The sequence below is a fragment of the Lutra lutra genome, chromosome 4, assembly GCF_902655055.1.
Source record: "Lutra lutra chromosome 4, mLutLut1.2, whole genome shotgun sequence".
In the NCBI taxonomy this organism is placed as follows: Eukaryota; Metazoa; Chordata; class Mammalia; order Carnivora; family Mustelidae; genus Lutra; species Lutra lutra.
In genome coordinates, this window is record NC_062281.1 from 2,466,465 (window position 1) to 2,588,360 (window position 121,896).

At 57.9% G+C, this 121,896-nt stretch overlaps 2 protein-coding genes across 3 annotated transcripts; one reads left to right on the forward strand and one right to left on the reverse strand.

Moving 5' to 3' along the window:
• Positions 1 to 35,816: 35,816 nt before the first annotated feature.
• On the reverse strand, positions 35,817 to 44,529 carry C4H8orf90 (chromosome 4 C8orf90 homolog). Its single transcript, XM_053447834.1, is given in 5 exon segments — positions 35,817 to 35,861; positions 40,639 to 40,926; positions 40,928 to 41,280; positions 43,508 to 43,515; positions 44,444 to 44,529. Coding segments are annotated over 5 exon segments (765 nt in total). The 5' UTR covers positions 44,515 to 44,529.
• Positions 44,530 to 52,728: 8,199 nt separating this feature from the next.
• Positions 52,729 to 121,613, forward strand: LOC125098108 (maestro heat-like repeat family member 5). Of its 2 annotated transcripts, none has more exons than XM_047726545.1 (30): positions 52,729 to 52,941; positions 62,477 to 62,649; positions 63,882 to 64,027; positions 65,251 to 65,379; positions 68,800 to 68,959; positions 70,535 to 70,587; positions 81,878 to 81,985; positions 82,321 to 82,437; positions 83,148 to 83,267; positions 84,137 to 84,334; positions 84,933 to 85,055; positions 85,780 to 85,859; positions 86,310 to 86,445; positions 88,079 to 88,174; positions 89,669 to 89,773; positions 90,459 to 90,594; positions 90,894 to 91,066; positions 94,561 to 94,710; positions 95,457 to 95,611; positions 103,304 to 103,463; positions 104,201 to 104,382; positions 112,859 to 112,996; positions 113,418 to 113,532; positions 114,370 to 114,513; positions 119,211 to 119,387; positions 119,859 to 120,014; positions 120,564 to 120,686; positions 120,858 to 120,960; positions 121,197 to 121,271; positions 121,516 to 121,613. In XM_047726545.1, the coding sequence occupies exons 1-30, from the start codon at positions 52,793 to 52,795 to the stop codon at positions 121,611 to 121,613; spliced, it is 3,978 nt and encodes a 1,325-aa protein (XP_047582501.1). In that variant the 5' UTR covers positions 52,729 to 52,792. The 2 variants fall into 2 exon arrangements, with proteins under 2 accessions (XP_047582501.1, XP_047582502.1); XM_047726546.1 differs by having other exon boundaries at positions 84,137 to 84,283.
• Positions 121,614 to 121,896: the final 283 nt, after the last annotated feature.

Consider the following 121,896-nt stretch of genomic DNA (forward strand, 5'->3'; position numbering starts at 1 on the left):
GCTTACTTCCAGTGCACAGCATCTCTTCCCCTCCGGGCTTTGTCAGGGCACCCGCCCCTCGTTCAGTTCCTCCTCTGGGGGGTATTTGAAGGTTCACGAAGCTGGTTTTGCCCCAGACTGCTCACTGTGCCCTGAACACCCATCCATTCTCTTCCTGACACACTTCTGCTCCCCCTGCACCCATCTCCGAGGGTACCTCCTCAGGGAAGCATGCCTCTCAGGGCTCCGCAAGCGCCTTGGGCATCTCCCACCACAAGTCATCCACTGTGGGCCGGGATGGCCCTTGGAGGCTCCTCTTTCCTTCCAGGACTGGTGTGTTCCCTACTTGCCTCCAGGACAGGGCTCTCCCCTACACACCACCTCCTGTTGCCAAGCCTAGCACACAGGAGGTGCCTACTAAATGCTCACTCTATGAAGGAAGGAAGGACTGGGGGCCCCACAGCTTCTTGTGGATGCCTCCCTGAGCCGGATCAGTGCCCAGAGTTTGGAAACTGCCCCCCAAGAGGTGAAGCACAGCCCCCCTCACCATGGAGAGCAGCCATCGGCCCAACTTCCTCTCCCCGCTGCACCCCACCTGGTCATTTCCAGCTCCTAATGCCCAGACTGTAAATAACCCGGATCCCCAGAACAGAGCTGGGGGCAGGGCACCGGGCTCTGGTAGAAGCAGGTCCCCAGAGACCTGCAGCCGTCCTGCCCCCGTGTTTAAGAAACACCCCTGGATGTGAGGAGCCTGGGGGTTTTCTCCAGCAGACCCCCCGCTCGGGCAGCCCCTGTGTTCATAGCCGGGGACTAGAGCAGCAGCCTGCCACACGGTCCGCCGTCTTTGTGCATGGAGGGCTCAGCCCTGCCCCGAGGCAGGCTAAGGGCAGGGGGAGGCCCGCAGTGCAGATGATCCACGGTGAGTCACGGAGGGCCCGGAATGCACCTCTTGCAACTGCGGGACCTGTGACCTCTCGCATTGTCTCGGGGCTGCGTCTCCATCCGCAGAAGGGAGGAGACACCAGTCCCTGCTCCTGCCGAGGTTGGGAGGACTCACTGAACAGCAGCGAGCTCTGGGCACATGCCGCCTGCTGCTGAAGGCCACCAGCTCTGCCCACCCAGCCTCCCGGAAGGCGTCTCCAGCCCTGCTGGCAGCCGTGGGGGCCAGCGGGGGTCCTAGGACCAGCTCCCCGGTCCCCACAACCTGTGAGAGACCCTGGGTCCTAGGGCTAAGGCAGGTACATCCGAGGGGTGGTGCAGACCAAGACACCTGCTCCCACGCTCAGAACCAGTTAAACGGGCAGTGAAGTTTAATACCCAGAAAATGGGCTTTAAATTGATTAAAGTTTATGGCCAGAGCCGGCTCCATAGTAATCCAACCGCTGCTTCCCTCCCCTCCCCACCCCGCCCCACACCCCGCAGGCCAGCTTTCCTCCCAAGCCCAGCACTGGCGCCCATCACCCAAGTGTCCCTGGAGTCCGTAAAAGCAAGGTCAGGAGGCCGGCGAGGCCGCAGACAGCAGGCCGTGGGCTCCTGGAGGAGATGGTCCCCTGACCCACTGCTGGAACGCGCGCGAAGGCCCTGTCTGGAACGCGCCCAGCCTTTCCAGGAAGAGCCCTGAGCCTCCTCTGACCCATCTCTGGCCCACTGACCCCAGCTGTGAGCTCAGACCTGGCTCCCTGGAAGGAAATGGAGGACCCAGAGGCTTCCATAAGCGGGCTGGGTCCTGGGAGCTATGGATGCTGTGCAGGGCCCCCCCACAGGGGATCGTGGGCAGGACTGGGGAGTCCCCACTTTGTAGCCCCTAGGAAGCAGGCCGGCAGGGGTTGTGCTCCTAGCAGGGAAGAGGAGAGGAAGGTCCTATATGTGCTTCCAAGAAGGCTGAAGCGTTGGGAGGGGGAGGGGGGAGGGGGGGAGCTGCTTCCAGACCAGACAGGAGTGTCTGTGTGTGGTCTGGAGAGGGAGGTGGGCGGGCTGAGAGGCCCTGAGCAGGGGAGCAAAGGGACCCAAAGGAGGACGCCATTGTGCACAGGGTGGCGGGGGAGACCAGAGAGATGCCAGGGGGCTTCCAGGAGGAGGTGTCAGGAAGGAGGTATCTGGGGCTGGGGTGCCCAGGCTGGCTTCAGGGGCTTGGGCAGGACAGTGGTCTCTGAAGACACAGGCTTCAGAGCTCTTGGGGAGCTCTCCAAGGAGTAGGCAGAGCAAGAATTTGGCGTCCTTTCCAGGCTCAGGAGTTGAACTCCTGATTTAAGAGAGGAGAGCTGATGGAGGGAGCAGCGCTGACAGAGGGAGCAGTGCTGATGGAGGGAGGAGCCTGATGGAGGGAGCAGCGCTGATGAGGGGAGCAGCGCTGACAGAGGGAGGAGCCTGATGGAGGGAGCAGTGCTGGCGAGGGGAGCAGCACTGACAGAGGGAGCAGTGCTGACAGAGGGAGCAGCACTGACGGAGGGAGGAGCGCTGATGGAGGGAGCAGCGCTGACAGAGGGAGCAGCGCTGACGAAGGGAGGAGCCTGACGGAGGGAGGAGCGCTGATGGAGGGAGCAGCACTGACGGAGGGAGCAGTGCTGATGGAGGGAGGAGCCTGATGGAGGGAGCAGCACTGACGGAGGGAGGAGCCTGATGGAGGGAGCAGCGCTGACGGAGGGAGCAGCGCTGACGGAGGGAGGAACCTGACGGAGGGAGGAGCGCTGATGGAGGGAGCAGCGCTGACGGAGGGAGCAGCGCTGACGAAGGGAGGAGCCTGACGGAGGGAGGAGCGCTGACGGAGGGAGCAGCGCTGACGGAGGGAGCAGCGCTGACGGAGGGAGGAGCCTGATGGAGGGAGGAGCGCTGATGGAGGGAGCAGCGCTGATGGAGGGAGCAGCGCTGACGAAGGGAGGAGCCTGACGGAGGGAGGAGCGCTGATGGAGGGAGCAGCACTGACGGAGGGAGGAGCCTGATGGAGGGAGCAGAGCTGACGGAGGGAGCAGCGCTGACGGAGGGAGGAGCCTGACGGAGGGAGGAGCGCTGATGGAGGGAGCAGCGCTGACGGAGGGAGCAGCGCTGACGAAGGGAGGAGCCTGACGGAGGGAGGAGCGCTGATGGAGGGAGCAGCACTGACGGAGGGAGCAGTGCTGACGGGGGGAGGAGCCTGACGGAGGGAGGAGCGCTGATGGAGGGAGCAGCGCTGACAAAGGGAGGAGCCTGACGGAGGGAGGAGCGCTGATGGAGGGAGCAGCGCTGACGAAGGGAGGAGCCTGACGGAGGGAGGAGCGCTGATGGAGGGAGCAGCGCTGACGAAGGGAGGAGCCTGACGGAGGGAGGAGCGCTGATGGAGGGAGCAGCGCTGACGAAGGGAGGAGCCTGACGGAGGGAGGAGCGCTGATGGAGGGAGCAGCGCTGACGGAGGGAGCAGTGCTGACGGGGGGAGGAGCCTGACGGAGGGAGCAGCGCTGGCAGAGGGCAGAGGCCCAGGTAGGACAACGTTGGCAGAGGAGCTGGAGCAAGAGTGGGCAGCAGGGGCCGTGGGGACACGTCCTTCCCCAGAGCTGGGCTACAGTCCCACTCTGCCCTTGGCTGCAGGACCCAGGGCATTGGCCCAGCCTCTGAGCCCCAGCATCCCTTCGGTGAGAATGGACTAAGAAGGGGCCATGCCAAGGACTGGGGGAAATGTCTGTGGGGAAACTCCGTCCCTTCTGGGGTCTCTCCAACCCAGCAACACTGCCCAGGTCATCCCCTGGGTCCCAGGCAGGGGCTTCGCCCCTGGACACTAGGTCACCTCTCTCTGCTCTGCGTCTGGCCAGCGGGCTCCAGGCTGTCCCACCCAGCTGGGCTCCTCCACCGTCCTTGAGGACTTGGGGCCTTGGAAGCCCTCCCCTCTTCTTGCGTCTGTTCTGCCTGAGCATTTCCCATGGCTGGGGGCCTCGCTGTCCCAGTCCACACCTGCTGGGGGCCTCCCAGTCCCATGGCGGTGACAACGTGGCTGTCAGTGCAGGACAGAGAGCGTGACCTTGGGACAGTCAGGCAGTGCCTCTGAACAGCGGCTTCATAAACCGGTGGAGGAACAGCCCCGCCCTCCCCAGGCAGCAGCCTCGAATTCTGGCCTCACAAACACAAGCCCCAGGAGATGCTGCTAAAGAAGATTCTAGGTCAAATAGATGTTAGGACACGCTGCCTGCAGTTTCCTCTCTCTCAGAGACACAGGGATATAAACGTCAGAATGGCAGGAGAGACACCCGGTCAAACGCCTCAGATCCAGGGACACCTAGATGTCCCCATGAAACCACATGGCGCCCAGGGGCCTCCCGGGGCCCCAGCACGGAAGGAGTCCCCCATCCCTGACCTGGCCCTAGATGGAGGGCCCCAGATCCCAGGCTCTGGCACAGAGCTGTGCTGTTGGACCCCATAAAAGGAGCCCCCCTGAGTGGGTTGCAAGTCTAAGAGAAAACCCCTTCATACCCCACAATCCATCTAGGCCTCGTCAGCAGGGGAGGGAACACCTGGGGTAGGGGGCCTGGCCCAAGGCCATGCAGCCAGGCGCGGGGTTTGCTGTCCCCTCCTTGGGTGTATCCCAGTATTGGCCCTGCGTTCCCCAGCACCCTCCTTTGCCAGCTCCTCCTCAGATCGGCTTTCTGATGCACTGTCATGACCACCCAGAACTCCCTCCTCATGGCCTTCTGTCCCCTCGCTGACCCTGCTATCCTCTGGGACATGAATGACTCCTCAGCTGGAGTCCCCAGCCCAACTGGCCATGCAGGCTCCAAGGATCTCCAGGGAGGGATCATTCCTCCCAGAGGTGACTCAGAGAGCACGCGGTCCCCGAGGCTCTGCCCAGGACAGAGAGAGAATTACAGCCCCTGCTTTACGAGGGCACATAAACGTCCCGCGTGTTTGATGCTTCCTGCTACCGTCACGCCGTCGTTAAGAGGAAAGGCTGTATTTCTCTCCATCTTCCCACGGGCCCCACTCCAGGCTGAGCCTGGCGGGGTCATCCATCTACGCAGGCCTGCCTTCCGAGACCTGTGCCTCCCAACCAGCTGCCCAGAGCCCAGCCCGGCTGTGCCGTGACCCCCTTCCTGCCCAGACCACCAGATCACCGCTCTTGAGGACAGCAGGCAGAAGGTGGGTTGTTTGCAAGGTGAAACCGCGCTCTGGGGAAAGCCTCAGGGTCCGCAGTGTGGAGGACACCAAGGCTCAGAGGCCACAGGGCACACAGACGGGTGTGCCGGAGGGATGTTACCTATGTCGTGTGGTTGCTGGGTCATTTGGGGGAGCCCAAGCATAAGGCCCCACTTTACAGATGCAGCCAGTGAGGCTAAGAGAGACCAAGAGCAGGCCTAGACAGCCCCACTAGTGCGTTCCAGCTAGACTGTCAGCTAGGCTGATCAGACCCTTGCAAGCAGGAGGCTGGCCAGGTTCAAGGAGGGGTCACCTCGGACGCACAAGACCTGGCATCTCAAAGGCTCTAACAGGAGTAGGGCAGAGCTCAGAAGTGCCCACCTAGAGATGGAAGGCTGGGCACGTGTCCTCCCACTCCCGACCCCGCAGGCGGGGCCCTGCTCTGGGGCACAAATGACCCCATCCTCCTGGCTGCCTCCTCACAGGCTGAGTATCCTATGGCCTCCAGAACAGCCAGGCAGAGAAGCTGAGACACTGCGGGAGCCTCAGGCATGCACAGGCCAGGGCAGATCTCCCTTTGCTTGTCCTTCCACAGACACTGCCCAGGAGGATCCCTGAGCCAGGTTCTCCCCACCACCTTCCTCCTTCAGCCCCCCACACTTGCCCCGTCCAGCATCCCTGCTCAAGGGAGCCCTTGCTGGATGTGGGTGCTCATCCCTCCCAGTGGTCATCGGACAAGCAGCTGGCTGCCTGGCATCTCTACACCTGGGAAGCCCCCATGAGCTGCCTGCCCACCCGGTCCCTGGTCCCTAGCTGCTTCCCCTAACATCCTGTCCCCTTCCCGGGCTGCCAGGCTCCTGACTGACAGCAGGTCCCCGTCACTTGCGGTGCTGTCCATGGTGCTAACTGATCGATGGTGCGGCCTCCCCCCAGGAGTGAGGGGCAGTGGCCTCCACAATCACCCCCAGGCATTCTAGAAACAGGGCTTGGCAGCAGCCATCCCCAAAGTCCCTGAAGTGATCCTCTTTACGGGGCCAGAACACAGGAGGGCTGCCCAGGGAGGCTCTCATCTCCCTCTCCAGGGCGTGTGCTGTGCAGAGCTGCCCACCACTGGCGGGCATGTCGGTGACAAATCAACACCCTCAGAGGTTGTGGAAGAGCCTCAGTGATGTCAGGCAGCCTTGCTCTGCTGCAAAAGATGCAGAGCTCGTGTCCCTTCCCAAAGGGCAAGCTGTGGCCACAGCTCTTAGGAGAAGGGGTACTGTGGACTTTGGGTTCAGAGCCAAGTAAACACCAGGAGCCCCTTATATACGTTCATGATCTAATTGTAACCTCACAACAAGAGAGATTGTCTGATTTGCAGATGGGGAAACTGAGGCTCACAGAGTTGCCTGAGGTCACACAGTGGTGAGTGCAGGAGCTCAGGCTTGAATCCAGACAGCCAGGCTTGAGGGCCCATGTTCTCATCACACAGATGGCCCAGCAGATCTGGGACCAGTCAACCAGCAGCACCCAGCACCCCCAACAGAGCAGAGCTGAAAGGACCTGCAAAGACGCACACTATGGCTCGGGTCTTGAGGCATCTTAATGCACCGTGGGTTACCCCCAAGCTGAAAGGCACCCTCACTCCCATTAGAGGGCTGAGCACCCCATGCCTGAGGCCAGTGAGACCCCTGCATTTCTGGTGAAAACTTACAGGACTCTTGGTTCATAAGCTGGTTGAGGCTCAGACAAAGAGATCTCTGGGGGCCTCCAACCCAGGCAGCCAGAGTCAGGGGCCAAGGCAAGAAAGACAAAGGCTGGAGAGGGCAGGGTCCCAATAACCACAAGTCACCTCAGGTGTCTGCGAGTGCAGCCTCAAGCTCAGAGCTGCTGTCCCGAGTCCGGGTAGCTCTCAGTGTGGGTGCACAGAGCCTCCGCTGGGCTGAGTCCCCAACAAGGCATGGGGTAAAGAGTGATTCCCCTGTCAGGGGCTTGTCTGCCCTCACCTCCACACCAGAGCACAGTTTGAGTAACCAGAGGTGGGATTTGGGGTACTGACAGATGATAAGGCTGAGGTACTAGGGGGCCCATTCCCCCGAGTCCCTACAAGCCCAGTCCAAAGATCAGGGCACTAGGGAGCTACAGATGACTTTACAGAGAAGAGGGCCCCTGTCTGCCCTCCAGAGAGCAGAGAAAGGTGCTGCAGGGATGGGCGAGGGAGCTGGGCTCACGAGGGCCAGAACAGGGCACTGGGGTGAAAATGGACCAGATGAAAGGAACTTCTGAAGTCCAGACCTTGGGCAGATGCCAGCTGGGTGCAGGGGAGAAGCCACTGCCAATCAGAGAGCAGTGAGAGATGGCATCACAGTGGGGTTCGGGGAGGTGAAGCTGACTGTGAAGGGGGTTGAGGGGACAGGTGAGGCTGGAAGCAGGGTGACCAGTAGGGAAACTGCAGGGCTATCCTGGGAAGGGACACCGAGACGGGTCCTGGGCAGCGCCGTGGAGGTGGAGGAAAGGGGCTGCCTGCACAGCCCCAGCCCACGGCAGACCCCGTGGAGTGAAGCTGCCTCGTGAGGTTGGCTCCACGGACCTGGGGAGGCCTTGCCCCAGTGCGGGCTGTCAGGAGACATGGGGTCCGCCTGCCCAGTGAGCCCTCAGAAGCCCCAACTGCACCTGCCGGCCACTCAGCAAAGGCTTCTGGGGGACCATCAACCTGGCCGCCCTGACTCCCGAGGGGGACAGCTGAGAAGTCTGGCTGCCACCCCACAGTAGGCTGGAAGTCGCAAACTGTCACCCAGAGACACAAAACCCATCTACCTCCCTCTGCTCTCGTTGCCCCTCCCTCAACTTTGGCACAGAAAGAGAGCCCGAGCTGTGGCCTTGGGGTCTGGTCCAGCCCCTCCCTGGCCATTCCACCTTTCCAAACTGTGGTTTGTTGTTTTCAAGATATAGGGCAGCACGGCTGCCTCGGGGCGCTTGTGAATCCTGCCTGCGCACACACAGCCTGTGCCGCAGGTGTGATGACCCCCTCCGCCCCCCCAATCTTCCCAGCTGCGATGCGGGTCTGTCTCCAGACCCCGACAGACTGCTCTGCTGGAAAGCACACGGCCTCACTGCCCGTCCACTCCAGCTCCCGGCTCTGCACGTACTCAGTCCTCCTGCAGGAACGCCCTCTGCTCCCTGTTTGCCTGGATAGGGCGGGTGAATCCTTGGGGCTCTCCCTGATTCCCAAAAAGAAGCAGCTTCTCTTCCTCCGAGCCCCCGAGTGCTGTGTCTTCCTCATCCTCTGTCATCACCCCGAACTCAGTGGGTTTCAAACATTTACACTCTGCTTGGTCAGCTCATGAACAAGTAAAAGACATATTCCAGCCATAGTGTACAATAGAACCTTCCAGAAACGCTGCCATGCCACGCTTGGAATCAACGGCTAACAGGGTTTGGTTCATTACTGATCTTGGGAGGGTTTCCTGTGTGTCTACTTCGTGTGGAATATCCTCCCCCACCTCACTTTCTCAACTGGAATTTAGGCTGGGTCCAGACACATCACTCTATCAAGCTGTAATATTTTTAAATGTAAAAGAACAATTTATACGTTAATTATACTGGAATTAAAATCAAATTTTTTTTTAATTTAAAAAAGGATCTGTTTAGGAGTTTTATGTATTTCTAATGCTGACATGTCACTAACAATGCACCCAGCACCATTTGAAGTGCTTGACTTGAATTAACACCTGTAACCCCACACAACGATCTTGGAGGGGAGGTGTTCTAACTATCCCCATCTTGTAGATGAGATGACTGAGGCACAGCGGTCATGTGACCTGCCCAGCGTGGCAGGGCTGTGAGCAACTGAGCAGGGCTTTGAGCCCAGGGCAGCAGGGTCCAAAGCCCACGTACCAGACGCATGCTGGGTGCCAGGTTACGTGTATAGGTGCCGAAGTCCCCACCCTGACCACCCTAGGCCCCTTCCTGCCTCTGGCTTTGAATACCAGTTCCCTCTGCCTACGCTGCTGTTTCCAGGCTGGGAAACTCCTCTTCACCTCTTAAAGCCCGAGTACATGTCCCTTCAGTGAGTCCTTCCCTCTCCTCATCCAGTAGATGCTTCAGCCATCATCCCCCACATCCACAGCCCACCAAACACACTGTGGCTGGAGGCAGCACAAAGGTCAGGGGCGGGAGGGATGCTTTTGTCTACTGGCCCCACCGCTCAACTGGGACGAGCTCCAGGGCACAGCTCACGGTGGCTGTTCACTCTTGGATGCAGGCACGGGCACAAAGTAGGCCCTTGGTGAACGCTTGTTGAAGGAATGAGTATTGGATGGATGGGTGGATGGGTGGATGGATGGACGGATGGATGGATGTTTGGATGGATGGCTGAGCGGGTAGGTAGATGGGTAGATGGATGGATGGACAGAAGGAAGGATGAGTGGGTAGGTAGATGGGTGGATGGAAGGAAGGAAGGAAGGAAGGAAAATGGATGGGTGGACGGATGGATGAGTGCTTAGAATGCAGACGTCTGAGTGAGTCTCAGTGGAAGGCTGGGCAGGCCAAGTCAGCCCCTTGCAAATATCTGGCACCCAGTGGGTGCTGTATGTACGTGTGTGAGTGTGTAGCAGGATGAATGCTGGAATCAATCACATTGCCGCAATTTGGGCTGCACATTAATCATGTAAGATTAATTTGCTGCTGTCCTTCCCATACATGGCCATCATTTCTGTCGTTAAAAACATTAATAATGACAGCAGACCTGCTTCCCTGCTGGGCCCTGCTTGGGTCCCTCCCTGCTTTGGACCACATCCCATGCCTGGTGCTGTGCTCTGTCCCAGGTCCCTCTTGGAAGTGAGAACCGAGGGCTGGGAGGGCTCTGCCCATGGCCTCCGAGTAACCAGGACCTGAGGCAGCATCGTTCTGCCATGACCCCCACAGCACTGCCTGGTGCCACGGGCACAAGCCCATGTCTGTGCACACATGGGGGCATGTGCGTGTGCACACAGGATGCAGGAATGCCTGAGACAGGCCAGTGTCCTGTACCTGTGACCCGTGCAGTCATAGGCTTCCAAGTCAAAAAGACCCATTTCTTGGTTTAATTATCTGCTGTTGCCCTCTTTAAATTATCAATAGTTTTTTAAAAATTGGGTCCCGATTTCCATTTTGTGGTGGGCGCTGAAACTCTGTGGCTGTCTCTGACTGTGGGTGACTATGACCGGGGGACCCGGGACCGATCCTGCCTACCCCCTCCAGCCGTGTGGCCCCATACGGGACATCAGCCTCCCTGCCAGTCTCTTTGCTGGTATCACAGATACAGCGCCATGCAGAGGGGCAGCGGAGACGAGGTCCCTGACACCCTGCCCGAGGCTGGCCAGACGTGCACCCCGGGATCAGTGCCGCCCTCTCCGTCCCGTGCGTTGGCCCTGGTGCTGTCCGTGTGCCAGGAGAGACAGTGTGTCCAGGAATAACAGATAACGCCATTAGGGGCCAGAACAACTCCATCCTTCCAGCGGAGAGGAACGGGGCTGTCAGGCGAGGGCCCCAGGCTGCGGGCCGTGATTAACAGGATCGTGCAGCCCACATGCTGCAGCAGAAGGCGCCGGCAGATGATTGCTTACAAAATGTACCAATTACCGCCGCGCCTGCCTGCCCGCCCCCACCACCGGGCAAATAAACACATCAACCGCCAGCCTGCACCAGCCCAGCCTTGGCCAGGGCCCAGGGGCCAGCGGCACGGCGGGGAGGGGTCTGGCAGAATCATCCCCGAGGGTGCAGGAGGCCATCCCTGTCCCCAGGAGCCCCCAGCAGCACATGGACAGTCGGCTGGTCCTGGAGGTGGCCTCTTGGCCTGCGGAAATGTTTAAAAAAGATTTGGGGGAAAGGCCAGAGGCAATGGCAGGAGCCCCTCACCCCAAAACCCCATTGGAAGGCTACCCTCGGTGAGGCCGGGAGACGGGGACCCTGAGCTGTGCACACACGGCTGGTCCTTCAGGGCCACCAGCCGTGTCCCATGGCGGGGTGTGCACCTGCGTGTGCATGCGTGGATCTGTCCATGTGAGGTGTGTGCATGTGTGTGTGTGTGTGTACAAGCACGCTTTCTGCCCTGCCAGCCCTGACCAGAGTGAGTGGGTGGGTGAAGGAGGCAGAGCAATCAGGACCTCCTTGAGGGACAGGCTCGCCCTTCATCTAACGAGCCTGGAGGAAGGTGCCTGGGACCAGACGAGGGGACCGGGAGGCCCAGCGGGGGGTGGGGGGGCTGTCTGGGCCAAGGCTACCCTCTGGGGTCTCCCATGGACCAAGCCAGGAGTAGGGTGAGGGGAGTTTGGCTCAGTCCAAGGAGAGATGTGTTCACAGTCCAGCGATGTCCAGAGGCAAGGAGCTGTCTGCGGGGTGGTGAAGCTCCTGGCCCCACAGGTAAGCAAGCAGGTCACCAACGCCTCCTGGGAAGCCCATCACTGAAGCCACGGAGGGTTCCTCTCTGGTGGTGGAGGGACCAGAGCCACATCTGCTGTCAGGCTGGGCTGTCCAGGTGCAGCTCCTTCTCTCCCCTGGATAGGAGTGTCCTCTTACCGCCTTACAGTCCAGCCAAGTCCTGACCGTCCCTCACGGCTCCACGCAGGTGCTGCCACCCCCAGGGAGCCCTCCCTGACTGCCCCAGCTGTGGCCATGCTGCCCACTGCCCAGCACACCATCTCTCTGCCTCAAGTGCCCGCTCTCCCTCCCCATGTCGGGGGAAGGTCATGGGCAAGGCTCTCATAGCCTCATCTGGATGCTGGGGTCAGCAATGCGGAGAGCTGGTGCTTACCCAGTGTAGCAGCGCCCGCCCACCCCAGCCTCGCACCCTGGTGGTGTCACCATGTTTACAAGATGGTGTGGCCAGAGCCTCCAGAGGCCACACAGCCGGTCAGCGGACAGCCTGGGCCCCACACCCGGGCCTGCTTGACCCCACCACCGCCATCTGATCCCTTGCTGGAGACACTACAGCACTGTGATGAGGGCCAGGGGGATGACAGGCACAGGTGTCCCTTAAAGTCTGACGCCTAGGCCAACGTCAGCAGCTGTGGCTCTGTTGGGACCCAGAATGGATGGGGCTCCTTGAGTGCCCAGCTCCACCCCAGTCTCCACGACAGCCCCAGGATGGCACTCAGCGAGCCTGCCCCACCACGGTGAGGAGAGAGGACACACACGGGGGGCGGGGGACCCAGAGAGGGGACAGGAAACCACATTCACAGAGCACCCGCCAAACACACAAGAGGATCACCCCGTCTGACAGGAAAGGAAACTGAGGTCAGAGGTAGCAACACAGGGGCAAGAGTAACAGTGACTTAGGGCCGCTGTCTGACCACAAGCCGGGGCACACAGGCTACCCAGGGCCTGGGTTCCACGTGAAACAGGCTGGCACAGTCACGTGGGGCCGGCAGTGCCAGGACTACAGGCCCCACAGCGCCAGGTGCGACCACGTCCGGTCGATGGGCTTTATCTCCCTCCGGCAGCTGGCACCACCCCCCCCCCAGGGCCCGCTCTGCCGCCCCTCCTCCCGGCCCTGCGCAGTAGGTAGAATTGAATTTACAGCGAGGGGAGGCAGGCCGACTGTGGCCCTGGAGATGGGACATTTATCTTGTTTGACTGTTCTTGGAATATCAACAATAAATGCCAAGATGAGTGATGGATGTAAATATTCCCAGAAATAGCGGGAAAGCCGTCCTCCCCAGACGCACAAATCCCACAGGGGTGCGGAGGAAGGGGCTTCAGAAGAGCAGGGGATTTGGGCCGTGGGCGTCCCCAGCTCAAACACCACATTGCTGGAAAGTTCCTGCCCCAACTGGCCATGGGACACAGGGATGAGCCACTAGGAGTCACGTGAAGGCGACCAGTGACGGTGGCAAGGAGGTTTGCCAGCTGCCGTCTACGGAGCACCAACTCTGTGCGCAAACGTCATCTGTGCTCGCTCATTACAATAACCCAAGGAGCTTGGAATGTGGTATTTTCCGTCCTCATTTTACAGACGAGGCTCAGAGATACTGAGTGGCACAACCAGGCTTGGGCCAGGACTCATAGAGCTGGGCTTTGCCCCCAAGTCCCTGTGACTCTGAACTGCAGTTAGCCACTCCTGCCACAAAGGGAGCGCGGCTTTGCTGCAGCAGCACTCTCCCAGCAGAAACGGTGATGCACAAAGGGCTGCGGGGCACAGGCGTAGCAGGTAGCTACGGGCTGTGTAACAACCAGCCCCAAGCTAAGCGGCTTAATATAAACCTCACTCGTGTGTTCATAAGCGGCAGGTGAAGACCCGAACAGGGATCAGGGCAGGGCTCATCTCTGTGCCCATGAGGCTCACAGGGGTCCGCAGGCCCATGTGAGACGACTGGCTGGCTGTCAGCTAGGGGGTCGGAGGGCACGGGGCCACATGCCGTTCAGCTCCCAGCAGGCTAGTCCCGGCTCATTCACGTGGGGGTAGTTCCTCATTCCCAAGAGTGCAAAGACAGATCCCAACACTCGTGCTGTGTTCAAGCCTCTCCTACGTCACACTGGCTACTCTCCGTTGACTGCGGAGACCGAAGAGCCAAGACCAGGTTCAAGCGGTGAGTGACCAGCTGCCTCTTGATGTGAAGAGTGGCAAGGTCACAATGTGAAGGGGCAGGGGTACAAGAGGAGAGGAATTCTAGGACCATTTTTGTCTATTACAGCATAGAAGGCAAAAATTAGCCATACCCAGGGGACTCTGGGAAGACTTCCCAGAGGTGGGGACATTTGAAGGAGGGGGACCTGAAGGAAGCATAACATTAGCATTTACTGGCACAGCAGGATAGGGGGAGAATATGTGCCAGCCCTTGGTGTCAAACCTTATACAAAATAAATTCACATGACACAACGCTTGCTATCCATGTTAGAATTGTGAGGTGTACAACCTGAACAACTGTACATGGCCATCCTACACAATGTCATCAACACTCTATTGATGGCACAAACATCTGCTCTGGGTGCTAATCCAATATCTAGCCCTGAAAGTGAAGTAAGATGCCTCCCCATTTTCATGCAGCTCCAATACCCAGCAGAAAGCCTTTCTGCCTACACAGGTGTCAGACCTCTTTCCCCTCAGATGAATTGCTCTCTGTCCCCTCCTGGGTTTGCTCCTACTCCACAAATTGAAGTTAGCCATTAAGATCCACACAGGTGGCCCCAGCTCCAACACTTAATCTTATCCACGGCTGTAGAAAGATCCCCTTGGGGGGCCGAATGGGTCAGCCACCTGGACACCTGTGCCCCCAGGCAACCAGCTGCCAACTGCGAAGAGCACGAATTCCCTCGTGGCGTCTCTCAGGGGTATCCTTCCTCCCCTTCCTCATCACGGCCGCAGACAGCAGGCTGGGGTACCAGCCCAGCCCAGCGCACTGTGGACAGCAGGTTGCTGGGAACAGCGGCCCCACCAGCCCTTCCCAGCCCCACCGCCCACAGCTGGAACCCAGCCCCCCAGCTGACACTCTGCCATCCCAACTGCCAAGAGTGAGGGTGACTAAACCCCAGAGCAGGAATGGCCTTGACATAGTCCAAGTCATGCCCACATTGCAGATGACAAAACTGAGGCCAGAGAGGACTGAGAACACTGCTCAAAGCATCAGAGGAGAGCGTCCAAGCTGGGGTTCGAGAGCCTCGACTTTTAGCTGCCTAATTCTAAGCCACCTTTCCAGGGCCACCTGCTCCAGGAAGCTCTCCCGGATCCATCTGTCCGCTCTCAGTGCCCATCTGTGAATCTGTCCTGCATGGGGACCCTCCGCCCGGGGCCAGGGCATCACCCCTCAGTACCACCAGCATCTATGTCTGTGAACAGGTGTAGTACCAGCCCCCACCGGCCCTGTTGGCTGACGGGAGCACACGCAACCAAGATAACAGCTGCAAAACCTCTCTGTGAACTGGGAAGAGTCTGCCAGGGGGGACTGGGACGATGACAGTGGGGACAATGAGGAAGGGGGTACAATGAGGAAGAATGGAGTGGAGAACCCTGTCCACCTGGAGGACAGACGGGGTCTCCATCATGATAAAACCCACCAAAGGCTCCTGACCCCTGGGATGCCTCCCCGCATGTCTCCAAGGCCTGCAGGGGGTGGGGCAGTGTGGCTGCTGCGTCCATGGAGCCCTCCCTGATGCTTCCTGCCCTGAGGTGTGACCAGCTCACAGCGCTCATGAGGGTGCCCATGCACACTGCCCTGCGTACACACAGCCCCACACACTCTAACTCGGGCCCACGGCGGTCCTGGTCCGGGCACTTTCACACACGTGCACACTCGAGCACACCAGTCCCTCTTGGCGCATGCATGGCCCGGTTACTCACATGATTACTCACACCCAAATGCACACACACACACACACACCCCGTTCCCTCTCTGGGGAAGGAGGGTGTCCCACGATCAGACCATGATCAGCCCCCACTGGAAAGAGGGACTGAGACTCGACTACCTACAGTTACTATTGCTTCCATCTGGACTCAAGTCACGAGAGCAAATCCATTGTGCAGTTTCAAGTACCAATCAAAAGAGAGAGGCACTTGTGCCCAGGGCAGAAGAAGGGAGGCTGAGGGTTCTTGGCAAGAACTCGATGATTGTTGGGTGACCGAGTCTCCCGGGGCCTGTCACTGAGGCCAAGCCCCTCCACCTTCTGCCCCACACTCAGGGTCCTGGACAGCATCTCCAGGTCAGCTGGGCTCACAGAGCCCCCATGGGGCGTGGGGCAGTGGGAGTGACAGTCCTGAGGGCAGAGCGTCCCTGAGGAGCTGGCAGGGGGAGCCACGTCAGGTGGCCGTGGAGCTGAGGGGCGCCGAGTGATGGAGGAGGGGAGACCCCAAGGAAGTGAGCATCATCCTAGATCCGGAGCTGGACGAGCCCTTCCCCACTAGCCATCCACTTGTTCTGAGTAATGTGTGCGGGGTCACCACGAGCAAAGAAAAGGCACAAAGCAATTCTGTAACTCAGCTCAAGATGGGACAAGGTCACACTGCAGAATGAGTCAGCACACCATCGACGTGGCAGCCCACTTAGGTTTGGCTCCTCGTTGAGAAGGCCCAGGAGGCAGGTGGGTGGCTCAGCCGTTCTCCGGACGGAAGGTCGGAGGAGGGCCTCGCAAACAGGAGCTGCGACTGGGGGGTTCCCAAGGAGCCCACGTGAGACCTGGGTCCAGATGGGTCAAGGAGAGGTAGAGAAGCCACCAGAGAGAGGGAGCAAGACCAGGGAGCAGGAGCAGGAACCCTGCAGCAGAGCAGGAAAAGTTGGTCAGAGCAGTACCCCAGAATCTGGAAGGGGTCCGCTGGTGCTGGACTCTTCTGGAACCCACGTGGGTGCAGCTGAGACGGACAGGGCGTGCCCAGGTCCCAGGAAGCAAGCAGGAGCCTGCGGGGGAAGCAGACGGGGTGTGGTTGGGGGAGGGCACCGGCTGACGCCGGGCGGAGGAGTCGGGGAGACAGCACAGCCTACAAGGACACACTCATCCTGTGTGACCTGTGCACTTACTGCCTGCTGACTGTGCTCGGGGGTGAGAGCCCCCCTCCCTCTCCTAGCCCTGCCCCTCTCCCTGCTAAAGAATCCTGCCTCCGGTTTGCTGGGCCACCTCCCTGTTTACCCTGCCCGCTGGCATGCCCTCTTACCCTCCTAGCTCCTGGGGCAGTGCCCAGCACAGGGGATTGTACAGCCCAAGACGGGCCCCCAGAGTCGGGCAGCTATGGGCAAGGCAGTGCCATCAGCAGAGAAGGGGACACTTGCTGCACCAGGCTCCTGCTGTGACTATGCAGGGCAAAGAGGGTCCTGCTCGCCACACAGGGACCAGGACCAAGCCTCCTGAGAAAGCAACCCTGGCGGCAGGTGGCACAGGCTGGGCTGTGTGGACAGAGTCAGCACTTGGAGCCCACACTGGGGCCTGAGCAGAAGGGCAGAGCGTCTATGGACAGGATGGACGCCACCCGGAATGTTGTGCCGTGAGATGGCCCGGAAGGTGCTCCTGGCTTCTCAGTGCAGCTGGTAGAGGGGCAGCGCCTGGGCCCCACTGACCCGAGCTGATGGCAGAGGAAACAGGCCCCCGGGGGCTTCTAGATGCTCTATGGGGACCCCATAGGGGATCTATGCAAAATCCTGCCTTCTCTCCTAGAGACCTGGTTCTGGACATGCACTGAGGCCACAGGGACCAGCATGGACCAGCATGGACCAGCAGTGACCAGCAGCTGGCCAGGGATACACAGAGGAAGAGGCTTCCCAGGGTGAGGCAGACTTGTCACACCTTCCCGAGGCATGGCCAACTGGCCAGGACATGTCCTCGGTCCCCAGGGGTCCAGCCCAGGGCAGATGAAACGCTTGCCAGCTTGGAGGAGCATGTGTCCCAGAAGAGGTGGTGACAGAGGCAGCAGAGACCCCCTGCCTCGCCCCCACCCACAAGTGCAGGTGTGTCTGACCAGTTAGGAGAGACAGGGAGACAGATGGGGCCTGGCATCATGTCAGCCCCTCCTCGGAGGCAGCAGCATGGGTCCGGCACCCACAGCGTCCTTCCTGTGGCAGAGCCACCAAGCCCTTTGCTATGGAGCCACTGACCAGCCTCGGGGTCCTTGAGGACGCCGCCAGACTCTGCGTCAGGCTGGAGGAGACTGTCTCTAAGGGTCTGGTCTCAGGGGCACCCAGCACCTGGCCAGGGAGAGACGCCCACCCGACTCCCAGAGGGGCCCTGCCTTGCCTCTCCCACCAGCATCTATGAGGTCCCTGCTCTGAGTCACGACCACTCTGGCCCAGTGCACAGGCACAGGGACCCCCCCAGACACCCCAGGAGTGCACCTATGGCCAGCCGGCGCAGGAGGCTGGACGGAAGGGCCAGGAGGCCCCGCTCTGGCCCCTTCTCCTTGAAGCCCCATAGAATCACAGTGCAGACGGTCCCGGGACCCCCAAAGCTGAGGCCTGGGGGAGGAGAGGACCCCCAATCCTCCAAAGGGTGGGAGAAAGGAGAGCACCAGCTGCCTGTGGGTTCATGGGAGGGGCCGCGTCTAGAGTGAGGCGGTCGGAGTGTCACACAGAAGGCAGGGGTGACAGCGGCTTGGGTGCGGGATTGGGAAGTCGGTCCTGGAGAGGGAGGTCCAGGGGTCCAGCTGGGGCTGCAGACAGAAGAGAGGGCCAGACCCGGGGCCGTTTCCCTCGCCCACCTCACTGCCCACACCTCCCTCCCTCCGCACTGGGGCAGGAGGACGAAGCTGGGGCATTAGCTGTAAGCACACCTCTGGAGCCCCTAAACCCAGCCTGCACGTTCCAGGCCAGCTCCTGCGGCTGGGCTAATGTCCCCGCCAGCACGTCTGCTGGCCCTGGGGAGCATTCACTGCTGGCGCTCAAATGTTAAGTGAGCCCCAAGCCCGCCTCCTTCCAAATGTCACTTTCTAGAGAGGAGAGGAGCCACAGCCACTCCCACCCCCAGTGACGGGGACCCGCAGCAGGACCCCACGGTGCCCTTCCCAGCACCTCTGCCTCATTCTGGGGCAGAACAGGGCTCCAGGGCTCCCCCCATGGACATTCAGCCACAGTGCTGGGCACCAAGCATTTATCGGGCACCAGCTGAATGCATCCCCGCACAGCCTCAGCAGAAGGTTCCCCGAGGGAGCTAAGGAAATGGGCCCCCAGAGGCAGTCTCTGGCTGGGGCCGAGGCATCTGTCTGCTCCCCCATAACCCCAGGGGCCACCAGGGGAAATACCCGGTCACTTCTGGCCACCCCTGCCGGTCCGCCACGCACCTTGCCAGATCGAGGAACCGATGCCGTGCTGGTTCCATCGTGGAGGTCGGCCAACCGTGATCCAGGAAGCGTGGGCTCCGTAGCAGGGGCTCCAAGACCGGTGCTTCTTCCAACGGCCTCTTGGGAAGGGTGCCCAGCTGGTGTCCTCTTCCCCACCATTCCCTGCCTCCACGTCCGGCACACGGAGCGCCGGGAGTCTCTGCTCGCCCGCTCCAGAGCGTGAAGGCCCGTCTTGAGACGGAACGTACCTGCCGCCTAGGATCGCACTGTCGCCGCCTTCCTGGGGCCGGACACTTCCATTTCAGCCGCACCAACAACTCACGCCCTCCGCCGGCTGTCCCGGAGAGACAGCACACTGGGCCAGCCCCACCGAGGTCCAGGCCCCCCTGTGGTCACTGGCTTGATGGCACCCCTCCTGCAGCTGCTTCCTGGGATCCCACACACCCCAAAATAAAGCACATGCACTCAATTCCCTGCTCAGAATATACTTCTAGGGGCCACCCAACCTAAGAGAACAGCCCTCTGAGGCATCGATGTTACAGTAGGGGAAACCGAGGCAGGGATCGGCAGAGGGACAAGGACCGCAGTCAGGAAATGGTAGGCGCTGGGTGCTGCCCCTTGACCGTGAGGCTGGCCCTGCTCTGGGCACAAAGGCCAGTGCACATGCTGGCCACCCCAGCACCCGACTTCCTCCCCAGCCAGCACATCCCTAGAAGGGGGGTGCCACTTCCCGTCCTGCCTCCCGGTACCTCCAGGGCGGCTGGAACCAGGGTACGTGGTCAGTGCCACGAGGAGGTAGAGAAACAGAACCACAGTGTGGCCCAGCAGGTCCACGGCCGGTGTGCGCCCAGGCCATCTGAAAACGCCCGTCGGCCCAGAGACAGGCCCTCCGGCGCCGCTGGCAGCACAGCTCCCCGGCCAAGCAGCGTGCAGACGGTCCTGGCAGCCAGCCGCTGACCCACGCCAAGAAAGACGCTGTGTGTGCACAGGAGGGGACAGCTGCTGCATGTGGCTGAGGCATGGCAGAGGCCGGCCACCCCAGGCCACGTGGTGCTGATTCCATTCATATGAAACGTGCAGAACGGGCAAGGTCACAGAGGTCGTCGGCAGGTTCGCGGCTGCAAAGCAGGGGAGGCCCCGGCCCCGGGATGCTTGGGGAAGAGAGGCTCCTCGTGGGGTGATGAAACCATTCTCAGATTGCCCGTGGTGGTGGCTGCCCAGCTCTGCAAACGCTAGAACCCCCAACCTGTGCCCTGGGGTGTTGGGCTGGATGCTGGAGTCCATGTCACCACAGCTGGCCTCCGAAATGGTCCACAGCTTTCTTCGGACAAACCTAAGCTGTTGGCTTCGAAGTTAACCTGTTTTACTCCCCGAGAGCTCTGCCAGATGAGTCACTCACCTGGGCGGGGTGGCCCTCCCGGGAGCTGGGTGCCAGGCCCCCCACAGTCCCGCAGGCACCCCAGCAGGGGCAGCCACCCCGTGAGGCCTGCAGGGACACTCGGATGCCCACTGCGGGGGGGCCAGAAGGGCTGCTCGCGGTGGGCTCCTGTCACCTTCCCCCGTGGATGGGGGCGGTCAGCGTGACCAGAAGGAGAGGGAAGAAGACTGCTGGGTCCTGGCACGAAGGACGACGGCCGACTGAGGATGTGGAAGTCCGGGGGCCGCGGCCCTGTGCACGGGCCCCGGGAGCGGGCGGCGGGCAGGGGACTGCGGGTGGGGGCTTCCGAAGGACAGCGTCCTTGTCCCCAGGGTGGCAGGCGGAGCGGCAGGCGGGGCACAGAGAGGAAGGGCCGAGGGGGCCGTTTCCTCTTCATTTGTCCCCTTTCATGCCTGATTTCCGCCCCGATTTGGGTAATTACTTGCTCCTCAGCATCATTTCTATCCCTCATTCAAGGAGGGAAAAACACCCAGAACTTCTGTGGGGGAAGGAGGCACCGACTCTGCAGCTGTTCTCGGAAAGGGGGGGCGCTTCAGAGTTGCTCCGACTGCCGTCCCCTGAGCAGCCTGCGCCTCCCTCACCACGTGGGGCTCTCTGGGAGCCAGGCCTCAGGTCCCTCGGTGATGCTGGTCCCAGACATGGGCTGGCGGGTGGGTGGGAGCCAGGACAGGTGTCCTCCCCAGGCAGAAGCCAAGATGCCATCCGGGAGCACGTGCGGGCTGAGGCCACGGCGGGCTCTGCTCACCCTGCGTGAGGCACACGGGGTTGAGGATGCCCCCTCTGTGTCAGAGGAGTGGAAACCGAGGCCCAGAGGGTAGGGGACCTGCACGGCTCCCGGCGTCCAGTGCTGGGCAGGGCCGGGCACCTAAGTGCACTCTGCTCCCACGCTCGCCAGGCCACAAGGGCACGCCGCATCGTGGGTTTGCCTGACATTTGCTCGCCCTGGGTGTACCACGGAGGGACAGACTGGGGCACGGTGTGGAGTGAGGCCTCCAAGGGGCTCCCAGTCTAGTAGGGGAGGACAGCGGTCAGAATCACAGTGATGTGGCCACGAGCGAGGGACAGAGCGGAGCGCTGGAGGCAGGAGGAGAGGTCCCGCCGGGCGTCTTGCTCGCGGAAGCTTTTCAGAGAAGGAGGCGTTGGGACAGGCGTCCAGTGAGCTGGGGTCACAGAGCGGGGGTCAGTGGAGGGGCAGCCAGTGAAAGGTGCGGCTGAGACAAAGGGGTGGGGCTGGGAAGGGGCAGGACGGGACTCAGGGAAGAGCCACAGGAAGCAGTCCCGGACCCTTGGGCTGTACCGCGTACCCTGCGCCCCTCCACACGCCAGGGCACCCTGAGCTCCATCCAGGAGGCTCCTGCTGTCTGTCGGTCTCCCTCAGGAGAGGAGAGGATCCCCAAGGCCATGTACCCACTTCCTGGGGGGACAGAGGGGACAGTAACAAAGGCCACACCCCGGGGAGTGTCACCTGCAGACACTGACCGTTCTGGAGGCGGAAAGCTGAGGTGCAGGGCCAGACAGCTGCTTCGGGAGGCGTTGAGGAGACCCTGCTCCCGCCTTATTCCTTCCAGGCAGCAGACACGTCGTTCCAGTCTCTGTCTGTGCCCAGATTCCTCTCTTCTTACGAGGATGCCCGTCACAGCAATCGGTGGGCCACCTACCTTCCAGTCTGACCTCATCCGACTTGCTTCCAGCTACACAGAACCCATTTCCTAATGAGGTCTCGTTCCCAGGTAGGGGGTCAGAGCTCAGACCCGGCTTGCACGGAGGGCCCGCTTCAACGCACACATCAGGGGGCTTCGTTCAGGGCTCGGTGGCACCCAGGTGTTTGATGATTGACTCATAGACCAACTCCACTATTCCCACCCCAGGGACGCACTGGTCTGTACCCTTTATCCAAGACCCCCCCCCAACCGATGACAGCCGGCTTGTTGGAATATCTGAGTCTTTGGGGCAGACTGGGGTCCCCGCCCACACCCCTGGAAGGAGGCGACCTCCTCGCCCACCGCTGGTTCCCTCAGAAGACTCCAGGTGCGGACCCTCCAGGGAAGCGACCGAAGACACAGTCACCAGACTCAAACCTCCCCCGAAAAATGTGCCAAACGCCAGAGCCCTTAATATGATTTATTAATCTGCCAGGAACTTTTCAAGATTTTAATGTGGTATTTAGAGTCTATTTAACCGAGTAACAAAACCCCCAGCACCAGAAACCGTAAATAATTATCACAGCCGTTGGGTCTTTCAAGTGTGGACGCGGCGTCTTCCTCCGAGCGGCTCCGTGGCAATTTCGCTGCTTCCCCCCGCGTTTGGAACAAGCTCCCGGTTCATCAAAGAAGGCGCCAACCCAGGGCTTCAGGAAGTGCCAAAGAGAGACCCCTGCAAGTCTGTGATTAGAATACAAGAGGGAGGATCAAGGTAATTAATTTTTTTAACTTAAAAAAATTTTGTTTAGTTTCTCCATCAGCTCCCGCAAAGCCGTGTGAATTATATCTGCTTATGTAAATAAAGCTAACGGGCGATTACATTAATTAGCAGCATAAAACTTTTGCTCATCTGGCAGGAGATAGCACGTAGTTGGGGGAGAGGATTAATTTCTAGTTTAATTAGAAATTTACATTTTCAACAGCTTGGCCTCCAGCGGTGACCAATGTCAGTGCCCAGCGATGGATTCCAGCTCTTTCCGAAAGGGTTGGAGTCCGAAAGGGCACTGGGGTCATCTGTCCCCCAGACGGACTCCTCGTTCATCTCCCCAGCCAGCATAGAGCTGGCTGATGGAAAACAAGGCGGCAGAATGAGAAAGTCCCTCCGTGGGGGCATAGGAGGGCAAAGGCGAGGCTGTCGGGGGGAGACAGGGGCTGTGGGTGCCGTGATGCTGCTCCCTTCCCCACATCCCTCTCCCACTTGTCTCCGATGATCTCCACGGGGAGAAAGGCCTGCAAGGCGAGATGGGCGGCCCCGACACCATCTTCGGGGGCGAAGGCCAGCCTCGGACCCTCCACTCACTGAGCTGCACCTGCGACTCCAGGCAGGTGAGCACATGGGCCCCAGGTGGCCCTCAGTTTGCTGCAGTTGGCAGGGATGGACGCTCTGTCTGTCCACACATGCATTCTGTGCACGTGTGACAAGCAAACCACAGCTTCTGAGTGAGGTCTGTGTGTCTGTCTAACATGTGTGTCCGTCTGACGTATGTGCCAAGAAGGACGTGAGCGGGGGGAGGATTTATGTGTCTGATGGGGACGGGCACATGTCGTGCCAGTGTGATGGGCGCGTGTCGTGGACAAGGGGTTTGCTTGTGTGCGTGTATGTGTAAGAGGTACAAGCTGGGGGCCCGGTCACCTTGAGTTTACACTCTCTCCATGGCTGTGGACGGACGCCACAGCCCCCTGACCTGCTCTCCTCAACCCAAGGGTAGAAGGGAGGGCTCCTCACCCCATAAGTCAGGACCCAGGGCCCCCACGCCCCCCGCGGTGAAGGCAGAGATGCTGGAGACCGCGACGGTGCTCCTTCAGCTTCCCCTGCCTGCCCGCGAGCCTCCTTGGATGGGAGCAAACAGCAGAGGCCACCCTGCCCGTCCCGTCGCAGGTGAGGAAGCAGCAGCTCGGGCTCCCATCCTGGAAAGCCCGTCTTGCTCCCCTCCCTGTGAGGCAGCCATGCTGGCCGCAGTGCACTGCCCCCCCAGAAGCCTCTCGCAGCCCTGCGCCCCGCTCTCCCCACCGGTCATCAAGTTCCAAAGGGGAGGCCGACTATTGCCACAGCAGGTAGAGACCGGGGCACAGACAGAGGGACCCCCCCATGCCCCCAGGGTGCTGTGGATTTGGGGGGCATTCCAGATGACCAGCCCAGAACAAGTCTCCAGCCGCACCAAGGTTAAACCAGCACATCCCCATTTCTGAACACGGAGCCCTGCAGACACGCCGGGCCGGACAGAGCAGGTTCGGCCCAAGCCAGAAGCCCCTCGGTGGTGTGGCCAACCCGGCCTCTGCTCACTGACCAGAAAGAGGGGCCCAATGGGGTCACTCAGCCTTGAGCCCCGGGCCCCAGAATGGGGCCCAGCCCTCTCCGGGGGCCCAGACGCTCCTGGATTGCCATAATAAGAGCCAACACGCGGCAGCCATGTGGCTGGGCCTTGCTGCGAGGACCTTAGGTCCACGGCCGCACGGATTCCTCCCAACCACCTGCTAAGGTGCCCCCACTTCACAGATGGGTAAACTGAGGAACAGAGAGATCAGTGAATGGAGCCAGAAGGCAAGTCAAGCAGTCTGGCTCCAAGGCCATGCCACGAACTGCTGTGTTAGGAAGAGACCTCATCAGCGGGTTCTCCAGGCGTCCCCCGGAGTGGAAGGGCACCCTGAATTTGGAGAGAGGAGGGGAAGCCTGAACGGGGGCTGCTGGAGGAAAAGGCAGACAGGGCAGAAGAGGAGCAGCAGACAGGGCCAGGCCACAAGGCTCTGGATCTCAGCCACGGAGCTGGACTGTCCCCCGTGTAGGCGGGCGGGGCTCGTGCAGAGTCGCTCCCTGAGCCCGAGCGTGCGGCACCCCGGGGGGCTCTGGTGAGATGCTTGTTGACTTCAACCCCCTCCATTTCATAGATGGGGAGGCTGAGGCCCAGAGATCCCCGTGGCCTGTCCTCGAGCTCACACCGTGAGCCAGCCCAATCTGACGTGAGAATTCAGCATCAAGGCCAGAAATGGAGGGGCAGAAAGGTGGTGGCTGAATGACGGATGTGTGGATGATGGATGGATGGACGGATGGACAGACGAGTAGTGGATGGGTGGATGGATGAGTAGTGGGTGGGGGGTGGGTGAGTGGGGGAATGAAGGATGGACGGATGGACAGGTAAGTGATGGGCGGACGGACGGATGAGCAGTGGACGGACGTGTGGGTGACGGACGGACAGGTGGTGCACCGACAGAAGGGCGGTGAGCGGGTGGCTGGGTGAATGAGTCTGTTTCACCATGTGAGCCGCGCGCCATCTCCCTGGGGGTCAGGAGTCCAGCCCCACTCCACCCCCACCTCTCTGTGACCAGTAGTCACCTGGTGTCTCTGCACCACGTGTCCTTACCTGGGGGAGAGGACACAGCACCTGTCTGGCAGGGCTGGGAGGCGACAGACCACCTACAGCAGCATCTGGCCCACTGCAGCTGTCTCAGAGGCAGCAGCTCCGGTCCCCACAGCAGGGCTGGTGGCGCAGACACCCTCCCCCGGAGCTTCAAGGCCTCCAGCGCGGAGCCCGTCCCCAGGCCTCGGTCCCCGCCGTTGCCACCCCTGCCCCCAGAGGCAACGTATGCTCACGGGGGCCAGGCTGCTATTTTTGTGCAGTGTGTGTCTTCAGAGAGAGAATCTTCCAGCAGCTCTGGCGCCCAGGGATTAGCCAGCCCTGCCCCATCATGGCCAGAGGGAGGGGCAGGCGGACCTCAGACCCCACAAATGCCCTGAAATTCCAGGAGACGAGGCCGGAAGGGCAGCTGGGCTCTCTCGCCCTTCACCAGCGGGTGTCCGCCTGCGAGGCAGCAAGGGTTCGCGGTCACTCCCAGGGTCTCTAGCAGAGCCGACACGGGACCCGGTGACCTCACCCCGTGCAGGCTGTCTTTGGGACCATGTCCAGGGGCAGTGGCCCCCACTCCACAGCAACCCAGAGCGCTAGGTGAGCCACGCCCAGAGGCAGGAGGAAGAGGAGCCCCACCTTCCAGTGATTCTGGGCTCTGCCTAGCTGACTGAGCGACAGCCGTGGGGAGCCGGCCGGTGCCCCTGTTTAACCAAAGGTGCCTGGAGCTCAGATGGGGCTGGGAGTGGCCCCTGAGGGCTGGGGGACAGGGAAACACCGTCAGGACCTGCTGTGGGGAATCCGGGGTCCGGGCCTTCCCCTAGGGGTACATTTCCCACCTACTGCCCCACCAAGCTGGGTGGGGTGCCCGCCCTGAGGGCTCCCCCTTTTCCTCCAGCACACCCCCGATTCAGCTGTCGGTCAGCACACAGGTTCTGACCCCTTACATCAGTGTCCTGAAGTCGTCCTGCCCTTGTCTGTCAATTCCAGAGGCCCACGCCTGGTTCCAGGCCACCATCAGGAAAAGACCTCCATGAAGAAGTCATGGGGAACCCCCAGACCCCGCCCCCATGTCCTGCTGCCTTCCCTCTCTGTGGAGCCTCAGCCCAGGCCAGGGGCTTCCTGCCCCACTCCTGCCATCTCCTACTCTGGGCCCCCCATCTCAGTAGCTAAGTGACTCTTTAAAAATGTCCATCCAGGGGGTGCCTGGGTGGCTCAGTGGGTTAAGCCGCTGCCTTCGGCTCAGGTCATGATCTCAGGGTCCTGGGATCGAGCCCCGCATCGGGCTCTCTGCTCAGCAGGGAGCCTGCTTCTCTTCCTCTCTCTCTGTCTGCCTCTCTGCCTACTTGTGATCTCTCTGTCAAACAAATTAAAATCTTTAAAAAAATAAAATAAAAATGTCCATCCAAAGCTTCCCGTGGCTGCCTCTGTCCCACAGCCCCCATCTCAGTGCCCTCGGCTCGCTGACCACATGCGCTCACGTCCAAGCCCGCCTCACCCGCCCAGCCCCCACGACACCTTGCCCAGAGCCTGCCCAGTCATGGAATACTTGGGCAGCTGCCACAAGTGGCCCCCAGTCCTCAGCCTGACACCTTCCCTGTCCTGACGCCCTCCCTGTCCTCCCTACTTGATCCCCTGTGGCCGTGGGGGTGCAGTGATTGGCGGGCGAGCTTTGGGGGTTCCTAGGTCGCTGGCTGAAATCACATGGCACCACCAAAACCCAGAAGTCCCACCGCAACTGCTCACAACGGCCATTCCGGCTGAGGTCAGCCCTGCACCCCTCCTTATTCCTGATACAACGGGAATCTGACATACAGACCACCCACCCATCCAGGCCCACCCAGAAGCCAGCCCCCCTTTCTCAGCCCTCAGCCTGGCTCCTTCAGCCCTGTCTTCCTTCTGTCCTTCCGCCCCGGCCTCCATCAGCCGCGTGCGGCAGTGAGAAAGCGGTTCTCATGACAACGGCCGGGAAGCCAGCTCGGAGGGGGAGTCCCTGGGGAAATCAGCTCTGTGGAGGCCCAAGCTACACACCAGGCTGGGGTGCGGGTGTGGGGGAACCCCACGGGTTACCAGGCAGACCTCAGAAGTGGACCGCAGAGCTGCCGCGGTCCTCGCTCACTGTGGAGCCCCGGACAGGTCAGCTTGCCACCCTGAGCCTCAGTGTCTTGAAAGCAGACATGGGGGACCCGTTTTCTAAGGTTTGCAGGAAGGTTGTCATTCGCAGCGATGATCGGGGTCATTTTCAGAACCTCTACAAGGGCAGGACTCTTCACCCCTCTGGCCTTCGTGGAAGGGGTAGTTTCCCCGCATTCCGGAGAGAGAAGGGGTCCCGGGGGGAGAACCCACCGCGTCTGCTGGCCGCTGGGCAGTCGGGTCCAAGAGCAGGCCCCCTGGACTGTGGTCCTGTCCTAGCTCCCTTGGCTCCAGGCTAGCCCTGGGCCACAGTGTCAGGGCTGAGGCCACACCCCGTCCGCCAGCAGGGCGCCGTTCTCTTGGGGGAGAGGGGACAGGACACTAGTTGAGCTTGTAAGTCTCCCAGGAGGCTTGCACACAGGCGTGCTCCAGGTCCAGACTGACGGATGCTTGGCCCGGCATCCCCAAAGGCCAGATGAAGGGAAAGGACTTTGGTTTGGGGCTTTGCATGTGTGTGACGCGCTGGGAACTGCAGTCCATGCACGGAGGACGGTGCCCGTGCTCTGACCGTGCCCACCGGTCGGTCACTTCACACCCTGCGTGGCTGTCAGCACAGACAAGGCAAACACGTCTGTGTGTGGCTGTGGCAATGGTTTGGACCCCCTGGGGCCCCTGAGAGCAACTTGGGGCCCCCTCGGGGTTCCATCGGCCACACTTGAGAACCCAAGTATTAGGTCTACTCCGGGAGGGCAGGGATCTTTGTTCTTGTCCCCTCCTGGAGTAGAACCCGGCGCGGAGGAGGGGCAGGCTGGGTGAGTTCACGCCCTTCACACACAGGAAACGCAGCCAGCGCCCGGCAGTGTTGAGCCCGGAGCCGCACACCCGGCTAGACCCAGGACCCCGGGCCCCCTCAGGCATGGGCCCTACTCGCCCTGTGCTCAAAGGCCAGGTCCCCAGTGCCTCCGTCCCCCGCTGAGGCTCGGCAGCCAGGTCACATCATCATGTGGCCCCTGCAGCCTCCGTCCGTCCCCCAAGACATCACTGTGGTCCCAGAGCATCTGCGGACCCACACAGCACCCACCTACCAGCCCTGGGAGTGCAGGAGTCGTGTCTTGACCACGGCGTGTCCCAGCCTGTGCCGGCTCCGAGTAGGTGTTCAGTAAATGCCCACAGAAGGGCCAAGTCCGCCGCCAGCGGTAGCCGCTGGCCAGAGAGCGCCCCGCTCACATGCGCATGTGGGGAGGAGGGACAGACCAGGACGGGAGGGAGGGAGCCCCGGCCGGCCCCGGCCCCTCCCTAGGGACCCCCTTGTGCCAGGCCATCTGCAGGGGCCAGGGGCAAAGCTCAGAAAACTGCTCCCTCCAGGACCCCCCCAGATGGATGGTCACAGTGAGGTCACTTGTCCCTAACAAGGCCTGCCCTCGGGGGAAACTGTTGTGCCTGAGGGAAGGAAGTCCCCACGTCCAGTCCTAAGTAGCCATCCTGTCACCCATGGGGGCCGAGGAGCTGGGCAGGAGCACGTGTCCTCACAGCCCAGGGCACAGGCTCCTGAGGGACTGAGCCCCTCCAGGGCTGGGCTCGGGTAAGGTCCCCGGGGTGCGCGCCCTCTCACTCTTACCCCACTGGGGAGGGTGACCCTCAAGCAGAGGAAGCGGCGGCTCAGAGAGGTTCTGCAGCTTCCCCAAGCTCACACAGCCAGCAAGCGGAAGCCCTCAGAAGCCTCTCTGGGCAAAGCCCGCCATCTCAGCCCAGGCAGGCCATGTTGGAACAGACAGTTCCCCTCCCCAACCCCAGGCTGCACACGCAGCAGAATGTCCCCAGAAAAGGGGGGGTAGGACACTTAGACATTTAAATGCTGGCGGTGGCCATGGGGCGCCTCCCTTTGTCGGGCCCTCCTCCCTGCACAGCTCATCCCAAGACTGACCCGCCTGGCCTCCTGGGAGCCTCTCCTCCTGGGGCCCCACCGCGCCAGGACCCTGCTCCTCTCCTGGAAAAGCTGACTGCCACCACACTGACCCGATGTGGGGGGGGAGTTCACCTGCATCTGTGGGGGGGGCAGATAGTCCCTGGGGGCATGTGGAGAAGTCAGCAGCACCCACACGCACGGACCTACCAGATGGACACAGCACAGCAGTGACCATGCCATCTGTCCCTGCGATGACAGGTTCCTGAGAGGCTCGGAACCGTCATGGGGCAGCGGGAGGGAACGTTTTGGACTGAATGTGGGAAGACATTCGGGTGCCTGGGAAGCTGGGGGTCACGTCAGCTGCTCCCCGAGGCCCAAATCACATCCCTGGGCCCACAGGACTTCCCTGCGTGCCCTGACCCACCAGCCTCCCCACCGGGTAACACCCGCCAGCAAGCTGAGGTCATCAGGGTGTGAGGAAGGCCTTAGTCTGTGAACATGCGCATGGCTCAGTCCATGGCTGGGATCAGGGATCAGGACGCTGCCAGGAACAAGACGAAGTCTATAACCAGGGTCAAGGCTGAATGAATCCCCAGGATCAGGGCTCAGCCTGTGACTAAAGTCAGGGCTCAGTCTACAACCACGATCCAAGTTCAGTGCTTGGGATCAGGGCTCAGTATGTCACCAGGATTGGACTTCGTGTTCAACCAGGGATCAGGGTGCTCCAGCTGGGGTCAGGGCTCAGCATGGGACCAGGGTCAGAGATGAGCGTGTGGCTGGGGTCAGGGCTCCGGCCTTACTGAGAAGAAGGACAGGCTCCGTGGCATCACTCCCCATCCCCGCCAGGATCCACGTCCAGGTGGCCCTCCGTGGAGTGTCAGCAAAGAGGGAGACCTCCAGAAACTGGCTGTCGCTCCTGACAGCAAACTACACCCGTTTGCCTGATTTTTTTCTCCCTTCTCCTACCCTCAGCCCAACCAGGCAGCAGGGGAAGGTGTAATTAAAAATCAGGTTTGTTAACACGAACACGACGTACATAATATTTAAAACATCCAAGCGCCTTTAACTCGCTACCGACGTGCATTTGCTCATTAAGCAGGAATTTTTTATGGCAGCAACACTGCAAATAGCTCTTATTAAAATGCTCAAAACGCCATCTGGTCCCTAGCTGAGGCTCTGCAGCGCGCAGTGGCCCAGCCTGCCTGGGGACTTGGAGGTTCCCAGCCGAGCTGCACGGTCAGATTCCCACCTGGTCCCCCCGGGGGTCCTCTCTGCACCGCACCCCACTCCATCCCAGCACACAGAGGAGGAGCCAGCAGCCGGGACAGGGAGACCCTTGCCTTATCGGCTCAGCTACCAAGAGGAGACACGGGGGTGTGAACCGCGTCTTTCTGGCCCGGAGGCCCAGGCTCTCTCCCGGGAGGACAGAATTTGATGAGAGGCAAGGAGCCGGGGCAGCGTCGCCAATCCATGGGGCTGGAATGGAGGGGGGTGCGGAGAAGCCGAGCTGTCATAGTCTGGATGCTGGGACACCACGGCCTATGGCCCGGCTCTGCGGATGGGGCAGGAGTCCACTCTCTCACCAGGCCGCGGCCCTGGGGACGCATGCAAAGGGCTTTTGCAAACAGTCCCCAGGGAGGGGCAGGGCTGCCCAGCCTCCTGAGCCACCTGAGGGCTGGGCCTTGTCCAGTGGGCTGTGACCGAGCACCTGGACGGGAGGTCCTGAGCTCTTGCCCAAATTGTCAGCTTTGGGGGCTGCAGAGCTGTTGAGGGTGGGGGAGGCAGGGCTCCCGCCGTAGAGGAGCAGGGATCCTGGCTAGACCCAGCCTGCACAGGCCCAGGGGATCGGCTGCATCTCCCCAACCTTGGGCCGGTCTTCCGCTGTTCCTCTCCCTGCTCTGCCTGCTCCTCTAGGCCCCTCTGCCCTCAGGGCAGACATGCAGACAGAAAGGACCCCCACTCTGCCCTTAGGTGGCTTGCAGGTCAGGCACTGGCTATCCTCAGGGGCACACAGGTTGCTCCCAGCCAGCCACGGCCACTACACTGAGTGTGGCTGAGGACTGGCATCTGGGTTCGTCCCCCATCATGAGAAGAAGCCTGTACCCCCAGCCAGCACCGGCCACAGCAGGAACCTGTCTGCCATCGCCCAGGGACGTGGGGGTGGAATTCAGCATTGAGGGCAGGAGATGGGGTTCCTACCCCAGCCCGAGGTTCCAGCAGGCGGCTCACCTCACCGACACATGGGACCGCAGAGCATTAGCTTCTGTGGCCGCACGCACACAGGCTCAGCCCCGCCAGCAGCAGATGGCACAGAGCCGAGTGACTGTCACTCAGACTGGAACATCCCTGGGGAGTGAGCCCTGGGGTTCCCAACCTGGGCTACAGAAGGAGCCTGGGAGGCTTCCTGGAGGAGGTGTGATCTGGAAACTGCCTGAACTAGAGAGATGGAGAGAAGGGGGAGCAGGGAGGGGCTCGGGGTCCTGAGGGAGGGGGTGGGGGTATGGGAAGAGCCAGAGACTGCCCAGGGCCACCAATGGAAGCAGGTCCAGGAAGGACAGCCACCACACCACCCGTGAGCCACAGGCGGGAGCTGCAGGAACACACACAGCAACACAGCTTGGAGGCAGGGAGGCTGAGGTCGGGGCAGTGGGAGACAGGAGGGGCCTCCACATACCGAGTGGGTTCCCCACACCCACTCACCCCTCGGCCTCTTCTGCACCTTCCTGTGGGCCTCGCAGACATAGCTGTCCCTGTGGGGGCAGATCTCAGTTTGGAACCCCAGACACATCCCCCAAACCAGCTTGGCCTCAGTTTCCTCATCAGTAAGATGGTCCTCAAACCACAGAGCTCGGAGGGCTGCTGCAGCAGAGAGCGGCTGCGTGGGGGAAGCTTCCAGAACCGCACAGGGCTTTTTATCTGCACACAAACACAGCAGGTGCAGATGCCCACGGAAATACGGCTGCACAGACATCCGTGTGTGTGCGCACATGTGTGCCAGCACAGACACACACATCCGCACTAGCACACACGCACAGGCAGGCACACACGCACACACATCCGCACCAGCACACACACATGCACAGGCAGACGCACACGCAGACACACGCATCCGCACCAGCACACACGCACGCACACCCAGACGCACACGCAGACACACACATCCGCACCAGCACACATGCACACACGTCAGGCAGGCGCACACGCAGACACATGCATTAGCACTAGCACACGCACACGCACACACAGGCAGGCGCACACGCAGACACATGCATTAGCACTAGCACACGCACACGCACACACAGGCAGGCGCACACGCAGACACATGCATTAGCACTAGCACACGCACAGGCAGGCACACACGCAGATGCACGCATCCGCACCAGCACACGCACATGCACGCACAGGCAGGCACACACGCAGACGCACGCAGATGCACTAGCGCACATGCACGCACAGTCAGGCGCACACTCAGACACGTGCATTGACTCTAGCACACGCGCACGCACGCACAGACACATGCATCCTCACTAGCACACACACAGACACACGCATCTGCACTAGCACACGCACAGGCAGGCGCACACGCAGACACACACATCCACACTAGCACACACGCACGCACGCACAGGCAGGCGCACACGCAGACACACACATCCACACTAGCACACACGCATGCACGCACAGGCAAGCGCACACACAGACGCACGCATCCGCACTAGCACACGCACACACACGCACAGGCAGTCGCACACGCAGACGCACGCATCCACACTAGCACATGCACGCACACAGGCAGGTGCATGTGCAGACCCAGGTGCATACTTGCACACAGCACTCGGAGCTCAGCACACCTGTTCTTTTCATGCTTCTGTCTCCACAAATGTGGCCTCAGTCAGGATGAACAGACAGCACACACACACCCCGATCCTAAGAAAATAGGGACCCGATATTCCAGTTAATAAACCCGTTAAGACACACTCCAGTAAAAATAAGTCACATGCAGACAGTCCTCTCCACCGTCCCTTTGATCTGTGCCCTGGGTCCTGGTCGGTGAGCCTGCCCCAGAGCCCAGCCCGCACCTGCCCCAGCCTCACTCTGCCCCAGCCTCCCAGCACGGACCCCTGCAGAAGCCTGGTGTGCACCCTCAGATCTGGGCCTGGGGTTTGGCAGGCATGGCTCCTCCCCTACCCGGTCCCCAAGCCATAAGTGACAGTTTTTAGAAAGTGTCAATGTATTCCCAGCTGTTGTTGCCAAAAAAAGGAAAAAGAAAAAAACCTTCCTTGGTTTCAAGGAAACTCACAACAACTTCAGAAAAGCGCGTGAACATGATGGATGTGCTCGTTTCCCTGAAGATCCGGCAAAGGCCAGAGGCCCTGCGTTTGTCACATGCCGTTGGGGCCACTGGAAGTGGGCCGGCCAGGGAGCCGGGGGGCCGGGGGCCTTGTCTGCATCTGGCATGGCTCCTTCCCGGGCTCCGCCGAGCTTCCTGAAAGGAGCCATCCTTTATGCCCCTTTATTCCCAGGAATAACGGCTCTTGACATAAACTAGTCCCGCTAGCAATTAGCCGTGATTAATGCAGAGCTTCACTGGAGTGGAGGAAGTTCGCGGTCCCGGGAGGAGGTGGGTGACAATCGCATATTCATGGATCTGGAACAAATGTGCGTTTAAGGGGAGTGGGGGAGGCTCTCTGGGACTCCTTCCAGCCCCAGCTCTCGGCCTGGGAACCGGTTGTGTCGCAGAATGGCTGGGACTGCAGATAGGACTGGGGTCAGGGGACTGAGGCCCACCCCGGGGACTCCCCACCGTCGGGAGCCTTCAGCGGAGACCTCGAGGGGCCAGGCCTGGGCTGAGCACGGACACACATCCGTCCCTTCGGTTCCCATGACGGCCTGACCTCGTCTCGTGGGGAGACACCCTGTCGCCCCACTTCACAGATGGGGACACTGGAGCTCAGAGAGACATCAGGGGACTTGGCCACCATGCGGGGCCATCCTTGGGGGCACAACCCTGGAGCCAGATCCTTCTGGGTCACTCTCCACCCAGCCACTGTGGCATCCCTTGGTTCTCCCAACTGAGAAGACAGGGACAATGGGGACCCACCTGGCCTGCGGCTGGGGTGCTGTCGGGCAGCCCCTGTGCCCTGCCTTCACACCTGTCTCCTGGGGCCCACACGAGCCCAGCAACACCTGAACTTCAGAACCCCAGAAGCCTCCCAGCCGCCCCCACAGGAGGAACCCGGCCTCTGTGGGAAGCCACACCTCCCTGGCCCCCATCTGTCCCTGAAACTCCCGTCAACTCTCCCATGGTGGGGAAAGGAGGAGGTGCCAGGGCCGTAAGCAGCTCTTCCTAACGTAATTTCAGGGCTCATCGGTGCTCGGTAATTAGGGGGCCATAGGAGAACCCGTCACCCCTAACTCAGCATTAGGGCCTGAAACAGGCCTCAGCAGCCCCACCATGGAACCCCACCCTTACCTACTGCGCAGAGAAGAACGAGGCACTGGGCAAGTGGACCCACCGAGCCGGGCGGTTGCACGTGCCCCCCTCCCAGGCCATGCGAGTGACTCAGCCACCGTGAGACGAGACCTTGCTCTACGCCAAGCCTGTGTCCTCCACATACCGGTTAGCTCGCAGGCCTTCAGCTGGCTCCCATCTGGGCTCATAAAACTCCATCCCTCCCACTGCCCCAGCCCAGACTTGGGCGTCCCCAGCTGCTCTCCTCCCCCGCTTCCCGTCCAACCTTCAGGAAACCCTGCTGCTCACCCACTCGCCTCGATTTCCAGCAGGTTCGCCTCGATTCTCCCGGCAGCTCGGCCTCCACTCCGCCCGCCCCCAGACCTATCCCAGCTCACAGCAGACGATCTTTCTAGACCTTCCAGACCTTTCTTCCCAGCCTTTCCTCCGTTGTCACTCCACACGCCCTTTCAGACATGTTTCCTGATTTGCCGCCGGAAACTTGAACCCACAGAGGACACACGCGTCTGCCTGTGTCCCACGTGTACACCTGCGCCCCACGCACAAGGAGTAAGTCTTCTCATCCCCAGGAGCAGGCGAGCGCCCACCCCCATGAGAAGGCCTGTTCTAAAGCCCTCGTGTAGTCTCTCTGCTCCCAACCCCCACCATGGGATGGGTAGAGCTGCCGCAGTTGCCCCCAGGCCAGCCCTGGGCCTTGGGACAGTAGAGGCACCACCATGCCCAGCAGCACGGGTCACCGTGGCCAAGGGACTCACACTGGCAATAAATGTTCTAGCCCAAAAGTGACAGACGTCATGGCACCCAGGACTCAGCAGCCAGCACTAGTCCCCTGACCCCACCCGTCCACAGGGGTTGGGGGAGCAGGCCTGCCCTGGGGAGTTCCAGAAGGCAGGAACAGGAAGCCTCTGGTGAGCAATGAGAGTGACCACTCGGAGTCAATCTGGCCAGCCCACGCCAATGCCCATGGCCTTGACCTTGCGTTGAGATCTTCATCCAGACAGCAGCCTACGGCGTCCGCCAGCCCAGCCTTCATTGTCATTCCAGGCCAGTGCCTTTTCCGAGGCCGAACAGGGGTGTTATCTAAAAGGGGGAGGGACACAAGTGGGTCCTCACTGCAACTCAATTAATCCTCCATCGGAAATTCTAACACAATCAATTTGGGTAGCCGGCCGACATCATAACACAGTAATTAGGAACAACTTTCAACTCTCGGCTTCCTTTGAAGATTGTAATTGCAATTAATTAAACATCCTCGCCGTCCTCAGAGCCTGTTCCAGAGGAAAGTGGAGCAGAGGCAGGGGCGGGGGGTGGGGTGCCCCGACCCCTATTCTCAGCAGCCCAGGAATCTAACGGGAATGTGAAAGGGCACAGTGCCCCTGTCCCCCTGGGAAAGCCCGTCATGATTGTGAGGGAGAGGACCCAGCCTTGGGGCTCTGAATCAACACCCCAGGGTCCTGACCACTCCACCTGCACCCAAGATGGAAGGGGGGACCCCAGCCCTCTATTCGGCCAGCTTAGATCCCCAGGCCACAGTCACATATTCAAAGAACATCAGTTGGGCACCCACCATTGCCAATAGGGTCCCAGAAGCAGAGGCTTCCCCACTGGGCGCTGACAGGTCACTTCCCTGCCCTCTGGGCTGGTGTCCCAAAGGTGGTGCTGACGGCACACAAGGCTGCTGGCTGTGCCCCAGCAAGTGAGCAAGTGCAAGGGAAGGAAGGTGGGTCTGCGGGAGCCTCCGCGGGCAGCCTCACCCCAGGGCAGCCTCAGCACCCTGGACAGAGCAAGGCCGGCCGCCCTGGGTTAACACAAGGGGACAAATGACAGGGAGACGTGGGAGAGTGGACAGTCACGGTAGAAATGGCTGTCCTCTCCCTGTTGGGCTCTCACCGTGGGCCAGGCGGGGCCTAGGGACCTGACCGATGGGCCCCGCATCCCCCCGACAGCCCAGGAGGAGACCCCACGACCCAGGGTCCCAGAGGAAGTGCTGGCCAAGGGCTGCAAAGTCGGGACAGGAGAGACTCAGTGCTCTGACACGCTCTGTGGTCCCCAAAGCCTGGCTGTAGCCACTGCCGCCCCAGTGAGTACCAGCGCCTGTCACAGGGGCAGGTCCCAACCGCGAGAGCCACACAGTCCAGAACACACCCCCCAGCCAGATTCTCCGAAGGTGGGAGAACCTTGAGACAACTCAGTGGGAGGGAGGTGGGGTGAACTGCTGCCACTGGGACCCGGATCCGGATGACAAAGGTGATTCCAGGTGTCACTCTTATCGTTCTAGCCCCAGGTCCTGAGCCTCGGGAGCCAGACAAACGAGGGGCACAATGACACCAGACAGGAGAGATACACTGCCCCCAAGGATCGTGCCTAAGGAAAGCTAGAGCAATTGGGCATAAATGTCCTTAGAGCATCCCAACAGCCAGAGCAAAAAGGGTGACGTGAGGGCTCCAGGGCAGTCCCTGCGGGATGGAGAGAGCAGAAGGAGCTGGATCCCAACAACTGCCCACACGCTCATCCAAGAGACACCGGGCAGGGTGTTGTCCTGATGTCCCCTGCACTCCCAGTCCCCGAGCTCCTTCATGCAGGCAGTGTCTTCCCTCCCCGAACACTCAGCCCCAGCCCTGGAGCCCAGCACCAAGCTGGTGCTCAAAAGACAAGTTAGATTTTCAAACCTGCTTTACACTAAAGGGCAGAAGTTCATTTTTCTGACCATGCTTCTCCATGGGACCAGGATACCTAACTGGAAGAGAAAATGTGTGACTTGGCAAGATGTGTCAGCCTTAGGGCCATGATCTAGTGATCAGGTCTCCCGGCTGAGGTGGACATGGCAGTCACTCCCCATCAGCCCTTCCATTTTACCCCACCTAGGCCAGCGCAGGGCTCCGGGCATTATTCTTGCAGTCAAGGGAGCCCCACACCCTGGCCATGGGGGTTATTTCAGGTAACACAGCCCTAAGCCCGTTCATGCATGTTACTGACCGGTTAAATCTTGTGTCCTAGATCAAACCTTACCTGAAGCTCAGTTTATTTCTGGATCTTCCAGTTATATAAACCATTTTTTAACCTTTTGTAGCTTAAGCCTATTGGAGCCTGACCATGATTTTAACAGAGAATTCTAATAATACATGGGCTTGTACCCCTGGGCAAGCCCCATCCCCTCCCTAGGCCTCCGTGTCATCATCTGTCTGCCAACCCCATAGAAGTGCCATGAGGATAAAACGAGACTGTGATATACTGAGTATTTACCCTAAAGATACAAACGTAGTGATCCGAAGGGGCACGTGCCCCCGAATGTTTATAGCAGCAATGTCTACAATAGCCAAACTATGGAAAGAACCTAGATGTCCATCTACAGACGAATGGATAAAGAAGATGTGGTATTTATACACAATGGAATACTATGCAGCCATCAAAAGAAATGAAATCTTGCCATTTGCGACGACGTGGATGGAACCAGAGGGTATTACACTGAACGAAATAAGTCAATCGGAGAAAGACAACTATCATATGATCTCCCTGATATGAGGAATTGGAGAGGCAAAGTGGGGGTTGAGGGGGTAGGGAAGGAAAAAATGAAACAAGATGGGATTGGGAGGGAGACAAAGCATAAGAGACTCTTAATCTCACAAAACAAACAGAGTTGCTGGGAGGAGTGGGGGAGGGAGAGGGTGGTGGGGTTATGGACATTGGGGAGGGTGTGTGCTATGATGAGTGCTGTGAAGTGTAAATCTGTCGATTCACAGACCTGTACCCCTGGGGCTAATAATGCATTATATGTTAATAAAAAATTAAAAATTAAAAAAATAAAATGAAATAATTGAAAGTAAAAAAATAAAAAATAATTTTAAAAAATGAGAGTGTGATAGTGGAAGTCTTCGGAACTGAGAACCCCGCACCCCTGTGAAGAGGACGGCTCTGTGTTGGTCTCCGCAGCTCCCTTCCCACACACGGGGCCCTGGTCCCACAGCTCCTGCCTCCAGCCTCTGGACACCTGAAGCTCTGTTTTATCTCCTAGCCTTTGCCCACACCCTCCCCTCCACCTGGAGCACCCTCCCCCAGAGGGCCTGTGGCTGGTTCCTCCCATTCTTCCAATCTCAGTGTAGACGCCACCTCCTCCAAGAAGCCCTTCCTGACCACCCTGCGTGAAATACAGTCTGTCCCTACTCATTTTCTTCCTAGCACTTATGACCATGTTTTACGTTTTTTGTTTTGTGTTGTTTTATTTTGTTTTTTAGGTTACTCCTCTGGTGTCTTTGTCTCCTAGATCAATGTCTCTCCAACTGGTGGTGGTAAAGGACCAGCAGTTTTAGTTCCAATCTGTCCCTGACTAATACTTTCATAAACTATGTTTAAAATACAGTCCTAGAAAATGTTTTACTTAAATACTAAACAGAAACCCCAAATTTTTGTCATTCCTCTCTACAGTCATAAAATTACTCTGCGAACTTGTTTCAGAAGTTTTTCAATGGTGACTCCAACTCTGCCGTTCAGAGAGAGGTTCAAGGTCAGTCCCCACAGGGCAAGCAGAGCCATCAAAATAACCGTCCGGGGAGGGAGAGACAAACCCCTGGCTTCCTTGCCACTGGGGTGGGGCATGCGTTGGTGCTGTCTCCCAGGGCCCCCGGGGCCTCCCCAGTTGCCCAGAGGGTTAACTCGCTGGGCACCACACTTGTTAAGGGCTTCCTCCTTTCTCTATCTACTTCTTCACCTGCCTGTCACCCGTCCAATACACTGCACTCGAACCCACGTTTAGGGACTGCTTCTGGGCAGACCTAAACAATTCATACACAACATAGAATGTACATTGACCTGACGTCAATGTCATCACAGCTCTCGCCCTACTCAGAACCAAAGGCATACATATTAGAAAGTGGCTGTTGGGCATCTCAATAAGGTGGAAAAGACGAAGTCCACAGGTGGAAGGAGCCTGGAGTTGGGGCCGGGGACCTAACAAAACCACAAAACCATGAAGGGAGGAGGGGGAAGCTGGAGACCCTTCTTGCAAAGCCCAGAGACCTCCTTCTCTTCCAGAGGTGGGCACTTCCTATCCCTGGTTCTCCAGCAAATCAAGAAAGGCTCTGGAAAAACCATTTCTGCCCACGACTGGGGAGCTATAAATAACTCCCGGATCAGAAGAAAGGAAAAAAGAACTCCAATCCCATCTGCACTGGAGTGAGAATGCACCCTCCCAGCGCCTCCCCGGCACACCTGGAATCCAAGCCCACCCCACCCCCAAAGGAATCCTCAGCCTTTGGTCCCAGGTCTGTAGAGAAAGCGGCCAGCTGGCTGCAGTAGACAGGCCTGTCCCCACGGAGGGAGATGTGCCCAGGGTGGAGGCTGGCTCACCATGGTTGTTCCAGGCCCACAAGAGTCATTGGAGGGCATAGTAGGAGACACCCCTTCTCCCCAGAGCCAATACGGGAGGGCAGCAGGGGGCAGCCCTTCTGGAGACAGCAGCCTGTGGCATTCTTGCCTTAGAGGCCCTTTCCTGGTCATGTCCTCTCCCCCGCCCACCCTGCACTCTCCACTCCTCATGTCCCTTTCTCTCTACCCTGCACCTACGGCCCTTCCCTCTGCCTGTCCATCTCCCCAGACCCTGAAGCCCCTGTATCTCTGAAAAAGGAAAAACCACCGAACTGGAAGCCAGTATAGAGACAGATCCCAGATGATCCTGGGAGGAGCCAGAACCTCGGTGTCCTGACGTGTGGGATGGGCGCGCTACTCCCCACCCCGGGGCTGGGGCCAGGATCCCAGCGTGCAGGCTCTGCGGGTGGACGCCAGGCCCTGCCACCCCCAGCCCAGGTCCGGTCCCTCGGACAGCCTGCCCCTGTTGCCATGCGGATTTCACTCCCTCACTCACTGTCCGCTGGAGCCCCGTGTGGATCCCCCACAGCACCGGTGACCAGGTCTTAGCCCCAGGGTCAGCCCCTTTCCCGCCCCAGAGCAGCCGGCAGTCCCGGGGCGTCCAGCAAAGAGCCTGGGTGGGCGAAGCAGGGCAACTCTTTATTGGCCGCGTGGCGCGCGGGCTAGCCCAGCCTAGGGGCGCCACCGGGGGTGGCGGCGTCGGACCCCGCGGGCGCAGGGAAGGCGGCGCCGGAGCCGGGCCCGGGCGCCAGCAGCAGCAGGCCGGGCCGGGGCGCGCCCGCGCTGGCGTAGCTCAGGGCCAGGCGCTCCAGGCGCCGCTTGCGCACCGCCGCCTGGGCCGTGGCGTGCAGGGGCCGCAGCAGCACGGGGGGCGGCGCGCCCGGGCCGCGCAGCAGGAAGTCGAAGCCCGCGCGGTCGTGCGGGTCGTAGAAGAGCGGCCCGCGGGCCGGATCGGGCCCCGGCGGCCAGGCGAACGGGAAGGGCAGCGTGAAGTCCTCGGTGAGCACGCGGATGGCGAAGTCGTCCTCCTTGCCCAGCGCGCGGTAGGCGCGCCCGATGCCGCGGAAGTGCGCCGCCCAGAGCTGCGCGTCCCCGCCGTAGATGTCCGGGAACGGGGGCTCTGGGGTCGCTGGGGGACCTGCCGGGCCCGCAGGCCCCGAGAGTGACAGAGAGCAAGTGACCACGTGCGCGGGCAGTGCTGTCGGCGGGGAGCAAGGAACTGTGTGGAAGCCTGAGAACCTGCCTCGGGGCTGGCCCTGGAAGGCGGAGCTGGGGCCCCAGGGCTGACGGGGGAGGCAGGAGGCGAAGTCCGGAGGAGACAGGGCCCATAAACCAGGAGGGCAGAAAGGCACCGAAGGCTGGCCACAGGAGTAGGCCATTCGGTACTGCTTGGGTGGAAAGTTCCAGACGGGCAGCCCCGGGGAATTTGGCAAGGCCTCCTGAACAAGCTGGGCACCCTGGGCTCAGCTCACAGAGGGGCTGGGGAAGGTGGTGTGGTCCCTCTCCGTTGAAAATTGATCCTGGGCTGCCCAGAGGAAGGACCGTGGGAGCCCAGCCTGGAGGCGGGATCGCGGCCCAGTGAGGATGAGGTAGGGACATCGCCAGGAGAAGTAATTATCTGGGAGGAGACTGAGAGGCCAAATGCCGGGCCTTGCAGATGGAGATGGGGGGGGGGGGGGTGGTTGATAGACGGTTCCCAGCCTGGCACTGCCACCTTGTGACCCAGGGAGAGGAGCAGCCCCAGGGGATAGAGGAGTCTAATTGGGCGGTGAATTGGTTCTGCGTTTGTTGGACATCCTCCCCTGGGAGCACATCAATCATCCTGTGCCTCGGTTTCCCCCTCTAAAATTTGGGAACAATCAAGCCTGTTCTGCCAGCCTCGCAAATGAGATGGCATGGAGGAACCTACTTTGTCACAGGAGAGTGATTTCCTAGCTCAGCCCCATAGATGGAGCAGAGCCTCCAATCCCCAGGTGGTAGTGGGGTTGGACGTGGCTCTGAGCGGGGCGGTGGACGAGGCCAGAGGGGCTGCTTCAGGGAACCGCTGTGCTCAGCACCGTGGACAGCTCCGAGACGGGCTTGGCAGGGGCCTCCCACCACCACCATCGGGCTGAAGGGTCGGGTCTCCATCCCGCAGCCTGCTCTTGGGGGAGCTGCCGGGGTTCAGGGCCAGTGAGTGGGGCAGGGCTGTGGGGTGTTGCTGTGAGTCGGGGATGAAAAAAAGCTGCAGAGAAGAGAGGAGCTCTGAATGCAGCCCCCGGGAACGGAGAGGGGAGAGCCTTGGCCACCTTCTGAGCTGCATTTGGCCAGGAGATGGTTGTGGTGGTGCACACAGGTAAGGGGGTAAGGGCAGCAGCAAGGGGACCATGAGGCAAGCAGGGTGGTAATGCAGGTGAGGGGCCGGTGGCTCGGCCACGGCAGCGGTGAGAAACGCTCAGATTGTGAGTATGGCTTGAGGATGCGAGGGCAGGATTTGCTGGCGGAGAGGGTCGGGAGGGGAGGGGAGAAAAGGGGAAGACAATGGACCCAAGCCGCTGGAGGAAGGAGGAGCGGTGGGATGGCTGGGGTGGCGGGGGGAGTCAAAAGTCTAACTTGGGGCAGGTGGTGGCCTCCAGACAGGCCAGGAAAGAGGTAGGGAGGACAATGGGCTTCGAGTCTGGAGTTGGGGCAGAGGCTGCCGGCTGGAGCTCTAGACATCTGGGAGATGGAGTTGAACGAGGTGCCGGGCCGGAGCATGGAAGCCAGGCAAGGAGGAGGGGCACTGCTGAGCCCAGAGATGCTGATGAGTCCCATCAGACGAGGCCTCAGAGCTGACCCCCGGTCCGGCAAGTAAGAGGTCATCGGTGACCTTGAGCAAAGCCACTTTAGCGAAGTGCCCGGAGGGAGGGGCGGCTCCAGCAGGCTCTCGAGCAAGTGGGAGGGGGCACGGGAAGCCGCAAGTCTAACTAACCTTTATGAGGAGTTTTGCTATAAATGGGGAGCAGAGAAGCAGGACGGTAGCTGAAAGGGAAGTGGGGTCAAGAGACAGGGTACAACAGCAAGCTTTTATGTTGCTGGAAAGATGTAGCAAGGAGAGAAGAAGTCACGCTGCTGGAGAGGAAGGTGGGGGACGGCCCTGAGCAGGAAGGAACGTCTGCCTTGCTGGCCCCGCTCTTCCTCCTCTCCCCGGCCTGCTGAGAGCAGGGATTGGGTGGACAAAGCTGTGGGCACAGGTGCAGGTGGGCTGGTGCCTGTGGCGCTGCGGACCCGTGGGAGTCCTCTTCCGATGGCTTTACTTTCTTGAAAGAGGGAGCGGGGCCGGCAGGGGAGTGTGAAGAGGGAGGGGGCCGGCCAGAGGGAAGGGTACAGTGGGAGCCAGCAAAGACCAAGGCCCCTCAGGCTCACAGTCAGGAATTTAAAGAGCATTAGCAGTGGCTGAGCTGATCCCCAGCTCGGCTCGGCTCAGCTGTATGGGTGCAGGCGGGGCGTGGGCGGGGAGCTGGGGGGTTGCCAGGCTGGTACAATAAAACACAGAGGGCCCAGGGAAGGAGGGTGTGTGTGCGGGTGTGATGATCAAGGCAGAGCTGGGTGAGCAGAGAGGGAGGGAGGGAGGGAGGGAGGGAGGCAGGGCAGGTGGGAGGACGCAGAACGTGCTGGAAACAGTGGACTGCGGCTCACCCAGGAGGGCCAGAATCCTGCTCTGAGGGCCTGAGCCTGGTGAGACTCCCGAGAATGGGGTCAGGGCCAGGCTGCAGTTTGGGTGCTGACAAGGCCAAGGGCATGACAAGGGTGAAGGCGGGGGTTGGGGAAAGGGTTGGACGAGATGCCCCAGAGGAGTCTGGGAAACTGAGGGGCCAGAGTGGAGGAAGGAATCACAGAAGCTTGACCACCGAGATGTAGAGGGGGTCAGGCCAGAGTCGCACATTCAAGGGGGTGGATGACTGCCCCTCTCCAGCAGGGGTAATGGGTTTGTACTTCTGAGGACCTAGGATCCAGTGACTGGGGTTTTAAGGAAGCAGTGGGGGAGGGGGACAGAGAATGATCTGGAAGGGCTGAGGAATGAGGAGAACCCTGGCCCACCTCAGGCTCAGAGGCCCAAGGGCTGCAGGACCCCTGGAAGGGCTGTAGGGCAGTGGTCCTAGAGGAGAGCAGGAAGAAGGGAATGGTAGGGGTGAGGTCAGTGCCCCCACCCTGGGCCTGTCCTGCTGTGTGACCTTGACAGAGCTCCCCCAGCCCAAGAAGAGAGGGTGGACTGTCTGCTTCCTCTCCCACATCCTCAGAGCCCCAGATGCCAAGGACACCCCCTCTCTCTCCCTTATGACTTACCTAGAGTGGCTACAGGAGGAGGGGGCAGACCTACAGGGCTGGGATCCCCTGAAAGAGGGGAAGCCATGTCAGCAGCCTGGGGTCAGGCTTGTTTACCTGGCTGCCCAGGAGACCAGGGGAGGGGCCTTTGGGGGGAGAGAACCTTGCATTTAAAGGGGACCCACCTGGAACTGGGCTGGTGCCAGGAGGGAGAAGGGTAAAGGGGGTTGGTAGCCCCATCCCCCCACATCCCTGCAGCTCACCTGGCTCTGCTCAGGAACCATCCGACCCCCCACCCAGCATTCAGACCCCTCTGGGCCCCTCCCCACTAACCCACCCATGCCTCTTCTGCCCCTGTCCCCCAGCTCAGCCTGGTGTCCACAGCCCCCATCCTGCGTGCTCACAAGGCAACAGAGCCCAAAATCCCTCCCCCAGGCACCCCCGCCATATTCAGGTTCCAAGGGGGTGCAGGTCAGCAGCCCCGTCTTCAGCAACTCCAGTAGTTCCGAGAAATGGGTTGAACCTGGACCCTGACCTCAGGGGACCTGATGGGTTCAGGTTCCCGCAAAGTGGACCAAACCCCGGTAGGGGAGCAGGGACGTGAGCCGTCCAAAGGAAGGGAGCCCATGACACACGCGTGGTGTGTGCTGACCACTGTGGGACAGCCTCCAAGTGACCTCACCCTCCAGGGGTTCATCCGGGGAAGCATTTTCCCCAGCACTGCGCCTGCCGGGGGCCCCAGCGGCCGTCCTTGGGGAAGATGGGAAAGCACTGGACACCCAGCTCAGACTGTCCCGTGTGCACTGAAGGCCACACGTGCCCAGGGCGGTGCCACATGTGTCCAGGGCGGTACGTTAGTGCAGCCCCGCTGTCTGCCGGAAGAGCACAGCAACAGGGGAAGGAGAGGGCACCTTCCAGACGCCGGCTCCTGCGTCTCCACACCTCTACAGTGCAAACTCACTCTCATCCTCCAGGCCCTACCTCACGCTACCTCCTCCAAGAAGCCCTCTCTGCTTGTTCCGTACACCACAGAGGCCCACAAGGCCCGAGAGGCCTCCCACTGCAAGTCATCGGGGGCTATGCCTTCCTTGGTTAGAGACCTTGGGTCAAGTGCCACCCTCGGGCCTAGAAAGGTGCGTGAGTAGGACGTTGGGGACGACACAGTTGCCACGGTGAGGAGAAGCCGCTGCTCCATCTTCTCCCCAGCAGGTCTGGACACATCTGGGCCAGAGCTCTGGCATGGTCAGCCCAGCTGCAGTGGGAGGGCTGAGACCCTCTCCCCCAAATGAACTGAAGCTCACAGGTTCCCGACACCCTCAGCAAAGCAACTGAGGAAGGGGTCGGGCTGGGCTGGGGTTCAGGAGAGGAACCTGGACACACCGCAGCTTGGGCAAACCACATGACCTCCCTGGGCCTCAGTTTCTCCATCCATAAAACAGGGCTCAGGCCATGATCTCAAGGTCATGAGATGGAGCCCTGCTTCGGGGTCCCTGTACTCAGCAGGAGGTCTGCCTGGGTTTCTCTCTCCCTCCTCCCCCACCCCCGCTCACTTGTGCTCTCTCTCAGTAAACAAATAAAATCTTTATTAAAAAAAAATTAGTGTACCACCAAAGAGGGATGATAGAAGGCGACAGAACTGGGAATGTGACCCGGTGATGAAGAACGGCCCCCATCCCCACAGACTGGCTTCCTGACGACCTTGGGACAGGATCTCACGGTGGAAGAATCCCCAGTCCCTGAGCCAATGGGACCAAGGCTGGAACTCTCCCCACGCAGCCCTTGCGAGTGCGTCTGACACTCACCAGCAGATAGGACAGGAGCACACAAGTCAGTCCCCATATTCCCGAAGCTGCAAGAGGGGCATCACCCCTTCTACCCCATGCACCCTCCAGCGTGGGCCCAGAGTGCTGGTTCTCCCCAAGCACTGTGTCTCAGGCATAGCACCAGCCCTGAGGAGGGTTTCCAGGGTCTGGCTTCCAGCCCAGACGTCCCATCCCTGAGTGCCATAGCAGGGTCCCGAGAAGCAGCGGCCCAGGGCCCCATCAGCCCCTGCACAACCTGCCTCCCACCAATCAGCACCTCCTGAGCCCCTGGCCAGGCCGGCGCCCAGGCTAGATGTACAAGCTGAGAGCCTTGCCCTCGCAGTGCTCATGGGGCAGGAGCACAGCCAGCCGTAGGCCTGACAGTCAGCCAAGGGCAAGTGGGGGCCTGGATCTCATGTGACAGGGGCCAGTTTCCATCAGCCCATGCTCCAGCGACACAGGCCCCTGACCGCCAGCTCTCAAGGCAGGCGGCTGTGCTGGGGGGCGACTTGGGCCTCCACAGCATGGGGTCAGCTGGGGAGACCATGATCCCATCACTGATGTCCATATTCTGCAGCACACGGCGGCCGCCCCACCAGGGTGTATCAGTCAGGGGAGCTGCAGAACAAAGAGCGCCGGTACCACAGCTTCGGGGAGACCGAGCGCCGTCCCTCCTACAGTGGCTGTAACAGGCCTCCAGGCAGCTCTGCTCCCCAGTGCCCCCCCCAGGTGTGTGGGATTCCCGCAGCTGTGGCTCCGCCCCTCCAGGTGTCCCCTGGTCGGAGGACTCGCTCCATGGCACCCCAGCCCTGAAGAGGAGGAAGAGGGGCGAGAGGCCGTCCGGGCCAGCAGCTTCCTTGTAAGAGCACAAGGGGAAACTGCTCTTGGACGCTCTAACTCCAGGCTGAGAACCGGGTCCCACGGGCCCTCTTGGCTGCCGGGGAGGCTGGGATACCTGGCCCACCCCTGAGCCGTCAGGTGCCAGCATCTGAACGGACAGCTTCCAGCTTGCTGCAAAGTGTCTTTGCCTGGCCTCCCCAAGCCCCGTGTTAGTTCACTAGGGCTACTGTGACAGTCCCCACCAACAGCATCCCGGGAATAGGGACAGACCGAGGTGTCCGTGAGGCCGCACTCCCTCCGAGGGCTCCAGGGGAGAGTCTCTTCCTTGCCTCTCCCAGCTCCTGGGGGGTTGCTGGCATGTCTCATTCATGGCCACATCACCCCACTGTCTGCCTCTGTGGTCACGTGGCCTCCCCTTCTCTCCGTGTATCTAAGCTCCCCCTGCCTGTCTCCCAGAAGGATCCGCACGATTGCATTGAAGGACCACCCGGAAAATCTGGGGTAATTTCCCCCATCTGAAGCTCTCCCAGCCACAAAGTCCTATTTTGCTGGACAGGATAACAATTCCCCATTCCGGGGATTCGAACATCGACGGCTTCAGGGGGCCAGTATTCAGTGCCCACCAGACCTTAAGGCGAATCATTTGAGGACAAAAGGTCACTTGAGAAGCCAACCCAGGGCAACCCAGGGGATGGAAGGAGGCTGAGCCAAGCTGTTATCGGGCAAGCGGTTCGCTCGGGGACCCACCAAGGCTCCATCCCACCAGCCAAGGCCCTGGAACCTTCAGCCAGTGGCTTTACAGCCCCCTCGAGAAAGACAGGCTGACATTGGAACCCAGCAAGAGGAAGGCCCCGGTGATGTGGGTGTGGAAACAGTGTCCTCTGCTCCCAGGTCCCCACCTCTGGGAAGCCTGCAGTCTAGCTGGAGAGATAGATAAAGACGAATCAGAAAATGAAAGAATTATTAATCGTGCTAAGGCTGGAGAAGGAAACTGTCAGGGAGCTGGGACAGAGGTGGGCTGTGGGAACACCCCCTGTGCTAGTCTGTGGTCCAAGACAGCTTCCTGGGGGAAGTAACTTTGAAGCTGAGGATAAGGAAGGACAGTACGTCGTGAGAAGTGGGAGAAAGTGGGTCTGAGAAACTCTTTGCATATGCAAAGGCCCGGTGGCAGGAAAAAGAAACGGCCCAGGAAGCCATGTGGCTCGTGAGCAGTGAGCTCACCAGAGAAGGGAGGACACCAGGGAGACTGAGGAAACCAGTAGGGGCCAGTCCCCTTCTCTAGCTGGGAGTCAAGGCCAAAGCATTCCTTCCACCACCATCTTGGCCATCTTCCTTCTCAGTAGTGCTCCCACTGCATGTCTTCCTTGCTCTGCCTCCCCATCACTAGAGAAGGAGGTTCCTGTGTCCTGGAGAGGCCGGCCAGAGTGTCCGGAGGAGAGAGCAGCATGGGGGAGAGGCCTGGTAGGGGACACCCAAGAAGCAGAGGCAAGCACACCCCGCGGGACCTGTCCGGTGCATGTCAAAGCCCCAGATAATCCCCTCCTGGCGTTGCCACCACCTCCGAGTTATTTTTAAAATCTCATTTTCAGAAAGTGGAGGAGAAAACATTTCCCTGCTTTCTTCTGTGAAAGGTTCAGATAAGAGTCCAGAAAGGGGAGCGGACCCCGGAAGACAGGGGGTGTCCTGGGCAGCACACCTGCAGGACCAGGGGCCTCTGCAGACCCAAGGAGTGGGACCCTCCTGGGGCAGCCTCCACAGAGGAGCCAGCTGGCATGTTATGGGCACCTACTAAGGGCTGGAGCACTGTAGGGAGAACTCCAAGTCTCCACCTTCCTGGGGAACGGGGTCTAATGAAGACCATGGCAACGAGCCAGGGACCCACGGCTGGCTGGTCGGGGCCAGCAGCCAAGGCCATCTGGAACAATGGCAGGTGGTGGGGGACAGGGAGGGTGCCAGCAGGTGGAGGACCACGTGCGTGGGCAGAGCAGAGTGAGCCGGCGTGGGCTGGCAGCACCCATCGGACCCCAGGGGCCGGGGAGCCCAGGGCCTGGAGGGCGGCACACTCAGGAGGGAAGGGAGTAACTCCTGATCCAGGAAGTGCTGAGGCCAGAACGGGAGCCAAGGGGCCCCAGGCCAGAGGGAAAGAAGCCACATGAAGGCCTAGAGCTTGAGTCTGGGACCCCTGCCCCGCACTCCAAGCTACTTGAGGCTGGACCCCTTGTGCTCAGCGGGTTTAAACATCCCGAGAGGAAGTCGGGTGGACAGATGGGGCCATTGCGCTCCTGGGGGAGGGTCCTCTGGAGGGAAACTTGTCTGCCCAGCACCTGCTGTCAGTACCCCAGTCTCCCCCACTCCACGTCCAAGAAGGGCCAAGCTCCCAAGAGCCCATGTTGAAGCAACCTCAGCAGGGAGCCCAGGAAAAACAGGGGGCCTCACAGAGGAGGTGGGCTGGGGCAAGGGGTCTCTGAGAGCAAATAGGGGAGAGCAAGGAGTTTCTTTAGGAAAGCATGGGTGTGGTGGGAGGGGATCGGGTGCTAAAAAAATTATTTATGGCACTTGTTGAAAAGGGTGGGACGGATTTCCTCCCATCACAACGGGCGCAGGGACCAGCGCTCTGGGGTCACTCTGGGCTCAGCGTGGGAGGATGAGGAAACTGATGGATGCGGAAGGCTGTCAGAGGTGGAGGATGGGGGCTTCTTGCTAAAACTGGATGTCACAGGAGGGCGCAGATGGGCCCTGGAGAAGGTTCTGGAACCTGCCCAAGCAGAGAATGTCAAGGGCAATCCAGGGGAAGGCGTCGCATCAAGTCTGGGAGGTTGACCTGGTTGCAGCTGGGAGTAGGGAGGGGGTGGGGGTAGAGGGATCGGGCCTGGGTAGCGGGTCAGGGGCTCGGCTGCTAGACCTCCCCCCCACCCCACCCACCCCCCACCCTCGTAAGTCCCCTCCTCTCTGGGGCAGTAACAGCATCCCCTGGTGTGGCCCCCAGCAGGAGTGGAGCTGGAGGGAAGTCTGCAGAGGTGTGAGGTGGGAGCGAGCTGGCGCTCTCCCCCAGCTGCCGCCTCCAGGTGGGTGATGGTGTCAGCACCCCGAGGTTGCCCAGGGTCCCCTCCCCAAACGCCTTCTGAGCTGGGAGGGCTGCGGGGTGGGGACTGCTGCAGGGATGCCTGGGCTGAGACCTGCCTGAGCCCACAGCGCCATCTGCCGGCCACACGGCAAGGCCGAAGCAGGCGCCTCCCCCAGGCCCCACCTGCCTGCTCCCTACCCCGGGGAGGAGGGGCACGACCGTCCGCAGGCCTCCCCTGCACCCGGGGTGGAGATCCTGGCTCCACCACTGACCGACGTGTGACCTCCGGCCCGGTCCCCACCCTCTCTGAGCTGCATCCCCATCCAGGGTGGTGAGCACACCCAGCTATGTGAGGCGGACGCCGGGGCTGGGCGCCCCTGTCAGGCAGACGCAGTGTCCCTGGTGGGATGGGGCTCCCTAATTTCTGGCAGGTTGGGGTAGGGGGAGACCGGCATGTGGCAGGACCCAGCCAAGGGGTCTTTGTGTCTTGCCATTTGCATGGTGAGGGGTTGGGAGAGGGGGACAAATGTCAGATTCCAGGTCTCAGTCACTGACCCTCCCTGCGTCCCCTGGAGTATAAGTGGGTCCACAGAGGAGACTCCCACCCCCGGTACGATGTTAGAATTTCCTGGCCCTCCAGCCTCCCCCGAACCCTGGAGAGACAGGAGCGCCCCACCCCTGAAAACCTCCATTTTACCTGCCCAGGACTTGCCTGAAGTTCTCCCCCCAGAAACGAGGTCACAGAAAACCCACCTCACCATCGACCAGGGCACTGCAGGAACCTAAAAGGCCCAACAGGGCCCTGGGAAGGTCAGGGCCAGAACCTGTGAGGCCCCAGGGCTTGTCCCCTTCTCTGTCTCTTCCCTTCTGCCTGCCCTAAAGGGAGGGATGGGCAGCCCTCAGGGGGCTCCCCTCCCAACCCCAAGGTCTCACTCTTGGCCCCAATTCCAAATTCCCAAGTGGAGGAGAGACCGGTTGGACCCTCTTACCCAGTCGTCCTGGCAAATATCTGAAAAGGACCTCTCCAAAGAACAAGGGCGCCCCGTGTGATACTGTGGGTGTCCGTGGAGGACGGTCTCCCCCAGCGAGGTTGACTTCACGCTGCCAGGATGACATGGAGCCCAGCAGAGACACGGGGTGGGTCCCTGCAGGTAGGTCCCTAGCATCACGTGACCACTAGGGCACCGTGAAATCTAGTCCAATACTCAGGAAGTGATAAGTTTGGGGTAGTAGCACCTGTTTTTAATATAATGCATGTAACTGCGAGCTTCTGCGGCTTTCTTTAACAGCCAACTCTCCACATTCCTGAAAACTTAGGAACAGTCAGGAGAGCCATTTGGGGGCCGTCCCAGCACAACACCTCTGGCCAAGGCCACCGGGCAGAAAGGTCCCCAGGATATACCCCAGAGGCACTGGAGGACGAGCCTCAGAGAAGGGGTGCTCCCCCAAACCCCTGTTCTGGCAGCTTGGCAGGATCTGGCTTTCTGGATCCTCCTTCACAAATGAGCATCTGGGAGCTCTAAGCCGGCCCCCTCGGCGCGCTGGGACAGAGGAACTCAAGCTGGGGCTTTCCGGCAAACAGGGGTGCAGACCGTCCATTTCAGAGCCACCCGAGGACCGGCTTCACCTCTGAGCCTTGGGGGGAATCACAGTCCCCACCGCGTGGGCTTGCGGTCAGGTGTAGGACTCCAGGTGATGAGCTCAGAGAATGCCAGGGACCCGGGGAGCCCTCGATAAGCCATTGTCCTCACTCACCTCGCCCTCTGCGGGCCATCTCCCCCAGCCCCTGCCACTGGCTGCAAATCCAGACACCCTTCCCACGGGAGCGTTGTGGGGTCCGACCCCAGTCGGATCCGGCAAAGGCGTCCACAATGCGCAGTGGCTGGGCTGAGCTGGGCACCTGCCCTGCACCAAGCACGGCTCCCAGAAAAGCAGTTTGAACGTCAAAAGCACCCAGGGGAGGGTGGGCATCGCCAGCCCCCCGTTTAGAAAGAGGTCGCGGCTTCAGGGAAGTCATCCAGCCAGCGGCCCCGCAGCTGGAATTTGAAGCCCGGGGGTACGCAGTGGCTGTCTGCTGTCTGTGAGACACAGGGCTGTTTCCAGAAGGCAGGGCTGCCTGCACCGTGTGGCCGCAGGGGCTGGAGCCCAGGGCTTGCTGGGCATTGGGAGATGCTCATGGGGCTGCAGGTAGATGGCCCAGCCACAGGTCCCGGCCCCAGCACTCCCTTGTCCCTGCAACAGCCTCACCCGCAGTCCCCCACCTATAGGGTCTCCAGCAGCCGAGTGTGGGGACAAGGGACCATGCTGGGACCTGCTTTCTCTGCAACCTTGCAACTGAACTATGGCCCCATGTGATGGGGGGGGATCATAAAGAACCTAATTCTGCCACTTTTCCCTGGTACAGAACATGTATCTGTCACCTACTGCTGTGTAACAGATGACCCCAAAAAATGCATCAGGAACACACACACACTGTGCCCAGGTCAGTGTCCAGTTCCACACCTCTGGCCTGGGAAAGGGCCATGAGCACTGGAACCATTGTGACCTCGGGCTGAGATCAGGGCCGCCTGGGGTGGGGGAGGGGGAGACACAGAGATAGGGCAGCCCTACCTGGCGTGAGGACAGAACTGGAGGGTGGGTTCTCCAAACCGCACCCCAACATGGACGGGCAGCACTCGGAAAAGCCACACAGCCACACCACGGATGATAGGATGTCATCGACCACGTCCCAGAACCCCAGGTCAGCCCAGCACCAGGCTGGGACACATGGGAACCCAGAAGGGGACGCCCAATGCCCTACTTCCCACAGGTACCCTGGCTTCTCCATCTTTCAGAAGAGCGCCTCCCTGCGGGGCAGCAAGGGGCACCCCCGGGACGCATCTGGGGCTGAGCTCCAGGCCCTGAGCCAGGAAAAGAGGTGTCCCTGTAGCCAGGAACAGCGCGGGGGGTGGAGGGGAGGTGGGCGGCGGCTTTGGGTCGAGCCCCACCTGGCAGCCCTTGACTTGGTGGAGGGGGACTGGGAGGGAGGAGGCGTCCAAAGGTGGCGCGGCTGTTGGCTGCTTGTGAGGCTGGCAGTGTGTCACCATCCATGTCCACATATGCTCGCTGCAGGAGTGGGTGAGGGGACAAAGGGACAGATGGACAGACCCTTCCCGGCGCCTCCGCTTCTTATCTGCAGAATGGGCAGCCGCACAACGGCCCGCGTCCCAGCAAAGACGCAGCGCGCCCCGAGCAAGGCTGCTACAGCAGGGCAGGGGCTGGCCGGGGCAGAGCCGGGGCTGGCAGGCTCCCTCCCCTGCCACCTCAGACCCCCAGGGCGCCCTCCCCGGGGCGGGGGGGCAGGGGGGAGCCTGGGGCAGCCCAACTCTCCAGACTGTCCCTGGGCGGGTCCTGGAGCAGGATTCCCGTGTGTGATGCCCATGGTGGCGGGCTGTTCCAGAAGGAGCAGCCTCGTACCTGCTTTGAACTCGGTTATTTTGGTCTGCACACAGTTGTCTCCATGTGTGTGTTGTCAGGCCCGTCTCCTCCTCTGCCACATCTTGGATCACTTCGAAGGCGAGAAAACGCTCCCCTCTGCGGCTGTTTGCCTGACTCTGCTTCTGTCGTTTCTCTGTATTTAAAAATATATTCAGTTTTGGTCGTCACAGGGCTAGATGCCGTTTTAGGGCAAGATATGGGCCAAGAGCTGGTGGGTGACACTGAGCAGCCGAGTTCCCTCCCGGGTGCAGAGGGGAGCTCCAGCCCTTGGTGACATGCCCACAGAGGTAACACCAGCCAGCCTCCGTTGGGAAGGCCACACGTTCTGGGAGTGGCAAGGAAGTGGCTGGTTTTCTGAGAGGGGGTGGGAAGGTTCAAGCGTGCACTGAGCCACGCCAGCCAGGATCCACGGTTGGGGCTCAGGCTGGGTCTGAACCAGCATCGTCCCACAGAGGCTGTGTGTCCTGGGACACAGATCGCTGAACCTCTCTGTGTCTGAGCACCCTCGGGGTTATGGTGTGAGGACAGTATGGAGTGTGACGAGGTGGGGTGGAGGGTCCGAAGTGAGGTGGTGAGGGGGGCACCCATCCCCCTCCGGCAGGACGTTCTGTGCCGCTGGGGATGGTGCTCCGCACCACCGGACACCTTCGTCTGGACGTCGCTCACTCCAGCCACCCAGCACCCCCACACTGGGCACCTGTCGGACAGCCTCACCCCAGCGGCACCCCAACGGCCGAGGATCCCGGACCAGGCTGTCTGACATGGCCCCACACCTTGTCCAAACCCTGTCCCTGCTCGATTTCTCCATCTCACTGTCCCCAGCTGGCGCAGGACAGAGTCTGTCCTTCCCCTCTGCCTCAGGACACGAGCACAATGAGGGAAGGGCCTTCTGTGCGTGTTGTTCAGATGAACCCCTGGGGCCTAGAGCAGTGCCTGGCACGCCGCAGGCCTTTAATAAGTCCTCACTGAGGGAAGGAAGGTGGGAAGGGATGAGGAGGGCCCGGGAACCGCAGAGATGGCCAAGGCCTCTACGCCAACACCTTGTAAGCGCGGTCATCCCAGCACGTGCCCCGGACACAGGAGCTTTCCGAGGACCGTCTGGCTCAGCGCAGACATGTGACATCTCTGGCAACCCCGGGAGTGTCCCCTGCTTGGCCACCTGGTCCCTGGTTCCCCAAGAGGCAGACGGTGGGGAGGGTCCTCAGTTTGGGCACGGCTATGGGATGGAGTGAGCACGAACGCCATCTGGGAAGGGAGCTGGAGGAGGCCAGGCTGCCAGGAACGGCTCCAGGAGCACGGGAGGAGGCGGGTCTCGCTGTGCAGAAGGCCCCCCAAGGCAGTGCATCTCAGCCTCGCCCGCTCACTCGCGCCTTCTGTCCACCTTCACTGGCAGCCTGCCTGGGACGTTCTGGGGACCGGGGGACAACCAACGCAACCCCAGGGATACCTGGGAAGGAAGAGGGCCAGCGGCTGGTCAGCAGTGACACCAGGGAGCAGGGGCAGCCAGGGAGGGCCCTCAGTCAGCTGGGGAGTCGGGGGAGGCACCCCCAGGATGCTCTTTCCAGGTCAAGAAGGCTGAAGGGTGGGCCTCTGTGCATCGCCCTGAAAGGGACAGGGAGAGAGGAGAAAGGACCCACGCTCTGGGCAGCGGGCCCAGGAGAGCAAAGGCCGACCAATAAGTGGAATGAGCTTGGACAACTGGAACTTGACAAGGGCGCAGTGAGGGAGAGAGCTGGGGGGCAGTCATGGGGCTTTTCCAGAGAGGAGAATGGGCTGCTGCTTTGATACATCGCTCTTCTGGTCTTCCCGATACCTGGTGCACACCTGCCTGGTGTGTCGGGCGCTGTTGTAGGTGTTGGGGAATACAACTGGAGACAAGACATTAAGATCCCTGCCCTTGGGGCTACCTTCCGGTGGGGCAGACGGCCCACAAACAGTGGATGCAATAAAGTAAGTTATATACGGTTACAAGTTTAAAAGTGATGGGGGAAAAATTGAGGGGGGTAGGGGTAGAAAGGAGAGTGGGGTCAGGCTGCTGTTTTAAATAAGTTCATCTAGGGGGTGACCATTGAGCCAAGACTCGAAGGAGGCAAGAAACTGAGCCAAGCAGCTCTCTGGAGGAAGGTTGTTCCCCAGACCGAAGGGTCAGACTGAAGGGTACGAAGGTCCTGAGGTAGAAACATGCCTGGCGGTCTGAGGATCAGCAGGAGCTCAGTGTGACTGTGATGGGGTAAGCAAGAGAAAGCAGAAGGAAACGAGACCAGAGAGAGGGTGAAATTATTTCTGTTCTTAGAGATCTTGCTTTTTTTTGGTTATGGTATAATTTATGTAGAGTAAAATTCACTCTCTTTAGTGGATAATTCTGAACGTTTTGACAAAGTCATACAATTGTGAATCTACTACCACAAGCAAGATAGGAAACAGGCCTTTCTTCCCCAGAATCCCCCCGTCCCCTTTGTCGTCCGCCCTCCCCCAACTCCCCATCCTCAGAGGCCACTATTCTGTTTTCTGTTTCATTGACCTTCCTCAGAAAGCCATCAAGATGGGCTCGAGAGCGTGGCTTTCCCGGCTTGGTTTCTCTCACGTGGCTTGATGAGTCTAAGAACCGCCCACGCTGTTGCGTTTCTCAGGGATTCCTTTCTTTCTGTTGCTGATCGTGTTCCCGTGGATGCAACACAGTTTCCTTACGCACTTATCCACTCACCAAAGAACCTGTGCATTTCTTCAGTTTGGGGTTCTTCCACACAGAGCCATTACCAACGCTCGCATGCAGATTTTGCGTGAAAGTAGGTTGTGACTTCTAGGGGTGGAGGGGCAGAGTCGGGTTCAGCCTGCTCAGAAAGTCAGAAAGCACCCCGCCCACTTTCTGCACTGGCTGCGCCGGCTCACAGCCTCAGCAGCTCTCTGCGAGAGGTCCAGGGACCCCACAGCCTCACCAGCCCTTGGTATTTTCAGGCTTTTCCCCAGTTTTAGCCGCTCTGGTAGATGTGTAGCAATATCCCACTTTGGTGTCCACTTGTTTCCTTCGTGAAGAATGATGTGGGGCACTTGCTGTGTGCTTCTTGGCCATCTGTGTGTCTCCTTTGGTGGGATGTCTGCTCACATCTTCCTTCTGGATTTTGTTAGACTGTGTTTGTGTCTGAGTTTATATTTTGTTCCATGAGTTATTTATGTATTCTGGATACGGATCTTTATGAGATAGGGGATTTGCAAATACTCCCTCCAAGTACACAGCTTATCTGTTCATTTTTTTTCTAGATGTCTTTCAAGAAGTTCTTAATTTCGATGAAATCCAACTTAATAATTTTTCTTCTATGGATTGTGCTTTTGGTGTAACATCTAAGAAATCGTTGTCTAACCCAAGATCGCAAAGATTTTCTCCTACATTTTCTTCTAGAAGTTTGGATCCCAGGTTTTACTTTTAGGTCTGCAATCTATCCTGAGTTAATTTTTGTACGGAGTGTGAAGTATAAATTGGGGGCATTTTTGCATGTGTACATGCAATTATTGCACACCATTTGTTGAATACATTTTCTTAATTGAATTCTTTTGCACTTTTATCAAAAATCAGTTGGCCTTGGGGCGGCTGGCTTGTTCAGTGGGTAAAGCGTGCAACTCTTGATCTCAGGGTCATGAATTCAAGCCCCACATTGGGTGTGGAGCCTACTTTAAAAAATTAAATTAAATTAATACAGCTAAGTTTTTTAAAAAGTCAGTTAGCCTTGTACATGTGACTCTTTTTCTGGACTTTTTGCATTGAATATTTAGATACATTTTTACAAAACTGACATCTTAATAATATTAAGTCTACTGATCCATGATCGTGGTATATCTCTCCACTTATTAAAGTTGTCTTTATCTCTTTCATTGCTATTTTACATTTTACACTTCATAGACCTCACAACTACTTGTTAGACAGTGTACCTAAATATCTCATGATCTTGAATGCTACTGTATATGGTACCTTTTTATTTTCAAGTCCCAGCAGCTCATAGTGTAGAGAAATATGACTGATTTTACTTCTGCAAATTTACTGGACTCACTGTTCAGTTCTGGTAGGTTTTGGTAGGTTCTTTGGAATTTTCTAAGTAGGTGATAACATCCTCTATAAGTAGAGATAGCTCATTTCTTCCTTTCCAGTCTGCACACTTTTAATTTCTTTTCTTACCTGTTTGTACTGACTGAGCCCTCAGTACCATATTGAATAGAAATGGTGAAAACAGATGTCCTTCCCTCATTCCCAATGATGTGGGGAAAACATTCAGTCTTTCACCATTAAGTATATTAGCTACAGGATTCTTGTAGATGTTTTTAATCAGGTTAAGGAAATTCCTTTAATTCTTGTTTTTATTGCATACAGATGTTGCATTTTGTCACATCCTTTCTCTGCATCTACCGAGATGATCATAGTATTTTCTTCTTTCATCTACCAATATGGTAAGTTACACGGACTGATTTTCAGTTGTTCAACCAGCCTTGCCGGCCCAGGATAAGGCACACTTGGTCATGGTAGATATGCATATCTGTATGTTTTGGATTCATATGTTAAGGAAGTTGTGGTGTCTTTCTTTGGTTTTAGTATCAGGGGACTAATGCTCACCTCACTGAATGAGTCAGGAAGTGTTCCCTTTTTAATTTTCTGGAAGAGTTGTGTGGTATTGTTATCATTTCTTCCTTAAATGCCTGGTAGAGTTGAAGAGTAAAGCCACCTGGGCCTAAAGTTTTCTTTGTGGGAAGGTCTTCAACTACAGATTCAATGTTTTTAACAGACAAATGTCTATTCTAGTTATTCAATTCTTCTTGATTGAGCTTTGGTATTTTATGGCTAAGGAATTCACTTAATCTGAGTTGTCAAATTTATTGGCACCAAGTTGTTCATAATATTCTCTCATTATTCTTTTAATGTCTGTAGGATCTTTAATGATGTACCTATTCTCACTCTTTATATTAAAAATTTATATCTTTTTTTGCCCTAATAAAGCCTGATAGAAGTTTATAAAATGTATGTATCTTCTCAAAGAGCTGACTTTTGGTTTCATTGATTTTCTCATTGTTGTTCTGTTTGTACTTCACTGATTTCTCCTCTACTTTCTATTATTTTCTTTTTTGGGGCGTAATTTGCCCCTTTTCCCCTACTCTCTCAAATGGAAACTTAGGTCATTGATTTCAGACCTCTATTCTTTTCTAATACTATAAGTTTTAATGCTATAAAGTTCCCTCAAAGCACTGCTTTAGCTACACCCCATGCATTTTTATATGTTGTGTTTTCATTTTCTTTTAGTTCAAAATATTTTTTACTTTCTCTTTTATTTTCTTCTTGACACACGTATTATTTTAAATTATTGCTTAGTTTTCAAAATATTTGGGGATTTCCCATCTAACTTTCTGTTATTGATTTCTAATTTCATTCTATTGTGGTCAAACAGTATGCTTTGTTTGATCTGAATCTTTTAAACTTATTGAGACTATTTTATGGCTCAGAATATCATCTATTGTAGATGTTGCACGTGCACTTGAAGAGAATGTGTGTTCTTCCATTGTTAGATGGAGAGTTTTGTAAATGCCAATTAGATTACATTAGGTAAGAGTATTATTTAAATCTTTTATATCCTTAATAATTATGTCTTCTTATTCTATCAATTATTGACAGAGATGCTGAAAACTTCAACTATGATTCAACTATTCAACTATTTCTCCCTTTGGTTCTATCTTTTTTGCTTTATATATTATGAAGTTCTGTTATTAGGTGCATGAACATTTAGAATTTTAAGTCATCTTGATGAGTGATCCCTTTATCATTATGAGCTGATTCTCTTTATCCCTGGTTATATTATTCACTCAAAAATATACTTTTTCTGATATTAATATAGCCTCTTCTGTTTTCTTTTTGATTATTGTTAACATGATGTACCTTTTTCATCCTTTATTTTTCATTGATTTTTGTCTATTATATTTCAAGTGTATTTCTTATAGGCAGCATATATTTGGGTGTTGATTTTTTACTCAATTTGACAGTCTCTGCTATTTGATTGAGATATTTAAATCCCTTGCATTTAATGTGACTATTGATATGATTCGGTTTTAATCTATCATCTGGCAATTTGTTTTCATTTTGTTTCTTCTCTTCTTTTTTCTATTTTTCCTCTTTGCCTGTATATCTTTTGTTGGCTTATTAGCTATATATATTTTTGTTTTACTCTCTGATTTTTCAGTGATGGCTTAGGGCTTATGGTTTACAGATTTACTATATCACAGCCTACCCTCAAGTGATATTATGCCACTTTACTTATAGTATAAGATTCTTATAATATTTTATTTCCATTTCCCTCTCCTGGCCTTCATGGTATTATTGACATATATTTTACTTCTACATTTGCTGTAGGTCCTACAAAGCATTGTTATTTTTACTTTAAACTTGAAAATAAGAAAAAATACTTTACATTCACCTACGTACTTACCATTTCCACTGTTCTCTATTCTTCTGTGTATTTCCATATTTCCATCTGGTGTTATTCTCCTTCTGCCTGACAGATTTCCTCAAACGTTTCTTATAGTGCAGATCTGCTGGTTACAAATTCTTTCAGCTTCAGTGTGTATGATAAAGGTTTGGCTATATCATCAGTTTTTAAATTTTTTTTTTCTCTGAGTATAAGATTCTAGTTTGCCATGTTTGTTTGTTTGTTTGTTTGTTTGTTTTCTCTTAGTGCTTTAAAATGTTGCTCCATGTCTCCAATGATTGCATTATTTCTTTTTTTTTTTTTGAGATTTTTTTTTTAATCTTTTATTTAACAAAGAGAGACAGACAAAGAGGGAACACAGCAGGGCAGAGGGAGAGGGAGAATCAGGCTCCCCATAGAGCAAGGAGCCCAAAACAGGGCTCAATCCCAGGACCCCGGGATCATGACCTCAGCCGAAGGCAGATGCTTAATGACTGAGCTACCCAGGTGCACTGCTTGCATTATTTCTGACTAGAACTATACTCTGGCTCTTATCTTTATACCTTCGTATATAATGTGTCTTTTTTTTTCTCTGACTTTCCTCTGGCTTTTTTTCTTAAAATTTTTCTTAGCGTTGGCTTTAGGCAATTTTATTTTAATGTTATTTGGTTTAGTTTTCTTTATGTTTCCTTCACTTGAGGTTCATTGAGTTTCTTGGATATGTGGGATTCTTAGTTTTTATTAGTTTAGAGACTTCAGGTATTATTTCCTCAAATACTGTTTTCTATCTCCCTTTCTTCTTCTGTGAGAATTTACATTACATATACACTATGCCCTTTGAGGTTGTTCTATAATTCACTGATTGCTATATTCCATTTTTTCCAGTCTTTTTTCTATTTGTGTCCCATTTGGGGGTAGTTTCTGCTGTGGTATCTTCAAGTTCACTAATCTTTGCTTCTACTGTGTCTAATATGCTGTTAAACTTATCCAGTGTCTGTTTAATCTCAAATGTTGTATTCTTCACCTTGTTCACGTTTTCCATGTCTCTCCTTTGCATGCTTCTGTCTTAACCTACCATGTTGAACATGTGGAATATTGTTACAATAACATTTAATGTCCTTGTCTACTAATTCTATCATTTGTGTCATTTCTGTGTTGCTTTTTATCAATTATTTTTTTTCTCCTACTTAGGGGTCATAATTTCTTGCTGCCATGTGTGCCTGGTAATTTTTTATTCAGTGTGAACAGGACAAAAATCATCAACTAATTCTATAGATACATTATGTGGTATATTAGAAGATGGTTCATTTCTTTTTTTACCTATTAATTTGTTCTACCACATAAGAAATGTATGTCAGATCATGTCATTCAAAACACTCAGGTTTCTCACTGCATTCAGGAAAAACCCTAAAGTCCTGAAGATGATGAAGACAACACCAGTGCTTCCCTCCAAGATGGAGCAACAAGGACAAGGTTCCTCCTTCTGCCTTAAACAACTCAAAAATTGGGGGAAAAAATATACAATCCCACTAATATCAGACATTAGATATCCATATATCTTTAGTTATATCCTTAGTGGCTAGAATGAACACACCGTGCCCGTGGTCAGTACTCAGGAACTGGGAACTGTGAGTGAACAAGAAATGAGGTCCTGCAGCAGGTAGAGCAGAACCCACTCCTGCCAGGGAGGTCCAAGGGGAAGTTGTGAGACAAACAACTTGGGCACTACCCCAAAAATAAAGGATGCCTCCTTTTTTGCCCCACTCTGACAATGAACACAGTCTGAAGGAGTCCTGCCCCCATATTTTCCAAAGAAGAGGTGAGGGAGAGGAAGTAGTAAAGGAAACTCATGGGCTGATGTCCTCCCTTGCCCCTGCCACACAGCTCTTCTTGGTGTCTCCATCATGCACACATAATTGTTCTCAAACACCAGGATGATGGGACCTGGGATACAGAGGGGGTTCTGGTCCAGTGCACCCATCTTCATGGCTCCTGCTCCCACCTGCTCTGCAGCTCTTAGGCCTCCCTCAAAGACCCCTTCAGTGGCATCTGGGTAGCCAGGGCAGTCTTGTGTGTGGTCCTGAAAAGACTGGCTCCTCCAAGTCGGTGTAAGAGCTGGATCTGGGGATGCCATACCCTGAGCCCTCCAGGTCTTGCCAGTCATGTCTTTGCCACCAACACTTGCTAGAGGTCAGTCCGTTCCAGGCCCACAGGCAATGCTGCCTACTTAACAACATCCCTGAGGCCTCCAGACTCCTTCCCTACTCCCCCTTTGGAGTTTATTCAGACCATTGAACAGAAAGGCGGACACACAGAAGGATATTGCCAAGCCTGATCCTGACCAACATGGTTCTCAGTGTCTACTGGGCTTGCATTTGTGAATGCAAACAAAGGTGCCCAGATACACCCTGGACCTCTTTTCCATTTCAGAATCTTCTCCCCCATCTCCAGATCCATGAAGGACCTATCTTACATGAAGGTACCTGCCCACAGGGACAGACAGGCACACCCCACCACCATCCTGCTCTGCAAGTCACAGAGCAGCCAGGCTGCTCTGGTGCCCAAGGAGCACAAGATGTTCATGGAGGAAGCCTACAATGCAGGTGATCACCAGCCCTGGGACTCTGGCAGGGTGGAGATGGGGTGGTCAGGTTCAGCAGACCCCATCAGGTCCCTCCACTCAAAAAGTCCTGGGGATGAGGACCAGAAGGAATACACACCCCTGGGATCTTGGGGATGTCAAGGATCTTGTGGACATAGTGAGACTTTTAGCAGAGAGCCCTACACACCCTTCTTGGCCTCTTCATGCCTCCTGAGGCACCATCTAAAGGCTAAAAAAAATCCTCCCTCCCTCCCACTTCACCTTCCACCTTCTTCCCACACTTCTTCATGCCTTAGGACCTCCGTCTAGGCCTAACCCTCTCACAGGAATCCTTTCCCCCTCATTCAAAGGATGACTTGCTTTCATTCTTCTAGGCAAAGTTAAATTGCCACCTCCCTTGAGTAGCCAGTCCTGAATGTCCCTCCATCTTTGTAGGGATGTATTGCCCCTCCCCTCTCTGTGTGCCCAGGGCTTTTTATAGAACTACAGAACCAGAGTCCACTGATAGTGGGTAGGACTCCCATGGCCTGGAGGCTCCTTCAGAACTGAGCTAGGTGCTGACTCCTCTTTGAGCCCTCACTCACAGCCCTGTGATGACCCAGAAGGAACATCATTGAATGTTGAATGACTAGTTGGAGTGTGAAGAGGTAAATGAATGAATAGATAGAGGGACAGAAGGATGGATGGCTAATTTGAGTGGATGTGTGATGGATGGATGGATAAATTTATGAATGGATGGGTGTATGGACAGGTAGATAAATTTGTGAGCGAATGGATGACAGACGGATAGATGGATACATTTATTAATGCATGGATTGATGGGTGAGCATAAGGATGGACAGACAGGTGGATGGATAAATGAACTGATGGACAAACAGACATATGGGTGAATGTGTGAGTGGATGGATAGATGAATCAATGGGTAGGCAGATGATAGACGACTGGATAAATGAATGCATGAAAAAGTGGTTGAATCAATGAATGGATGGAAATATGCCTGGGTGTATAAAGGTGTGAAGCCTTCATGCATTCCTGCTTATTATCCTATTGCAAACTCCAGGAGGACTGTTTGGATAGTCAGGAATTCCCAATGTGTTCAGTTCTTCAGTCCTCACTTTCAGATCATTCTTTCCCATTCCTGGCCCTACTCCTTCCCTTCCCACTTATCCCTGATGGCACAATGTAATCTTCCCACAGCACATTAACCCGCACACCGTTATCTATCTTCTTTAGCCGTTTGTTTCAAGATGCTCTGGGACCTGAATAGTTCAGACCCTCTCCGCTTGAAGTACATCATCAAGAAGATCAAGAACATGGCTTATGGGGCCCCCAACCTGGTGCTGGAAACGATCCATGACTACTTTGTAGACAACCCTGAGGTGGGAATTGCTTGAGCCATTGGAGGGACTGCATGGGGAGTAAAGGGGAGGGCCAGACCCCAGGCCAGTTCAAATCTTGGCTCTTTGGTAAAGCTAAATGATTTGGGGCAAGTTGATGTCCTCATATGTCCAATAGGCTGAGTGGGGAGGGAGGAAGGTGGACCAATATGAGGGTTCTGAGGGTGTGGTCACCCTCAGAATAGCCTCATGGAATAGAAGCTATGATCCCCATAAATAAGAAAACAATCTTGGGAAAGGGATGTGATCTGCCTTAAGTCACAGAACAATTAAGTGGCAGAGACAAATAAATGGATGGATGGAAGGATGGATGGATGGATGGATGGTTGGATTGTTGGTTGGATGGTTGGATGTATAAGTAGGTGGGTGGGTAGATGGACAGATAAATGGATAGCTGGTTGTATAAATGGATGGATGGATGAGTATGTGGATAGATGGGTGGATGGATGAATGGGTGGATGGATGGATGGATGGATGGATGGATGGATGGATGGAGAGGTGGGTAGGTGGATGGTTGAATAGATGTTTGGATGGGTTGATGGGTGGATAGTTGGGTGGGTGGACGGATGGATGGATGGATGGGTGGATGGATGTTTGGATAGGTTGGTAGATAGATGGATAGATAATTAGGGGGAAGATCTAATTAACTTTTAATGAATGGGTGAATGAATGAATGAATGAATGAATGAACTGACTATAGAGGCAGAATGCTTTTAAAATCCCATAGCAGGGACGCCTGGGTGGCTCAGGTGATTGAGCACCTGCCTTTGGCTCAGGTGATGATCCCAGGGTCCTGAGATCAAGCCCCACATCAGGTTCTCTGCTCAGCCAGGAGCCTGCTTCTCCTTCTCCCCTTGCTCTTCCCTACCCCACTTGTGTGCTCTCATGTGTGTGTTCTCTCTCTCTTTCTCTCAAATAAATTAATAAAATCTTTTAAATTTTTTTAAAAATAAGAAAATAAAATCCCATAGCAGTTCCTAAGGACAGAGACACTTTTATTCGTCTGTCTTTGTAAAACCTAGTTCAGGGCCTGCATATAGTGAATGTTCACTAAATTGTTATTGGACAAATGGCCAAGTGCATCCACTGTGATCCTCTCCCTCTGGCCTCCGCAGCCTCCCCACACCTAGGCTTTCACTGGCGCCATTCCCCATGTGACCAGACCCAACTTGTCTCTGAATCTCTGCCCACTCTGCCACCCACAGATCTCCTCCCGACACAAGTTCCGGCTGTTCCACGTCCTGGAGGCAGTCATTGAATCCAGTGACTCCCTGGAGGAGGCCTGGGAGAAATCGTTCATGCAGCTGGCCCTGGAGAACATGACCAAGTCCACGGTGTGCCTCCCATCCCAGCAAATAGGCTACTTCTGGGAATGCAGGCTGCTGCCCTCAGCATCCAAACAATGGTGGGGGTGCCTGACCCTGTGGTTGACCAAGCAATTTCTGTCCTTCTCGTTTTCTTACCACCAGCCCCTTCAGAGGGACAATCTCATGTGCTCGCTTTACAGTTGAGAAAGATGAGATTCGGAGATATCATTGCTTGTCTGAGCCTACAGGGCCCAAAAATGGAGGAGCTGAATGTCAGCTGCGGTTTAGTGCCCTTTCCTGGAAGTCTCTGCCGTGGGTCCCCCCACCACCACCTGTTTTACCATTCCCATGCCTGCTTCCTACACCCAGACTCTGGAAGCCCTCCTATGAGCCCCACCCATTCTCCAGGTTTAAGTCAGCCTCTGCTGCCACTTTCTGGGTCCCACCTGCTGGAGACCGCACCTCTCCTCCCCGTTCCACCTCAGGATGCAGTCCGGGTCCCCAGGACCTTCCCCCAGGTCTGTCAATGGCCTCAGGGACTTCAGATCCCAGGACTTGCAGAGGGCTGCAGGACAAGCAGAGCCTACCGACATCTGGGGTGGCCTGGCTCAGCCTCCCTTCAGGTGGACAAGAGCCCCTTGGAGGCAGGGTGACACCTGTTTCTGCACACGCCGCTGCCCACTGCCAGCTCTCCAGTGCAGCCCAGTGCGAGCACTTCTATATGTAGCACGAGCTGGTCCAGGACTCAGAGGGGAGAGCAGGCATGTCCTCACCCAGGTCCCAGCCAACTGAGCATGTCTGCTGGTGTCTTGGTATCCACAGCCCCATCTGGGACCCCCCCGTAGCCCATCCCAGCCAGGGACAGCGTCTCAGAGACCCCAAGCCTTCCTCTTTCCTGGCTCACTCTCCTGCTTTGGAGACACACTCTCCAGCAGCTTCTTGAGAACGTGTGTTTGGGAAGTACAGCTTGAGACCAGGCATTTCTGGAAATCTGTCTGTCCTGGATCATCCCGGACTCTGTGTGGGAGACTGTGGACGGAAACATCTGAAATGAAGTCAGGACAGTCAGGGTGGTTCCCAAGGCCACGCGGGAGGTGGATCTCATCCGCGCCCACACCTGGATGAGTGTGCACTTCAGGCCGAGCTGACCGCAAACGGCCACATTGTGTTGCATTTCCCAGAAGGAGGCTGAACACCAACCTAACAACCAGCATAGTGGCGCAGCCTGTGTAGCTCAATGCCGATTAGTTTTGCCGACACCGATCGTAATTCTTTCAAACGGCTTCAATAAGCCTGTGGCTTTTGTCCGTACAGACTCTCTCTCCTCCTCCAGTCCAAGCACGTTTCCGTTTCCTGTTGAAATGGGATTGGGGGTGGGGGGGTTCCTTTGGGATTCCCAGACCCCAAATAAACTTTTGGTTTGCTTTGCAGCTCAGTACTTTCCCGTTCGACAAGATCATTGTCGTGTTGGTAACGGTGTCCCGTGGTGGTCTCGCTGCCCCGATGCAGCCATAGAGACTCAAAGCCGGTTGTCAGGCCTTTGTTAGACCTTTGTCCGCCCACACCTTCCTGCTGACGGACGTGCCTTCTTCCTTGTGTCTGCACGCCCTATAGCTCCCCAAGGACGCCTCGCTCTGGGTCTGTCCCTCACCACCATGCCTTCCAGCCCTGCCTCCTGCAGTCTGGCTGCTTGGGCCCTTTGCTTCTGGAACATTCCTCACTTAATTCACTCATGGTCTCACCCCCTGGGTTCCTCGAGCCCCCAAGGCTCCAGGGACACCTAACACACCGGTGCGGGCTACTCCGTGGTCCCCAGTGTTCTCATTGGCATTTCCAGGTCTGGTCCTCGTGCCTTCGACTCTCCCTCGATCTTGATTTTGTCCCCAGAATGTTCCTTTTCGCATCATGCTGTTTATAGCATTTGTGGTTGTAATACCTCCGCTTATCTCTCAGGATGTTAAAGACAACAGCTTCTCTTGAAGTTTTCATCTCTCCGTTTGGCCGGCATTTCCTCCAACGAGCTGTTTTCTGAGTTTCGTGGGGTGTGTGGTGGTGGTTTCTGTCTCCCACACCCGAGGCTTCTCCAGTGTGGCTGTCTGCCCATGGTTAGCGCGGAGAGGGAGCGCGCTCTCTCTCAGGGTCCACTGTAGCTACCAGTGAGCCCACAGCAGCCCGGCGCCTCTGCTGACCTCTGTGGCTTTTGTCCTGGGCTGCCCAGATTTCCCAGAGAAGACCATAACACACTGTCCGGCCAGGGCGGGGGGCTCCCGGGCAGCAGCACGGTGGAGGGCCTGGCTTCCCGCCACAGACCGTCGCCTGCCCCCTCCAGAGGCCGAGCCTCCAGACTTTCCTGGGTCCTGCATGTGTGCGGAGTGGGCACAGCACCGGGCACCTGACCCCCTCTTGAACCGCCGCACCCTCTCTGAGCCCCTGGCTGCAGAGGTCTGGGAGACGTGCCCCCCTGCGAGTCTCCCAGCAACGGCGGACCCGGCCCCATGGCTCGTGCTCAGCCCTGTTACCTCTCACTCATCGGCTCTCCAGCTCTCAGAACGTGGCTGCTGTTTTCCTTTTTAAATCATCTCCTAAATGTCATTGTGTTGAGGTGTTATTTTGAAAGAGCAAAATCAGCTTCAATCCACCACCTTAATGAGAAAGCCCTTGTATGGAAACTTGGAGTAAATTATAAACGGCGATGATTTCATACGAGGATTCCAGCAGCATCACCGGGCGTTCAGGGAGGGACCGTGGACCTCCTTCACTTCCAGATGCCACCAAACGCAGGACGGGCCCCTGGCCTCAGCCCAGGGCTGACCCTGGGGCCCTGCCCTCACCCCAGCAGCCACAGCAACACCACACGGTGTTTCCCACCCGGAACCGGAGACGAGAGGAACCTGAAACTACCAGATGTGGCCGCACGGAGCCTGGCTCCTCTGTGCCCAGCCTCTGCCTCACCAAACCAGGGTGGGCCTCTGCCCCCAGCAGCCGACACCCCGACTCCTCGAACACAGAAGCCTAGACTGAATGGGCTCTGACTTCACGGGGATAAGGAATCACAGGCCATGACATTGTCCCCAGCTGCCGGGCGCCCAGGACAAAAGGCGACTCTGACAGGCTTCAGGGTGCTTCTCCTGAGTGCGGACCTGGGAGTGGGCTTTGAAACGGGACTAGATGTGGACAGAGAGGTGGGCGGGGACAGCACTCCAGGCTCAGAAGCAAGAAGCACCGTGGGCTTCTGGAACAGTAGGAGGACCCAGGGTGTTGAGAGTCACAGGAAGCCCTCAGCCCTAGGGGTAGCGCCTGCCCTTCACCTGCCAACTGTATACATTGGGCTATCCTGGCCCTCGTTTCCTAGCCAAAAACTGCCCACCCACCAAACCCGACCATGTGTATGAAATGCCAAAGCTTTGCCCAGATGCCCACTCTTCCTTTCTGTCCCCCGCCCTCCAGGAGCTGGAAGAGGCATACCAGGACGCAGCCAGCAACGTGTTGCTGGCCATCTGTAGGCACTCGTGGCGGGTGGTGGCCCGGCACCTGGAGACCAAGGTCCTGACGGGCGTCTTCCCACACCGCAGCCTCCTCTATGTGATGGGCATCCTGACCTCTACTGGTATGTCCTGCCCTAGGGGCCTGAGGTACCTCCGGCCTCGCCTTGGCCACTCTCTGCAGCCCCCCCGGGTCCCCAGGGCAGTGGCTGGGTTAGACAAGAAGGGAGCATAGCAAGACTGTTGCCCCAGGGGGTTCACACACGGAGCCAGGCATCACATGCCCAACAGGGAAGTGTGTCCCTATGGGGGAGATGGGCAGTGGTCCAAGTGCCCTCCAAAGCCCCCGGCCCCATGGCCTGCCCAGGCCACATCAGGACTCCCATTGAAGGAGACCCCGGCCAGCCAGCTGTGCTGCCGGCCCCCGCTGGCCCATGCTCCTACAGTAAGCATTTCCACAGTGGCCGGGACAGAAGCAGAACAGAGCAAGGCGGCTTCGGGAGGTGGTCCAGGATGGATGTGGGGCCTGCGCACTGCCACACAGTCCTGCCACTGAGGCAGACAGGCGCTCCTCCTCACTAGCGGACAAGGAAGCCAAGCTCACACAGTCAGTGTGACGAGCCCAGAGCCACCCAGGAGCACATCACAGGCTGTGGCATCTAGGACCAGTGTTTCCACAGCAGGCACTGCCCCTGAGCCGTGGGCAGGGACACCCTGGAGAGTGGGGTCTCTGATGACTCTGAGGGGGGCCCACAGGGAGTGGTCTTGCCAGGGAGAGTGTTTAGGTAATGCAAAACAACCAACTCTGGTTCCCAGGGAGCCAGGCTCCCTGCCCTCAGGAGCTCATGGCCTCACGAGGGAGGCCAGCACCAGGCTACATTTAGGCTCTGCTCACTCGCAAGTGTGAGCTAAACACGCTGCTGCCCCCAGAAGGTACTGAGCCGCTCTTGTGGCAATCAGGGAGGGCTTCCGAAGGAGGACGCAGCCAAGCCTGAGCCATGCTTTGAGGAATGTGTAGGAATTTGAGGAGGGAATGGTGTGTGTAGACCTCAGGGCTTTTAGTGAGGAGTTGGGGCCATGAGAGGAAATGGATATAGTGACCCCACCATCTACAGGGGGGCCGGGCCCAGCGGGAGAGGCCTCAGAGGCTGAGCTTGGGAGTTTGGGCTCTGAGGCTGGGAGGAGGCAGGTCCCAGCTTAACTGGGCCTCATACACCCTGCCAGGGACTGGCAAGCTGGGCAGAGGTCCCTCTGTGCCCAGGTGAGTTCTGAGACCCCCAGGGCCATCCCCAAAGCAGCCCTCCCTCTGAGGTTGAGTTTCCAAAGTTCTAAAAAAGCTTTCCATTCTCACAACACCTCCCTCTCTGGGTGTCACTCCCCCCGACCCCGAGAGGATTCTAGCACATTCCAAATGGCCAAGCCTGGAGGGACTCCTCCATTCACCATCAGAGAGCCTGAGGCCCTGAGAGGCAACATGGGCCACCTCGGATCACAGAGCAAGGGTGACAGGGCCACAGAGTACCAGCTATCCAGACCTTGAGCCCGAGCCCAGCTCACTGCCCTCACAAAGCCAGGACAAACAGAGGCAAGACTTGTCCTGACTCAGTCCAGTGCCCAAGGGCTGGAGGAGAAGGAGCCTGAGATCCAGCCTCCATGTGGATGTCAGACCTGGCCTCCAGCAATGCCCTTCTATCCCACAGAGGCAATCTTCAACCAGGGAGACAAGGCTTGTTGGGAAGAGCACCTGGCCCAGGTAGGGATGAGGCCCAGGCACAAGGGCCTCCTGCGGGGATGATGGGGACAACGGGGGAGCCAAGCACCTGCTCGCCCTGGGAAGTGGGGGTGGGGGAGGGGAAGGAGAGAGAAGCCCCACCGTGACAGATGAGCAAACTGGCTTGGAGGGAAGGGACTCCTGAGGCGAGTCCCTGGAGGAGTTGGGAGTTGAACCTTGGTCTCTAGACGCCAGGTGCGAGCAGGTGTCGGCAGACAAAGCCCTTCCTCCCCACCTGGATGCTGGATTCACAAGCAAGGGGCCAGAGCGCATGTGGAGACCAGATCCGAGACCAGGGAGGGAGGAAGCAGGCCAGAGTGGACAGAGCCACCACAGCCAAGGAGTGGTGTCATGCAAGCCTCCTCTGACCACAAGCCCATGTGAGGGGCTCCTGTGGCTGGGAGAAGGGACAGGGGCCACCTGGCAGACCTAGGTCTGAGTCCAGATTTAACCAACCACAGCTGTGTGACCTGGGCAGCCTACTTTGCCTCTCTGTTCCTTAGTTTCCTGGTCTGTCCAGTGGGGATAAAAATACCTCGCTCAAATATTCATTGTGAGGACTACAGGACATAATCCACACAAAGTGCTTGTCACCGTGCTTGATACACGGGAGGCCTTTAAATGCTGGTTAACATTTCCAGTTACGAATAATAGTGGCAGCGGTCACTGTCACAAGTGGCATCTGGTAGATATAATAGCAGGGCTGCAGGAATACGAGTAATTAATAGGAAAATAAGAAAGAAAATCACTAAGGATAGAGAAGTCTTGAACAACATAATTAACCAAATTGATTTAATTGACGTTTCTTTCAAATGCAAATAGAACATTCACCAAGACAGGTCGTTTGCTGGGCCATATATCAAGTTTCAATAAACTTAAAAAAACTGAAATCAAACAGAGTACACTATTTGACCAGAATGTAGATCAGAGATCAGTAGGAAAAATGTATGTGGAAAAACTCCAACTATTCGGAAATTAGACAGTACACTTCTAAACGACCCATGGGTCAAAGAAGTCGCAAGAGAAAGTAGAAAACACCTTGAACTGAACAATCATGAAAACACAATGTGTGAGAACTCGTGGGGTTCGACATAAAGCAACCTCAGAAGGAAATTTGTTTTAATGCCTATGTTAAAAAAGAACGATATAAAATCTATTATCTAAAAAGCTTTCCAAAAAGGTACAAATTGAACACAAAGTAAGTAAGAAGGAAGGAAATAATAAAATCTAGAGTACAAATCAAGGAAATTTTTTAAAGCAACAAAACAATAGTGAAAAAACCCAATAGTAAGTTATTCAAAAACTTTGATAAAATGATAAGCTCTTTGACAGCCTGACCCAAAAAAGTTAAAAACACAAAATGCCACTCTCAAGACAAAAAAAAATATTACTGCACATCTGTTAGGCATGGGACGGCAATAATAAAATATGATCCCAATAAATTAAGCATTTTCGATTGCATAGACAAAGTCCCTGAAAAACACAAACTACCAAACTAACACAAGAAGAAACAAAAAATCTAAATAGTCTTGTATCAGAGAAATTGGAATCGTAATTATAAACCTTCTCACAAAAAAAGCTCCAGGCCCAGATACTTCATGGGTTAATTCCATTACATAATTAAGAAATAAATACTATCAATTCTCTACGAATTCTCTCAGGAAAGAGGAGAAGCAGGAACACACCCCAAATCACGTTATGAGGACAGAACAAACCTAATACCAAAGCCAGACAAAGACATTACGGAACACTATAAACACCCGTCATGAAGATAAAGTCAAATTCCTTAATAAAATATACACAAAATGAATCCAGCAAAATACAAAAAAAAGACAATACACCACGATGAAGGGGGGTTTACTCCAGGGACATGAGGTCAAATTAACATGTGAACAGCAGTAAGTGCCGTTCAATGCATTCACAGAATAAAGTACAGAAATTATCGTCTTCTCAGTTAAGGAAAAGCATTTGACCACGGGCAACATCCACTGGTAATTTGATGTGTGTTTTCCCACCAAGTGATTCTCCAGTTCTTAGTGGACCCTGACTGGGTGTCCTCTCAGCTCTGACATGACCTGGAGATGGCATCAAACCCCACAGGTGGAAGGCTCCGTCCCATAAGAAAGACAGCCCCACCTCAGATGCCAACTGCAAGTCCAGCTTGTGACTTTTCTTCTGACCCACCAGCTACAGATCAGAGGTTCCCCCACCCCTCTTCCCCTGCCATGGGTTTGATTCATTTGCTAGAGTGGCTCACAGAACTCAGAGAACATCTCATTCCTGGATCACGGGTTTATTGTAAGAGCAGCTAACCCAGGAGCAGCCAGACAGCAGCGGCCCCCAGGGCCTGGCGTGGGGAAGGGTGCCAAGATCCCATGCTCTCTCTGGGCCTGCCACTCTCCCCATACCTGCACCAACATGGAAGCTCTTGGCCCCCAGTCCTGTCGCGTATTTATGGAGGCTTCATTACTAGGCATGACTGAGGAATTGTTGGGCATTGGTAATGACGTCAATAATCATCCCCCTCTCCTCCCTGAAGGTTGACAATAGGACTGAAAGTTCCAACCCTCTAATCATGGTCAGCTTCCCTGGCCGCCAGCCCCCACCTTATGGCTATCGACCTACAGGCTCTCCAAAAGTGACCACATCAGCTTCAACTCAGTTGTGGTTTTAGAGGCTTTTGTGAAAACGAAAGACACCTTTATCTTTCTTACCACTTAGGAAGTCCCAAGGGCTTTAGGGGCTCTGCCAGAAATGGGACAAGAGCAAATATGTATCTCCTATTATAAATCACAATATCATAATCATAATGGCCCTCAAAGTAGGAGTAGAAAGAAATTGATCTCTCTGGAGAAACTTGAGCTAAAGATGACCAATGAGCACTTTCCTACAGAAAACCACAAGGAGGCAGAGCTCCCACCCCTGCATTCCTGGTGCACATTGCCCTGAAGTTTCTAACCAGCGTAAGAAGGTCAGAAAAGGTGGGGAATGACATATGGGGAACGACATACACACGGCTTGCAGCGGAAAAATTAAAACTGACTTTCTTGGCAGACAATGTGGTTGTATATACAGAAAACCTTACAGAAGCTTTAAAAACACTACAACTAGTAGAAATCAGCAAGATCTCAAAATATAAGATCAATATGTAGAAGTCTACTCAATGTCTATAGACCAGCAATAAAAAATAACAGTGACCTAGTGACATTAAAAACATGAAAGACACAAAGACACAGGTACCAAAATGTCCGCAGGGGCCTCACCAAACAGTATAGAAAGCAGTTAAAGACGAGCCTATGCAAGTGGAGATATGGGATGTTCATGGGTAAGAAAGCTCAGCAGCGGTAAGATGTCAATTCTCCCAAAATCAGTTGATCAGTGTAAGACCTATCAACCTACAAAACTTTAAATTGTCATTAAATGAAAGTTTTAAATAAAAATTAAATAACGTTTTACTTCAAATAGTTAATTTTAAATAAAAATTAAAATTTTACACGGAAATTGCAAAGGACCTAGAATAGCCAAAACAATCCTGGAAAAGGGAGAAAGTTACAAGAATCATAGCACCTGATTTCGAGATTTACCATTGTTTAAAAAATTTTTGAGTAAATGTAAAATTCTGTTTGCTTTATTCAGTGAATCATGAATTGGGCAACCTCCCATCTGGTGTGTAGAAGGGGGCTGCAAAGTCGTGCTCACATGGGAGTATTTATAGGCAGAAGAGGTGGGGGCCAGGGAGGAACAGGGTACGGCACCTTTCCTTGGGGGCTGGCAGGGGTCTACCAGGCATCTACCTCGCCCCTGCTGACCGGGAGATCCCAGAGTGACCACAGGTCACAGGCACAAGTGAGTCCGTGTGGGGCTTCTTGTGACTCTCTCTTAACGGTGGTCCCCTTTGGGTCAGACTCACGGCTTAATGAGAGGTGTGGTCAGAAGCCAAGGCATTCACAAAACCCCCACAATGACTGTGAGGTTCCTGCCGCCTCTGTCTACCCCGGGAGTGTGACACTCCCAGGTCATGGCATGTCTTGGGGAGGTCATTGGCTTGGTGATCCGTGGCCCACCCTAGGGTTGTTGCTGTGACTATTACGAGCAAGGTAATTCTAAGAAGCTGGTGGAGGGGTCATCAAGGGTCCCACGATCTCCCCGTGCAGGGAGTGCCTGCATCGCTGGGGACAGTGGGAGGTACACCCCAAGGGGGAAACATGTTCTCCAACAGTTTCTTTGTCACTGTGAGGGCAGGGGTCTTGCAGCAGGGGAAGTCTTTGACCCATCCAGAAAACAGTGTCGGGTAGCAAGGACGCGTCAATTACCCATGACACGTGGTGGTGGACAAGGTTCACGCACAGGTGCTCAGAGCACCTGCACACGGGGTCTGAGTTCCGTGACTCTCAACTGACTCAGTGTTTCTCTGCGGCAGACTCCCCTCCCGTGAGTTCCTTCTGCTTTCCCCACCCGAGCCCCATCTCACACAGCAGCGCTGCTCATCCCCCGCGTCCTGGGGCTCTCCTCGCTGGGCGGAGATCGTAACACGGGGGATGAGCAGCACTGCCCTGGGAGATGGGGCTCGGGTGGGGAAAGCAGAAGGATCTCACGGGAGGGGAGTCTGCCGCAGAGAAACACTGAGTCAGTTGAGAGTCACAAAACTTGGGACCCCATGTGCAGTTTGCAAATAAGCGTCATTTCCTAGGGTGACATCTGCCAAGGCTTCTCCTCACTTGGCAGCCCCGGCGGGAGCCGTTGGACATCTTGTTGGGAGCTGAGTGCAGCAGGTGGCTGCCCCCGTCCTACAGATGCACGATTTCCCAGGGATGCAGGGATGTTTCACGCTCGGGGGGGGGGGGCACTTGGGACAAATAAAAAGGGGCCTCAGGGAGCCTTTGGGGCATAACTGCCCAGGCATCTTGCCGACTGTTCCAAGTCAGTGCCAATAGGTATCGGGCTGCTGGGGTCCAGGGACACTGGAAGAGACTGAACAAAGTCCACCATCTTTTTTGAAGGGGGAAAGGACAGAGGGAGAGAGAAACTTAAGCAGGGTCCATGCCCAGCATAGAGCCTGACGCAGGGCTCGGTCTCACGACCCTGAGATCACGACCTGAACCAAAATCAAGAATCTGACGCTCAACTGACTGAGACACCCGGGCAAACCCAATGTCCGCCATTTTGAATAGTGAAGCCCCGTGAGTCTGGTGGAACCAGGAGCAGAAGGGAGTCTGGGTTCGGAACAACCAGGAAAGAGAGAACAACGATCTTGTTAGTGCATCTCAGTCCTGGACAAACCAACATCCTGCCCATTAGGTTTCTGGACCAGCAAGATGGCCTGTTCCAGGGCTGGTGCAGGGAACGATCAGCCCTCGGGGCCATCAGGTCTTTCTCCTGTTGGCATGAGGCCTTGCTGGGCTCAGTGGGTGTTGAGGCAATTGGGGAAGAAACATAGTTACGTCTATGTGAGTCCTTATAGGCTCTTTCTCCCAGTGTCAGTACTAGAGACGGCCCACAGATTTTCAGGCACCTCAGTAATTAATTAAGTGACTTTTGTTTTAAATTCCTCCTCTTCTATGTCAAGGACAGATTGTAAAAAATATAAAATATTCAGATTGGTCAGGAAATTCTAAGGCAAGTTCTCCAATGAAGGCAAAACATATCAGCCTTTTGAATTTAGAAAGGAGGTCTCTACCGAACAGGGTGATGGAGACCGTCACACAACAACAACAACAACAAAAACACGTTTTCCAGGGACAGGCCCCTGGCTGAGCCAGAAACTCCCTGTGAACTCGATCAGATGCGTTCACTACGGACAACTTCCAGGCTCCGAGGGATCTGCTGTCCTGGGAGAGCCCGTCACTCTTTGGATCCACCAGAATTCGGCAAGGCTTCCCACTAATTTAATTTTAGTTTAAGGGGGTTGCTGAGTTCCGAGAACCCCATGAGCCCCGTCAGCCTAGGAGGCCCACATGGGGCCTGGGGAAACGCGACGTGGTATGGGCAGTCCCCGTGGGGCCTTGGGTACAGCTCTCCTCCAGCGCCCCAGCGGATTACAGTGGAGACGCCAGTCCCGGGAGGCCTGCTGCTGCTCTGGTCCCTGACCTTGGGGCTGCTGCTGCTGTCAGGTCAACAGCGCGGGGACTTCTGTTTGCAGCCTTGCACCCATGTCCTTCCAAAGTGTTCAGCTGCTGTCCTGAGTTCAGTCCGACCAGTGGCCTCCCATCCTATTTTGTGTTTTTATCGATCCCCTAATGTTGGGAGATGCTCCGTGTACAAACAGAGCAGCTAGAACACGTCGGGTGCCGTTGGTTATCGTCTGGACCCCGAAACTCTGAACAAAGGGACATTCCAGGGGGACTTTAAAAAGTCGGCCACAGACCTGTCTGTCGTCAGCCGTTTGAGTGACAGCAATCGGTGAGGCCCAGGAGAGCTCTAGGAATGACCCAGGAAAGGTGGCTGCTTTTTGTGGCCCCTGAGAGCATCGTCTTAAAGTTTGGGGATCCGGAATGTCACCCTCAGCTTCCACACTGGGGATCCCTGCCCCCACCAGCAGGTGCACAGCTGACGAAGCTCTGGTACCCCGGGGTAAGAAATCTAAATTCTTCAGAGAACTTTTGGGGACCCTTCCTGGGCTTAGGAAATTCTTCTAACGATTGCGCTTTGTTTGGCCTTTGACCAAGAAGTGAGAGAGACTCAGGAAGATCCCTGAGCCTCCAGCGGCTTTATTTTTGGAGGTGACCGTGTCATGGCATCTGCAGAGTCCAGAGACTGTCCTGAGGTCTCAGGTCAAGGAGGAAGGAGCGAGCAGAGGAGCCCCACGAGGCCCAGGGTCTTGTTTCAAGCACCTCTTTTGTGTCTCCCTTCTGATTAGGCTTCTGCAGTGAAGCACCGAAGCTCTTCTGGGATTGTGAAGACTTTTAGAAGCTTCTGCCTTGCAATTAAACTAGGCATCCTGCTCTGTTTGCTTAGTCTAGGAAACCTTGCTCTCAAGTCCACTTCTGAAGTAAATGATCCTGTCTCATTGGAATCTTCTCCGTAATGGCCATTGTAATTTTAGGCTGTTTTTAGTAAGATTTTGCCATTTTTGCAGATATTCATAGCTCTGGGACCATAATTCTTGGACATAAAAGAAGCAGAGGCGGTAGAAGGTGGTGCACTTGACCCTTTGGGCTTAAGAACCTCATTCTTTTTGTTCTTTTTCTTCTTCCTTGTTTAGCTAAGCCTTTGGGGTTTCTCAGAGCCAAAGTAATGCTAATACCTAAGAGGGATACGCTGCGAGGTTGGGGATCGTGCCTGTTTTGCAGTGTGCCTCACTGTATTGAAATGTCCCTGAGTTTGGCAGGTTCGTGTCCATCTAACCCATTCTGTGACCGACCGACCCTAACACGGGAGTCTGAATTAGGTCGCAAGCGCTCGAATAGTTTTTAAGTACACGACCGTGCCCACCAGTTCTTGGGACTTTGTGGTTCAAGAGGCCAGTTAGTAGGAGCCTTTGTCTATAAAACAAGACGTGCCCGCACAGCAGCAGTGACCAGGGCCACCAGCAATCCCGGCCTGGAAGCGGGGACCGGGGAAGGACCAAACTCCAAAACCGAGATCAGGAGACCCGGGCTGGGCTTCCAAGCGAAAGGGAACTGCTCAAGTAGGGTGCCAGGGAGACAGACGAGCTCAGCGCAGAGAGGGCGGGGCTCGGCGTGGGGGCGGGGCTCAGTGCAGGGGGGCGGGGCTCGATGCAGAGGGCGGGGCTCAGCACAGAGAGGGCGGGGCTCGGAGCCCACGGCCCTCCAGAGGCCTTACCCCAAACAGCCTCGAACTGGAGACAGCCCATGCCAAGCAGAGCAGTGCCCCAGCCAAAGGCCGGAAGTCCGTCTGTAAACCTCCACCTGAAGAAGCTGGAGAAGGCGAAGCGAGTGGAGGAAGCCGCGGGGAGAGGGGGAAGGTAGAAATCGCAGCAGGGAGAAGCGCTGGTGCGATCCTTGCAGCACCGCAGCCACAGGCTGAGAACACCAGACTCACAGCAGTGCCTCCTGCAAGGCTCCAAGTGTCCGACGCTCTAGAAAGGGGGAGACTAGTCCACGGTGACGCCAGTCAGTTCTGTAGTGATGGGATCGACTGGGAAGGGAATCAGAGCGCTTTGTGGGGTCGTAGAATACACTCCAGTTCCCGGGGGGTGAGAGGTTGTGTGGGTCTGTCCGCGTGTCGAAGTGCGGCGCACCCCAAGGTAGGGACCTGTGCCTTCCACTCTGAGCTAAACACACCTCCATAAAGACCGTCAAAACCCAGACACACAGATGCCAACAGACCATGAAACGGCGGTCAAGATCCCTCGTGGGCAGGGAAATGCAGACTGGAGCCACAATGCGATACCACCTCACACCTGTCGGAATGCTGACTTCTGCCAGAAAGACAGGAAATACCAAGTGTGCCGGCGAGCATGTGCTGAAAAGAGAACAAAAGGAAGGCTCGTGCGCGCTTGGTGGGAAAGCAGACTCCTGCAGCCGCCATGGACAGCAAAAAAGTAAAAACAGAATTGGTTTTTTTTTTACTCAATTTTTTACTCAAAAATTTTTACTCAAAAAAGTAAAAACAGAATTGCCGTATGATCCAGGTGTCCGACTACTGGGTCTCTATCCAAAGGAAACAAAAACACTAATTTGAAAGATACATGCACCTCTATGTTCATTTTTTTTATTTTATTTTTTCAGCGTTCCAGAATTCATTGTTTATGCACCACACCCAGTGCTCCATGCAATCCATGCCCTCCTTACTACCCACCACCAGGTGCACCTGACCCCCACCCTCTTCCCCTCCAAAACCCTCAGTTTGTTTCTCAGAGTCCATAGTCCCTCATGGTTCATCTCCCCCTCTGATTTCCCCCAACTCCCTTCTCCTCTCCATCTCCCCATGTCCTCCATGTTATTCCTTATGCTCCCCAAGTAAGTGAAACCATATGATACTTGACTCTCTCTGCTTGACTTATTTCACTCAGCATCATCTCCTCCAGTCCCGTGCATGTTGCTACAAAAGTTGGGGATTCATCCTTTCTGATGGAGGCATCATACTCCATAGTGTATATGGACATCTTCCTTATCCATTCGTCCGTTGAAGGGCATCTCGGCTCTTTCCACAGTTTGTTGACTGTGGCCATTGCTGCTATGAGCATTGGGGTGCAGATGGCCCGTCTTTTCACTACATCTGTATCTTTGGGGTAAATACCCAGTAGTGCAATGGCAGGGTCCTAGGGAAGCTCTACTTTTAATTTCCTAAGGAACCTCCACACTGTTCCAAAGTGGCTGCACCAACTTGCATTCCCACCAACAGTGGAAGAGGGCTCCCCTTTCTCCACATCCTCTCCAACACGTGTTTCCTGTCCTGTTAATCTTTGCCATTCTCACTGGTGTCAGGTGTTGACTGCAGCATTATCTACAATAGCCAAGACACGGAAGCAGCCCAAGTGTCCATCGACTGATGAACAAATAAGGCATTGAAACCTTGCACAGCCATAGGAAGGAATGAGATCTTGCCACCTAGGACAACGTGGGAGGACATAGTGGGTATTATGTTGAGTGGAATAAGTCGGTCAGAGGAGGACAAATACCATATGATTTCACTCATATGTGGAACTGAAGAAACAAAACAGATGAACAAAAAGCCGGACTCCTGAATACAGAGCTCTGGGGGCTGCCAGAGGGGAGGGGTGGGAAGATGACGAAACAGGTGAATGAGCTTAAGAGGTACAAACTTCCGGTTATAAGTCACGGGGGTGGAGTGCAGCATGGGGAACAGGGTCAGTAATCAGTCATGGTGTGGCATGTGTAATTTTCTGAGTTTTTGAACCTGAACCTCAGATGAGTCGCTAGGGCACCGGCCCGTGCAACACTGAACCAAAGTTGACACCAGTTGAGAACTGGGGCTTCCAGGCAGCGCGGGTCCCATGGGTTCAGCAGACACTGGTCCTGGGGTCTGCGGCCTGGAGTAGCCATCAGGCCCCGCTGCACCCCAAAGTCCTGCAGGCACAGGCAAACCTGGGGCAGACAACTCCTCCAGCCTGGGCTGCAAGCCCCCGCCCCCGCCCCAGGGAGCATCGCCAGAGGACGCCGCAGGGCCCGCCTGCAGGAGGCGCTCTAGGCGGGCTTGCGTCCGGCAACCGCGAGGCTGCGGGATAAAGACCCTCGTGTTCCAACCCGGGCACCTGTCAGCGCTCCTTAGGATGAATTCCTGGAAACGGAATTCCCTGGGGAAACGCGCACATTTCAAACTGTAGCAGATGCAGCCAAATTCACGGTGGCCCATCCCCTTCCCACCAAAGGACACTTCCTGCTGACCTCCGGCCGTCCTGTTTTTGGCCAGTCTTAGCTGAAACGATACATTGTCTTCACTTCGTTCCTTACACACGAGCCAGGCTCCGCGTGTGGTGTGTCTGTCAGGCACGTGCGCGCTCGCCGTGCCTACGATCGTCCCCGTCCCTTACTGCTTTGTGAAGATCTTCACCCCTGATACTAACCCTGGACAATGGGTTGCAGGAAAACAAAAAAAAAACAAGCAAACAAAAACAACTTACTGCCTCTTTCAGCTTAGTTATGGTGGGTTTGCTGAACAAACTTCTTCAAATATCTATCTTCACATTTATCAATCATTTCTTTTTGATTTGGGGGTTTGGGATCAAACTTAGGAGGAGTATCTTCACCCCCAAAGACCTGGGGATCAAAATCTTGGACTTGTCAAACTGTGGAAATGGGAACATTGAAATAGAGAAGCCCCGTGGTCCTCATATGTTAGGGCGAAACTTCTAGGACTTACGTTTAGAAGACACATGTCATCTGTTTATTCGATCTCTCATTCATCCTTCCAAACAATATTAATCAAACACCGACTACATGGCAGGCACCGTGCCGGGTGCCAGGGAGACAGCCCGGAACGCAGGTGACAGACCCTGGTCTCCCGGCACTCTCACTCTGGTTAGGCCCCCTTCAGCTGACACTGAGCTTCTGTGATGTCTGAGCCTCTGCCCAGTGCCGGGGACATGGGCAGACTGCTGGTTTCCAGCCTCTCCTTGAACACCTCCAGGGAGGGGATCTCAGGGAATGAGTTTCTTGTTCCTGGGGGCTATCAGGCAAATCAGAGGGCTGGCCCTGGAGACTCAGGGGAACGAAGCCAAAAGAATGATGGACTCAGGGCTCTGAGTCAGGGTGGGACGGGGTGGGACGGGGAAGGTGGAGGCCTCAGCTCCAGCCGCAGGGTGGAGGGAGAGAGCGCTCCAGCCCTGCCCACCCCCCTCTGCTCACAGATGGCTGTCAAGTCCGTCCAGTTCCTGAACACAGATGCGTGGTACAAGGCACTGCTGTTGGCACTCACCAAGCCCGACCAGACAAGCCAGGAGCAGCCCCCAGAGAAGGTGGACCACTCCCTGTCTCCTCATAAGCAGCCCCCATGCCTACCGCACATGCCCAGGGGCTCTGGCCATAGGAGGCACATCTAAAGCAAGGTCCAGGGCCCTAGAAAGACACTGGGACCCAAAGAAACCAGCGGGTCAGGGGCCTGAGCATCAGGACTTAGAACTGCTCCCCTGAAACTCCACCACCAGGAGGGGTTTGATGGTCCCAGAGCAGGGTCCTGAGGGCGGCAACAGGAGCTCAGGGAGGCTAGGAGAGCCTGGTCGGGGGAGGAGGCAGGCTGTCTGGATGAGCGGAAGTGGCTTAGGCCCAGGACAAGAAGCTGAACCTCCCCCAGGCTTTTCTCTTCATCTACTATGGGCTGATCCTTCAAGCTGAGGACAACAGCACCACCGTCAGGGCACACTTGAGAAGCCTCCTGGACACATCCCACCAGTGGCCCAAGCAGAGGGAGGTGAGGCCCCAGCACCCCCAGCCCAGCCCAGCTCAGGCTGCCTGATCGTGACCTCAGCCTTAGCCTGATCCCTGGTCATACCCTGATCCCTGCTCAGGTCATTCGAAGAAACCTGATCCTTTTCACACGCTGATCCCTGATCCTGGTCACACTCTTGAGCCCTGAACCTGGTCACACACTGAGCCCTCATCCCGGTCACACTCTGAGCCCTGATCCCAGTCACTCTCTGAGCCCTGACTCTGGTCACACTACGAGCCCTGACACTGGGCACACTCTGAACCCTGAACCCTGATCCCAGTCACAAAATGAACCCTGATCCTGGTCATTCTCTGAACCCTGACCCTGGTCACACTCTGAGCCCATCACAGCTTGTGTCCTCTCCTTTGTCACTCATCTACTTTCTGGACCCTTTTTTCTTCCTCTGGCCCAGGTCTGTTCAGAGATAGTGGGGGCAGAGGAAGGTAACAGGCCTCCAAAGAGTCACCCGTCCCTGCTGCCTCCCACAGCCCCCACAAGCCCCCATAAATGATGCCCCCACAGGGTTGGGCTCAGAGTTGCATATCCTAAGTAGCATGGGGATGGGAGGGAGATGCCCTGTGACCTTGGACAAACCCCCCCCCCCTTTCTGGGTGCCAATTTCCCATCCCCAAGTGAGAATCCAGGCTGGTTCTGTGACCTGCATCAGTGATCCTGCTCCCCTGCCCCTGTAGGGTATGGCGCTTACCATAGGACTGGCTGCCGTGCGCCACCTGGACCACGTCTGGGCTGTCTTGGAGCAGTTTGGCCAGAGCACGCCCATTAAATGGAGCCTCCAGAGCTCCTGCCTGAAGGTTCTGACTCTTGGGTGGCTGGGGGCCTTGGCAGGGGGCTGGAGCATCAGGACTCCCGCCTTCCATGAGGGTCCGGGGCTCCCAGAGGGTCTCCGGGGACGGGCACAGGCTCTGCAGCAAGCATCCTGGCCTCCAGTCCACCTGCACTATGCCCCTTTCTCCTCTTGAATGACAGCCACCACCCCCCCCGCTGTTGGCATGAAAATGGGCCTGGCATTGAGCAGGTGCTCCAGTGACGGCTCGGGCAGGGCTGTGATGGCTGCTGTGTTCATGAATGGGACTTGGGCCACGGGCCTTGCCTGAAACATGAGACAAGGGCTTGGGCCCCTGCCGGTGGATGGCACATCCACCCCGTCCTCACTGCTCCCCGGATAACGCCTGCAGGCGGCAGCAGTGCCTGGGACAGCACAAGGGTGCTCACTAGGACAATGGGGAAGAATCACCGCTAGCAACAGACACCCCAGCAAGGGCTGGCGGCCTCCTCAGGGTCCCACAGCCGGCAGGTGGCAGAGCAGGGACTGGGACCCACATCTCAAACCAGAGGGTGCCTGGTCACTGATGGACAGTGGAGCCATGTGACCCTCGGCTGGTATCTGACGGGTGTCTTGGATGCCCCCCCCGCCCCAGGCAGGGAGGGTGAGGGATGGACTCTGGCACGTTCTGGGGAACCCCCAGGCCCATCTTAACCACCACCCCCCGAGAGACAACTTCATCTCTCCTATTTTCCTATTGAGGTAAACTGAGTCTCACCAATACTCAGAACACCGTCCTGCAGTACCGAGCTAGGGGCCAGAGTACTTCCTGTCACCGCTCCCCCGGGGACGGGCAGGAGGGCTCTGACCCTCCATATCTGCCCCTGCTGTGGTCAGAACTCAGAGGACCTGCAGTGGAAGTGGGCCAGCAGCACCATGCTCCTCGCTTACGGTCAGATGGCAGTCAGGGCCAAGGCGCACATCCTCCCGTGGGTGGACAACATCTTGTCGCGGATGATCTTCTATTTCCACTATAGCTCCTGGGTATGGCTCCCCAGGGCCACCCCTCTGGAGCACGGCCTCTTCACAGCCCAGGTCCCACTAGAACCTGGGTCAGATATTCTAGGACTTCCCAGGGCCTTGGAGCCCTCCTCCCCACTTCTGCCCCACCGTGGAGTCAGGAAGAGCCAGTCCTGGCCTCCTCGTTGCCCCACCTCCTCACCCCATCATCCCACCCAAAGCTACTAGAGGCTTCCATGATGACCCCAGACTTCATTCTCTGTGGTTTTCACTCTGGGCCATCAGAAGGCCAGGTGACTCCCACCCCACCCCCAGGACAACATGGCCCTTACTCAATACTCTGCATCTGGGGCGTCTATCCCAGGGGACCGCGAGGGCCAGGAAGCCCTGTGAGGCCATCACCTACCCCAGATCTTTGGTGCTGAGGAGCCACACATTGAGGGAGGCCGGACGTTGGGCTCCTCACAGCACTGCCTGATACTGAAATGTTGTCAACATATTTTACAATGTAAACAAAACCACACAGGCTCCCCCCACCAAAGCCCCACATATGTGGCCTCAGCCGAGGCCTCTGCTGTACCCCCTCAGCAATGCCCTGTAGCCACATGTGACTCCTTCTCCTGCCCTTCCTGTGCCCCCCTGCACCCCGTTCCACGGCCTGACCCCATGCCAGGACGAGACCCTGAAGCAGAGCTTCCTCACCGCTGTCCTCATGCTGGTGGGGGCCATCAGCCGCAACGAGGGAGCCCACAGCTACAAGTTCTCCCAGATCTCTGAGCTCCTTGAGTGTCTGATGGTGAGTCAAGGTCCTGGGGCAGAGGAAGGGCCTCACGGGACCAGCAGCATCCACTAGAGGCAGGCGTTGCCAAGGGGTAGGGAAGTTGGATTTCTGGGGTGTGGCTAAGCCCCTCAGAGGCTCCGGCAGCTGGGAGTACATCCACGCACCCCCCTTGCCTTGGTTCGGCAGTGACCCTGAACTGGCCAGGAATGTCTACCTCACAGCTGATGTAGCTGAGGCCCAGAAAACCTACACTATCCGTTCTGCTAATACCACCCTAGCTCAGACCACTGCTCGCTAGAGATTTGGGGCTCACAGGACCCCAGGGTAGTGGAGGAAGCATGCAAGTGATGGGCGAGTTGAAGCGTGATAATAACCATTTCCTGAGCTCCTGCTGACTCAGACACCACGCTCTGCACACCTTGCCACACCCGTGTGCCTGCAACCACAGTTATTTGTGAACCAACGAAAGCTGGAGCCGTTTGCAGACCTGCTCAAGGTCATGCAGCCAATACGCAGGAAGCCAGGTCCAGACATGACCTGTGCCATTCCAAACACTGGGATCCAGTTCTTTCAGTGCAGCCGGGTCACAGAGGCCCCCATGGGTCGGAGAGAAGCTGGAGCACAGCCCTGTGGGTCATGGGAGTACCAGGCACCAAGATCTTCAGGCAGGATGAGAGTGGGTGTCAGGATTGGGATAGGCCCGGGCCTGAGTGACTTGGGCCCACCTGGGGATCTGCAGGTGCTGATGGAGAAGGAACCCCAGGACACGCTGTGCACCTCAACTCGCCAGCAGGCCTTTCACATCGTCACCAGCCTCTGGTAGGCTCGCCGGCCCCACACAGGGCCCTACCCCAGGGCAGGCCTGTAACAGGCCCTCAGTAAACAGCAGCCACTATTATCAACCCCCACCCCAAAGAATGAAAATTTGCCATCATTTGCTAAAACAGAGCTGCTGAAGTTCCTAATGGTGTAACCAGGGCTGGGGTGAGACCGGTCAGTCCAGGAAAGGGGAGCTCGGGGTGCAGGGCTTGCAAAGTGACTCCTCCTAACCAGCCACACAAGTCCCTTACAAACCCTCGGGAAACTCCCCCGTCCAGGAGGCCACACAGGCCAGGGAGGCTGACGTGTACCCTTGAGTCTCTGGTCAAGAGCAGAACAGCATGAGAGGCTGCTGCTCGGGGCTCACCGACTCTGTCTGTCCCAGCCAGTGCTCCCTCTGCTGTCCCCAGCCCCCACACTCCTCTCTCACTGCCCTCTACCTCCAAACAGTAAGCTGAGGCCACCCCTGGACTTGGAGAGGAAGTCACGGATTCTGTCCGTCTGCCTACACAGCGTGTTGGCCCTGCCCCTGCTGGACGTCCTGGAGAAACACACCTGTCTCTTTCTAGAGCCGCCCAACATACAGGTGCGAGACTGGGACAGGGTGCCCTTCACTGAGAGGGGCCCCAGCTCTGCCCCCAGCTGCTCGTGCGTGGCTTGGGACGGGGTGTGGCTAGACAGGCAGGGCCTCTGACCCCCTGCACACAGAGCTAGGAGACTGTGGGCATGTTTCTTAACTGCTCTGAGCCTCTATTTGCCCACCAGTGACATGGGAGTGATCGTTGTGGAGATGCTGGGGTGTGAAACTCGGGATGAAAGCAGACACTGGTGTCCCGTGTCTGTGCAGAGGATGCTCTGTGAATGGGAGTATAGGTGGCCTCTGTCCCTGCCAGCCCTGGGAGCAGCCCTGGGCTCAGTCACACCTATGAAGCTGCTTAAACCAGTCACACCCCACCCAGGCCCCAGCTGGCCCACCCTTTGCTGGGCCAGATCCAACCACCTCTGGGGATCTGTTAAGCAAAGCCTCTGCTGCAGGGGCAGGCACCCATCTCCCCGGGGCACCACCAGCCCCTGATGCCTAAGTGTTTACTGTAAAGGGCAGGGAACTGGTGTTAGCTGAGCACCTGTTAGGTGCCAGCTCCCATGGACATGATGGTTCCCCTTCCCAGCAGCACCCGCCCCGTGGGTGAGGAAACCCGCTCAGAGAAATGGAGGTGTCTGGTGGGAGAGGCAGGGTCAAACTTCACCCCAGGCCCTGGGCCCTGATCGTCCCACCACAACCCTAGGCTGGGTCCAGACTGGAATGGAACAGACAAGCCCTTCGGATGGGGGGTGTGAGTGCAAAGGGTCCCCTGGGCCCAGGGCAGTACCACAGAAGCAGCCCCCTGGAAGGCTGGCACCGGCCCCCACCCCACCCTGCAGGACTCCAGACCACCACCATCGCCAGATGACAGCATCATGGCCGCTCACCCAGGCAGCTTAGGCTGGTGCCAGACACCAGGCGGGGGCTCCTGTTTATTCCCATTCCGTGTGCCCCACCACCCTGGTAGGTGGGGCTGGCTTCACGCCCAGTTCTTGGGTGATGAAGGTAGGCACAGAGAGCTGGAACAAGTTCCCCAGGGCACCCGGGGAGTTGATAGCCAGTGCCCAGGACTCTGCTCTGATGTGCTGTCCCAGGGAGGAGGGCTGGGTACTTCCCGTGGCCGCCACCTTCCCTGAGCATGCCCGGGGAGCCAAGCAGCAGAGATGGGGGCCCTCACATGAGACCCAGGAGTTGGGACCATCTGTATCATTTGCCACAACCAATGCAAAAAGAAACTGGGCCCTTGTTTAAAGCTGATGAGGAATCTCAAGACGGAAACCCAAAGCGCTAAATCAGCTAAATCCTCCCGGGCTCCAGGTCTCCGGCAGGCGGCCTGCCCGAGAAGCCAGCCTCACTGGGAAGAAACTGACCTTGGCCACTGAGAAACTTGTGACCTTGGGCAGGCCTGACCCAGACTGCCACTGCCCCGTCTCCTCAGCTTCCAAACGGGGACTGGGACAGGGCCCTTCCTGGGCCTGGTGTAGACACACACAGTGTGCATCCTGGCCTTGGGAATGGGCAGGAACAGGCACCACTCTCGCTGAGGGACCAGCGCACTCCGGCCCTGCGACGGGCCTCGGCACCCTGTCGCTGCCGGGGCTTGGCGGCTGCTGACGTACTCCATGTCCCCTCACAGACCCTCTACAACAAGACTGCAGAGGCCCTGGACCAGATGCTACTGAGTTTCATCGTACAGAACCCCACGACCAACGAGCTGCACTTCCTGCTGTCGGTGAGGGCCGGCAGCCACACGGCCGGGTGGGGGAGGCCCAGGCCCGGCGGAGGATGGACGAAGGCAGATGTCCCAAAGGAGGCAGGGCCTGAACCTGGGGTGGGGTGTGGCCCTGGGACGTGGAGGCTTCAGACCTGGCCATCTTTGGGGATCGCCGTGTCTCAGGACAACTGGAGGGTGTTAACAGCAGGTGTGATGGTGGTAAGTGGGCCTTGAATGCCACATGTCAAGGGAACGGATGAGGACATAGGCCTTGACCTTGGCTGGGACCCTCCCACCCTCCCAGAGAACTCATTCTGCAGCCATGTCTCCAGCTGTGAGGGGGGACTCACAACCCAACACTCCCACTCTCTCACTGACCTCCAGGGCTCTCACCTTGATAGGAAGGAGACCAGTCAACAGGCAGGGACAGTCCAGGGACAGGGGAGGAACCAGAGAAGGGACTCTGGCTCTGTGGGAGGGTCAGAGGTCAGGCCCAGTGGAGGCGCCTGAATGAGAACCAAGGAGGTCCCTGGATAGAGAAAGGAAGGGAAGGGCCGAGCAGGCAGAGGGTGTGGCAGGAGCAGAGGTGAGACACACGGTGAGTGCAGGAACCAGAATGGAGAGAGCTCCGCATGGCTGGAGCATGGGGAGGGTGCTAAGTTGGGGAGGGGGGGCAGGTGGGTTAAGGTCAGGTTAGGTCAGCAGGACCAGACCTGGTCCAGCCTGGGAGCCTCGTGGCGTGAGGGGAGCCGCTGAAGCAGGTGCACAGAGGGAAGTCGAGGTGTGACCCTGGCTGGGGGGAGACATCTGCATTTGAACTCACTCGTTCCCACCGGGAATGTTGGTGACCACCCACAGCGGTGCTGGGAGCGGCTGTGTCTGCCACCCGTGGAAGGCACAGATGCGGTCATAGGACACCGCAGGGTTCCAGAATCTCCAAATACCGTTTTAGAATCATTAACTGTAGTCATCTATAGCTTTAACAAAGAGGCTCAAATTGGGCCTGAAACTTCAGTGTAACTGCTGGGGTATGCGTTCGTACTCCTCTGTCATTCTGCACGTTCAGGTGGTGCAGAGAAAAGCATTGTTTTGAAAAGGGGTGCGTGTCGCCAAACGGGTTGAAACCAGGAGCCTCGAAGGGCTCTGAGCAGGGAATGCCTCCTCCTCTCTAGCGGGGCTGCGGGGAGCACCGGATCCGCTGTGCCATGGCACGTCGGGGGGGGGGGGGGGGGGGGGGGGGGCGTGGTGGACGCCGAGGGGGCGGAGCCTTGCCCGGGGTGGGTGGGGCCTGAGCCGAAGGGGTCGGGAGCCTTGGCGGGGGCGGGGCCTGCTGGGCGGGGCGGGGCCTGACTCTGGGCGGAGCGGAGCCTTAATTGCCAGCGGCCGAGGCCAAGGGCACCCGGCCTGACCCAAGCCCCGAGCGCTGGGCTGAGGTCGGGCTGGCCCCGTGGAGCTGGCCGGTGCCGGGGTGCGCGGCTGCAGCACCCCCTCCCCTCCCCTGCCCACCCGCAGCACCTGTACCTCTGGCTGGCGTCGGAGAAGGCACACGAGCGGCAGCGGGCTATGCACAGCTGCATGACCCTTCTCAGATTCCTGAGCCAAAACCCCTACCTGGATGTGAGTATCCAGCCTTCTGGCCCCCCATCCCACGCCCGCTCTGGGGCCCCAGCCAAGCCGTCCTCCTCCCGGAGGCTGACAGGCTCGTGGAGCTCAAGGCCCCCTAGACTTCTGCCGCCAGGATGGGTGGATCCTGGAATGCCCTACAACATGGCCATGTTGGAGGGCACAAGCTGGGGCAGGAATTGGGGCTCCCTACCCAGTCCGCACTGCTGGGCTCTGAACCCTGATGCCGGGACCCCTGACCCAGGAGGCTGGGCTCCTGGCAACACCCCGTGAAGCCTCCAGCAGCATCTTCCACACCCTGAGCCTCCATTTCTCGCCCATGAAAAGGGAGGAAACGAGTCCTCCTCAGATCCCTCTAATCCTCAGAGGGATACCCTGGGAGTCAGAGGAGGTGCTCCCCTGCCCCAGCCCCAGGTCAGGGCCGTTGCATTAAAATAGGATTCCTCTTGATTTCTGAGTTTGGGGCAACCCCTTATGTGTTGCCCGGTGTGCCCTGGGCTGCTGACTGTAGTGGCTGGGCTGGGTGGGCAGAGCCTGGGCTAGGGGTCCTGAGAGCCGAGCCCCAGCCCGGCCACACAGTTGGAGGATTTCTGATGCCGGCCTTGCTGGGGTGAGTGCGCAGCAGGACGGAGACTCATGGAAGGGTCTGAAGTCACTGGTTGCCATGTTCTCACCACAGCCAAAAGAGGACTTCAAGCGGATTGGGCAGCTGGTGTGCGTGCTGGGGATTTTGTGCCAGGACCCGGACAGGGCCACCCAGCACTCCAGCCTGGAAGGAGTGGGCCACCTCTACCAGCTCCTGAGGTGCCAGAGAGGTGAGCCTCTGAGGGCACCACAGTGTGACCTGCTGCCACCCCAACCACGGCCTCAGCTGGGACCACGCCCAACACTCCTAAACGCACCCTACCCCTGATCTGCCCCGAAACCCACCTCTAATCCCAGCCATAGCCCTGAGATGTCCCCCATCCCAGGCTCACTCAGACTCCTATCCCTAGATGAGCACAGGCCTGACCCTGACTACCAGTGACCCTGTCCTGACCCCTCCTGTCCCCTCCTAGACCCCAAGCCTACCTTTGCCCGGCCCTCACCCTGTCCCACGCCCACCCCTGGCCAGCGACGGAAACTCAGAAGGTGGAGGTGCAGACCCCGGAGCAGCTTTCTCAGGTCCATGGGGATGGGACTCCTGTCTGGAGCAGCGGAGACCAGAAGACAGCTCCGCCGGCCTCTCAGGAGCCGGTATTCCCAAAGGACGGCGTCCTCCAGCTTGGCAGCTCCCAAGTCATCAAGGTCAAAGCCCTTAGAAGGGTGGCAGATCTGGGTGGGGAGGTGCGGCCACGCTCTGCTCTGACCCCCAACACCGTACCCTCTGACAGGGCTTCCAGCTGTTGGTTTGGCCTGGCTAGACCTAGGGGGTCAGAGCCTGGGCCGGGTGTGAGTATTACAACCAACGCTGGGATCTCACCTTTAACGTTGGTGATTCACTTAGAGTGCTTGGAGGAGTCCCTGGCCCTTGGCGTGGGATTGGGGACTTGGGAGAGGGAGAATGGGAGGGAGGGGTCAGAGACAGACCCTGAGGTCAGCGGCCTGGGCTTGAGTCCCAGCTCTGTCCCTCCTGGCTCTGACCTAGACAAGCCCCTTCTCCTGTCTGAGCCTCTGTCTTCTTCTGTAAAATGGTGCTGTGAACCCCCGGCCAGCATGAGCACCCAGTAAAACGGTGCTTTCAGGAGGCTCCCATGGCAGGTGTTCTCTGAGACACCATACAACGTCCTGCCCTGAGTCTGCTTTCTGCAGGAGGAGCACTCTCTGGAAATATCCCCACATGCCTCATTTCCCAGGGTCCTCTCTTCCTCTGAAAGCCAGGCCCTCCTCCTGTAGAGGTGGAACATGGCTTCCCTTGCCCTGTCATCTGGTCTACCTCAGCCAGCTCTTCCTTGGTCAGCCGCCAGGGGGAGCCCAGGAGTTCCCCGATATCCCTTCCATCACCCCAGTGAGATCCTGGAAATTTGTGACATTCTGTGCCCAATGTGACTTGTGTTCTCCTCTGAACATGAGCGAGGCTGGGACCCAGCGTGTGGGCTGTTGACCGGACGAGCCGTGTTTTGTGGAGCCTCGTGTTCTGAAGGGCCAGTTCATGATGGCTCTGACACAGTGACTTTGTGGCGCAGTTGGTGTTGAGCCCGTAACTAGTGAAGACCCCTGTATGTGGCACACTGGTCAGTCTCCCCCGTTAGACCTTGAGCCCTCCAGGCCAGAAGCAGGGTCGTGCCAGGACCCAGTGCTGGGCCTGGTGGTAGAGACAGCCTTTAATAAACACCCACTAAGGGGCGCCTGGGTGGCTCAGTGGGTTAAAGCCGCTGCCTTCGGCTCAGGTCATGATCCCAGGGTCCTGGGATCGAGCCCCACATCGGGCTCTCTGCTCTGCAGGGAGCCTGCTTTCTCCTCTCTCTCTCTCTCTGCCTGCCTCTCTGCCTACTTGTGATCTCTGTCAAATAGATAAATAAAATCTTTAAAAAAAAAAAAAAAAACACCCACTAAGTTAAACCAGATCAAACCAGATGAGGAAGCAGTGGTGACAGCCGGTCAGAGCCCCAGCAAGGTCTGAATCCAGTCCTGGCTGACTCCAGTGTTCTCTGCAACCACAGTGAGCCATCAGGGTTGCAGTCGATTAGAGGTTGAGTATGGAAAATCCAAAGCCCTGGGGCCAATACATCAAGTATTGATGTATCGATATTGTATACACCAAGTAAGCCTAGCTTGACTTCCGTTTACGCCGAAGAACCTGGGCTGGGGGCAGAGGTAGGGCAGGGCAGGAGGGTTCCCTGGCTACCAGCTCAGAGGGAGCCAGTGGTGAAGAGGCCTCAGGGCTTTAGATTTTCTGTACTAAACACTCAGGCTCTCAGACAGGCTGAGTAGGCCATCTGTGTCCTGCCCTGTCCCACCACACAGGGAGTGGACGTTCAGCTCTGGCTCTCTCTCCTTGGACAAGACAGAGGGACGGACAGGAGCACAGAGAGGAGAGAGGATGAGAGGGCCTGCTATCAAGGGTTAGTGGATCTAGGAAGGTTTGGAATGGAGAACGGGCCTGGAATCTGTCCCCAGGTCTGTCCTTGATTCCCTCTGTGATCTTAGGTACGCTACATCTTCATTACCACCATTACCACCACCACCACTGCCATCACCATCACCACCATGGTTCACCACCATCACCACCACTACTGCCATCACCATCACCACCATCACCAACACCATTGCCATTGCAATCACCACCACTCCACATGTATTCATGTCCTGGGCTAAAGTAAGACATCTCCCAGGTATTTGCCAATCTTGAGATTGCAGTATTCTGGGATTCGGAGACTCTAAGCACCATTCCAAGTTGCATCTCTTCACTTTCTCAGTGCTAAAACTTTAACCAAAATTCAACATTTTAGAAACCAATTTTAAATGTAATCTCCTAACAAGTGTTCCAACCAGATTTATAATCGCTTAATATTTTTTAAAGTTGTTATGAACTACAAATATTCCACGAAAATCACTTTGAACATTCTAACCAACAACTAATCCTAATAGTCTCACAAACATTTACCAAAATTTTAGAATAATTATCCTAATAAATATTCAAGCATTATTTAATACTAATTTTTCTATCTAATGTAAGTATAAACATCCTAACAGGGTTTCAAATAGTTCAACAAATATCCTAACATGCAAAGAAACAGGTTACCACCCTTAACATCCTTGCAGACCTTATACATTTCTATCAGGATCCCGGTCACCAGCCTTCTGTCTTCCTCTGATTATCAGATGTTCTGAGTCAGAGCCTTCCGATAGAACTTTCTAGGAGGATGGAAGAGTCTGTCTGCACTTCCCAGGTAGCCACTGGCTACATGTGTCTACCGGGCACTTGTAATGTGGCCAGTGCTATGGAGGAACTGAGATAGTGAATTTTACTTAATCACATTTACATTTAAGAAGCTACATGTGGCTGGTGGCTACCATAGTGGGCAACAATGCTCTAAGTCTTTCCAGAAGGTTCTACCGGGGCAGCCCCGGGCTGGCCCAGCTCCCACTCTCAAAGACTGTGGTCAGTGGCTATGGAGCAGGGGTCTCACCCACCACATTGCATTTCCCCGAGCCCCCCGTCATTCCCCTGAGTGGCTCACAGTCTGGACTCAGAGCTGCTCCTGGGAGAACATGGGCAGAGAGCAGTCGGGCTCTTGGGGAGGTCCTACCTCGGCACAGGAGCCTGGGCTCTGGACCCGGCCTCTGCTGTGGTGAGGGTGCCCATGGGCCTGGGTCTGGGGATTGTTGTTCCGGGTGACCATGAAGTCCCTTCCCAACTCTGAAGCTCAGTGGCTCCTGATTAAAATGCTGTAAGGAGGACTAGGGCCTGGCATGGGGAGCACCCAGCTGGGCGGAGGCCAGCAGGTGAGGAAGTCCAGGAGGTAAGGACAGGGTAGAGGAGTGGAGGAAAGGAAGCTGGCCAGGCCACACAGGCCCCAGGACAAGCACTGGGGTCCGAGTGAGGAAGGGAGCTGTGCCTCGGCACCACGACGGGCATCACGCTCTCCCTTCCCAAGCCTCAGAGAGATGTGCAGGCAGCCAGCCTGCAAAGTGGGTACATGTTTGGGGGTTTTGGAGGAGAGGGGCTCAGACATCTGGACGTGCTCAGAGACCTGGGCAGCCTGAAGCCAAGGAGAAGGGGAAAAGAGATGGCAGGAGACAGACAGCTGGGCACATGCAACCCACAGTGACAGCTGCCCCCTCCGCCGCTGTTGCAGGAGGTCATGAAGCATCTCACGATGGCAGAGCTGACCGACCTCATCTGGACAGCCATCGAAGGCCTGGGCTCCACCAGCCCCTTCCGCGTTCAGGCAGCCGCCGACGTGCTGCTCACCACCATCAAGGAGCACGGGGCCAACCTGGAGACCGTGAGGGGCTGGGGCACCCGCTGAGGGTGGGGCAGGACAGGTCTGGGGGCAGAGGGACAGACGCCCAGTAGTCGGCACCCTGGGACTCGGGCCTGATGCAGGAGACACAGACCCCACCCAGACAGGTCCTGCGAATGAACGAATGGATGGATGGATGGCCCAAGCAGGTGTGCTGGGGCCCCGAGGGGTGTTTGCAGAGTCCTGGGGCCCGCATGCACAGACAGAGCTGCTGTGCCAGGCTCTGGGGGAGCACATGGGGGAGGAGGAGGCACACACCCTCCCAGAAGTTCTCAGTCTGACGGAAGGACAGACACAGGGAAGGACTGGACAGCATAGGAAATGCAAAGGCCACGAAGTGCCCCCGGTGGGGTGGGGTTGCCCCCCCAGAAACAGGATGATGGATCCAAGTCCTGCAGATAAGGAAGCCCCAGGTAGGGGACACTGGACCCAGGCAGCAGGAGAGACCAGCAGTGGCTCGGGGAGGTGGGGGGACACCTTCCAGGACAGCGTGTGCCCAAGTGCTGTTCTCGGGAGATGTCGAGGTGGGTGTGTCTGAGCCTCCCAGGCCCTGGGCAGTGTTCGGACAGAGCCGGGGGGCCTCACATGCCCTGCGAAAGGCAGTGGGGCCTCTCCCCGCTTAGCCTGGGACTCCAGGGTGGAAAAGTGCCTCCCTCAGACTTCTGGGGCGGGGCCTGGCCTCCCCCCTCAGACCAGCCCTCTCCCCCGTGTTCTGCCTCCCTGCGAAGGTTGCCAACCTGGGCCGGGCCATCCACTTGCAGCTGTGCTCCATCCGCATCCCGCAGGCCAAGGAAGACGTCCTGCACGCCGTCACCCTGCTAGCCCGGAGCCACACGCCGGAGCTGGTGGCCACCTTCCTGGACTTCTCCATACCCCTGGACAGGTGCCCAGCCCCACCCTCCCCACTGACCCCACGGCCCACCCTCCGCCTCCCCCAGGCAGGGGGCGGAGCTTCCACCTCTGCCCTCCTGCCGGCCCCCTCCCAGCCCATGGGGACCCCCGCAGGTCTGGGCACAGGGAAGGAGCCCACACCCCATTCATGGACTGCGGGTCTCCCGAGGCAGGCCCTGGGGAGGAGCTGCTCCCCGTTCTTCCTCCGTCCCAGCCTCATTCCCATCACCTCACCGTGAGAGTGCCTGGGACCCGAGGTGCCCCAGGCAAGACCCCAGCCAACACCAAAGTGTCGCCCTCCTTCCTGTTCCTCCAAGGACCTCTCCTCCCTCCCCCGCCTCCAGTGTCCACACAGCCCTTTTGGGTGGGGCCGGCTTTCTCAGGACGAATCCCAGCTCTGAACCCCAGGGGTTCAGTCTCTACCCCCAGCTACACACCCGCCAGGCACCTGCGTTCTGTCATGCCTGGGTCCTTGCAGGGTCACTCCTGATCGCGGACATGGTCTTACTCACTCCCCGTGTCTGAATCCTGGGGCTTTCTCTCAGCCCAACGTCTCAATGCCTGGATCCCCTCTCTCCCACCGATCCTGTCCTCCCTCCTGCCTCGGCCGCCCACTCCCACGGTCAGCCTCTTGGCTCGGACACCTCCAATCTGGGGCATCTCTCTCCACCACCCCCCAGCACCCCCTTATAGGCCACCTCCTCTGGTACCCCTGTGAGCCTCTGCCCTCCACGGCCTCCGGTCCACTATCCACCCACCTCCTCACATCCCTCCCCCATCCTCACCCCTCTCCTTACCAACATTAATTACTTCCTGGACATACCCAAGTCCCTCGTCCCCTCTGTCACACTCAGCCTGCAAAACCTCCCTCAGTTAAACTCCCCATTTTGAATTCCCAGCCCCACACCTCCCTGCCGCCAACCTCGCTCCCATTCTACTGAAAAATCGGAAGCCCCCAGAAGAGAAGTCCCGTGAGCTCCCAGCCCCCAAGACTCGTTTCCAGAAAGACTTCTGATTTCCATGTGGGAGGGCCCTTTTGCTTCTGTAATTTCTAGTTGTTTTTTGTTTTTTTTTTTGTTTTTGGGGTTGGTTTGTTTGTTTGTGCACTAGGATCAGAGAAGGCCACTGTCATGTTTCTGCTTTCTGGGATTTGCCGACCTTTGGAACAGCTGTCATGAGGGTTCTATCAGCACATGAGAAGAGGCTGTATCTTCTCCATCGGGTGGAGGGTTCCAAGTGTGTGTCCACAGGCGCACCTGAGGGACCATGATGTTCCCTGATTTCGCAATGTCCACTCTGTTCTGTCTTGTACTGAGAATGGCACACTGAAGCCACGACCGACACATTCTGTCCACAGACGCTTCCACGTCCTGCGGGTTTTACGTCCTGCGTGGCCATCATGTTCTTTATGCAAACGTATACCTTCCTTAGGAATTGCGGCTTCCGGCATAGAAAAGTGCCCCACCTTGTTGCGTGTAATGCTCCCTGGGCCCGAATTCCACCCTGTCTGCTACCAGGACAGCGGAAGCCTGTCTGCTTCCCCGTTTTCCCCTCTTGCCCAGTGTGTGTCATCTCACACCCAGCACTGAGCCCGGCTTTGATGTGTGCTCTGAACTGCTAGTCCCTTCCTTCTAATGAGCGAGCCCAACCCTTCCTTCCCACTTATCCACACGATGGGTGTGTGGCATCTCCACTCTGCCCAACATCCCACAGTTGCGTACGTGCTGTGGACGTGCTCTACTGCTCTCCTCTTCTACGGGGCGTGTATCCTTGGATCCTTAATGTTTTTAATTAAAGAAGACGTATTTTTGCAATAGTCCCTATGTTCGTGCCCCCGACCCATTTTAATGCCCTCAGCCCCTTGTTCTGTCATCTAAGCTCTCGCCGTGTATTCTCTGCGGGAGCTTCTAGCCCTCTCCGCGCCGGACCAGACCCGCCTCCAACAGACAGCTCTCGAGGGCTCCCGTGTGCTTGAAGGACAACTCGGCTGGGCATAAAAGGCTCGGTTCACACTTGCTTTTATTGAGTATTTTTCAAGTGCTGCTCTGCGGTCGCCTTGCTTTGTTACTGAAATGTCTACCTACCGTGGTTTCTTTTTCCTTTATCAAGACGCCTGCCTTCGAAAGAGGTCTTGCTTCCGGGACACTTTGCAGGGTGTCCGCCCACCTCTGGAACTGAACAATTTTATTAAGAGGGGCCTCAGCGTTGACCATTCTGTGTTCATTCTCCCAGGGACCTAGTGGGTCCTTCAAATGTGTAGACTAGGCCTTTGGTTGTCGTTTCTGGAACATTCTCTGGGTGATAGCTTGAAACACGTGCTCCGTTCCCCTGACAAGCTCGCCCTTCCAAGCTGCTAGGCGATCCCGTCCTCCATCTCCAGCACCTCCTCTCTGATCCTTTTCACGTCTTTCGTGCCAGCTTCCTGCTTTCCCTCGATGCCCCTTAGCTGACTTCTTATCGTCCCTCTTGGACAGCTTGCATTTTTTCCACTTCGGAGATAATTTCGTCCTTTCTTCCACCTTTTTCCCGAACTCAGCCAATCCTCTGTTCCTTTCTTTACTGAGGTGTGGTGGTGGTGGTGGTTTTCTTTTTGGAAGTTATAACTCAAGGTGGCTGTTCCTGTGTCTGGGTGCTCGCTGGAGTCTGAGGAGTGCTGTCTGCACGGGGCCTGCTTCGGAGGGGAGCCCTTCCTTGTTGGTTGGGCGCCGGTTATTTTTTTCTATTTTTGATTTTTTTCATTTCATTTCATTTTGTTTTGTTCTGCAATAACTCAGTGGATCTGTTACTCCTGTTCCTGTTCCTATCAAACACTGGTGGAGGCTTCTACAGGATTTCAAGTTCAATGGCACCCTCTTCTGTTCATCGAGCAAAGTCTGGAGGATTTAGTGGACTATCTTGGTGGCAACTGAAAAGGTCATGTGTCCTCGAGTTGGGGGGTGGGTTTTTGGAGGTTTTTGGTTCTTTTCTCTCTTGCAGGGTCTTCCGTTTTCCTCCTCCACATAGTCCCTGTCACCACCTGCTCTCCAAAGGTACCTGGTTCTTTTCCCCTATTTTTCTCCCCAGAGCCGTGCGTCTTGGAGGCTGCCCTTCCCATGGCACCAGCTCTGTCAGCCCCTTTCCTGTGGTCAGTGCCCTTCTTTTCTCCTGTTTCCTTCTTGTCGGCCTGGGATGGACTTTGCCTTCCTGGAGGTGAGTGGGTTCAATTCTGAGCCCTGCCTCTGGCTTCCCTCCCCCGTGTCCCGCGGTCTCCTCCCCGTCCTGGACCCCAGAGCCCCTGGCGGCAGCGGTGATGGGCACTTCTCTTGTTTGCCTACAGTGATGTCGAACTTCAGGTGTCTTCTGAGGTCATAGTCTCTGTGCGATTTTACTTTTCCCTCCCTCTTGCTCCATGTGGTTTCTCAAGGTTACTTGAAGGGCGAGGAGCCTGGAGACCGCCTTGTCTTCAGCTGCCCCAGGGTCTGCGGTTCACCTGGGCCTGCACTGAGTTTATACCTTCCTCCCCCGTCCCGAGAAGCACGTTTGTCCTGGACGGGAATGCACTTGATACTGAGGGTCCTTAACCTGGGCTTGTGTGGGCGTCTTGCCAGCCCAGGGACCACGTCAGATTCAAGTCTGTGCCTGGGGGTTTCTTTGAGCTGCGCTGTGGTGTGACTTCAGACCCAGATCGGGTTTCGTGATTCGGACCCTCTGGAGCAGCCCCTCCCTGCACCCAGCGCTCCGTCGGAGGCCGGCAGACCTCCTGGCTGTTCCCCTCCGCAGACGGCCGGGTCGGTGGTTATCGTCCTCACACGGAACCAGCGGCTCTTGGGGTCCCACCTCTGTGATGGGGGTAGACATCCACCTGGAATAATTTTTCTTTCTCAGAAGCGCCTGAAGCTTCTTAGAAAACGTCGGAAGCATTCTTAGAAACAACGTGGCGTGCCCTAACGCTGTGAACAGAGCGGGGTGGTAGGTGCCTCGTGTGTCCTGTGGCTTTTCCCGTCAACAGTGTGTGTCTACACTTCATTCCGGTATGTTACCTGTGGCTGCAGTTCATTCGTTTTTGTGGCCGTTTAGAGCCTCGTGAAAGCCGATCTCCCTTTCTGCCACACATTGGGGTTGTCGCCGGCTCGGGTCTGTGACTAACGCACCCTCACGTGCTCCCAGGTGCCCCCATGCGCATCCGGGGGTGGGTTCCGTCCCCACCGGGGGCGCATTCGGGACGCAAACGCCCTGGAGTTCTGCATGGACCCAACGTTAACGGACCCATCAGATCGTTTTCCAAAGGGCTCGTGTCGCCTCACGCTCCTGCCGGGATGTTTTTGAGAGACCTCACTCCACATTTCATCCACGCTTAGTCCCAACTTTCTAACCACTCGTTAAGCTGTCACCCGCCTGGTGCACAAATCGTGTCGTGACGTTCGTTCGCACGTTTCTAATGAAATCATGGTGCTGAGCGCTTGGCCGTTGGAGTATTGTCTTTGGTGATCTGCACGTCGAGGACCCAACCCATCCTTCTACTGGGACATCCCTCTTTTTCTCACCCACTCCCAGGAACTTCTGGGTACAAGCCTCTCCCGATTGCGTGGAAAGCCTCTCCTGGCAGCACTCTGCGGCTTGTCTTTTCTCTCCCTGAATCTGCCTTTCGATGAAAAGGAGCGCAGGTCCGGTCCTTCCCGCGCAGGATCTTACAGAAGTTCTGCTGACTGACTGCCTTTCGAACTCAGGTCCCGGCCGCCCAGTAAGTGAGACGGTGCGCACGTGAGGCCGGGCTCCTGTCCTGTGTAGTGGCCGGCATCCTTTAGTGACAAGCCCAGCCCGTGCCCGGAGCTCGGGAGGCTCCCTGCCTACTGGCCAAGTGCCCACGGCGGGGGTCTGTGTCTGGGCTCAGCAGCGCTCCGCTCGCCTGTCCCCCTGCTGACACCCAAGGTCCTAATTCCTGTAGCATCACTTAGGTTCTCAGCACCTGATACAGAACGGCCCCCCTGATCCTTCCTTGACACCTGCCCAGCGGCTCTCGGCCCTACGCAGCTCAAATTTCCTCATGGACTTACACTTGACTTGCCAAGTTGTCTTTCTTTTTTTCCCGTGTTTCTCATTTACCCTTTGAGGGTGACTTTGCTGGGTCAGCCCCCAGCTGCCCACCGCCCGTGTAGGTACAACCCACAGTGTGTCACGCTGGCTCCTTTCAGTAATGGAATCCACGCCGGCGAGACCGCCGCCCGCACGAGAGCTGGGATCTCGGTCGTGCCCTCCAGCTGGGGACTGGGCTGAGCGCCACCGGTCCCAGCCCCCAGCGCATCCTCCACCCACGCTCACCCCCCCCTTCATTTCTTTTTCATTTTATTGCCGCTAAACACATTCCTTAAAGTGGTTCTTTGTTTTCACCATTGTGCTGCGGGGGGTGGTGTCTCCTGTCGTCCTCAGAGAGGCGCTTCCTCCGGGTGCTAACCCAGACCATGAGGGGCAGGCTGTCCATCGGGACATAAAGCCAGCAGCACCCACTTTTCTTTCCTTAGTAAGGTGTCAAGTGTCTCTTCCCAGCCCTTCTATTTTGAATTAATAGGCTTTCTTTTTCGGAGCAGTTGTGGTTCATGGAAGAATCAGCAGAACACCACGTCCCACCGCTGTCCCCCCTGCTAGCACCCGGCGCAGGCCACTGTGTTGGCTCTGGCCAGGGGACCATTCTGAGGCGTCGTCATCAACGAGAGCCCGCAGCGAGGTGGGGCTCTGCCCGGCGCCAACCATCCATCCCGCGGGCTCGGATGGGGCACAGTCCATGCACCACTCGCCTGTCCTTCAGAGTAGCGCCACTGCCCAAAATCCATTCTGCCCTCCTGACCCCTCACAGCCGCCGATCTTCTACCTGCCTCCACGCTTTCCCCTTTTCCAGAATGTCGCAGACTTAGAGCCGTACAGTACGGGGCCTTTCCCTCCCGCTCCTAGTCCTCAGCGATACGCATTTTGGGTTCCTCCATGTCCTTCCCGGGCTGCCCTCCCAGCTCCTGGCTGCCCCGGCTCCGCCTCCTGCCGGTCCCTCCTGTCTCCGGTCTCTCAGGACAGGGCCACAGGGCTCGGGACCCAGAGCTCCCCTCACTGACACTCATCTCCCCATGGCCGCCTCCATTCCCGCGGCTCTAAGTATCCCCTATACAGACGCCTGCCCCCCGCCCCGAGTGTTCACCCCTGCCAGACGGCAGCACGTGAATGTCGGGCAGGCATTCCACACCCGACACACCTGGGCCACGCCGCTGGCCGTCCCCATAAAACTGTCCTCTTGGGGGCTTCCCCACGCCGATGCCATCTGCCCAGCTTTTCAAGCCAGAGCTCTTGGGCCACCTGGACTGTCCTCTCCACACCCAGACCTACCCTCAGGGAGCCCTACAGCTCCAGCTGCCCCGTCCCCGCAGCCCGTCAGGACATCACAGGTTCACACGGAGTCCCAGCAGCCAGAGGGAGGCTTCAGAGATAAGTGGGACCGCGTCTCTCCTCTGCTACAGACTGTCCCGTGGCCCCGTGACATTCAAAGTCAAGGCAAAAACTTTACAGTAGCCAACAAGGTTGTGGCCTGGCCCCACACCCTCGCTGTCCTCCTCTCCCAGCCCTACTCTCTCCACTCCATCCCCGGCCCTTCCTGCCGACCCTGAGCACACCAGCATCGGCTCTGTGTCGGGGCCGGAAGGTTCTCCCCACCCCAGAGCAGCGCAGCTCCCTGCTCACCGCCTCAGATCTTTGCTCACGTCCCTTCTGGGTGAAGGCTTCCCAGCTGTCCCACAAAAAACCTGACCGCAGCCCAGATGCACCCTCCTGCCCTCCCAGCACCCCCCTTCACTGATCCCCTCCCCACCTCTGCTTTATGCACTTAGTCCCACACACCTTGTTTGCTGGCTGAGTCGAGCCCTAGGGGTCACTCCCACACAGACAAGGACTTTGCCGGTTCTGTCACTTCTCTGTTCCCAAGCTGGCTGCCCGCACATGACAGGTCTCAGCACCCACATGCCAGCAGAACAAAGGAGACGCCCAGGCCCTTGGTTGCCCTCGCTCCTGGAGAAGCATGTCCCCTCAGCTTCTCAACGCAGGCTTCGCCCCCGGAGACCTGCCCACTGTCTCACAGCTGGGATGGCACAGTAGGGACTCGGGCCTGGGTCCTTCCGACAGCAGAGGCCCCATCTACAGTTGCAGAGCAGCTCTGCACCCCCAGCCCAGTGTCTGTCCTAAACCCGGGGTGGGGGCTTCTCCAGGCCCCCACTGTGGCCTCCCAGTCCCCACCCCCCTGCTCCTCCAGCCCCTTCCACCCAGCACTCGGCCCCAAAGACCACCACCTAGCACAGAAAACAGAGGGCCATCAGGAGCCCCAAAGCCCCTGCCCCCCAGGACTCACAGGCCCATGTCCATGCACCAAGTGGAAAGGCCACAGGACTGGGCAGGCCTGGCCTCCGGCCCCAGCTCCCCAGTCACAAGGGAGGGCCCAATCAGTCCTCAGTTTCCCCATCTGCAAAATGAGCACAAGGACACTATAAAGCTCTGTGCACACACACCTGTCCCTGCTGCCCATTCTCTCCTCCAGTGCCCCCCTCCCCCCCAGGCGCTCCGCATGCCCAGGGGATCCAGCCCAGCCTCCTCCCTTGGCTCCTGAGGCCCTGGAGGTCTGCTGGGGCAGCTGAGCACGAGCAGGGCGGCCCTCATGACCCCCCTTTGCCTGCAGCCATGCCTTCCGCTTGTGGAGGGCCCTGGGGGCCGAGCAGCCCGTGAGCCGCGTGGTACTGGCCATGCTACTGGACTGGCTGCGGGAGCGGCCACTGCCCGGCGGGGCCAGAAACGGCAGCCCCCAGCCCAAGGATCAGCCCTGGCTGCGCTCGTTGGCTGTGAGTGCGCGACCTCGTTTTCCCCCAGGCTGACACACCCCCAGCCCAAAAGCCCCTGAGCAGCAGCCCGGAGCCCCCCAGAGCCCCTCCCCGCCTGGAGCCCCCAGACACACTGCCACACGAGCACAGGTGCGTGATGGCTGAACGTGGAAGCAGAGGGCACACCCATCCCGTCTCCGAGCCCGGCCCTCGGCCCTTCCCCTGAGCACCCCCCAGCCCCGCGCTGACGCAGGCCCCTCCTGTCAGAAACCACACAGCAGCATGGGCTCGGCAGGACAGCCTCCTCCGTGTCCCACCACACCCCCAGCCTGGGCCTGCCCTTGTCATGACCGCCCAGTGATGACCCCCACCCCAAGAACATTCTGGTCGGCGTGCTCTGATGGGCGCAGGAAGCCTCGGGGCTGCTGCCCGGTAGCTCTGCCTTTGGGGACCATCTGTCCCCCGCTGTCCCTTGTCACAGACCTCTGTGCAGCTGTCCCACGGGAAGCACACCACACGGCCTTGCCACCGGGGTTCCAGAGCACGGCCTGGACACGGACGGACGGCGGACAGAGCGGGCGGGTCGGGGTGGCTGGCAACCCGGGACGTGCTGTGAGGGAGGGCCCAGGACCTCCTGTGGGTCCAGGAAGGGAGCCGAGAGGGCCAAGGCCCCCGGAGGAACATCTCAGAGATACAGCCCTGGTGCTGGAGGCTATGACAGGAGGGGAGGCCGGCCAGACACACTCCTGTCCCGACAGGCCATGAACACGCTGCACGAACTGCAGTTCGCCCGGGAGTTCAAGAAGGCGGTGCGGGAGGCCCACCCCGAGCTGCTGCTGGCCCTCCTCACCCAGCTGCACTACGTCTTGGAGCTGAACCTGCCAGAGGGGCCCGCGCCCGGCCAGGAGGCCCCAGAGACGACCACGCCCAGCCCGCAGAGGTAAGGACAGACGCAGGCTCCCGAGGCAGGCACGGGGGCTGAGACCGGTACGAGCCTCCTGGGGCCGACAGCGCCATAGCACCCGGCGGCCAATAGCGGCACGCGCCTGTGGCCTCGGCTCTGAGGACTCAAGTCCAAGCACACGGTGCGGCGGGGCCGCGCTCCCTCTGAAGCCTGTAGGGGAGGACACTCCCGGCCTCCTCCTCTGCTGGTGCTCCCTGACTTGCAGACGTTGCCTCCCCTTCTGCCTCCCTCCCCACCTGCCGTTCTCCCCTGGGTGTCTCTGTCCCGGTTTCCCTTTCATATAAGGACACCGGTGACTGGCTTAGGGCCACCCTCCTGGTCTCATCCTAACTCGATTCCAGCTGCAAAGATCCTGTTTCCAAATAAGGTCACATTCACAGGTACAGACGGGGTTTAGGACGTGGACAGTGCTTTTGGGGGGCACACGATTCAACCCCTGAACGCCCTCATGGCCAGCGCAGCCGTCAGCGCGGAGGGACCCGGGGCAGGTGTAGGGACTGTTTCCACACTCCCTGAGGGGCGCCTGGCAACAGAAACACCCGAGAGCATGTGCGGACTTCATGGGACAGCCCTTGCCGCCACCCCTGAACGTGGTCCTTGCAGGAATTCTGTGAGACGAATGTTGTCGCCCCATTGCACACGTAAGGAGACCAAGGCTCAGAGAAGTCAGAGCCTTTCCCCAAGACACACAGCACGGCCATGAGCTGCGAAGCTAGAGTGTGTGGAATGGCAGGGCGGCCCCCTGGCCACTGCTGAGTCCCACCTGGGTTCCCCTGTGCATGGCTCTGACCCTGGTGCACTTTTGCTCTGACGGGACCCCTGCGGTCCCTGCCCCTCCACCCCCACCCCGTGCAGTGCGGACGAGACCCGCGTAGGAGGGCTGCACTCGGCCACCGTTCCGGCTGGCCGCCTTGTCCTCCCTCCGCGCCAGGTAACATTGTTAGAAATCCAACAAGCTAGTCTCTAAAAACCACGGGTCCGACTCTTTTCATGTGTTTGTATTATGATGTGCTTCACGAAATTTGTCAGTTATAACAGCTCTCCCCAAGGCGCATCCCGGAAAAAAAATGTCACTTCTTCTCATATTGCTTCTGAATTTGAATGTGCGTAAATTTCCTTTTTTATTCAGCTCAATCATGCAAAAGGCATGAATCTTCCTTAATAAGCTAATAAAACGTTCTTCTCCCAGAACGTACGTAGGAGGGCTGGAAGGGAGCCGCAGTGAGCCATCTTCGTCCATCTGCTCCCCACCAGCCCTGCTGCCCACATGGGCCCAGCCTCCCAGTCTCCTGCCCTGGCCTCCCCCCCAACCCCAAGCTCACTCGCCTGCCCTCCACGCTGCAGCCCAGATCCTGTTCACGATATGTCCGTGGCCTCATGCTTCCCTGCCCCTCCCCACAGAGATCAGAAAGAGCCAGATCCTTCCAGTGGCCCAGAGGCCCCTCTCGCTCTAGCTCCCTGTTGCCCCCAGGAGCTCACTTCCTGCCACACAGCCCTCACTCCACTTTCTGCTCCAACCTCAGAGGTTTCCTGTTTCTTAAACCCAGCGTGCTCCTGCCTCAGGGCCTTTGCACTTCCTGCTCCCTCTTCCTGGAACGCTCTTCCCCCAGACAGCCTCACCTCCTATGAGTCTCTCCAAACTTTCTCTAACAGGTGGTGCTACTCCCAGTCCGCTGTTCCCTTCCCAAGGCCAGCACTGCCTAACAGTGGTTACCTGCACCCTGTGGAATGGAAACTCCCAGGGAGCACAGGTGTCCATCTGTCTCACAGGACACCCATAGACAGCACAGGTGTCCGTCCGTCTGTGTCACTGGGTTCCCATAGACAGCACAGGTGTCCGTCCGTCTGTGTCACTGGGTTCCCATAGACAGCACAGGTGTCCGTCCGTCTGTCTCACTGGGTTCCCATAGACAGCACAGGTGTCCGTCCGTCTGTCTCACTGGGTTCCCATAGACAGCACAGGTGTCCGTCCGTCTGTGTCACTGGGTTCCCATAGACAGCACAGGTGTCCGTCCGTCTGTGTCACTGGGTTCCCATAGACAGCACAGGTGTCCGTCCGTCTGTCTCACTGGGTTCCCATAGACAGCACAGGTGTCCGTCCGTCTGTCTCACTGGGTTCCCATAGACAGCACAGGTGTCCGTCCATCTGTCTCACAGGACGCCCATAGACAGCACAGGTGTCTGTCCGTCTGTGTCACTGGGTTCCCATAGACAGCACAGGTGTCCGTCCGTCTGTCTCACTGGGTTCCCATAGACAGCACAGGTGTCCGTCCGTCTGTCTCACTGGGTTCCCATAGACAGCACAGGTGTCCGTCCGTCTGTCTCACTGGGTTCCCATAGACAGCACAGGTGTCCGTCCGTCTGTCTCACAGGGTTCCCATAGACAGCACAGGTATCCGTCCGTCTGTCTCACAGGGTTCCCATAGACAGCACAGGTGTCCGTCCGTCTGTCTCACTGGGTTCCCATAGACAGCACAGGTATCCGTCCGTCTGTCTCACAGGGCTCCCATAGACAGCACAGGTGTCCGTCTGTCTGTCTCACAGGGCTCCCATAGACAGCACAGGTGTCCGTCTGTCTGTCTCACTGGGTTCCCATAGACAGCACAGGTGTCCGTCTGTCTGTCTCACTGGGTTCCCATAGACAGCACAGGTGTCCGTCTGTCTCACTGGGTTCCCATAGACAGCACAGGTGTCCGTCTGTCTGTCTCACAGGGCTCCCATAGACAGCACAGGTGTCCGTCCGTCTGTCTCACTGGGTTCCCATAGACAGCACAGGTGTCCGTCTGTCTCACTGGGTTCCCATAGACAGCACAGGTGTCCGTCTGTCTGTCTCACAGGGCTCCCATAGACAGCACAGGTGTCCGTCTGTCTGTCTCACTGGGCTCCCATAGACAGCACAGGTGTCCGTCTGTCTCACTGGGTTCCCATAGACAGCACAGGTGTCCGTCTGTCTGTCTCACAGGGCTCCCATAGACAGCACAGGTGTCCGTCTGTCTGTCTCACTGGGTTCCCATAGACAGCACAGGTGTCCGTCTGTCTGTCTCACTGGGCTCCCATAGACAGCACAGGTGTCCGTCCGTCTGTCTCACTGGGCTCCCATAGACAGCACAGGTGTCCGTCCGTCTGTCTCACAGGGCTCCCATAGACAGCACAGGTGTCCGTCCGTCTGTCTCACTGGGTTCCCATAGACAGCACAGGTGTCCGTCCGTCTGTCTCACTGGGTTCCCATAGACAGCACAGGTGTCCGTCCGTCTGTCTCACTGGGTTCCCATAGACAGCACAGGTGTCCGTCCGTCTGTCTCACTGGGTTCCCATAGACAGCACAGGTGTCCGTCCGTCTGTCTCACTGGGTTCCCATAGACAGCACAGGTGTCCGTCCGTCTGTCTCACTGGGCTCCCATAGACAGCACAGGTGTCCGTCCGTCTGTCTCACAGGGCTCCCATAGACAGCACAGGTGTCCGTCCGTCTGTCTCACAGGGCTCCCATAGACAGCACAGGTGTCCGTCCGTCTGTCTCACAGGGCTCCCATAGACAGCACAGGTGTCCGTCCGTCTGTCTCACTGGGTTCCCATAGACAGCACAGGTGTCCGTCCGTCTGTCTCACTGGGTTCCCATAGACAGCACAGGTGTCCGTCCGTCTGTCTCACTGGGTTCCCATAGACAGCACAGGTGTCCGTCTGTCTCACTGGGTTCCCATAGACAGCACAGGTGTCCGTCTGTCTCACTGGGTTCCCATAGACAGCACAGGTGTCCGTCTGTCTGTCTTACAGGGCTCCCATAGACAGCACAGGTGTCCGTCTGTCTGTCTCACTGGGCTCCCATAGACAGCACAGGTGTCCGTCCGTCTGTCTCACTGGGTTCCCATAGACAGCACAGGTGTCCGTCCGTCTGTCTCACAGGGCTCCCATAGACAGCACAGGTGTCCGTCCGTCTGTCTCACTGGGTTCCCATAGACAGCACAGGTGTCCGTCCGTCTGTCTCACTGGGTTCCCATAGACAGAACAGGTGTCCGTCCGTCTGTCTCACTGGGTTCCCATAGACAGCACAGGTGTCCGTCTGTCTGTCTCACTGGGTTCCCATAGACAGCACAGGTGTCCGTCCGTCTGTGTCACTGGGTTCCCATAGACAGCACAGGTGTCCGTCCGTCTGTCTCACTGGGTTCCCATAGACAGCACAGGTGTCCGTCCGTCTGTCTCACTGGGCTCCCATAGACAGCACAGGTGTCCGTCTGTCTGTCTCACTGGGCTCCCATAGACAGCACAGGTGTCCGTCTGTCTGTCTCACAGGGCTCCCATAGACAGCACAGGTGTCCGTCCGTCTGTCTCACTGGGTTCCCATAGACAGCACAGGTGTCCGTCCGTCTGTCTCACTGGGTTCCCATAGACAGCACAGGTGTCCGTCCGTCTGTCTCACTGGGTTCCCATAGACAGCACAGGTGTCCGTCTGTCTGTCTCACTGGGTTCCCATAGACAGCACAGGTGTCCGTCTGTCTGTCTCACTGGGCTACCTTGGGAACTTTTGGCTCCAACAGGCTGAACAGACATGCTCAAGCAATACACGCCCTCTCCCTCCCCCACCTCAGCCACCAGGCATCTCTGAATGAGTCCTGTCCAGGGAGGAGGGATGGTCCCAGCAACTGAGGGACAGACTCTCACCCCAGGCGTGGTCCGTTGGTTCTGACGGGCCTATCTTCAATCACATGCTTACCTCTGTGCGATCACCTGGGCACAGGATGGCGTGGGCTCTCATTGCCCAGCCTGGGCTCCCATACTGCCCCCAGAGCAGGGACGGGACCTGGGCCCCATCTGGCCCAGAGGGAAACCACAGAGGCCTGAAGGAAGGGCAGGCCAGCCAGCAGCAATGCCAGCAGACGCTTGGGGGTGGTGGCGAGATTGGCGGCCACCCCCCAGGACTCAGAAGCCATCGTCATGCAGGTGGATCCCTGCCGTCTAGGCTCTGGTGCCTGACGGCTGTGGCACCATCTAGGGGTCAAGGCCAAGGAAGGGATCTGGGCCCCCACTGCTGAGAGTCCTCCTGTCTTGTGGGTGCCCCTGGCCATATGGGGGGGGGCCCTCTCCGGACGCTGGGTGGCGGCCCAGTGAGCCTTGAGGCAGGCTCAGACCACTCTTAGGGCTCCAAGGTCCCCTTGGAGCTGGGCCGGCCTCTGGGACCAGCCAGTGGGGGTTGGGCATGACACTCCCCCAACCCCCCAGCGGGGCTGTGAAAGCTTGGCCAGCCCTGCCTGGGTGACCCTCCCCTTCCTTTGCATCTTTGACGAACAGAGCCCCTTTCTCTAGAGACAGTAACTGCTTCATCCGTTCTCAGCCAGGTCCTCCTCCAGGCAATGTCCATCCTGCCCTACAAAGGGGGCATTCCTTTAGTTTCTCCACCACGGACTGACTCTCTTTAATTCTCATGGAGCATCTGATTTCTCTTTAATTCTCATGGAGTATCCGATTTCTCCTTATTTCAGACACTCTTTTGGACAGCTTAGAAGTACAACCGACATATTTTCCTTTTTGCCCTGGCTGCCAGGAAGCTCATATTTAAAGTTAATTTTCAATACCTCCCTAGAATGACTCATACTTCCTTTTTGCTTCTCGCCTCCTAATTCCTTGTCTTTTAAACTTAAAGCTTTAAAAATAAACCTAAAGCTTTAAATTTAAAGATTTTTTAATTTAAAACACTATTCACAGTTCTGGATTCGGGCACTTGACAAGGAACCAATAAGCAATTAGTACTGATATGCTGTCCAGGCCTGGATCTGAGATCTAAGACCCCGTCCCAACCTGCTCCATGAGCACTCTGTCCGGTTGGGGGGAAGGGTCCCTGCCCACACGGCTGGGAGGGTCAGGAGAGTTGGTGGCCTGGGCAGCCTCTGTTCTGGACCCAACTTGATGAGTTACCCTAGACAAGCAGCCAACACTCCAGGCCTCGGTGAAGGCGAAAGTTTCTATTGCATGACCCCAGCCCCAGGATCTTGTCCATTTGCCCAGTGGCGACCCTGGAATCTGCGGGGAGGTGTGTCTCCCCAGTGAGGTGAGCAAAGACTCCTGAGCAGGGAGGGGCCGACATGGCACCCTGTCCCAGCCTCTGACCTCTCTTACCACCCCGGGTTCCCCGCAGCCCTGCCCAGACCTGCCTCTTCTCCTGACCCACCATCCCTCGGTCCCTGGCCTCAGCCATGCTCCATGCTCCCTACACCTCTTGGAGGAAAGGAAAAGTAGGACTGACAGACAGCCGTCCTTGTCAGCTGTGGAGGGCTGCTGTGCCCCACGGTCAGCACTCAGCGCCGGCAGGTGCTCACTACGCCCCAGTCCACACTGATCACCAGAGATGGGTCCCTTCGCCTGGGCGCTCACAGCCCCGTGGAAATGCAAATGGGGGTCAGGGGATGGCCCCGTGATAGATGAACAGATGACACAACCCTGAGAGTCACCACCTCCACAGAGGATGACCCGGAGCATCCTCTGCCCCCGCCGTGTGGTCCCTGAGGACCAAGCATCCTAGCTGAGACCCGACTGATGGTTGAAGTCCCGGGGGGGTGGGGGGCAGGGAGCCTTAGGGGGGCAGGGACATGAGAGAGGGAGCAGAAAAGAGGCCTCGGAGTCCATCTCTACACCAGAACAGTGGGGAGCCACGGAGGGCTCTGTGCAGAGGGAGTGGCAGGGGCTGATCAGCACTGGCGATGGGTGGCCAGAGGGGGCCGTGGACACTCCTGAGAGAGCATCTGGACTCCAGGCTGGGCCTCCTGTCTGCACGGCATTGCTGGGGACAGCAGTGGCCTGTCCTCAGGGCGTCGGCAGGTCAGACGGACGATGCCCGGTTTGCCCCGCTTGGCACCCACCCAGGCTTCGCGCACCTGCACCCTCCCTACTCCCCTAAGCTCGTCCCCACACGCAGTCAGGGTGGCAGGTGTGGGCGACACAGGAGACCCTCACACGCGGAATGATGGTGAGGGTGTAAAATGGCGCAGCTGCTGCGGAAAACAAGGGGGCCGTTCCTCGAAACGTCTAACACAGAATCACTGTGCGAAGTTAGCAGCAGGAGGAGGAGGTGGGGGGAGGGGAGGGCGGCCCAGCCGTCCCTGGGGCAGGCGTCGCTGGGAGAGGCTGGGGAGGGCAGTCCTGGAAGCCGCACACCCAGGCTCACGCTCAAGAGCCTCCATGGACAGCCGGTCTGGGGGCCGCGTGGATCTCAGGCCACACGTGTGTCTGGGCATTGCCAGGCGTCCTGGCTGGAGGAGGTTCCAGATTTCAGGGTCCTACTAGGCGTGCCAATCCACCCGAGAGTGCCCAGTTCAGCCGAACGCCGTCTTCCCGGAGCCCTGGTGTGGTTGCTGGGGCAAGGCGACCCTGCACGCTGATGGTCTGGACGCCCATGTTCCGGGAGCTTCCAAGGGTCAACACGGAAGGGACAGCGCGCTACTGCGCCCTGACGTCCCCTTCTCCCGAAACTGTGGTCACTCTGGCTGAGGCCTGTGCCCTGGAAAATGCTGCTTCTCAGGGGCCTCTCTCGGGGTGACATTTGGGGTTGACGCCCCCAGGGACTCTGATGCCGTGGAACTCAGTCCCTTGACCTTATGTGTAGCTCAGAATCGTGCCTGGTCCCAGCTGACGGTCTCATCCTGGGACCCTGCTCACACATCCCGGGCGACTCGACCCGTCACGGGAAGCTGGGCAGATGTGACCCAGCACAGGGTGACCGGCAGGGGGAACAGGCCACTGAGGGGGGCCGCCCTGCTATCCTGGGGCCTGTGTCCTGCCTGCAGAGCTGGGGGCAGCCCTGGGCCTGTGACCGGAACATCAGGCAGGCTTGGAGCCAAGGACCGAGCTGCCCCGGCGGGGCCGTGTGGCCAGGACAGGGCCCTCGGTCCTCTGGCAGCTGACGAGCATGTGGTCAGGCCTTGCTTTGTGTCTGGCATCCTTTCCTGGGTGCACACGTGCCTGGGACCAGTGGACCCTATGTCCCCTGCGTGGTGTCCAGGAGGCAAGTGGACACTTCCCCGGGCTTCCGTGATGCCATACGCCCCAGCCCTCCTCCTCCCTCCCCGCAGCACCCTCTTCGGGTTCTCAGCCCCACATTTAAACAGCACCATCCCCCAAGCCTCAGCCGGGACCCTCTATACCCTGTGACATGGGACCCCCAGCCCTGTCCCCAGAGCTGCGGCCTCAGAAAGCCCTCCACGGATGCCACCGGGTGTCCCCTGAGATGCTCCAGGCACATCTCACACTCCTGTGCCCCAAGCCAATCTCACAGCCTCCCATAGTGCCCCCTGGTCCTCAAAGGTTGCTCTCTGCTCTCCGGCCCCAGCCACTGACCTAGAGCCCAGGCCCGGAGGCTGAACGTGCTCCTGCTGCCCCCTCCCCCAGCACAGCTCCCACCCATGCCAGGCCTCCCCCTGCCCGGGGCAGGGCTGGCCCAGTGACCACGCCCCCCAACCCCCTGCAGCATGTCCCTGGAAGCACTGAGAAGCCTGCTGTCCACCACGGGGCACTGGCAGGACTTCGCGTTCCTGGAGCTGCAGGACGCCTGGAAGCTCTTCACCACCATCCACACCTACCCGCAGGGCGTGGGTCTCCTCGCCAGGTAGGAGTGGGGCCAGGCAGGGGCAGGGCCTGGCCCAGGCCACCACCTGTCCCGGAAGCTGCGTGTACCGACCGCGGTGACCACCAGGGTGCACCCGTGAGCGCAGCCCCAGGAGCTCACACGCGCCCCCGCACCGAGAGCCTGCGGGTACAGGTGTCATCCGCTAGCCGCACCCGGCCAGAGGCCACCGGGGGGGGGGGGGGGGGGGGGGGGGGGGGGCCCTGCCGCTCGGCCTCCCACACATCCAGCCCAGGCCTGGAAGCCAGTGGGCGACCAGGAGGTACAGAGGGGGATCCCACACTCCCAGCAATGGGCACCTGCTCAGACGCAGCCCCCGCTGGGCCCGGCTGTGGTGGCAGGTACACTCCGGGCCTCACCCCCACACCCAGGCCCTGCCCCTGCCCTCCTCCCCTCGCCCCAGGGCCATGGTGCAGAACTGCTGCCAACAGATCAAGGCAGTGACCAGCCAGCTGCTGCCCAGCCTGCAGAGCAAGGAGGAGCGTGAGAGGAAGGCAGCCATCCTCATCCTCACCGAGGTAGGGCCTGGACAGGGAGAGGGGAGCCCCTCAGACACAGCCTCCTCCTCCAGCTGCCTCAGTGCCCCCATCAGGACCTTGCCTAGACGAGGCCCATCCGGACGGCCCTTCCTACCCCGTCCATCCCCCTTCCGGCTCCAGGGTGGTCCACAGTCTGGGGCTCCTGGCTGGGTCCCCAACTTCTCAGGCCCCCGTCAGCCTGTGGCCTGGGCGAACCTGTCCCCACCTCTCACTCTCCCGGGCCCGACCCCTTCAGAGCTGGTCAGTCAGGCAGACTGGAGCTCAGGTCCGCCCCAGGGACTGGGAGGCCAAGAAAGCCCTGGTTAGAACAGGAGAGGCGCAGGGGTCCAGCAAGTGTTGCCCTGAGGATAGGGCCACGGTGGGGCTCACGAGGCAGCTCTGTAACAGCCACCGGCACGGAAAACGCCTGAAGCCCTGCGCTGCTTCCAACCCCACCCACCAGCAGGAACGTCTGAGCCACCGGCTCCGTCCCCAGCTCTCCCATGGGCCTGGCCACGGCTGCACATGGGACCCAGCCTTGCTGTGTGACATCAGGCAAGGCCCTTCTCCCTCTGGGCCTTGGTTTCCCCAGCTGTACTTGGAAAAGCTGAACCAGCATGGAGATGGGTTTCAAATCCGTGTTAACCGAGACACCCAGAGAGTGCTAGTAACCGTCCTCCGAAAACCCCTGCTGGACCCAGTAGCCTAATGGATAAGGCATCAGCCTCCGAAAACCCCTGCTGGACCCTGGCCCTCAAGCCTGGCTCCCAGATGCAGATGGAGCTCCCTATGAGAACGTGGCAGGCCTGACCTGCCCGCCCTTGGGGACGACCCCAGTTCCTCTACAGCCCCACCATGCTGGAGGTGCTCCCCAGACAGGCTGCCCTGACCACGCTGGCCCGAAGCCTCAGGGACCCCAGCCCCGAGGTCCGCGTGTTGAGCCTGCAGGGCCTAGGAAACATCCTTTTCCACCCAGAGAAGGTAAGGACCGGGGAGGGGGGTGTTGTCGCCGTCATACACCCACCCCACCAGAGCAGCTGGTGCACGGAGTACAGACTGGCCTACTGGGTTGGAATCCTGGCTCTGTCCCTTTCCGCAGTGTAGCTGGGAACACAGGACCACCCCCCTCCGGGCCTCAGTGTCCTCATCTGTAGAATGGGCTTGGTGATGGCCTCTCGGCAGGGTTCTGGGAGGGGTAAAGTGTCTGCTCCCCTGGGACGTGTCTCCTTCCATACCCAGCAGAGAGACGGCGCTATTGCAGACCTCCAGGGGCCAAGGAGGGGGGCACCAGGAGTCACCCAAGCCTGGCCCGCAGAGGGGAACTTCCCCTGAGAATCTTGGGGCCCAGCCCTCTCCTCTGCTGGTGACCCATTTCCCCATCTCCCTCTGACCCCCCCATCACTGGAACAGCCCCCATCCCATGATGAGCAGCAGGGGGCGTTAGCAAAGAGGCAGAAGAAAAGGGCCACGACACTGCCCCAGGCAACTGGCCATCCCGCTGGAGCCTGATGTCACCCCCGCTGTGGATTCCTAGGGCGCCATGCCTTGGCAGGGGACCCAGGTGACACAGCAGCTTGCCAGGTCCAACCCGTCCTCACCCCAGCACTTTCCAGCCAGCACGTTTCTTCAGGACCTGGGCCTGGGTCAGTGTCCATCTCAGTGACACGGGAGGGGTCACAGCACATGGTCACGAGCACTGTGCTGAGTCCATGCATAAGCAGCACAGAGGTCCCCTCCGGCCTTTTATCCCTGGCACCGGTGTGGATGTGCCCTGGCCTCTGCCGTGTAACAGAAATGTCAGGATTTTCTTACCTGATCTGGGGGAGCACGGCCTCCACCTCCCCCAACCACGCCAGGGGCTACACGAACACCCAAGAAGATGGCAAGCTGCCCAGACACCATCTCCACTGCTGAACATCAGGACTTACAGGGCTTGTGGGAGGAAGCACCTGATGGTGGAGGCCACAGGAGGGCCGGGCTCCCAAGACATCCTGCAGCCTTCTGCTCGTCAGCCCACTTCCCTACCACTGTGCTCTCCTGGCACATCTCCACATGGCTAAGAAGAGCTCTCCATTAGGGTCACTGCTGGCAAAGCCTTTCCCTGCATGTGACACACTGTAGGTACTTAGTAAGGGAGACCAGCGCTGCTTCATTCATCCACCCATCTACTCATCCAGGTACCTGTACACCCAGCCACCCATCCATTCACCATCCATCCGTCCATCCATCTGCCCATCCACTCTTCCATCTACCTATCAATTCATCCATCCACCCATTTGCCCATCCACCCACCCATCCATCCATCCACCTGTCCATCCACCTGTCCACCTACCCGTCCATCCATCCGTCCACCCACCCGTCCATCCATCCATCCATCCACCCGCCCATCCACCCACCCACCCACCCACCCATCCACCCATCCATCCATCCACCCACCCAACCACACATCCACCCACCCATCCACCCACCCAACCACCCACCCAACCACCCACCCATCCACCCATCCATCCATCCATCCATCCACCCGTCCATCCACCCGTCCATCCACCCGTCCACCCACCCGTCCATCCATCCGTCCATCCACCCATCCATCCATCCATCCATGCGTCCATCCATCCATCCATGCGTCCACCCACCCATCCATCCATCCATGCGTCCACCCACCCATCCATCCATCCATCCATTCACCCACCCACCCACCCATTCACCCATCCACCCACCCATCCGCCCATCCATTTGTTCCTTGGGCCCTTCATTTATGACTTACTCTTTCATTATTTTTTATTCACTCTTTACATATTATGCATTCACTCAGTTATTCACATTTGCTCCAGCATTCATTCACTCAGTCACTCAGTCAGTGGGTCAGTTGGAGGTCAGTCATCAGTACGTCTTTCTCCAGCTGTTCCTGCAGGCAGGTAGTCAGTAGGAAGTCTCCATGTGCCTCTGTGCCCTGCACTAGGTGGGGCCCCGTGGGGAATGGAGAAGACAGGCAGGAGGGCTGCCAGAGCAGGACGGCCAGGGCCAGGGAAGGAGCATGGCTCCCAAGTGGGGTGTGGGCTGCTGGCCACCGCAGGGCTGGGGGAACAGATGGATCCAGAGCACAGCTGGCCAAGAGGCCTGCTGGAATGGGGCCAGGACCAGCTGAACTGGGCAGGGATGGAGCAGGCCCCAGGGCTGAGGGAGGGTCGACAGTCATTGCCCCCACACCAGAGAGGTGCCCTCTGCCAGGACCCACAGGACTGTTCCACTCCCCACCCCCCACCAGTGTGTGCCGTCTCAGCCACCTGTCCACCGTCAAACACAAGCAGCACTAGCTGGGTGGTGGTCCGTGTCTGAGGAGGCCAGAGGGGCAGCCCACACAGAAGACCCAAGCTAAGTGTGGCTTTAACAAAGCGGACGTGTGGTTTTCTCCCAGGGGCACAGACGACCCCGTCTGCAGTCTTGGGGAGAGCAGGCTCCTCCTGGATTGCTGTGCACCCCTGCTCCCAGCCCCAGGTGCTGCCCCCATGGGAGGGTCTGCATGGCCACCACCATGCCCACCCCAGCCAGCAGCACACCCTACCCTTGGAGGCCACAACCCACAAGGGCTTCACTCCCTTCTGCTCCAGCCAATGGGCCAAGTGGTGGCGCCTCGGGGAGATTCCATCTCCTGGGCACTGCGTGGCCGCCGCAGCAGGAGTCCCCTTAGCAAGAGGCCTTGTGCTCGTTGGAGATTGTCTTAAGATCCCATCACCATAACGCTTGCTGAAATATTCCACCAGAAACCGTACAAACACAGGCATGGAGTCAGGCGGCCCTCGAGGCCACAACCCCCAGCAGCCAGCCTGCAGCATCTCTGCGCAGGGCACCTGTGACCTCCCACTGCAGGACCCTTACTGGGCCCATCCACACACGGGTCTGGGGACTTCCATCCTCTTGGCCCAGGACTCCTAGCTCACTTGTCTCCCTCCCTCGTCGCTCCCACACCGTTCTCAGCTCCACCGGTCTCTGCTCCTGTCCCTGGCCTGGCGCTGGATCCCACCCCATCACTCCTTCCCATTCCTCTGCCCTGTTCACTGCTCCCTTGCTGGCCTTCCCCAAACTCTAAGTACCATCTACTGGCCGACTGTCCCCAGATCCATATCCCAACCCCAGCCCTGGACTCAAGCAGGGACTCACTGCTCATGTCCAAGCCGGCATCTCAGACTCAGCCCGTGCACCACAAACTCCTCGCCCACACCCCACCCACGCCCAAACAGGTGCCTCCTGCAACCCTCACCTCAGCTGGAGGGGACCACAAACCTTGGGGCCATCCAGGCAATGAAAAAATCCCTAGCCAACCCAGAATGCACCTGTTCTTCCACTGCCCTGCCGCCCTCACTGAAGCCACCAGCATCTCCCCCAGACCACTGCACTCCCCTGTGCCTGGCCCCAACGGCCTCCCCTTCTCCTTTGCAGTGTAGACTCCCCCCAGCAGCCAGCAGGCTCCTGTGATGAGCTCTGCTCACAAACAGGGCAGGTGTGCCCCTGCCTCAGGACCTTTGCACGTGCTGCGCCCTCTGGTGGAATGCTTTTCTGGCACCTCTGTAAGAATTCCCTCCTTGGTGACCTTCTTGGTGACACCTCCCCCTATCCTACTTCCTTAAAATTAAAGTTCTGTAACCACCTCGACCCCCGCAGCCTCCACCACAGCCTGCTCCCTCTCCCGTCCCGCCCCCACCCTGCTTTATCTTCGCTCAGATCGCTCGCCGCCCTCTAATGCTCACTGTGCTGTGTGTGCTTCGTTTGTTTTCTTGACCTTCCCATTAAACCCCATTCTGGCTGTTCCATCCACCACCAGAACCCCAGCCCCACCCCAGCACCCTCACTGCACCCAGCAGGTGCTCAGAAAGAGTCCGTTGCTGTTAGCTGACTCATCAGCAGAAAGTTTACTATTATAAACCAAACAGAGCTCAGGAAGCCAATGACATGGCCTAAAACTTGTTTTAAAGCTATAAAAATCACCCCAGCTTTCACACACTGTCACTGAGAAGGGGCCCGATGGTGGGAAGCATCCTTTTGCTGACATCTTGCTGTCCAGACATTCATCTGCACGGTCCGTGAGTGCCACGACTGCAAAGATGGGCAGACAGAACTGGCTGAAGATGGGCTCAGTCTTTCACAAAGTAGCGTCAATGTGGGAAGTGGTCATTGTGATGGAAGGAGCCGGGAGCTCAGTCTGTGCACACCTTGTCTCGTCCTGCCCCACAGGGAGGCTGGGCACAGGGGTGAAGGCAGGGTGAGGTGGAGGAAGGGGAGGGAGGTCTCCAGCACTGGGCGAGGGGCCTTCTGGGCAACATCACAACAGGAGAAAGCAGCAGCTGGGAGCCCACTAGCGGGGGTTGGTTGATATCCCTTAACCCCAGGAGGACCCCCTCAGAGAGGAAAAGCCCCGTCCATGCAGGCACAGCTCTTGGTGGGCAGACCAGAGCTAGAGCACAGCTGCCCTGTGTGCAGAACCAGGGTGGGATCCCACCAAGGTTGGGGACACAGCGCCGGGCAGGCAGCCAGGGTGGGCAGGTGCCCAGGCCAGGATGGGGCTGGGGAGGGGCCGGGGAGGGAGGGGCCCAGGCGGTTCCAAGCGCAACGGCAGGGCTGGGGTAGGGCACAGGAGCAGCGTCCGGCGTCCTTAGCCCAGCGGCCCCTGCCACCCCTAGGGAAGCCTGCTCTGCGGACAGCTGCCGCCCTTCCTCGACGGCTTCTTCCAGAACAGCGAGCAGGCGGTCGTGCAGGTCATGGGCACCGTGTCAGATGTGCTGCACCGCCTGGGCGCACACGGCGCGGCCACCCAAAGCCTCAGGGTCGCCATCTACGCCCGCTCCTTTTTCGACGACGTGAGTGCCCCGGGGGGGGAAACGGGGTGCCCCTACTTGTGCCCCTCCTGTGCCTACACCTGGTCCTCAAAGGCAGGGGGATCCCCAGCTGCCCTGCACCTGGGCTGGGGAGACGCCCCCAGGGGCATACCGGGGTGTGTCCCTGAGACGCCCGGCAGAGCCCGGCCGAGCCCGCTGAATGGCCACCAGGTGGCGCTCGGCCCCTCTCCACGAGGCTGAACGAGCAGCGTCCCCCGCACCAGCCCCGCGGCCCGGAGGTCGGGATGAGACCCTGAGCGAAGAGACATGAGTTCAGGTCCTCCCAGAGCACCCGGAACCTATCTGACAGGGGAGGCACAGCCTGGGGAAGGGGCTCTGCAGCTAGAATTAAGCCCCATCCCCTCCGCAGGGCGGGTCCCCGGGCTGGGTGGGGATCGGGTTCAACCGAACCCCAGGCGGGCTCGGCTGTGGCTCTGAGCCCCCGCCTTGCAGGAGCGGGCTGGGATCCGGGCGGCGGCCATGGCGCTGTTCGGGGACCTGGTGGCCGCCGTGGCCGGCAGGGAGCTGAGCGGCCTACGGGCCCAGGTACACCAGAGCATGGTGCCCCTGCTCCTGCACCTGAGGGACTGCTGTCCGGCCGTCGTCAAGGTCTGAGCCTGCTGAGGGGCCTTCCCCTGGGTGGGGCTGGGGACACACAGGTGGCTGGAGGGGGACAGCGGGGACTGAGGCTCTGCTGATGGCAGTGGGGCCGCCCGAGGGCAAGGCTGCTCCCAGGGTGGCTTCCTGGTGGGCTGGGGTCCACCGAGCACACACACACACGGAGGCACACGTGCACACACACGGCTGTGCGGTCCCTGGGGCTCTGACCCGGCCTGTTCCGCTCACTGCTGCGTCCACGGCACCTGACACAGGCTGGGGCTCGGGTCATTCACCAAACACGGAGACACGCTGGAGCCTCTCTGTGCGCCGGCCCCGCCCTGTGCTGAGGCCAGCATGGGATCCCGCAGCCAGTTCCAGAAGGAATGGGAGGAACGGGACGGGCCTGGGGCAGGAGTGTGGCTTCCCGGGTGGGGGCGGGGACGGCTGGGAGGAAGCCATCAGTCCTCACACCCCACGTGAAGCTCGTGTCTGGGGAGGGCAAAGACCTCTGGCGCTCGCGCCCATGGCTGGTCACCCCTCCCGCGGCTGTCCCCGCAGCAGGCCAAGTTCTCCCTGTACCGCTGCGCCCTGCAGCTCCGGTGGCGGCTTCCGCACACCCTCTTCTGCACGCTGGCCTGGGAGCAGGGCCTCAGCGCCCGCCACTTCCTCTGGACCCGCCTGGTGAGGGGCCTGGGGCGCAGGGACAGGCTGCCCTTGGGAGTGGGGGGAGGCCGGGCAGGGGACGCTGGAGCCAGGCTCCAGTAGGTGTGGCCCCAGGGCGGGCAGGGGCGGGGTGGGGCGGGGCGGGGCGGGGTCCACGGTCCCGCCCCCACGGTGCTGTCCTCGGGCCAGATGACCCGAAGCCAGGAGGAGTTCAGCATCCACTTGGCGCAGGCCCTCAGCTACCTGCACAGCGGGCACCGCCACATCAAGACCTGGGCGGCGCTCTTCATAGGTGAGTGGGGGCCGCGGGGCTCCCGGCCCCTCCAGGCCCGCCTGCCCCAGCGCCCTGACCCCCACCTGCCCTCCCGCCCACTGGCACCTGCCAGGCTGCTCAGGTCCTTTGGCAAGAGAGGAGGGGTGGCGGGTGAGGGGCCCCGGACTGGCAGGACGGGCAGCAGATGGTCTGAGCCCCCCACCCCCCACCAGCAAGCCCTCTTCCATGGGCCAGCGCCTCTGTCTGTCACCCAGGTTACACCACCTGCTACCACCCCCAGGCCGTGTCCCAGATGCTGAACAGTGTCGACACAAACCTGCTCTTCTCTAGTAAGCCACCCCAGGTCCCCGGCAGCCCTCCCACCCACCTGCAGGGTGAGATGGACGTTCGCACCCACTCACCCACCCGCAGCTCCCCAGAGTGAGGGGCAAGGAACAGGTGGGGTTGGGGAGGGCAGCACCCCGGGCCTGGGAGGCAGAGGAGGTAGGGTCTGGGTGACCTCCGGCTGCTGCCCTCATCCCTGCTGGAAGGACGGGACCCCAGTCTCCCCTGATTGTGTCTCCTCCCCTGGAGCTTTCGAAGATCTCAAAAAGGACCCAGAGCCTGGCATCCGGGAATTTGCCACCAGACAGTTCTCCTTCCTCCAGAAGGTGGCAGCCGGACCGCAGTGACCTCCAGCCGTCCTCCCTCACCCTCCTGTCCCTCCCTTGCGCCCACCGACTCAGTCAGCCCTGCCCCATTCACACAGAGCTTGGTTGCATAACATTTTTCCATTTGAAAGAAAGATCTAGATTCAACAAAGAAGCGTCACACCTGTCGGCTCCCTGCCCACCGCCTCGTGGCCCCAGAGGATGGAGGCAAGCTCAGGGGACACTGGCAGGCCTAGAGGACAAGGGGGCAGACCAGGTCTCCCAGAGACAAACTGTGAAGTCCGTGCAAGGTCCTGCAAATGAT

Bases quoted from the DNA above. Each gene is read 5' to 3' on its own strand.
- LOC125098108 (XM_047726545.1), top strand. From the start codon at position 52,793: ATGGACGGGCAGCACTCGGAAAAGCCACACAGCCACACCACGGATGAT. The intron at 88,175-89,668 runs GTGAGGGCCGGC...GCCCACCCGCAG, and splicing joins AGCTGCACTTCCTGCTGTCG to CACCTGTACCTCTGGCTGGC. The intron at 103,464-104,200 runs GTGAGTGCGCGA...CTGTCCCGACAG, and splicing joins CCTGGCTGCGCTCGTTGGCT to GCCATGAACACGCTGCACGA.